General features: G+C 43.3%; 3 protein-coding genes across 9 annotated transcripts in view; all 3 read left to right on the plus strand.

Annotated features, from left to right (window-relative positions):
• Positions 1-24,963, plus strand: part of LOC311016611 (sterile alpha motif domain-containing protein 10-like) — a 52,055-nt gene extending 27,092 nt beyond the window's left edge. Inside the window, exons 3-5 of the mRNA XM_084014422.1 lie at positions 10,875-11,043; positions 16,863-17,003; positions 23,468-24,963. Coding sequence (XP_083870548.1) covers positions 10,875-11,043; positions 16,863-17,003; positions 23,468-23,490 — 333 coding nt within the window. The 3' untranslated portion in view covers positions 23,491-24,963. The remainder of the gene's footprint in view (positions 1-10,874; positions 11,044-16,862; positions 17,004-23,467) is intronic.
• Positions 24,964-29,925: 4,962 nt separating this feature from the next.
• On the plus strand, positions 29,926-64,770 carry znf512b (zinc finger protein 512B). 4 transcript variants are annotated; one of them, XM_084015475.1, is made up of 17 exons: positions 29,926-30,166; positions 33,273-33,407; positions 47,016-47,095; positions 47,251-47,379; positions 48,582-48,757; positions 49,347-49,648; positions 49,963-50,034; positions 50,726-50,860; positions 50,999-51,120; positions 52,437-52,529; positions 55,590-55,688; positions 56,240-56,509; positions 56,895-57,224; positions 57,914-58,015; positions 58,105-58,167; positions 58,654-58,752; positions 59,338-64,770. In XM_084015475.1, the coding sequence occupies exons 2-17, from the start codon at positions 33,275-33,277 to the stop codon at positions 59,653-59,655; spliced, it is 2,523 nt and encodes an 840-aa protein (XP_083871601.1). In that variant the 5' UTR covers positions 29,926-30,166; positions 33,273-33,274; the 3' UTR covers positions 59,656-64,770. The 4 variants fall into 4 exon arrangements, with proteins under 4 accessions (XP_083871601.1, XP_083871603.1, XP_083871602.1 ...); XM_084015477.1 differs by lacking the exon at positions 47,251-47,379; XM_084015476.1 differs by lacking the exons at positions 29,926-30,166; positions 33,273-33,407 and adding an exon at positions 41,489-41,608.
• A 973-nt stretch (positions 64,771-65,743) lies between these two features.
• Positions 65,744-85,250, plus strand: uckl1b (uridine-cytidine kinase 1-like 1b). Of its 4 annotated transcripts, none has more exons than XM_084015232.1 (15): positions 65,744-65,866; positions 71,432-71,625; positions 72,095-72,201; positions 73,876-74,046; positions 74,804-74,875; positions 76,345-76,534; positions 76,633-76,694; positions 78,863-78,882; positions 80,395-80,493; positions 80,593-80,686; positions 81,328-81,390; positions 81,510-81,632; positions 82,464-82,571; positions 82,656-82,812; positions 83,722-85,250. In XM_084015232.1, exons 1-15 carry the CDS (start codon positions 65,793-65,795, stop codon positions 83,799-83,801), a joined length of 1,614 nt encoding a protein of 537 aa, XP_083871358.1. In that variant the 5' UTR covers positions 65,744-65,792; the 3' UTR covers positions 83,802-85,250. The 4 variants fall into 4 exon arrangements, with proteins under 4 accessions (XP_083871358.1, XP_083871359.1, XP_083871360.1 ...); XM_084015233.1 differs by lacking the exon at positions 78,863-78,882 and adding an exon at positions 77,782-77,798 and having other exon boundaries at positions 65,745-65,866; XM_084015234.1 differs by lacking the exon at positions 65,744-65,866 and adding an exon at positions 67,831-68,187.
• The last annotated feature ends 18,050 nt before the right edge of the window (positions 85,251-103,300 follow it).

Consider the following 103,300-nt stretch of genomic DNA (forward strand, 5'->3'; position numbering starts at 1 on the left):
GATTATAGATGGAATTGAAATCGTTCAGGCGAGGAGGCGGGCCGCTCCGTATTGGACAGGTTGGACCATAACAAACCCAGAAAGAGAAAGAAAGCCTCTGAGGTCCAAGCCACACTCGGCAAAGCAATCTGCTGTGAAATGCTTGCGCATAATCTGTCACTGATTTGGGATTTTTCAAAAGGAATGAATTCCAGCCAGTGGGCAATCACAGCAGCTTAGGAAGAGAAAACATGCCTTTTGTCACAATCAAATTGAAAGATTTCAAGAGTTTTCTGCTTTAATCCTATTTTTGAAGCAGCTTTGGTTGGGCTCAGCTGGTTTCCACACATGGCTGGTGTTTTTTACGTTTTTCAATCTTTTCAATGTAGAATCTGCAGGCATTCAAGGATAATTTATCATCATTGTGCAACAGGGGGGCTGCACAATGAATGTAGCCCATTTACTACTGAAGAAGCAATTCAAAGAAAAAGTGCCTCTTTTATGGAATGTGTATCAGGAGGACATGCTCAACATCATAGCATAAAACATGTGGGCATCAGGGAAACTACACACAGACCACCTCCTCTCCTCCCACCAGAGTCCGGCCCTCAGCTTGATTCGGGATGGACCAGGTCTCTGGAGAGATGTGGGCACAGCGGTCCATGACCTCCACATTGCTGGGTTAGCCTGAAGCTTTATTTTAGCCGTCTTGTTTTCCTGCGAACCAGACATCAGACGGCCAGGAGCATGCTGGGTAGTGGAGTAGCCTGGGTCCTAGCTGGGTTAGCTTAGCTTCTATCTACCCTCTCCTCCTGGAGCAGTGGACTTGCTCTCGTGGTGTTTTGGTCCGGCAGGTCTGGCTGGGATCATCCTGATCGTCTCTTTAAACAGCTCCCACGCCTCCTTTTATTCTGTCATAACTCCAGTAATAACCACGAAAAACAACCCCGACGGAAATGCAAGCTGGATTAATATTTTTCTTATGAACAAAAGAAAGGAAAATTCATTTTCATATTCATGCCTTTGCGTTTGATATTTTGTTCTTTCTACTTATTTGTGATTTATTTCTCAGCCTTCGAAGGAAATCAAAAGGTTTCTCCAGCTGAAAGAGTGTGATCACACATCACAGCGGAGCCTCCGAGATGACCGTTAAAAGTTCTCCTCACATAAACAGGAAAACTTTCATTTCTGCACATTAGCACACAACAAAGACGTTTGGCAGACAGCATTAAAAACACAGTGACCGTCTCAAGGTAGTGAATACTATCGCAAGTTATAATTAATATTAAGGTGGATTTTATATTGCATTAAATCACAGTGGAAGATGAGTTTGGTTAAGAAAACAAGATTTCCCTTGACCTTTGCTGGAACTAATTATCGTCCTGTGTGAATTAACTGGTGTTTTTATTATCAAACCGGTGTCTCTATATGAACGTGGGTAGAAATATTAAAATATACTCCAGAGATAATCTGTGAGCATCGGAGAGGCGGGGAGAAGTGAAACCAGGAAGTCTAATGGTTTTCTCCTGTACACCATGTTCTACTGGTCTCAGGTGAGACCAGTAGAACATGGAAACTGGTTACTAACGGACGAGTGATTCCAGAACTGTTACCTCACTACTTGTGACGTCACAGTGCTTGTACATACGGGAGGAAATGGACCGTATATTAAAATGGTATTTATTCCACCGAAGGAGGAATGTCCGTGCAGCATGGCTTTACTTCCACACCAAATGAAAACCCATCCGTGCAGCACTGCAGACAAACAACACAAAGCACGTTTGACCTAAAGCAGCATGAGACACAGCAACCGCCTTCCACATGAAAGAGGCCGAGAGCCCGGTGGAGGTCATTTGTTTAGTCTCCTCGCTGCTTTTAAGGAAAAGCTTGCCGGGCTGCACTGAGAGGGCTAGAGATATACATATGCACTGCAAGATTCTTCAATAATTCATAAAAGAGTGCCCCCTCAGCTATAACAGCTATAAAAGGCTGAATAACAGACGAGTGGGAAGCTGTTTCCATGTGATTACACAGAGACTGGATAATTAAACCTCCTCTATACCATGAGAAGTAAGGCTTATCACTTCCTTGTGGCAACAAGCCTCCTCATGCATTATTCAACCACGACTCTCTCTCTCTGCATTCACAACAACTTCCACAGTTCGTTTGTGCACCTTAGTTTAAAAGAACCTGTTAATGGGTCTGCATGCGCTAACGTGGGTTTTTCTTTTTTAGTATGCAGCCCGTGTGGTCCGGTTCTCTCAGGAGTGATGATTAGATTATTCTTCATTACGCTGGTTGTGTACACATCAGCTGGAATAAGGAAGCCAGTAAAGTGGAACCCGACTGGGCTCCTGTATATAAGGTGGCACCTGGAGAACGTTGCTTATTGCTAATACAGCACATTATGCACTCCTATATAGACTCCTATGCAAACTGCTGGAGCGCACACAGATATATATCCATGCAGACCAGGAATGTGAGTTAAATATCAGAATGTGTTTGTTTGTCATTCACAATGTATTACTCAGCGTTTGTGAACAAGAAAGCAAGAATATTATTTCTTCCCCTCACCGCTGCTGCACTAGAAGGTGTAGAAACCCATGATACTTAAGTAACACTTCAGACAAGCTAAAGGTGCAATATGCAGGATTACAGACCATTATTATTTCTATTTAAAGGTGTAAAGTGGAGTAACGTGAGCCGAGGGTAGCTCTCCCTCTGTGTGTGTTGTTATTAGAGCCTCTACTTGCTTTGTTGACATCCCTGGGCCGGACACGAGTGCTTTTAATGCTACAGATAATGGCGATATCAGCGTAAACCAGGGTTCTGGTAACTGACAAATACATTTAAAAAAAAGGACAATAAAGAACTACATTTCTTCGTGTTTTGCTAGCAAGCCAAAGTAATGGTCTTATGGACGAGAGATGTAGTTTCACCACGTCTACAAAAAAAAGTGTCACTTTCTTGACTTGCAGAAGTATCTTTTTCACAATTAATGGTAAAATTCAAACAGGTGAAATGATGTCACTCTACTCCTGTGGCCACCGAGTCAACGACGGCTTAAATGTCGTATAAATAGAGGATATTAATATGTGTTCTTGCACATCCCTGCAGGTACATATCCGTTAATAGGATGTTTCCACATAATGACTCATTGTGCATCCCTAAATCTGTCTGGGTTGCCCGGCGGGGGCGAGGGGGAGGAGTTAGTGGGTGGCTCATCTCGCTGTCTGACGCACAGCTTGTGGGTGAACCTTCGGCTCAGACGAGGGAATAGGTGGAATAACACAGACGCAAGTTAAGAAGGAACAGCAGCCACCGTGCTTTCTTGCTCCGTACCAGAACCAAACTGTTACAGGAAGTGAGGCCCTTATTCACTCATTTGCTGTGCTCGGTGGGCGAGCGAGAGAGAGACAGGCCAGTCTGTGGTTATGTTTGTTCCTCTTCATTACAGAACCTCGTGAGCCGACACCAACACAGAGCAGAAAGCAGACAGAACAACTTCGAACACTACTGCAAAGACTAAAGAAGAAGTTTACACACGATATTTTTAGGGTGGCCGCCTTCAGTCGAGCTCATTCTCATTATTTTACCAAACCACCGTGAGCGACTGTCGTTATGGTCGTCCTGCTGGTCCGCTGTGGTAACGCTAACGGACCGAGGCCATTAAACTAAGGTCAAACTGTTCTGTTCTGTACTGCTCCGTATCATACGCTCATCATATTCACCAACAAACGTACGTAACCACATGCTACCTGTGCTTTCTTTTGGGACGGAGGTCGATTTTAATAAATGCATCAACCACCGACTGTGGAACACGCATATTCAAATATATATTGTAAAACAACACAGAGGAAACTTTATTAAAAGCCCTTCCAACCGTGACGAAGGCAGCACAGACCAGATCCACTCCTTCTGTCTTACCTTTCACAATAAAAGCCCTAGACATAGATACTGTAAACCAGAGGGAACTGTTATTAGTTCCTTGAATTGTTAATGTTCATAATCACACATTCGCTAAGTTTACATCAACAGTGCTCATTTCCTAAACCTAAGTGATGTGAAAGTGTGGCTGCCTTTGTGGATGCTGCTGCTGTTAGCGTAGCGATGATGCTGTGGACAACAGAGGTTTAAAAAGACACCGCGGAGTGACGCAGAAAGAAAAATCAGAGGGCAACGAGGCGGAAACGTTGGAGGCCGTTTTGTCCTTGTCCCGCCGCCCAGTGATGTGCTGCTCTGTCCGAGACACATGTTTTTAGCTCATGCTAAATAGAGAGCTTTGTGAAAATCCCATCTGGCCCTTTTCGTCCTCCCACTGAGTCGTGAGGACAACCAAAGGCAGAGCTGGGCTAAGTTAACGGAGGCTGACAGTCCTCACACACTCCCATGCACAAGAAAGCATTTTCACATTTAAATGCATGCACAAGGCTGGACTGGGCGAGCGGAGAGGGAGGGGGTGCTCACAGAGAGGAGAGGGAAATTAAATTAGAAGTGAGGGGAGGTGAGAAGGAGATATGAAGAATCACGTGTCAGCTTCTGTCAGGGTCTTTCTGTTGGAGACAGATTGAAGACTATAGCGACAGCGGAGAGAGATAGATGGGCAGATTGGAAATAGAAAGAGAGAGATGTTAGGATGGACACATGGAGAAGATGGAGGAGGAGCGTTATAGAGAGGGAACAGTATATGATGTGTACAAACAACAAGGTCGCAGCCGTATTTATGTCTAGACGACATTATTATAAGTGATGATGTAGCAGTACGCTGTTAGCATAGCCTCGGATCAATCCAGACTCCATTCAGAAAACGAGCATTTTAAAAGTTGTCTGACAGACCAAACAAAGCGACTTCAGACTTTTTAAAAGTTGTGGTGATTATGTCGTTACTTAAGCATCCTTTTTATCCATTTATTGCAATTAAATCACAACAAAATAGCTTATTTTGGGTTCATCCAGCTGTAGGAAACCAGCTGACGTGTGTCTTGCTGTTCACAGTGAATACAGCTCAATCATATAAAAAAACCAGCACCTCTGGGTGATGTGATGAACTCAGACAGGACGCCGTTTGATTATCGAGAGCATCTTGACTTCCCACATTTAAAGCAGCAATAGTGGTGATTTCAGCCACGATGGATGAAACATGGAGGTTGGTACTACAGGTGTGAGAGCAGCATTCACACACAATCAAACACAGGCAATGGGTGTAGCTGTGCAGAAGAAAGGAAGTAGGAGAGGGGGAGGCAGGAGGAGGAGGAGGGTGTCAGGCAGGCAGAGGATAAAATTTATGAGGAGCAAGTCGAGGGGCGAGAGGATAAGAGACATGAGAGAACAAAGTAAGCAGGGAAGGACAAATAAGCTGTTCGGGGATACAAACAGCATGATCAATATAGAAGGGAAGAACGTCGGAGGATGTGGAGTAGGAAAGGAAAAAGGATGCGAGGACGCAGGAGACGAACACAGACAGATCTCCCCTCGTGGAATATATGGAGATGCCTAAAAATAGCACATTAGTCCATTATCACTCCCTTGTGTCCATTTCCATTAAGATGAAGTCATGATAATAGATTAAAGGAACTTGGCTCAACAGGAGAAGACCGTTCTCATATTTGTACACTAAAAAAACGAGTGCTTGTATGTCGGCAAAACATGCAGCCTGGTCGTAGCAACAGTACTCCTCTCATCAGCATCTATAGACCCAACACGATATACCGTATCTGTTTCAAGGATTTGATTGTGAATCCTTCCTGTAACAGTACACCTCCCAAATAGTCTGTTTGACTGGGGAACACTGGCGGTACACAAGTAAAAGATGCTCCAACCTTCTGAACAAATCAGCATGACAGTGAATGAGCATCTTCCCCAACACACTGAACTGAACAGTTAGAAGCAGACAGATCACCACATATCTATTACCTCCTCTCCGTCCTCCACCTCTCATTAGACTCCCGCTCCATATACAGCCTCAGCTCCATCCCTCCCCGCCTCCCCTGTACGTAATGAATGAGGGAGCTCCTCCCGCTGGACAGAAGTAGGTCTCGGGTGGGGGGGAGGTAGTAAAGGGTGAACTGGCCAGAGGAGATAGAGTCTGATGGATGGCCGAAGAGCGGCGGGAGAAAAAGCGAGGGAGGAAGAAGAGAGGCGGGATGATGGGGGGAGCCATCGTTCCATTTTCCTTCCGTCTGGCTTCTGGATGATGAAGGCCATTACTCAGGCAGAGAGTTCCCCCACTCCCCCTGCACACGGCTGCTCTTCTTTTTGTTGTCCTTTGTTCATCCTCTCTATCCGCCTGTCATCTCTTTATGCCGCCGCGCCGGCGACGGACGCAGCCAGACGCATTCTGTGGTTCAGTTTGTCCGTCCCGACATCCGTTCCATTCTTCATAAACAAGATATCTGCAGAATCGCCCCGGAGGGAATTGCCTCAAATGTGCCACAAAACGTCCACCTGGACTCGAGGATGAACTGATTTTGAAGGTTAAAGGTCAAGGTGACCGTGGCCTTGGTCAAACTGCTAGTCCAAATCCATTTTTTTGGATCTTGGAAACGTTTTGGGGGATTTCTTCAAACTTGGCACAACCGGCCAATCAAGTAATTAATTGATTCGATTTTAGTGGTCAAAGGTCACCGTGGCCTGCCAGCTCTGATCCGTTTTTTTGGATATCCAGATCGTCTCCTGATTGATTTTTGAAAGTGTCAAAGTGATGATCAGAATCCACCACCTCCCGTCTGTCCCATTCTTCTGATATCTTGGGAACTTTTTCAAATTTGGCATAAACTTCCACTTGCACTCAAGGATGAAGTCATTAAAATTTGGTAGTCAAAGTCAAAGGATGCTATGACCTCACGTCGGTGAGCATTTCCAGAATGCCATTACTCAGCAACGAATTTCTTCATATTTGGCACAAACATCCACTTGCACAGAACCGATTTTAGTGATCGCATTCTTTGTTGCTGTAACTCAAGCATTTATATGATATTCATGGCAATTTCACACAAATGTCTCAGAGGATAACATGATGAAGTGGTGATATTTGGGACATGGATGTAGCTGTGAGGATATAAATTCTAGTTCAAATATCCATATCCGCCCCCCCAGATTTGTCACGGTTACTAAATGATGCCTTTGTGCATTGAAAGGACTTTATTTAATTTCTTCTGTGGTGATGTAATGCCACGGAGCTTTGTCAATGTTAAAGATAAGTTATTACAGGTTGTAGGGTCATCGTTGGGGGAGCACGTATATTATTATTTAAATGTCTTTTCCCACACATAGAGGTCCCCGGATCATTATCAATCTGCTGAATCCTCACCTGCACTAACTGTGACAGTGTTGATTTAATGTATGCTTTAATGTTAAGGGTTGCTGAGGTCAGCAGGGAAACTGCTCACCTCTCCGGTCGTAAACGTAATGCGTAGCATCGTCACGTAGGCGGCGCACACCCACCTGACCCCTATAACCCTCCGCTCCAGATAACTGAAAACTTTAGAATGTGTAATATTTGTTAAACTACATGAACAGTAAAAGAAACAAATGAATTTGAGTTCCCTCTGGTAAACAGTTGCACAGCGTATATGTCTCGGGCTTTTATTGTGAAGGGCAAGAATCGAAGGAGTGGATATAATATAGTTAAACGACGGACACCAGAGACTCCGTGCTGTTGTACACTACAAGTTATATTTTTGTCTGCTCTGCACAATGTGATTAATTGATGCCTTATTTGTGGTGCGAAACCTAAAAAAAACGATGAAAAAACAATTCACAGCACAAGACAGTTAAAAAAAATGAACACATAATGAATCGTAGGGGGAAAAAATGCCCCCACCCGAGTGTTAAAGCGCTGAATTTACCATTCTTAATTATTGCCCACTCACTCCAATATTGACTCAGCTATGTCAATGTGAGTTTCGCAGCAATGATAGCGACTAAATGAGCTGACATTATGGCCTCCGGACGACGAGGGAGCATGTTTACCCCCTCTGGCCCAGGTTCAATCAGCCACAAGAGAAAGCATGTCCAGGCCTCTCTCAAGTCAATCTCCATTAATGATGGGGGGGGGGGGGGGGGGGGGAGATTATTAAAATGGCTTCGGCGCTCCATTGAGTCAGGTTAGAAGTATGCGTGTAATTAGGAAACGAGCAAATACACTGGAGCGGAGAAACGAGTTGTTTTTCAATTAAGGCCTACAAAGCAGAACGCACTTATCCGGCGGAGCAGCCAGAACGTGATCGGCTGATCGGAGCTCAAATTGACAGGAGGAGATCTCATTACGGCGAAGATGAAGGTGTAAATAGTTATGAACCTGTGTCAATCGCTTAGTGCGATGTGAAGGTGTTCTGGCTGAGCTGGTCTCACATTATCTACCGGGCCATGAGAGTGTGTGCCAGTCACATTTATGTGTGTGTTTCTGACATTTCAGCATACATAATCCCATTAAATGCAGGCAGTTATGGAGTGGAACGTTTGGCAGCAGTTCTGTGTTTTTCAGATGAAAATCAGCCAAAGCCTTTGTTGTGGAGTTGGCACAGTCAGAGCATGAATGAATGGATTAGATATGAGACCAAGTCACACAAGTGAAAGAGAGAGCTGAGAGGATGAGGAGGAGTGTCTCCTGCCCATATGAACGGAACTTAATTAATGCCAATATTAAATCCCCATCACACAGAAAGAAAAGCCTGACATATTTTGCGGTAACATCTGTGTCTTAAAAATGAAGCCAAAACTTAAATGCCTTAAACGTGCATTCCCTTTTCTTGGCCACCAGGGGGCGACTCCTCTCTGGTTGTATAGAAGTCTATGAGAAAATGGTCCTACTTCTCTCTGCTGGCCACCAGGGGCAGCACCTCTCTGGTTGGATAGAAGTCTGTGAGAAAATGGTCCTACTTCTCTCTGCTGGCCACCAGGGGGCGACTCCTCTCTGGTTGTATAGAAGTCTATGAGAAAATGGTCCTACTTCTCTCTGCTGACCACCAGGGGGCGACTCCTCTCTGGTTGTATAGAAGTCTATGAGAAAATGGTCCTACTTTTCTCTGCTGGCCACCAGGGGGCGACTCCTCTCTGGTTGTATAGAAGTCTATGAGAAAATGGTCCTACTTTTCTCTGCTGGCCACCAGGGGGCGACTCCTCTCTGGTTGTATAGAAGTCTATGAGAAAATGGTCCTACTTTTCTCTGCTGGCCACCAGGGGGCGACTCCTCTCTGGTTGTATAGAAGTCTATGAGAAAATGGTCCTACTTCTCTCTGCTGGCCACCAGGGGGCGACTCCTCTCTGGTTGGATAGAAGTCTATGAGAAAATGGTCCTACTTCTCTCTGCTGGCCACCAGGGGGCGACTCCTCTCTGGTTGTATAGAAGTCTATGAGAAAATGGTCCTACTTTTCTCTGCTGGCCACCAGGGGGCGACTCCTCTCTGGTTGTATAGAAGTCTATGAGAAAATGGTCCTACTTCTCTCTGCTGGCCACCAGGGGGCGACTCCTCTCTGGTTGGATAGAAGTCTATGAGAAAATGGTCCTACTTCTCTCTTGATGTATTATCTCAGTAAACATTGTAAACATGAGTTCTCTAGTTTCAAGTCTTCTTCAATCCAGCATGATGTTCATTTAGTGAATCAGGGGTGGGGAACCTCAGGCTATAGATCAATAAATGTGATACAAAAATTAAAAACACACAGCAACCATGCTGGTAGAAATAACATTTGGAATGTAACTGCTGTGTTTTGGGAGCAGACGGCTGAAGTGCCACATTGTGCTTAATTGGAATAATGTGTGATAAAATATGCTGATAGCAGTTTTCCATTTGTGTCTTAAAATCAGGCGACAAACACGGAATGCTCATTTTAATCAAGACAAGAGCATCTGTTCGCCCCTTTTAAACCTTATGTTCACTGATCATTAGGGTTACATTCATGCTCATTATGTGAAACGTCATAAATTGCTTTAGTTTTTTAATACTGAATCATCAAGTTTCATATTATTTCTACGGATTTGTGACTTTTTTTCATGAAAAATATGAATTTTGCTGTTTTTCTGTGGTGTTTGTGAAAGGTGCCATACAGATAAAGTTGAGTCAGTCTGAGCAGCATTGACCAATCAAGTGCGAGCAGAAATACAAAACGGAATCTCACGGAGATTAGGATTAAAATGACAAACGATCATCATTTTCAAACTTTGAAATGATTCAAGCTAACATGTATATGTGTATGTAATGAGTGATGACAGGCTACACGCGACCGTATAAACCCTAAATAAGCTGCTTTCCGCTCCATGACTTAATTAGCACTCTGCTCATGCTGCCTCTATGTGTGATTTACTCGACGACCAGAAGGGATTTGGTTGCAAACCATATTAGAACACATCATCCCAACTAATTTAGCATTAATGAGACCATCCAGTATGTTGGGTATTTTAAGTAAGCAATTAAAAAGTGATTATCTAAAGAAAAAACACAATAAAAAAAGCAATCTTCCAACTTCATATTGTGTCATATTGTACCACTAGGAAATTAAAATCCAAATATAAACTTTCACCCACACTTCCTGCTCTGTTGTAGTGGACATACTGTATATATACACACACACCCACGCTACAGTTTAGGGTGCATTAATAAAGCATCAAACAACTATTTTCTATGTAAAGATATAGGGGAGTAATGTCTGCCTGAGCAGAGAATGAAGTCTCCCTCTGTGTGTGTTGTTATCAGAGCGTCTCCTTTCTTAGCTAACCTTTAAATACGACTTATAAAAAGTAGCAGTTACAGCTGATAACGCGATGACGATGGTGTCCTCAGCGAAACATTGTGAGCCTGAGGGGGGACGGGCACTTTTGCAATTGTTTGCACTGTTGGCGCCGCTAGCCACTCTCATTTTTACCACCATTAATCTGACGTTCTCGTGTGTTTCAGTTGCGTCCGGGCGAAGCCTTCACAGTGTATCACACCAGTCCTACTCTGTCCAGTCTGTCCAAACCCGTGGTGCTGTGGACGCAGCAGGACGTCTGCAAGTGGCTGAAGAAACACTGTCCTCACAACTACCTGACCTACGTAGAGGCGTTCTCCCATCACGCCATCACAGGTAAGGTACCGACACACAAGCATTCAGTCTGGAAGAGAAACGACGTTTGCCTGGAAACGTCATCGTCTTCCGACCTCATCCACTGACTTCTGTTCCCTCGAATAAGAGCAGCAGTGACGCTTTCTAAAGACTTAAGACGTTGCGAAGCGAACGGCGTAAAAAGGCTTACCGAAAGTCACACAACTTTTATTTTTAGGCCTGTGGTTCCACAGCTTAGCTTTTTCAGCTGGAAACAGGTTTACACCCAAATCTCTCCAAAGGAGATTTAAAAAGCATTCATGTGAGGTAACGGAAGGAGTGCCGCCTATTTCTGGAGAAGAAAGGGAAAAGAAAATGGGTTACCGTAACAACACCCCCCCCATCCCCCCGCCACACACACACACACACACAAATCCAACAGGCACACATGAGCAAACAAATGCACTTTATTCACACACACCGACGACCAGACGGTAGAGCGGTTTCTTTTTTAGCGTCTCACAGAGAACACATTGTTGTTCAGCGCTGCAGGGTTAGCCACCACTTGCTTACATTTGCACGCACACACACACAAACACACACACAGGCTTCAGGGTTAACAATGCTGCCACCGTCATAGCAGCTCTGATCTGATCATTTTTATTTATGTATTCTCAAACAGAGAAAGGGAGAGAGAGCGGGAGAGGCTTAGATCCAATTATCCCTGCGTATCCACTTGCTGATGTCCAGCTGGATTGCACTTTGGCGGGGTTATTAGATCCCGGGTCTTCTTGTGCAAATGTTGAGGTGAATGCGCGTACGTCATCATCGATGCATACGGTCGGCATCAAAGACTCGCGTCGATAAACAGAAGGATGTTCAGAGAGCCAGAGAGGGATTGTGTGTCCGTATCGTCTTAGTTCACTGACCCAGAAGTAACTGCATGTCGGCCTCTCAGCACCATTACAGTGGGACAAGCTGCCCGAGGACATCAGCGTCTCCTGCTTTTCCATGTAAAAGCCTACGTGGGCAAAGATTCACACGACCATCTTTTGTTCCACTTTTTTATCTATTAACAGTTTTTTTCATCCTGAATGTTGTTGGCAGGAGTAGACCAGATCTAGAAGCTGTAAACACAGTTGGACGTTTGTCAAAAGCGGGAAAATATAGCGTCAGTCTGTGTGTGCAATGTGATTATGATTCTGTTCCACCAGTGATGTATGTGGAGCCGGTTGACGGATTGAGTTCCCTGAATCACACGTGCGACTGATTTGCTTTTTGGTGTGCAGCAAAATCCCTTCTTCAAATAAAGAGTTTGTACTTTTTGAAGTCTACTATTTGAAAAATACAGAAACTTTATACTGCATTGCAGAGAGAAAGGTTGTACTTCACCACGTGAATGTGATGGTTGTAGTTACTAATTATGTGACGATTCAGGTTTTTTAAGGATACATGATAAACTATGGTTGCACCTTTTGGATATTTGATTTCCTTACATAGAAGGAACACAAATATTAAATGTGACTTACCTTGGATCTGCTGTATATCACAGCTGAATGTAATACAGTAGAGCCTTCAGGGACAGCAATGACAACATTGCTCTCCTATCAAAGGTTTAACCTAAAAGTTGTCCTTTTATAAGGAGGGCTTTACCTTCCTCCCTCCTGGATTGCTTTCAGAGGGTTTTAAGTGTTGTTATCGTCCTGTAGCCGAGCCAGATCGGCTCCCCACTTGCCCCCAGACATCGTTAATAGGCAATTTATTTTGAGGCCAAATTGAGAGAAACGATCTCTATTGAAACAGCTTTTGTTTTTGTCTCTTTTCTCTCTTTAACAGCACTACTTTCCCTATCTGCAGGCAATTATTAGGAGCTGTATTAAGTCTGTCTGAGGGGAATTGATTTGAGCTCCATTCATCTGCTTTGTCTCATTTATACACACACACACACACACACACACACACACACACACACACACACACACACACACACACACACACGTATACACACCAAGGGCAGTGGTTTTTCTAGGACATACTGGCACAGCTGTTGGCAGCTCACATCGGAGGGATGTCGGGGAGTTGTTTGGCCGAAGAGGTCGATGAGTGAGTGTGCGTGTGCAGACTGTAGTGAGTGTTTGTGTGTTAAAAAATAAAGAAATAAATCACAAAATAAATGTCAAATTATAGCTGTTGTATCCCCAAGATAGTTAGACTCGCATACAAAATGGGTTGTTCCACTGAGCTGGAAACAGAGAACACCTGGACTCTAAGAAGAACTACACACACACACACACACACACACACACACACACACACACACACACACACACACACACACACACACACACACACATCCATATAACCATTGTGAAAGCTAAATGGTTTGTCATGACGAGTATACAGTAGAGGTAACTACAGTGGATCATTCCATCTGGTTGCAGAAAGAAAAAGGTGCCAACTAGAACCATACAGGGATCCCTTTCTGGTTCCTTCCATAAAGGTTTCACCTGGAACCATTTCAGAGGGTTTCACCTGGAACCCAACAAAAAGGGTTATACAGAGGACCCATCTGTGAGAGGTTCCACCCTCACAGACCCTGTTCAGATGTTCCATCCAGAACCCTTCCACCTATGGATGCTAACAAGAACCCAACCAGGGGGTTCCACCAAGAGCCCCTTTAAATTACAAGGGTTTCATCTGGAGCCCACCTTGGGATTCTACCTAGAAACCTTTTATATTACAAGGGTTTGAGCTGGAACCCCAAAGGGCTGGGGACTTTCCACATACGTGAAAGGTTCCACTTATGATAGCTTCTATGGAGAACACTTCTGTGGTGTGATCGGTTGGGATCTTTCTCCAAAAAAGGGTCTCTTCAGAAGTAGCTAGTTCTGAGTAAATGGTAAATGGATGATAAAACCTCAGCCCTTGGAAGAACCCAGACTGGAACCCTTATTTATAAGAGTGTAAGATGAGGACTTGATGACAGTTCTGTCCTCATTTGGCTTATAGCTCCACTGAGAGCTATATATCATATCCAAGTATGAATGTGAAAAAATCCTAATTGCAGCTTCCTAATATGATTTTCAGTGGTCTTGTCTGCTGCCCAGAAAGTATCAATCACTTAACTTTAAAAAAGTTTTGTTAAGATTCAGGAATTCCCCACTGAGAGAAAAATAACCCTCTCCATCATCACTTATGAGCGAACCCTCTGCCGAGTTTCCTTTTCCCTCTTATTTTGCTGCATTTGGGACCTTCCATGGCAATAACGTTAAATCCTCTGATTCACTGATTTGTTGTCCGTATCGCCGCTCCCTCCTTTCATTCACATAAGCTCACTCACTCGTTGAAATGTGGTAACAGCCACCTTCGAATGCTGCAACCGCCAAATGTGACATATACACCTTTCACCAGGAAAAGGTTTCCTCAATCCCTGTAGATAGGGAAACTGTGGCGCTATGATAACAAACATCTGACTCCTACTTCACTTTCACTCCAAGAAATTGAAAAGGCGAACTTTCTAAACATTCAATACTTTTCATCAAATGCATTTTTCAAACTGAAATCCTATTTCACTTTAGCTCCAGAGGGCTGCATGCACTGTGGGGAAGCTACATCAAAGAAGAAAATGAAAATGCAGTCCGACTTTTGGGAGTGCATCGGTCAGCAGATGACTCATACGTTTGAAAAACATGGAGACCGTCTAGACGAGGAGCTAAATAAACCGTCCCCCGTCCCGCAATTTACACTATTGGAATCAAAGGGCGTGGAAATCACAATCTGGCATTCGCCCTTTGCATGCCCTTCGCGGCGGGATCGGCCAGGGGTGTGGAGGGTCGAGAGTTGGTGGTGTTTGAACTTATTTCTTTGGCTCTCTTTTTCCATTTTGACACAATGGTTTCAGTCAGTTTTAGCCGCGCTACACTGGGAAGGCCATTCAGGAGAGACACATTTCAACGTTTATCACACCTTGGTGTTACACCGCCCCTCCTTAGAAACAGCCATAAACACTTTTGCCTTCAGATGTGGTTTGCCTTCACGCTGCACAGACTGGTTCTTTTATAGCAGGAGGTGTCAAACATGTGGCCGAAGGCAAGAAACGACCCAGAAAAAGGTCCAAATTCTCTTTGGTGTTTAAGAAATCTAATATTCGGTGCCCGCTATCAGACTCATTATGGGGAAAAATACAAGAACTTACAAGGAAGACCGAGAACAGAGAAGATGATTTAATTGTTGTGTTTTTAGTCGCCACCGAGAGATCAGCGATGACAACTCGGGCTGTTTGTCATAAGAAGGGAAACATTGGAGGTTTGTTATGGCTGTATTGGTCCGGCCCACTTGAGAACATACTGTATGGTGCCCATGAACTAAAATGAGTTTGTAAACAGCTTGTTATACAGCTGATCCCAGGCCCTTCAGCTCACAGCAATAACAGACATTATGAAACACTAAATCCCTCCATCACTTTACAACTCATCTATGGTTCATTTACATTTCTTTTTTTACAGCTTAGCCAAGGATGGGGGCACTGAGGGTCCAGAAGTGTCATTTGCCATTTTCCGAAAAAGGCTCAAGACTCACCTGTTCAGACTTCACCTCGACTAGCATGACCCACTAACACATTTCTACACTCAAGTAGAAAAAATAAAAAAAGTGAAAAAGTACAAGCTCAGAAATGTACTCAAAGTAGAAAGTAAAAAGTATCTCATTTCTACCGGCTGTTTTTTTCCCGTATTAATAAGAAAATTTGAATAATAATTTCCCCTCAAATTCTTTAAATCTAAAGTAACGAGCCTGAAAATGTGAGGAGTAGAAAGTACAGATACTTGTTTTAAAATGTAGGAAAAGTAAAGTACAGGTACCGGAAACCAAAATGCCAAACCTGAAGCTAAAAAAACAGTCACAGCAGACCGACTTCAGCCGAGCACACATTAAAAACACAAACCTGCCCTTCTGTTTTTATTAAACATTACTGCTCACTGTTAAGGATGTGTATTTTACACAGGCTCAGAAAAGCGACTAAAGGCCAATAGGACTGTATTGTCCCTTAATTTACCGTCCTATTGTCTTCTTCTCTTTTGTGCACTCTGCCTACAGACGTGCTCATTAGCTGCCGTAGACGAACAAACACAGTTTAATGAGTAGTGTGTACCATTGTCTCTATATGTGGGAGAAAGACATGGCTATGTGTGCTGGGAATATGTGCATTCTGTAGACGGAGGATATACTGATGGAAGAATGAAGAGAATGATATAGAGAATGAGCTGCATGAGTAATGAGTCTAATTATGATGTGGGCATCGTACAGAGCTGCTGCAGGTATGATGGATGTCTGCACAGAAGGACCTAACTATCTGACCCATAGTAACGTGAAAGTCTTAAGGTTTTTATATTGCCTTTGCGTCGTTGAGTGCAGCTTGGTAGTAAAACCTGTTTACCGCGGGTAATGGTATGTTAAATGTCTATTTCTCCAGGGTCAACTTCCCAGTTCTGTAGTAAAACCACAGAGCGATCCTTCTCACGCCAGCCTCTTTAGAAACTGCTGCAGTGGTGATGTACGTTTCGAGGCCAAAACAGGAAGTAAGCATTCCCGTGACGAAAAGCCAATGGGATTTTTTTCCCATGAACACCACATTTAGGATTTTTGAAGCGTGAACACAATCAGTAGGAGTAACAGGGACACACTATAAAGGAAGTACACTGTGGTGGCCTGAGCGTAAGTACAGAAAGGTTTTTACGTAGAAATGTAACATTTTGGAAACTTATATGGGGGGAATCAGCTTTAATGGTGATGATAATTGTGTTGAAAGGTGCCTGATGTTCTAAATAAGTGGAGAAACGTAACCCTCCTCCTTCTCCTGGCAGGACGGGCGTTGCTGCGTTTGAACGGCGAGAAGCTGGAGAGGATGGGAATCATCCAGGAGACGCTGAGGCAGGAGGTCCTCCAACAAGTCCTCCAGCTGCAGGTCAGGGAAGAGGTCCGCAACCTGCAGCTGCTTAGTAGAAGTAAGTAAGAGGACGGGAGCAACCATGCTTCCGTGGGTTTGGATGAATTGGTCTGGATCCATGCATGCCTGCCACAGCATACAAACATCCAGCTGCAGCTGTTTGTGTGTGGGTTATTATTGATGGCAGCTCTTGATTTGCTGCCCTGTCTCTGAATGATGACTTCGGTAAACATTTTTATTATCCCGCCATCAATAAACTGGCTCAGTCAATCACCGCTGACCTGAATTCAGCAGTCGACGTGGCTTCGTGTCTCACAAGCCTGTTTTTGGTCATTGTCGAGGAAGGTGCTTGTTTTCTGTGTTTATTGATGGCTATGAGTCATCAAAGTGAAATGTTTACACAACTGGAGGTTCAGATCCTAATGGTAACTTAAATTCAAGTGTAAATATATATTATATATATTATTTCAAATCTTCAATAGAATTACACCCTAACACAGGTTCTAATATTTAAAGTAGCAGTTTAACAAATGTGTTAAACCCAACTGGAGTTTTGTGGTGTGTTTTCATACGTAATTTAATAAACTGCGTTGATGGGGCCCACTGGTGGGCTTCAGAGGTACTGCCAAATAGGTAGATTAAATAAAAACATGTTTGGGTAATTTACAAAGCTACTCATTTTTTACATCTACATATGCTCAAGAATACACAAAAATAAAAGTATCATCACCAAACAAATCACGACATCATCAGGTAGAGAGAATCTCACTGTAGATACCTAACATTCCCTTCCCGACAATCCTGCAACAGTGAAAGGTTTAAAACGGTAAATGAGCCGTCTCAACCATTCAATGGTGATTTTGATAAATTTGGTAAGAAATGTTTCATTACAGTAGTCATATCATTTGGGTTAAAGCTTAAAGTGTAAAGCTACTATTTAATGTTATGTGTAATAATTCTATCATCCTTTGTGATTTTGTATTTCGAGCCAAAGGTTCATGCTCTGACGTGCTCTGACTGTTTCTTCCCCTCCAGAGTCTGCTTCAGGGTCAAATAAATGAAACAATTCTGCGTTTGATGCCCATTTAAATCTATCTGTGACCCCCCCTCGGGACCTGAACGTGTTTTTTTTGTAGTCACAATGTTGACCGTGTATGGAGCCAGAGACTCTGTTAGAGCTCCACAATCCCACAGCAATATGAACAGTGTGTGAGAGACAGGAAGAGGTAGCTTTGATATGAAAAGGATGAGGATCACAGTGTTGTGATCTCGAGACCAAGAACGTCACAGAAACGAGTTCTGACTGTGAGGCATTCAAAAATGCAATCGATTCATCAGAGACGTTGAATAATATTGAATAAACTAGTTGAAATTAAGTATTTCACCAAAAAAACATTCTGGGAAATAAACTAAACTAAAATAACAAACATTATACCCCTATAAGCGTTTATGAAAGTGGCCAAATAATGAAAAGAGCCAATATGTTCGTCACGGTCTTAGATCTCACAATAGTTTTGCAGTATAACTGTTGAAGTATGAGACTGTGACATTACTCACGCTAACTACAGGTCTCGCTCCTTCTTTCTGTTCCCGGCTGATAAGAGTCGCTGGATAAAACACATCGGGTAACATGACGTGATGGATCGTAGCTAAGATAGCTAGCTAACTGGCGAGCTGACATAAATTGCGTGAGTTTACTGAGCAGTTAGCAAACTAGACTAGACTTGAAAAGCTATCTTTTAAATTGACCAACATTCTATCTGTTATTCATGAGACAATTCAAACGGGTTAGAACAATTAGACTCTCTCCACCTCTCTAACAAACTTGTTTCCCAAACAAAGTTCCCATGGGGAAGACCGGAAGGCCTCTGTATGCAGGAATAACTGGGCTACTGGTCAATGATAGTGAACATAAATACCCTAAAACACACAGAGGGCAGTAAGCAGGTGATGATACAAACGATCAGCTTTGAAAAAGAGCCATCGTAGGCAAATTGATAATGGATTTTTAAAGGGTGATATTGTAATGAGAGTTGGAGCAGGGAAAAAGGTTATTATGTGAAACGGTGATGTATTATGTCCCTGTTTATTGGCCACTACCAGAGGCCACTCCCACCAATCACGACTGTTTGTTAAACGTCCCATCTCTGACCCAAACAAACTCAGCGTTGATAATTTATTGTTTCCTCTCTTATCAATTTAGCCTATTCCTCTCGGACACTTAGTGGAAATGGTTTTTACACAACACGCATTGCCAATTAAGCGTGAATTGAATCAAAAGCGAATTAAACTGAGGGATGGAATGCAATTGACTGGTTAGAAGAGGGAGAGAGAGAATTAAATTTGCTGTCGGACACTTCTATTAATAGAGCAATGCAAATGTAATTTGCCAGTTCAGCAGGCTCCGACTCTGAGCTATAAGGGCAGGCTAATTTGGCGGCCTTATAAAACACCTGAGGTTCACAGGACTGGAGGGTATTCAGGGGTGATAAAAGTAGGACGGTGGTGGGAGGCAGCTGAAGGGGCGATAATGGGGGTCGAGTGTGATGAGGTGGTGATGAGGTGGTGATGAGGTGGTGATGAGGTGGTAGATGAGGGCAGAGGTCTGGAAGAGTGAGGACTGGAACATTAGGAAAAAAAAGCCAAAATGCCCTGTCCTTGTCTCCAGCAAAGTCCACACAACCAGCAAGCTGTAGCCTGTACTTTCAAATAGGATCCATACAGCAAAGTATCACAATATTTATTATATTTAAAATATTAATATTGCAAATACAAACTAAACCTTTTGGTGACAGCTGCTTCTTCAGTCCACTAGATGGTGCTACCTTTTTCCTGGTCATGTGTAAAGTCAGCGGGATTGGACGAGGTACACTTTAACAATAATAATAATATCGTAATAAATTTGTAAGCAACATTAATGAGGTGTTTGTATGCGTCTGTCTGCTGACAAACACATTTTGCTCCAATAAAAATTATGAAGTCAGATAAACAGTTAAAACTGTCTTTTTAGATAAAACAGAGAAACTGCATTCTTTGTAGTTGAAAAAGGGGAAATAAATCACAATATATCGCAATATGTTATCGCAACACTGCACTCACAAAATTTAAAATCGCAATAAGATCATGTATTGTGATTTAAGTATTGTGATAATAATGTATCGTGGGGCCTCTGAGGATTCCCGCCCCTACTTCCAAAGTACTTAAATGAATGACGTCTATCCAGAACTAATATTTAGGCATCACATTTCTGTAAACAACTCATGCAGCATGACTTAGCATGCAGATGTTATCATATGGTTATTATATTATCATGTGGTGCTGGTGGAAGGATGCACACAGCCTAACGAACACGTTCAGCTGTTCTCCCTCAAAGATTCTCCCAATATATTTATATTTAACATTCAGGTGTGATTTGGCCTCGTGTCAAACCGCCTGCCAGGTCTGATTCATCTGCAGTGTATTTACCCGAGATTAAATATTGATCGCACGATAACTGTTGAAAAGAGGATGAAAATACAAACAAGCTGCAATGTGATACGAGTTTGTCTGATGGCACGATTTACCGCGACCCCTGCATATTATTCCCATCAGCAGCCTTGTAACATGCACTCTTCAGTTACCTCGTCAACCTTTCACAAGCACTAAATGCTCTGGAGGTGTCTCTCCAACGGCTTATAAAAATGATGTCATCTAAAGTAATACGGAAGGTGAGATGTTACTGAGAAGGTGTATATGCATACCGGTATGTAAATATACAGTATATACACACATAGTCTCCTAATAAATGTAGCCTATTCAATACATAATAGTTATTATTTAAAGGTCAATTTAGTAAATGTATTATTCAGAATGCTTAAATAAAATAAAAAGTAGCCGTAGATATTACTGTCTATCCTCTCTGGTGACCTTTTACCAGACTAAACTAGACCCTGAGGTCCGGCTCCAGAAGGTGGGCCCCTTTTTCCAGGCCAAGTGCTGCAACTCTTTTCCAAACTCTTTAACTGACGGACTTTTGGTATTCTAACTTCAAGAAACTTTTTGCAGCCCCGTTTGCAGTGTTTGAAACTTAAAAAAGTAGATTTCTTTTTATCCTTGGGGCAAAGTTTCAGGTCACAGTTAAATAACAAAACTTCCTCAAATTCTAAAGTCGCTAACAGTTGAAATTCAAATCAGATCAAACGCAGGTTCCATATAATATGTAGGCCCATCCATCCACTTCAACCTGCTCGGCTGTAGTGCTGTTTTGGTTTCCCCTTGTACATAACCCTTTCAACGTTGTGAAAGCTATCCCCTTGCCGTTTCTCTGCACAAATCTTGTGTTTTTATTTGAGACACTTCACGTACAGTATTTCATGTGTTTCCAGCAGGCTTGGCTGTGTTCTATCAGTCAGCCAGTGAAAGGTAAGACTGATGTCTTCCACAGCCCAGAGCCAGCGCTGTCTCTCAGGGCAGCCTGAACCGAGTCGGGGTTGTTGTAACATCTGGAAATCTTTTGGGAGGGAGGATTCAGATCAGAGCCCCAGTGGGAGACCTGCCCTCCTCCTCCTTCTTCTCCTTCTTCTCCTCTAGTTGTTGGAATATCTTTACAACCAGTCCTCAGACAAAATGTCATCAAAGTTGCCTTTGTGTTTAGCCATCTGCCATGTTTCAGACTCTGTGGTAATCAGCTAAAACTGGATGCCCAACCCTTGACCCCCGGCGGCGCCTTTGTTCCTGTGGGAGATCCTCTTGGTCTCCTCTGAAACCCTCCTGTGATGTCATCCACCCTCGCAGAGCTTTACTAAGAACTCTGAGTGTTGCCTCCCAGCGAAACAGCAGCTCTGAATTAGAATATGAATGAAACTTTGACAGACAGAGAGGAAGAAGGAAGATGTCGTTTCTGCTTTGCTATCCGCCTCGTCTCCTCCGCCGCACCGAGGCTGAGGCAACTCCATCGGGAGCTCATTTAAAAAGGGCTTTCTAACAGAGAAGCTGTACGAGCCTCTAGTCATATCAGTGCCTCTCCATCCGTCTGTCTCTCTCCATCGCTTCCTGGTTCACTCCGAGCTGCACCTGTCTGCATCCAGAGACAGGTGGCGTCCTCGGCTGTCAGGAGAGTATATCCGCCTTCACGTAACTCACCTGAGTTTGACCCCAGGATCATTTGTGTTTCCTCACTCACTGCGTCGGCGAGGAGGCGGGGCTTACCTCTGTGAAGATGCCGACAAGGTTTCATCAATCATGGCTGAAATAACCACTATTGCTGCTTTGTACATGTTGAAGTCCCAGATATGCCGTGAACAGCAACACACACATCGGCTGGTTTACTACAGGTGGATGAACCCAAAATAAATATTTAGTTGTGATTTAATTGCAATGGATAAAAGAAGATGCTGAAATAACTACATAATGACCACAATTTGCAAAAAAAAAAGTCCAAAGTCATGGTTTGTTAGGTCTGTCTGCAAAATGACAAACTATATTAAAATTGCTTGTTTTCTGAATGGAGTCTGGATTGATGGGTGCTGGGCTATGCCAACACTAGCTGCTCCATCAACACTAAAAATAAAGTCAGCATTTGCCCGAACTATATTATATGCCAGTGTTAACAGATTATGATACCTTGAATTTGCTACGGATGCCACTATCATTATTTACAATCAAATATCAATATTTCTGTGTCTTCCTCTCTCCCTACACACCTACCATTACTCTCTCGCTTGCTGCTGCTCGGTGATGGGGTGCATTGTGTTGCATGAGGCCAGCCACACCGGTTACTTGATGATTCAGTAACAGGGTTTGGGGTGAGTCAGGTGACACATACAGATTCAGGAAGGTGATGAACTGCTACTTCTGCTTTAACAGGTCTCTTGGATGAGTCTGATCTGTTTTCAAGGCGGGATGTGTTTCAACAGCTGCATTAACGAAGACAGACTAATGGGGAGAAACACATTCATGACCACGCACTGAGGCTGCAAGCAGACTACTTGTGCACTTAAAAGCTGCCAAAAGGAACTTTCATGTTGTGTTGATTTTGGCAGTAAACGTGGTAGTGTTTCCAAACACCAGAGTCCCTTGAGAAAACCTCTCATTTTACCACAGTCCTTAACAAAGATGCTTTGTAGCTAAGATGAAGCCTCACAAGCTCCGCAGATGGTTTGAAATGATACACTTCCTGTCTCCTAAGTGGGCGTGGTCATGGCGTTAGCATGGCTTGGGAGCTAGCTAGCTAACTTAGCTATGTTCCATCACAAATGTAATGTTATCTCACCTGATGCACCACCTGGATGACTGAGAGCCTTCACAGTTATACCACAAAATGCCACTTCCTTGCTCTGTAAAAATGGTCTTTTAAAATGACAGACCTCATGGTTTCAAACGTATTTGTCTATTTTTTCCTGAATAAATTCCCATTGTGGTCCACCAGAAGGGGCGGGACCTAGCCTCTCTATAGAGGCATCAGTATTAAATGAAGACTATCATAGCCTTTTCTCTCCATGTGAATCTTAATTATGCATGCCCTTCTCTCCCCTCTTTCTGCAGCCTCCTTTGGAAACTTCTCTTAGCTCATCTCTGGATTCATTTGGCAGCCCTTTCCCTCGTACCCCCCGACACAATACATCTCTAGGAGCCACGGAGGAGCTGCTGTCTTCAGATATGTGAGCGGAGAATCGGCGAGTGAAAGGGGAGAGGACGAGCCTATAGGTTACATGCCAAGCGGTCTGGAGGACTCTCATTCAACGCGGCCAATCCAGTTCACGGACATTGAGACGGCGACAAAAGAACCCCCCTCCCCTACAGGGGTCCCACTGTAACATAGTGATAAGATGTTAGATTCACAGCCCGGGTGATGATGTAGGCCTGTCACTGGTATGTGCTTGATCTCCTTTTGGTTTTTCCCGTCTCATCTGGTTCTGTTTTGGCAGTTTCAGCAAGAGAACTGCAGGATTCACCGGGTTTTCCCCTCCGCCTCTTCTGTTAAGGCCATTACATGACTAACTCTTTGGCGTGGTTTTATAGAATGGTGACCTTTGAACCCAACGACACGAAATCACGTTGGTGATGGTTGAGACGTTGAGATTTACACGCAGCGCCCCCGTTTGGCCACCGGAACTAAAACCTCCAGTCTCCATCCAACACAACCAATCTTCATTTCTCCTCTCAGGACTTCGGTTTTGGAATCGGAGGTAACGATTTGAAGTCGAATGTCATTCCAACATCCTTTTTTTTCTTCTTTTTTTTTTACATTGGGACAGCTCAGCGAGAATAATAATAGAAACGTATTTATACAGTATGAGTATTGTAGAATAACACGCTGTAAATCTGCATATACTGTAGTCTTTTATTAATGGAATGGTTCCCGAGGTCACAGGAGTTAATCTGAACATCACTGACCGTCTACGCTTGATGAAGCAATAATTTAAGAGGAGTAGCGCTTTATTGGATAAGTGATTTGAGCTGCAAGTCCTGAGCGTCCGCTGAGGGAAATCTACATTTTTGCGTGTAACAGCGGCGGAGACTTGGCAGCCGTCATAGCTTCCCCTCCTTTGTGTGTGCTGCTGTTTACCGTTTGTCACACAAATGCTACTGTATTCTTGTATTCTCCCCACTTTTCTCTCCCGGGGTGCGACGCTTTGATTTCAAATGCTCGGAAATCAAAATGCGATGGCGGCTGCCCGGGTTGCGAGATCCCTGGCGCAGCTACAGAGGCGATGATGTCACTGTCGACGGCAGCAGACGGTGATGAAGATGTTTAAGTCACTTGAATGGATAAATTCAAATAAATAAAATTAACTTCCAACATCCCTCCACCCGTCCTTTGACAAGAAGTCTTTGGGCAATGTAAGTATTTGACTGTTAAAACACGCTGTATTATTTTTGGATTACCTGATGTGCTGTAAATATGAACACTTTTGGTTTAATTCGTCCGATGATTGATGAGCTGTTTGAAATGCAAAAAATAAATAAATAAAAATGTATCTGCTTTACAGATATGAAGAAGATGTGTTATGGAACACGATGAAAGCTTTCTTTTTAGAATAAACTAATTGAGATTCAGTGTTGATCCTGATTTTTACACTATTATGTCTGTTTTCCCTTGAGTATATATATCTATATCTATCTCTCTCTCTCTATATATATATATATATATATATATATATATATATATATATATATATATATATATATATATATATAGGGGTGAGTATTGGCAAGAACCTCACGATACGATACGTATCACGATACTTTGGTCACGATACGATACGTATCACGATACTTTGGTCACGATACGTAACACGATATTATGATATAAATTAAGATGAAAACACAAGTACCTGTATTTGTACATCAGATGATATTGAACAGAAGACAAATTGAGTCAAAACTATTTAATTAAAAACAGCCTCCATTTTATTAATTCCCATGAAATTCACTGGAATAAATATTGAAAATATAATGAAAAAGTACTGCATTCACAACGCGTCTAAACATGAATCGATATTGTATTGGGCGGCAAAGTATCACAATATATATTGCCGTATTGATATTTTTACCCACCCCTATATATATAAATATATATATATATATACAAAAGTAGCACAAAGCAAAGCTCTCACACTTAAGAGTTATTTAAAAAGCCATTCAGGATTTTAGAAATAAAATGTCTTATTATAATGTATTTACTGAGCACACAGAAACACTACAGGATTGTGTTTTTCTTACAGCTACACTCACATAGAAACCCAACTGCTTTTAAGTAATTGGCACAAAAATGATTCACCTCAGTGGCACTTCTCCCTCTCGATATTTTTATTCTTTTCATATCCAAGAAACGCTGCACAGCTCTTGTGGATTCTTCTCTCTTATTGTTTTTCTACCTTCCTGCTGCTGTTTTAGTATGTTCTTGCTTCCTTCCGGCTTCCACTTAATTAATCCCTCACTTAATTAGTTCCATTTATCCATCAATTATAACCTTAAATATGAATGTATGATAATGACCCGAACAAAGAGAGCAAAAGCAGTTTAAAGAGAGAGTGCAGATAATCCTAAACGGAAGATAACAATCTGAATTTGCAAGTGATTGAAGCTGGTCTCAAACCTGCACCGGCGCTCGGACCCAGTATTCAGAGTTGGGAGCTGCACTGCATGCCTAACGAGTCTCCAACGCTCGCTGTGCATTCCAATACTCGGACCAGCAGACCGTTTAGTATGCAGCAGGGACATTTAGTACGTCGGACACAGTATGCCAAAAATACCAGCGTGTCCTACTTCTGACCCACAATCCTCTGCACTGCCGAAATATGAGCAAAAGGGTCAAAGTTCAAGGAGCAATGAGGAGGAAGAAGTGTGTGCCAGTAAAGTGCTGCGAGGACGACCAAACCCTGAAGTTAACGTCGAGAAGAGAATAAGCCACTTACCATTACATGACAGACATTGGACCCCGACCAATCACGGCTGCTCGTCTTTCACATCTGTGATGTCATCCCTACCCACCTGTTTCCTAAAGTCCTGCTGCTATTTTTCACCAGTTTTTTTTCTTCTTTCTTTTCTTTCTCTTTTCTTTACTCTGTCGAGGTGGTCCCTCGAGGAAACATCAAAGAGACAGGACTGTTGTTGCTATAGTAACGTAAATGTTTCCTCCATTTCCCAATTTCACGTCGCAGCACTGTGCTCCTATTGGTCAAAGTGACAGAACATCAGACTGATGTTGCATTGCAACGTTTTATTTGACTGCATAAACTTCACAAATCAACAGCACATTTATGATTTTTGAAGCGTGAATGCAATATGCAGAAGTAAAGCGCTAACGTCAGCCTTGCACCCACGCAACCGCGGTGTCATATATCGTATAAACACAACCAGGCTGAAGGCGGACGAGGCGCCACTTGTTAGCAAACCGCCTTTTTAAGTTACATTAGATATATGAAAATCTTGATATTGTTAGTGCACATGAATATCTAATAAAACAAATAAACCCACTGACTTTGAGATGAGGGAACAGGAATTGCTAAGAATGCTGAGTCATTTACAGTGTTTAGGAATGCATACTGCTCGCAGCGCTACGTACTTCCTGATGGCAGCTGAAAGTAGAAAGAAAAAGAATGCGTTCTGCAACTCGGTCTCCGTCCCGAGCACAAACTGCGATGCAATTACTGAGAGACGTGAAGCGTCTCACCAGTTGATAACAAGGCACATGTATGATAAACAGACTCAGTGGCCTTCTCAACCCTGACAGGGAATCAACCGCGGAGCAGATGGTTGGATGGTGCTGATAATTGGTTACCGTTTCTTTTTGAACGCTGTCGTCATCACCCTTTTAAAAAAAACAAACAACCAAGCGTCGAGACCGTGCATCCGGCCAGTTTATCGTTCTCTACTCGCGGCTTTGATCAGCTGGATGTCGGCCCTCCGACGCCACTGAAATATGATGAGAAACACTCTGTCCTCCCTCATCAGCGACTGCTGAGCAGCTGCTCCGCTGGCGTCGGCGGCACAAACAGCTGAAGTCTGTAATTTCTCTGGCCAGCGACCAAGTTGCTGATATTCAGGTTACCACTGCAAAGCCAATCAGTGTTTAGAAAAGGTGCGTTTGTGCTCAGTCGACGGGAAAAGGTCAAAAGATGAACAGCACAATCAAGCGCTGGTTGAACTCTCCATGAGCCTTTTAGGGCAAAAGAGCACTCCACCTGGCTGGTTTAAAACAAAAAACATGGAGTAGGCTTTTGCTCGCTCAGCAGAGGAGGAGCGGGAACATAAATCGCTGCCGTGGTAAAAAGGATTAATCACAGGTCAAACAAGGGCCCGTGTCGGTACACGGAACTGGAGGAAGATTTCACTTTTATCAGTCGGGCAGGAAAACGCCGAGAGTGAAAGACCCACGAGGCTCAGTGCATCGTGGACCAGCTGATCCTCCCCTCGAGGCTCCTGAGATCAAAATAACACATGTGACGTTGGCATGAAAATCAGCTGCATGTTTAAAAGTGTCAGAGACGCTACAGGGGGCCTGTTTTGTCCTTTTGTTGACCCCCCTAGTGGACTAATAGAGTGGCGAAGTCCAGCCTTTCTATTCCCGGTACATGGGACCTCAATATGAATTTCTGATGCATGTATTCCTTTCGCGAGATCGAAATTATCTTCTGGTCCCGTTTGAATTGTGCCATGAATTTCATATGTTTTTTGTGGTTTTTATATATATATATATAAAAACTACGATTTATCACGAAGAAGTTTCATTTGAGTCAAAGTTTGAGTTTGATGTGTGAGGAAGTTTGCATGCTAATTGAAAAGGGTCAGGGCTACTCTTCAGTCTGTAGAGACAAGAGCTGCCATTTTTGCACTTCACTTTCAATATTTGGACACTATTTGGATATTCAATATTTTTCAGCGGGAAAAACATTTATTTGGGGGTTTAGTTACTCTTTAAGAGCAGGACAGCACTGCCCCCTAGTGGAAGACTAACGCAGACAAAACTTTGCTGGATATTAAAAATCTGGATGTGAAAATAGAAATAGTTTTGTTAGTAGGCAACTTGTTAACATATAATCTGAAATTGCTATTAAAAAACCATACGCAGAAGACAAAGCAGAGCAGTCGGCAAACACTCTGAGTCTTGCTCCTTTCCGTGTAGCTTCAAGTGTATACACTGTTTTCTTAACAAAACAATCATTTAAACACAGGATGGTAATGTGACTTGATGCAAACTGTGTGAACTTGGTGGCAAAAATAATGAGGCTGTGCTGCCCTCAACTGGCCACACTGGGAATTGTTTTGTTTTTAACATCCATGGCATTTTGGTTTCAGGTGATTTCTGTGGGAATTATTAGGTCAAAGAGCGTGAGAGAGAGAGATTAGACCCAACGTTTAACATCCATTATGTATTATTTAATTTGAAAATAAATGTAAATGAAAATAAAAATAAAAAATAATTTTGTTGGCCCAAGCAATAAAGCCTTTATAATGACCTTGTTTATGTGTGTGTGGATTGGTGATGCATTGAAGAAGTGTCTGGTTTCTACATGTATAATGTTGAGTCTTTAAAGTATTATTTAACAGACAAATCTGACCAAAGAACAACGCATACAGACGGACTAGAATCATTTCTCCAAGCAGCAACGAAGGTTGATTTGAGTAATTTCATCCCTGACCCTGTTTTTTCCCGTCAGCGAGTTTATTAGACAGAATAATAATAATAATAATAATAATAATAATAATAATAATAATAATAATAATAATAATAATAAGGCGAGAGTTTGCAAGTTGCTCTGAAGACTGTAGTCAACTGTCAAAAGGTGGAGTGGAGCCGCGCATGACCCAACACACATTACTGTAATACTGTACGCGGCCGCCGAGATAATATCCGTATAAAAAAAGCCGAAGTAATCCGGAGGAAAGGAGCCGAGCGGAGTCCGGAGGTTCGGTCGTTTCCGCTCGTTTCCCCTTCGCTCCGTTTTCTCCGACTCTCCCAAGTGTTCCTCCGCCGTCGGAATTACCGCACTAAATTTATTTCTCTGCTGCCTTCAGCTCCAGCCAGCGCGAGGATTTCTCTTCTTCTTCTTTTTTTTTTTTTTTTTTTTTACTCCTCCTTCGTAATAAAGTCGCCATTTTGCTTCACTGCCTATATAAACCATCCCGTATTCTAATATTTTTCCTCAAGGAGTCGCGGAGCTAACCCCCCCGTCTTTGGCGAGGCTTGTGTCGGATATTTCTGGAGTGTTTAAAAAAGGGGGGAAGGAGGAGGAAGAAGAAGAGGAGGCTCGCGGAGGAGGAAGAAGCGCCTCGTGGCGTGAAACCTACATATTAATGCAGGAGAGGAGGAGGAGGAGGAAGAGGGGGGAGGCAAGGCGACTGGGAACTGGGAAAAAGGTGAAAGTATCCGGGATTTCTGTTCATGTGCGGGCGGAATTGTGATTCGGCTTCTCCCGGCCTGCTCGGGGTTTTTTCTCCTTCCACCTCGTCGTCCGCAGAGTTTTTTTGGGGGGAGGTTGGGGGGGGAGGGGGTGGGGTTGGGGGGGGAGGAGGGACAGGACCACGGTGACGACTGTCCACTTGTTTTCAGACCCCCCCAACGCTGTCTGACCGGTCCTTCACGCACAGCAGGTGTGATTTGCCATGTAACATAACATTGGTGGAAAAACGCCCACTCCGGTGCCTGTCTCCTGACCCCCCCCTAACCTCTCCCCCCTCCTCCCTCACGTGGGTGACCCGGGGCACCCGGCCCCTGAGCGCTGGGTGTCACTTCAGGTAGGTGTGGCCGACAAGACAGTCTCTTCTTCTTCTTCTTCTTGTAAATAAGCACTCTGTAACCTTGTTGTAGCCGACACACACACACACACACACGCAGCATGGCAGCGTGCCACGTGCACAGCTAAAATACTTGTTTCCAGGTTGGTTCGTCAGCAGATTGTGGAGGAGATGTCAACGGGTTTTGTTGTTGTGTCTCGCTGAATGTTGGGTTTCCTTTCCTGCGAGGTGAGATTTGTTTTTAAAGATTATTTCCTGGAGAATCTGATACGAATGCGTTGAAACAAAACAAAACAAACACTGTAGAAAAAGTCCAGGTCACCGTTGAAACTCACGTCATGTCATATTTCAGCAGTGATGTCATGACTTGTGTCGTATGTCGCCACCACGTTTGTGTTTAAACGCGTCACAGAGGAACAGGGAGTCGTCCATCCGGCGTTGGCGCGTGGAATACTCCACGTTACCATGGTGACGGATGGAGCCGCTGGTCGGCTGATGAACGGCGCTCAAACGTGGCCCGCCGGGCGAGCGGCCCTTTTTGGCGTGTTGTGATTCATCAGGAGATGATGAAGGCGGCGTGGCGTTTCGTAATTTGGTGTTCTTCATCTCGCGGTCAACACGTTAAGAGAAGCTCTAAAACAGAATAACTTGATGATGTGACCCGATGAAGCTCGTTACCCAGTTATACGGTTGCCCCCCTCTTGTCTAATGGGCAGAGCATGGAGTTAGTGTGTAACTGAGAATATTGATTTTGAAATGAAACATGGAAGGTCACGCCCTCATTACACACTGCACATGATGTGTGTGTGTCTCCAGTCCGACAGCACCGATTGGCCGTCGTCAGGAGGAGGACTCGCGGCGTAGTCGCCTCATTCAGCAGCTCGTTAGCGACCGCATTTAGTACAGACTCGTTAAAACCTTCACCAGACCAGTGTTTACTGGCTTCATTTACAGCGTCAAACAAAACGCTAAAGTCTACGCTAGTGTTTCACCGCAGACTCTGGTTGTGTCCGAAATCACTCATTCACAAGCTCACAATCAAGGTAGTTCTGTATGGACAAGACTGTGGAGGACCCTATAGAGGACTATGTAGAGGACCCTATAGAGGACTATGTAGAGGACCCTATAGAGGACTATGTGGAGGACCCTATAGAGGACCCTATAGAGGACTATGTAGAGGACCCTATAGAGGACTATGTGGAGGACAATGTAGAAGACTTTATAGAGGACTATGTGGAGGTCTATGTAGAGGACTTTATAGAGGACTATGTGGGAGACCATGTAGAAGACTTTATAGAGGACTATGTGGGAGACCATGTAGAAGACTTTATAGAGGACTATGTGGAGGACTTTATGGAGGACTATGTGGGAGACCATGTAGAAGACTTTATAGAGGACTATGTGGTAGACTATGTAGGAGACTTTATAGAGGACTATGTGGGAGACCATGTAGAAGACTTTATAGAAGACTTTATGGAGGACTATGTGGGAGACCATGTGGAAGACTTTATAGAGGACTATGTGGAGGACTTTATGGAGGACTATGTGGGAGACCATGTAGAATACTGTATATAGGACTATGTGGAGGACTTTATAGAGGACTATGTGGAGGACTTTATAGAGGACTATGTGGGAGACCATGTAGAATACTTTATAGAGGACTATGTGGTAGACTATGTAGGAGACTTTATAGAGGACTATGTGGGAGACCATGTAGAAGACTTTATGGAGGACTATGTGGGAGACCATGTAGAAGACTTTATAGAGGACTATGTGGAGGACTTTATGGAGGACTATGTGGGAGACCATGTAGAAGACTTTATAGAAGACTATGTGGGAGACCATGTAGAAGACTTTATAGAGGACTATGTGGAGGACTTTATGGAGGACTATGTGGAGGACTTTATGGAGGACTATGTGGGAGACCATGTAGAAGACTTTATAGAGGACTATGTGGGAGACCATGTAGAATACTTTATAGAGGACTATGTGGGAGACCATGTAGAAGACTTTATAGAGGACTATGTGGGGGACTATGTAGGAGACTTTATAGAGGACTATGTGGGAGACCATGTAGAATACTTTATAGAGGACTATGTGGGAGACCATGTAGGAGACTTTATAGAGGACTATGTGGGAGACTGAAATACTTTATAGAGGACTATGTGGGGGACTATGTAGGAGACTTTATAGAGGATTATGTGGGAGACTATGTAGGAGACTTTATAGAGGACTATGTGGGAGACCATGTAGAAGACTTTAGGACTATGTGGGAGACTATGTAGGAGACTTTATATAGGACTATGTGGAGGTCTTTGTAGAAGACTATATTGAACCCATCAGTAAAATATAAAAACACTTTCGGACTCTACCTGGGTCGTTATCTCTGCTCTGTTAATTACATCACTGCTGTTGTACATTTCCTGGAATAAAACATTCCCGATCATCATTTTTGTAATAAATACATATTTTAAGCTAATTTGTTTTAAATGGAGTTCCCCTGGTGAGCAGCGATGTTGTGTATATATATGTCTAGGGCTTTTATTTTGAAAGCTAACAAAGGGATAGCGGTATACGTTGACGTCAGTATGGAGGTAATAAGTGTATTTTCCCAAATTCATCAATAAATACAAAGCACTTTGTGGCTGTTTGTGTTATGATGGTCTGCTTACATTAAATATAATCTCATAGATCCGTCTCCATCATTCTGCTCACGCTGCTGTCTCTGCTCTCGTCCGTCTGTCATTTTCCCTTCAAAGCAATGCATGATGGTCTATTATGGGCCCATCAGTTGAACACATGGATTGTGGGATACTTCATCCACTAGATAGGGTATAATACTCATCACTAAACATTCAGACAGCACTGCAACATGGAGAACTCACTTCATAGTGAGGGATTTCAGACACGGGCCTCATTTCAGGCATCAAACTAAAAACAACCCGCCGACTCGGAGACGAGGGAACCGGAAGTGAAAATAACCGCTGACTCATTTCCAGGTTTTCAGACTCATTCCTGCATTGCTGTAGAACTGTATTAATGAGCATCAGGAAGCATGCCAATATCGCTGCTAGCTATCAATCTCTCTTTTTTTTAACCATCGCAGGCATGGAGAGCCCCAGTGGCCCCAGGCTTGGGAAGCTGTCCTCGTCGGGGCTGCCAAAGGGCCGGACCCCCAAGCACGGGCATCCCCAGGAGCCCGTCCGAAGCACGCCAGGCCCAGAAAACCACAACAAACACAGTGAGTGACGAGCGTTTCTTCAGCCAAGCTTGTGTTGGTGTGACCCAGGTTTGCTCTAGAATGACGGAAGGAGACACATGAGGGAGAAAATCTAATATTGCATTATCTAGCCCAGGAAAAGGCCAACTAATGCAAGGGAATGGCAGTTTTGGTTGCTTTCCATAGCCCACTAGTACTAACAAAAAATCTAAAACCTTTAAATTAATTTGACATACAAGAGGCTTTTCCTTTTAAGGCCTTTGCACTCCGAAACTTTCGTCCGTCAAACAAGTTTTGGGAACAGGATTGATTTTTCAAAAAGCATTTAGAGGGTTGTTTGACCGCTCAGAACCACCGTCTAGCCGACAAACATCCTCTCGGTGTGGGAATAACCAGAGGCACCACTATACGTCACAATACGATCTTATTGCAATGTTAAACGCTTGGTGATATGCTGAGTGGTGCAATGACACGTATTGCTGTTTTTGTTTTACTGCTAATTATGTAGTTCGTCAACATCTCATCGGAGGCAGTTTTCACTCATCTCATAGTATATTAATATATTACGATATTTTATGGAAAAACGAAGACCATATCGAGTCTCATGTCATAACACGGATATAGACACACACTTAACACGAGGCCATTGTCTTCTTGCATATTCGTCTTTATTGTCCATTGGCTTTCAGCTGGCTGAAATTACTTTTGTAGCTTATAATAGGACCCAGAACTCAAGCGTATAGTTTCTGGAGAATTTCATCAGCATACCACAGGTATGAATGGGTTATATTTAACTAAGAATCAATGGTTCCCCAGTCAGTTGTAATTTTACTCCTCTCGCCACAGAAAGGCCTGGAAAGTACAACGTTTTTCCTCAGACTGCCTTACAGCGAGAACACCAAACAAACAAGTATGGCCAAGCACTGACATTAGTGAAACCCTAAGCCATCTGGACGGAGATGGGAGCTTTTGGAGAGAGGGAGAGAGAGAGAGAGAGACAGAGAGAGAGAGCCGGGCCGGGAGGGAATTAAGTTTCAGTCCAATAACCAGCAGATCATCATGACTTTGTTAATAGAGTCCTGGACTCGGAAAACTGGGGCTGTTCTAATATGACCCAGTTGTTTTGGTTGCTACTAAACAGCCCTCATTCCTACACACACACACACACACACACACACACACACACACACACACACACACACACACACACACACACACACACACACACACACACAGCACCAGACTAGGTGCTTCGATTTGTTTTCTTTCCATGTTAATATTCAGCCCTGCAGGCTGGATTTGCATGCCTGTGTGGGTGCGTGCTTGCCGTGGACCGTGATACAAAGCTTATTTTTTGCAAGACAGAATTGAGAGGGCAGGAAAGCATTTGAGGTTTCTTTTTCCTCAGTGGTGAATCCGTTTAATCTTTTGATGGTTCCTAATGCAGAGAGGTGAAGTCCCGCCCCTTCCTACAAATATATGTACGCTAGTCAACAGTGAAAGACAAATCATTTGAAAAACACATGTTTGTCAATTTAAAAGATCACTTTGCACATCAAGAAAGTCTCATTTTGCTGGAAAACAGACGCCTCTGACTGCAAAAAGAAGTCTGGTTGTATAGAAGTCTATGAGAAAATGGTCCTACTTCTCTCTGCTGGCCACCAGGGGGCGACTCCTCTCTGGTTGTATAGAAGTCTATGAGAAAATGGTCCTACTTCTCTCTGCTGGCCACCAGGGGGCGACTCCTCTCTGGTTGTATAGAAGTCTATGAGAAAATGGTCCTACTTCTCTCTGCTGGCCACCAGGGGGCGACTCCTCTCTGGTTGTATAGAAGTCTATGAGAAAATGGTCCTACTTCTCTCTGCTGGCCACCAGGGGGCGACTCCTCTCTGGTTGTATAGAAGTCTATGAGAAAATGGTCCTACTTCTCTCTGCTGGCCACCAGGGGGCGACTCCTCTCTGGTTGTATAGAAGTCTATGAGAAAATGGTCCTACTTCTCTCTGCTGACCACCAGGGGGCGACTCCTCTCTGGTTGTATAGAAGTCTATGAGAAAATGGTCCTACTTCTCTCTGCTGACCACCAGGGGGCGACTCCTCTCTGGTTGTATAGAAGTCGATGAGAAAATGGTCCTACTTCTCTCTGCTGGCCACCAGGGGGAGACTCCTCTCTGGTTGTATAGAAGTCTATGAGAAAATGGTCCTACTTCTCTATGCTGGCCACCAGGGGGCGACTCCTCTCTGGTTGTATAGAAGTCTATGAGAAAATGGTCCTACTTCTCTCTGGTTGTATAGAAGTCTATGAGAAAATGGTCCTACTTCTCTCTGCTGGCCACCAGGGGGCGACTCCTCTCTGGTTGTATAGAAGTCTATGAGAAAATGGTCCTACTTCTCTCTGCTGGCCACCAGGGGGCGACTCCTCTCTGGTTGTATAGAAGTCTATGAGAAAATGGTCCTACTTCTCTCTTGATGTATTATCTCAGTAAACATTGTAAACATGAGTTTATGTCTCAATCTCTAGTTTCAAGTCTTCTTCAATCCAGCATGATGTTCATTTAGTACATGATGGTCCATTTAGAGTCCACCAGACCAGAAAGCAGGGGATGCTTTAGGGGGCGGGGCTTACATGCTGATTGACAGGTCGCGACCATGCTACCCATGCTTTAACACTTAGCTCTAAAGTTGACCTTGAATTACGAAGCTAACTTGTTAACACCGTACATGGATCTAGATCTAGATGTGTTCTTCAGATCTCTTCGCTCCTCCAAAGTCTTAATATGGACACTTCCTTTCACTGGCTGCAGAAATTCCAAGATGGCGACTTGACGAAATGCTAATCTGGAGGCTTCAGAACCGTAGTCCACAAACCAATGGGTGACATCACCATGACTACATTCACGTCTTATATACAGTCTATGATTGGAACGTAGCCGTGTTTCACAAACTGAACTTCTTGACTTTCTGACAAAAATTATATATGTAATTGATGGCACAATTCAAACCGACTATTGTACATATATTTTTTCACCAAATAAGGTCCCACAGTGGTCGACAGGAAGTGGAGGGACTCTCTATTGCAGACTCTCCAACTCTTCTTGTGTACAAGCTGCCGGCTGTTTATACCTTTAAAGAGTTGATTGCAGAGCACAGTATATTTGAACGATGGGGGGGGGGGGGGGGGGCCTCTCACTGTTATGTTTTATAGATTCTTTCCACTTTATTACTCAATAAACAAGATGTGTTTCTAAATCAATCAGTGTGAAGTCGGAAGCAGCTCAGTGCTGATCGTTCTGAGACTGAAGGCTAGAAATGAGAGAACACACTTGGCTGAGGTTCACTAATGAGTGCCGCTGATGATGATGGTGTGTGTGTGCGTGCGTGTGTGTGTGTGTGTGTGTGTGTGTGTGTGTGTGTGTGTGTGTGTGTGTGTGTGTGTGTGTGTGTGTGTGTGTGTGTGTGTGTGTGTGTGTGTGTGTGTGTGAGATGCTTTCCCAGGTAATAGCTTTGTCCTGGTCTTTACCGGACTTTTTGTGGTAACTATCGTTTCTGCTTTCATTTTCTTTTCCCGCAGTTGATCTGCTTTGACTCATTAGAGCTTCTCGTAAAAAAAAGAAAGAAAAACAAGCAGTACAGTAATTCTATCAGTGATTTTGATAGAGGAAGTCTGTGTTAAGGACCAGCACATGATACACATTTACATTCCACTATGTTATAGTTTTAGAATTGTCTTGTTTGGCTGGTTGGCATGGTTCTCCATGTTTTAGCGGTCTGAATGTTTAGTGAGGATTATTATACCCTATGTAGTATCCCACAATTCATCTTGAAAAGTAGTGTAGGACAGAGGGTCACCAACCGAGCATTATAGACCATCATGCATTGCTCTGAAGGCAAAATGACAGACTGACGAGAGCAGAGGGAGCAGAGTGATTGAGAATAATACATTTAATGTGAGCAGAGCATCACAACACTGACAGTCACAAAGTACTTTGTATTTATTTATTAATTTGAAAAAATAGTCCTCTACACAGTTCTCTATTTATTCCTCTATATGGTCCCCTATTTAGTCCTCTACATAGTCCTCTATTTAGTCCTCTACATAGTCCTCTTCATAGTTCTCTATTTAGTCCTCTATATGGTCCCCTATTTAGTCCTCTACATAGTCCTCTATTTAGTCCTCTACATAGTTCTCTATTTAGTCCTCTACATAGTCCTCTATTTAGTCCTCTATATGGTCCCCTATTTAGTCCTCTATTTAGTCCTCTACATAGTCCTCTACATAGTCCTCTATATGGTCCCCTATTTAGTCCTCTACATAGTCCTCTATTTAGTCCTCTACATAGTTATCTATTTAGTCCTCTACATAGTCCTCTACATAGTTCTCTATTTAGTCCTCTATATGGTCCCCTATTTAGTCCTCTACATAGTCCTCTATTTAGTCCTCTACATAGTCCTCTATTTAGTCCTCTATATGGTCCCCTATTTAGTCCTCTATTTAGTCCTCTACATAGTCCTCTACATAGTCCTCTATTTAAAGAAGGAGTTGTACATGTCAGACCCAACCAGTGAGCTTTACGTGATGATATTTGAAGATCTTGGGAGAACACCCAGCAACCTGAAGGGGAAACACGAGGCGACAGGAACACGAGGAATTGATTTTGACACGAAGCAGAGCTGAAGAACTGCACGAGGAGTTTTACATTTTCATCTCAAAAAGGTGCCGGATAACGGTGACACTTGTACTTCCTTTACCAGCACACTCCACTCCAAGAGACTCTGATTGGACTCTGGTTCCTCCAGCAGCACAATGCGTTACCGTTTAAACCCGGCCTCTGTTGCTTTATTACTCATCACGCTTCTGGCTTGAGCTTTCTGTAGCTAATGATGGGGGGGGGGGTGCTACAATGCTAATCATAATGAGCCGAGCACTAGCTTGTCTGTCTCTAGGGGGACGGCGAGTCTCGGCCGGCAGAACCAAAGGCATCAGTATCTAAGGCTCCCTGTGGAGGCCTTCAGTGCTGGGTCTATGTTTGTGCTCTCCACACAGCCAGGTAGCACATTATCTGCCCTCTTCCCACCGCTCACCTTTCATTTTCTATTCCAGGTCCATGGAAAGTTTGGACTGTTCCACCTCGGTGAATTATCCTAGTGAATTATCCTAGTGCTGATCGATGGGGCTAAACGTCCTTGTCGGAAACTTTGCATGATGTAACTATGCAGAAATCCTGTCTGGCTGGACTGTTTCTTCTTTTTTTCCTTCTGTACTTGTGGTTTCCTGAAGTCCTTTTGTGATGTTCTGCATGGAAACAAAAGGCTGCTGCACATCGGGTTTGTTTGCTTGCTTTCCTGAAGCGGTGCGGTTGAGCTGTCACCTCGCCACACCAGATAGCTTGTAGGGAAGGATGTGGTGCTTGAGGGTGACTTGCTCTCTCTTTGTCCCTCGAGTTTCTTTTCTTGCTCTCACACTTTTTTTTCCACATTAACATCTTATTAAAGGCCTAGTTTAGTCTTTTTTCCTTCTCTCCACGAGCAGTTTAAGCTGTTAAACAAGCTACAGGGAAAGTATTTGGACAGAACTTATGCCGATCGATCCAACAGCTTTAGGCAAACCCTGAAATTAGGTTCCTTTGTGCAAATATTAAAGCAAGAATATATGAGTGGTGTGTGTGTGTGTGTGTGTGTGTGTGTGTGTGTGTGTGTGTGTGTGTGTGTGTCCATCCTCCTTTAGAGAGTGGTTCTCTTCACTACCTGATGTCATTTTTCAATTGTGAAACAATTCATCCATTGACTTTGCATTGCGTGAAGGTGTCCGTTTGTCACTTTTGTCTGCAAACAACATAAACATGGCCTTATGATTTACCTATTCTCCATCTGAACTTGCCTTTCAATTATATATTTTAAGTGTTCCTAACATTTCAGCTAGCGACAGGCGTTTGTTAGCATTTCAGCCCTTTGTTGCATGTTGTGGCGCCCTCCGGTGGACATTGTTTTCAGAGTATGATACGTGGCTCAGTGTGAATGTTTAATGTGCTGTTTATGTTTGCGTTTACACGTCTCCGTGTGCAGACAAATGAGGGTCCTCTGACTGCAGGACCTTCATTTGATGCCATCTGAGGACTCAATCCGTCGCTTTCTCCCACGCGTTTGTTCTCCCATTCTCCACACATAACTGTCACTACCTTTTCCTTTTCATCCTCCCTCAGACGCCTTATTCTTCTGAGTGTGATCAGCAGCGGCGAATCACCAGGCCTCACTATCCACACCACCTTCCAATCCCCGAAACCCTCCTCACCCACCATCCTCACGACTCATCTCTCTTCCCTTTCACAGTTCTCGCCCGCTGATGCTTTTGAGTCTCGGGATTTGGTGAAATACCAAAAGATAAAACCGATAAAGAGCTAAGGATTTGGAGAATGTTTGTTTTGGTTTGGGATTGGATTCTGGTGCTTTTCTCAGCCTGATGCTGCATCTCGTTTTTCCCAAAGACAGTTCTTTGTCATCGTTGTCACACCTTTTATCTGGCAGGCTTGTGGATGGCAGAGGAGAAGGAGTGCAGGGAAAGCTATTGAGTTGGTGAGTCACTGTCCATAAGGAGGCCACTGCAAACAGTCTGGAGCCGGCATTGTCTGTCTGGCTCCTGTATACTGTATGTGCCTTTTTCCATGGGCGCTGGTCTATGCACTGCTTGTATGCAGAAAGTGAACGTAGTCGGTATGACGTCACGCATTGGTTTGTGGACGACGGTCTTGAGTTCAGCATTTTGGCTTTTGGTCATCACTTTTTTTTTATTTTGGGCCCCACCTTGGCTCTTGGCCATTGCTATTTTTTGGCCGTCGCCACCTTGCCTTTTTGCAACCAGAATTGACAGGCGAGGAAGGAGTTAAGTACAATCAAACGCTTAATAAGACAATTCTAGGCAACCAAAATGTTACAATAAACTTTCATGAACTGAAAACACACCGTGAACGGGTTGAAACACGGACAACTCCCAGAGCGGAGAACACTGTGGTACCGACCTGTCAATCACCATGTAGCCCCGCCCTTAACCATACCCTGCTTTGTAGTATGACTCTAAATGGACTACTTTACTAAATGAACATCAAGTGTTTTATTTGCCGTTGCCGTGCTGTCGGCATCACAACGCCAGGAATCCACGACCGCATATGCGGCCGGTCACCTGACGCTGTTGTGATTGGATGTCACTAAACATACCATTGGCCGTGACCCAATCCATCAGGCAATGGATTGGGTTTCCAATAATATGAAGCATGCAGCTGATGTGGAAGGCTGTAAAATCGATACAGGTCTGAAGAGTCACTGGATTGTGTAGCTGTGTATTGGCTGCTTCAAGTGTGGGTTTAGTGGTGCTAGTAAACTGAGCCCACCACGGGTCTGTGTTGTGATTCCTGGCCTCGACACAAAGGGATTCCCAGTATAGTAGTCCAGACCGCTGAGGGCAGTGAAGGCAACGCGCACTTAGACAGGGCACTAAATACCACTTATTTAGAAAGAATCTCTTCATTGCTACGTCATTTTGCTGCGTTTTCAGAACTAAAATTGCCGCCTTGTGGTTGTATGCATTCGCCGACAAGTTGCAGTTTACCATCCATATCCATCCAAAATCACTTCATCATTTTATCCTATTTGTGGGAAATTGTCGCAATTAGCATATGAATTATAACCTAACCGGCCAACTGAGAAGCCTTCATTAGAGACGGTTTGGAAATGGGCAGATTTTTTAAAAAGATACTTGGCAGGTGATTGTCTGTCAATCAAATTGGCCATGCGAGGTAATACGAACTCTTGAATTATGGCCAAGAACGGGTTTGGTGATGTCACAGTGACCAAAATCTGATCAGCTGGACGTTTGTGCCAGAATTTGGCCGTGTGCTCATGAAATATCACAAACCCGAACACAAAATGACATTAAAAGAATTGTGAGAAATAAAACCAATCAGTTAAAGCAATTATGTGTGTCTTGTTGTCAAGTGTATCTGTGTCAGAGATTATCACGGATACACAGAGAGAGGGAGGGCCGAGAGAGACAGAGACAGAGCGAGAGAGAGGAAAAACAAAGAGAGTGAGAGCCGGACTCACTGAGGTTTTCTTTCAGTTAGTCAGCGTCTGGGTCACAAGACTGTTCTGGTTCTACTCTACTCTCTCCGTCTTGCTCGGCGTCGGGAATCAGGCCTGCGGGGCGGAATTATGGGGACGTCGTCAAAGAGAGGTACGCAATGAAGACGAGGGTGTGCACTGTGAGAGGATGTGGAGGAAGAAAAACAAGGTGAAGGGAAATAGGTGTGTGTGTGAGGACGGGGAAAGTTGTAAAAACACAGTGACTGTAAACCAGTACAGCTTCCACATTAGGGAGATGGTAAGCTGTATCAGTTTCTCCATCTGTCGTCTGTTGAGATTGAGGAAGTCGTGACGGTGGAGTTGTGTCGCGGTGTTTGTCTCTGAACTACAGTACGTCCAGACCCGCGCTGCAGACAAAGGCTCTAGTGTGAGCATTTGTCGAGGAAAACAAATGACTGTTGTTGCGTGTGTGTGTGTGTGTGCCTGTGTTGTGTGTTTGTGGGAGCAGTGGCGGGCGTAGCTAGGAGATCTCGGAGGTTATTTGAGATCGTTAGGCAGCTGCCGGGACTCCTGGGTCCCGGCTCTCCTCGTCGCTCCTGTGGCATCGGGGTGAACCGGCGAGGAGCAACAGTTGCAGACAGCTGGGAGTCGTACTCTGGCATTAGTGGAACAGCTGTTTTATCCCTGAGAACCGGGGCTTTAGATTTGACACAATGGGCCTGCTTTGTTTCATACCAAGACAATAGTGTTGATTGCTGAGTGCCATTGAGTGTGCTGCCATAGGCTGTCTATGAGAAGTTGATGCAGTCGCCGTGACATCACCTGTTGGTGTGTGGACGACGGTTTTTATGGTCGCCGCCTTGGCTTTTGGGCCGTTGCCATCTTGGCTTTCAGGCAGTTGCCAACTTAGTTTTTGGGGCGTTGCCATCTTGGATTTTGGGCATCGCCATCATGGATTTTAGCTGCCGCCATCTTGGTTTTTGCCTGCTGCCGTCTTAAGGCAGGAACACACCGGCCCAACCATTGAACGTCTGAAGCGTTTGGAGAGGCTCGGACGAGGTCGGGAACACATATGTTTGGTGTGTACAGCTGCGTCGGAAGCATTCGGAGCCGTGTCTGATCAGACTGAGCATGCGAAGTCTGAGGAGGTGGGCTGTTGGACGTCTGAGCCATTGGATACTCTGATTGGCGGTGTGCTAGCGAATCAGAGTATCCAATGGCGGTGTGTGGGCGGGGCGGAAGTGACGATGGTAAACTCCGTATTACTCGTTCCCTACTGAGACGACGTCTTTGTAAAATAATGAGCCCGAGAGCACACAACGCGAGTGTCACCCTAGCCAGAGCCATCTTTCCAGAAATGCCAAGTATTTAGTCCACAAAGGTCTTCTCGAGTCGAACGAATACTGAACCAAGACGCTGTGTATGCATTGTTTTTATCTGCACTCCGTTCCGTCATTTCCTGTTTTCCTGTTTTGGAGTACTGGCATGAGACTAGCGCCACCCGCTGTTAAGGAGGCTTATTGCATCTCGCGCAAGCGCAGAACGTACACGCTGCTGTGCTGTCGGAAGCACGTCGAAGCGGTGTGTACAACGCAACTTTTCTGCCGAACGGGTCAGACGAGAGGCAACAGAGTGGGCGGAGAATGGTCGGATAAGGCAGTTGGACGTCTGGGCGGTGTGTGGGGGCCTTTATTGCAACCAGAAGCAACACGAGGATGTGAAGCGCAGCAAAACCAAACGCTGAATAAGGCTTTTTACGGCAACCTACATGTTACAATAAACACACACCGTGAAAGTTGTGAGACAAAAAAACACAACTTCCAAGAATGCCATTGTAGTGACCTGTCAATCAGCAGGTAAGCCCCGCCCCCTAAAGCATCCCTTGGTCTGGTGGACTCTAAATGGACCATAATGTACTAAATGAACATCATGCTGGATTGAAGAAGACTTGAAACTAGAGGTTGAGACCATAAACTCATCTTTACAATGTCTACTATAATAAATCAAGTATATAAGTAGGGTCATTTTCTCATTGACTTCCATACAATCAGACTTTTATTAGCCATGAGAAAGAATGCAAGTTTAAGTTACTTCCACGTGGCTTCACTTTTCAGACCTGCAGGTTGCCACCTGTCTGTTAGCATCCTCAAGCAAGCAAAGCAAAGTAAAAGATACTGACCACATTTGATTGCGTTTGCATATTTCACCCCAGGAAAGACAAGTGTGCCGTTGTTTATTTCATCTTTTCACAGTTAAATCTGCAGCAGCGCTCCCTCGGCTTGTGTGTGTACATGCCTCTTTGCCCCTTGCCTGCTCCGGCTTAATAGTCCTGCTTGGTGGAAAGAGGCCTCTGATAGCAGTAACTAAGACAAGTGGATCTTATTCCCATAGCAACAAGAACATAGCTTTCCCCAAGAGCAGAATTCATTAATTATGCCTTTCTTTTACAAGACCTTTATTTTCTAAGACAGGAATTAGAATGCATGCTCAATTTCCTCCTCGGCACCGCCGACTGCATCACCTCCCCAGCTGCTACCCAGACAGCTAATAGAGAAACGCTCCGTCGCCTGGAGAATATTAATACACCCGTATCTGTGCACACAAATCACACACTCGCACAGACCTGGTAATGGCTTCGTGTACCTGTTTGTGGGTGCTTTTTACGTGTCACGAACTATTCCCAAACACAGCCGGCGATACTGTGCTCATTCTTATTCAGCCTTGCCTTATTTTCTTCCTGCCTTATTATTGGGAGCAAAAGATTACACATAATCCGTCAGCCTGCGTTTTTTGCATCTGCGCTCTAGTGGGAAACAAAAAGGAGAGGAAGTGAGGGGGGGAGTTGATGGCGTGTGATTAAAACAGATGAGACGGGGAGGTCATGGCAGGTGAGGCCTGGATTGCATTTTTACACACATTGACATCGGCGTCACGGAGAGATCTTTTTTTTGGGTCGGCCTCCTTTCTATGAGCAACGATGGTAGGAAAAGTCTTCCAGCCGTTTGTATAATCCTTGAAGGCTGACTGATGCTCTGATCCAGTTTGTGATCTGGATCATAAGAGCTGCACCGGGCATGTGTGCATCCGGTCGCTGCTCGTCAATGAGGAGGAGGAGGAAGCAGCCGCCAGACACAACGTCATGATTCAAATGGTCGTCTACGCTGAAGACGTCAGTCCCGGGACTGGTACCCGAGCTTTTGGGAGATTATTTATGCCTTTTCTTAAGACCTTTATTTTCTAAGAAAGGAAGACAGAGTTTAATTCATAATGTATAAACTGCATGCCTGAAACAAGAAGTACGAAAACATTTTTGAATGCAGCAACAAATTGGTGGAAACTTAAGCAGGAATTAAAATTTGTTTTTCTATTTTAAACAATTTGCGATATGCTGAGTATTGCGATTTGTATTTATTTGCGTTTTTCTTTCTATTGTAGAATATGCAGTTTGCCAACATTATTTTATCTATCAAGTTTTCAACAATTGTTACCTAAACGTTTCATTAGTATTTGTAATGTGAATAGTTTATATAATATGAGGTCGGCCCTGTACCAGCCCAGATATCCCACCTTATCAGTGCATCTCTGTGTAAAGCCTCTGCTGCCTCATCCCACTTCACAACCAACCACTATCATCTCGACTTTGAGTCCTTTCCTTTGACATTTTCTCGATCTGATACGAGTGAATGGGCTCGAGCAGCAGCTCTCTCTGCTGTTGGCTTTTGTTTCTGCTGCTGCTGCTCGCCAGGTTTAGCAGATCAATGCAGGCGAGTCGAGAGCACATGTGAAGATATATGATGCTGAGGAGCAGAGCACAGCCTCCGCCGCTACCTGCAGCACTGTCATTCAGTATTCTGCTTGGTCAGAGGAAGAAGTCGTCTGCCTCTGCAGTTCTCTGCTCTCCCTCAGCATCCTTCCCTCCCTCCCTCTCTCCCTCCCTCCCACATGCCTACATTCACCCTCAGCATCCCTCCCTCCCTCTCTCCCTCCCTCCCTCCCTCCCACATGCATACATTCACCCTCAGCTCCCTCCCTCCACACCAGCACCGTATGGAGGAAATAGTGCGCATTGGTCTAATTGTAGCAGAAAAGAGAGCGGTAATGAAGCCTGTCCTCGTGAAGCATGGAGAAAGATCAGGAAGGGGAAGTGAGAAAGCAAGACAGGAGGTGAGAAAAGAGGGATGTGCTGGTTTGAGGGAGGGAGGGAGGGAGGGAGGGAGCAGCTGAGAGAGAGAGAGCTGTGTCAGAGGGTCGTATTTTTAGTTGCTAGCGATTTACCCTCATTGCCCTCTCTTCCCCAAAAACACACATCCCCTCTCTTGCAGGGATGGAGGATAAAGGACTCACGATAAGTTGATCGTGGTGACTTTCCGTTGTTGGAACAATCGTGAATATCACACGAGGGAATTAAAAAGAACGTCCAGCTCGCTATCATGGTCGAGAAGTTAAAAAGTAGGACCTGATTTAAAGAAAATAGGCCTCTTGGAATGATCACAAAGAGCAGAATCCCACCTTGATATATGTATTCTTCGTAATTTACAAACTTCACCAAAGTACGAAAGTGATTCAGGTATGTTTTGCTGCCATTTTAAGCACATTTTGATGATTATACTGTCACAAATTGTGAATATTCCGTTGTCATAGTGGTATTAGTGTCGCACGGTAGTAGTATTGCAAGACCCTGCCATTAAAAACAGTGTTTTAACAAGAGCTGGTGTCTGTATGGGCAGAACTCTGGTTAAAAAACAAGGAAAATAACAATGCTGCCCTAATTACCGACCAAATGTACCAATAAAATTAGACTTGCCACCTTTTCTGAATCTGTCCACGTGTCTCCTGTAATTCTGCAAACCCGTGATCCGCCACAGCATCTGTGTTATTTTACCATGTTACTCATTAATGTGAAGTGTACGGAAAGGAAAAGCAGTCCGACAGCAAGAGTGACATTTTCTTCACAAACAGAACGCTTTCTACGGTCACTGTGGTTTCCTCCTGGTTTTACAACTTCTCACAGAACTTCATCGGAATTGTTTTTTCCTGGTTTGTTTTGGAAGCCTTTCTTCATCTCCCGTGCTGCAGTACCACTCTCCACCTGAACTGTTACTCATCTGGCAGTGGGGGCGCTGTTTTACAAATAAAACTATTATTAAACACTAATGCTAACTATCTAAAAAATCACAAAACTCAAGTTAAGGGCATACCAGATTACTGCATACTATGTACATTTCTTAATTACTATGTTTTAACTAACAGGAAATGTTCCGTCGTCATCACTTGTAGGCAGGGTATTCGCAAAGTCGCAATGTGGTATTGGTATCAGCTGTATCTTTGTTTTCACCATGTGTTCGTGTCCATATTTAGTTTGCATATGTGAGGGGATTCAGGGATTTCCAAGGTTTGAAAAAAAAATCAAAATCAATATTTTGCTAAAAGTTGGGTATTTGTGTTGCTCTGAAAAATGTCAAGAACATATCTAGATGTGCTCACATGTCGATAGAATGAGTTAATATTGATTTGCCATGAATATGAAGCAGATAAATAGTTGTCTCTCATTCTCCCAGGTTCGGTGTGTGATGAGCCAGCAGAGGGGAAGAGGAAAGGTCGCCCTAAAGCAGAAGTGCAGGAGCTGAGAAGCATCCCTGTGAGTACCTCTCTTTGAACCGAGTGGGCGTTGTGAAGTGGGCTTCATTTTCTCTCCTGCGGAGTCGGCAGCTCCCCATGAATATGCACGACATACAGTACAGTATAGCCATAATCGTCATGTATTGAACCATCTCTTCCTCACCCCCCGAGCAGGCCCATATGATAGTACAATGGAAGGAAGAGTTTAAGCGGCGCTCCAGGGTTAAGTGTCCGTGTTCAGGCTGCTGGTTAGAGTTTCCCAGCATCTATGGCGTCAAGTACCACTATCAACGCTGCCAGGGGGTGAGTCACTAACCTCTGTTCTTTCCTGTTATGCGGCTATTTCTACCTCGTGCTTCAGAATCGTGTTTTTTAATCGTGGATCACAGTGTTGGAGAAAAGCATCAAGTTACCTGGAGAGTCAGTTTAAAGTCCGGGGAAAGGAAAACCAGAGATTTTTGTTTCCAAACTCGTTATGTGAGCTATATGGCACTGAATTGCAGAGTTGGACAGTTTTTGTGTTCAAGTTTATTCAACTAGAGCACGTAACGTCTTGGTCTGTATGATACGGGGAGAAAACGGACATTTCCATATTGTTTTCCTGCGATATATCATCAGACAGGGTAGCTGCAGGCCCCTCCCACTCTGGACCAGCAATAGGACGATATAGGATCGCAGATCGCAATAAAAAAAAAGAAAACTCACGTTGTTTGGGGTGAATTTCCATTATTGGGATTATCGTAAACATCATCACGAGTAACTTGAAAAAAGCTTGCTATCATGGCAGAGAAATGGAGATTAAAAGATATACAGGATATTTTGTATCCTGTATTTATTTATTTGTTTATACAGAGTGACCTATGATTTAGGATCATCTTATTAAAAGCTTATTGGACTGTTTTTCACAAACAGGATGTTCACAAAAAGAAAGATCCTTCCTTCCTGCAGGGAGAGAGTGGTGAAGCGAGTACTGAGTTCACAGCCCCAGGAAGCGGCGAGGTCATGGCGAGGGCTGATGTAAAGCTCACGGTCTGATTCCACGGTTTCATACAGAGAAATCGAGCAAAAACGCGTAGATGTGAAATTAAAGTTTGTGAGTTAGAGCCACAGGCATTCATTATTTATCGCCATTTGAGTTAGCATCGGGCTAAGGCGCTAGTTGATGGTCTCCAATGTGCATTCTGCAAAAGTGTTTACACTGCATCTGTAATATACATAATCAACTTTCACTCAGGATTGGGCAGTTCATACGTACATACTTTTTTTTATATCATTAAAATTTGGTGAGTAACACATTTTTCTACGGTGTGACAAACATTTATTTTTGCTTTACCCGGACTTTAAATCAGTCAGGGTGTTTTCACTAAACTAGATCATTTTAAAATGCTCACACGGCAGATATTTTATGACCACACATGGCTGCCGAACGAACAGTGTTAAGTCATTTTATTCTACGTTGGGCCGGAGCTCCCCCTGAATCCCCTCTATCCATGTGTTTGTACCAGGCCACCGTAGCCGAGAGGCTGAGCCATGGCTGTCCCTACTGCGAGGCGGCGTTCGCCACAAAGGTGCGCCTGCAGAAGCACAAGCTGTGGAACCACCCGGACAGGGTCAGCATGCAGCCCAAGGACGAGCCGCTGAGGCTGCAGAAGACCCCCGTCAAGTCCAACACCAAGAAAAGGTGACTGGGATTTAGAGCTCAAACTGCGAAGGTGGAGTCTATTTTTTCATCCGAATTTGTCGCACGTTGTGTCAATCACGGTTGCACACCGTCTCCAAATCTTTAGTCCCTCAAAAAAGTTTTCGGAGCAGGTAAAATTTTGTGTACATTTTTGCATCCGTCAAAAGGCTTTTAGAGAGTCGTTTGACCATTCAGAGCCACCGTAGAGCATGCAAACATCCAAAATCCACCTCCTCGCTCAAAGCGAGGCACTGTAATAGTCTGATGACGATAAAGATGCAGAGATGAAGGACAGGTTGTGGCAAGCGATAGCCGAGCAGCTTGGGATCGGGGACAAGCGGTCCCAGTAGTGCTGCAAACTGGACCACCACCACCATCCTAGTCCACCTGGAACCAATCAGGATAGTTGTGCAGCTCCCTCACTGTACTTTTAGTTTTTGCATTAGATATATATAAAAAATGCATCAGACTCAGTGTGCAAGTTTTCAGTGTACACATTCTATAAGATGACGGATGAAAATAAACCAGCCTCAGTGTGAGAAGGCCTTCAGTAACGTCCTAACTGTCCTCCCTCGGTCTGTGAATCCAGGCCCATGGAGAACAGCCCCCCCTCTCCAATGTTCTTCAAAGTGAAAAAGACCCACGAGGTGTCCACGCCCTCTCACAACGGAGAGCTGGCCCACCAGAGGAACGACAGGAAACAGCACAGCCACAGTCAGCCTTCCCAGCAGACGCACCAGCCAGTCCAGCCTCACTCCCAGCACTCCCACAGCACGTCGGAGGAAGAGGAGGAGGAGGAGGAGGAGGAGGAGGACGAGGAGGGCAGCGACAGCGATGGGGACAGCCTCCCCCCTTCTTTCCCCGACGAAGACCCGGAGCGAATGAGGCACAGTAAGATTACAACGTATATTTTGAAATGGAGCACACATTCTCATTATGGAGAGGGATAAGTCCCGCCCCTTCCTGTGGGTAAAAAACCCTAAAAAGTATGGGAATCAACGGTGAGAGACTAATGATGTTTTGATCCCGTTTGAATTGTGACACAAATTACACATATGATGTTTGACTCTCGCCGCTGACTGCTGTACATATTTGTTTCTCCCCCAAATAAGGTCACATGCACACAGGAAGGGGCGGGACTAAGCCTCTGAGTACTTGTATGTTTTTGACCATTCCTCGCTCTGTTGTTTTTTCTCCTGAGCCAGGACGGAAGCAGAAAACCCCTAAGAAATTCACTGGAGAGCAGCCTTCTATATCTGGGACATTTGGATTGAAAGGTATACTCAGAAAAAATAATCATAAATTCATAAATTACGTTTTCTAATGAAACTAGAAAAGTACACCACGTGGTGTGATTGAATGTTACAACTCACAATTTATTCCTATATCAAAAATCCGTCATCTTTTCTCCCTAGAAAACAGAAATATGATGCATGCTTACATCAGATAGTACCAACCCATTTCAATCACTAACATCATGACATCCATCACATTGACTTTGAGTGGTGTTAAACGCACCTTTAGTGTATAATCATCTGAATTCCTGGTTTTGGTTAGAATGAAAATCATTAAAAGATTTGTGGGTTTGTTCAGAAGAAGAGCTTCCTGTGATTTTGAACGTTTCCCCTGCTGCTGCCAGTCTTTGAACGGCGCTATCGAGGCGACTGTAGATGTTTTCATGTGGGACTCTCTTTGTGACTCATTCTCATGCTGAAACTGTGACTCACGCAGCAGAAAGGCCTGTAAACTACTTATCAAACAATCCACTCAGCGTTCGCAGGACTCTCTCTCTCTCTCGCTCTCTTTCAGCACATCTGTCATCATTCAGTATAATTCAAAACAACTTCCTTTTTTTATATCCAGTATCTTTCCTTTTTATTATTTAGATTTTCTCTTGTGTCAGCGCTGTCCTCCATCTGTCCCTTCAATGGAGGTATTGATCACTGATTATGGCCCTGTGTGTTGTAGGTATGAGTAAGGTGGAGGAGAAGCTGAAGGCCGGCCGTGCCAAGAGATCTGAAGGGGGCGGGTTCAGCGAGGAGCCCCAGAGGAGACCTGCTTCCAGTCAGTCCTCCAAGAAAGATCCAGCTACAAGCAGCTCTGGTGAACACCCACATCACTTTTTATTCAATTAGGCAATTCGCCCATTTACTGTAAAGCTCTAGATGTTGGTATCAACCACAAGCAGAGATATGTGATCGGCTATCTGGCATCATAATACTGTTTCCACGCCTTCCTAAGGCGGCGACACCCAGTGGCAGCGAGCGATCCACGAGCGAGGTGAGGTGGTGTGTCCCACCTGCTCCGTCGTCACCAGGAAAACCATCCACGGCCTCAAGAAACACATGGAGATTTGCCAGAAGGTCAGTGAGCGACAGCCAACGTGGAATCGAGCTCGCTGTGAAAATTAGAGTTAAAACTCTCCAAAGACAAACACCACAGTACAATGTCCCTGCAGTTGCTTCCACATACGTATGCATTCGTGCTACAAATTTGGAATAAGACACAAATATCAATAATATCAACCTCCTGTATCAAATTGATACCTGCTGAATGTTGTGGATCCTGTTTATCATGATGCAATACTACGATGATGTAACCATTTACACGGTCACTCGCTGTGATCGATTCTGACAACCAGACGTTTTGACGCCGCTAACAGTTTTAATTCAACCCTCCAAGCTTGATCTGGATAGGCTGCGGCAAAACGCTGCTCTGGTTGCCAGCATTTCCGATTGTATTTCCGATGATGTCAGCTATTAAAGTATCTATTTTCACAACACCACATACTGTAATAATTTACATGTCGTCGTACGCAGTGTGAAGCACGATTGTTAATAAAGCAAGTGTTTCCTCTGCTGTATGAAACAAAGTCCCCGACCCAGAGCTGTAATTTCCACGTTGGAATATAACTTCCAATGCAACGTTATTAGACACGCGTCCCGGAGGACTCTGTTGTGCCGAGTCGAGGGAGCCTTTACAGTAATGATATTGATTGGACTGCTGTAGAAATAACATCGGGGGGTATCTCGGTACAGTAATCTGAACCCGTTTACTTGTGTAATATCCTTCACGCATCTGAAAGCTGATATCAGTGGAAATAGATGAAGGGAAAAGGACAGCGTGCACTTCTGCGGTTTGTTCGCGTCGCACTTAATTGTGGTCAGTAGCAGCAATAAAGGAGGCGGGGGGCGAAGCGGGGACGGAGTTCATCCAAGTGCATGGTATTGAGTATTTTACGGAGGACAAACCAGCCGGAGTGGTGCAGCAGCAGCAGCAGCCGCCGCCCCCGGGCCCTCGGAGACGTGCTACTACAGCCAGTTTAATGGCTTCTTGGCCCAGTGGCCCGTGTGACTCCATTAAAGTGACAGTCCGCCGTAAAGCAAAGACAGAATTGTCACATTAACGCCGGGTCACTCACCATCAAAACACCTCGCTCTCCGAATCAATACGGAGGCGAGGAGAGCAATCTGAAACAAAAAAAAGGAACACTTTGTGTTAAATTGACGTGGCCTCTGTTCTTTGTTTTGACCAGCATTTTCTCCACGGATGACAAACTTTATCAGGTTACAGGTTCCAGCACTGCAGTGTGATATTAGTTAGATCTAATAAAGACAGAGGAATAGCCGGTCGCTAGTGAGTTTTTCCGTTCACAGAAGTGTGATTTGATCCTCTACAGCTCCAGGACGCCCTGAAGTGCCAGCAGTGCCACAAACAATTCAGGTCCAAGGCGGGCCTCAACTACCACACCATGGCCGAACACAGCACCAAGGTACGTCCACACAACCAGTCCACCTCAGACCAGGCCAGACTCTGGGTCATAGGATCCTGGTCGTCGGTCCTGAACGCCAGAATCAAACCTTTAATTAAAGTCAAGCAACTGTCGGTATGAATACGTTTAGCTGACTATTTGCAGCCAGTATTTAAGCATTTTGATGTAGTTTATTCGTCACACTCCTGGTGTGTAAAGGCCTCCCCCCGAGTCTCATCTCGTCACCCCAAATAACACATTCATTTTACTAGAGAACACAAGATGAGCCCGTCAGACACTCGGCTCGGTTAATCCGTTTATAAACAAACATGTAATATTATGTTAATCCTGTTGTCATATTGCTTACCTTAAAAATAAGGCATTACAAGTTAGACTTAGTCAAAATAAAGGTTGCTGATGTCGGCGACTTTTTCATTTGCCAGAACGTGTCATGATGAAAGTAAAACCTGGAAATTGACCCAACGGACTTTTTTTTAGACTGATATTTGCCCTCTAATCCGTCACTCAGGAGTAGAGATGAGGATGCGTTGGGAACGCAGAGATCTAATGTTACGCCGCCGTCACACTGACACACTGAACAGGGCGGCTGGTTATTAATAGAAACCAGAGCAGGCAGACGTATGCTGCATTCATGGGGAATCAGACACACGGCAAACCGGATAGCATTAAAGTGGACGAGGGCAGGATGGTAAAATTAGACGTTTCATTTACAACTGGATCTTATGTCGCTCACTCACACAGTGAGAAAGCTTGCAATCGAATATTTGGAGACATTTCATAGCAACATGCATCTCTAGAACAGATATACTACATGAGAAAAATAGATTTTGTAAGAGTTCAGTAAAGTAAAAAAGAATTTCTGATTTCTTCAATCTAATGATAAGGAAAACACAAAATAACATATGTATGACATGAATTATGGAGAAGGGATTAAACAAGTGTATACGTCTTCCCACTCCTTTTCAGACATGTAAAAAAAAAATCTGTTCATATTTCTATGCTTTCTAGGTGTGTAATTTTATTTTCTGTACGACACTTTCTGTATTCATTTTGACATGTTAAATAAAAAATCTAAATCTAAAATAATTGCATAGATAGTAGACACAAAAGTAACTTTACTTTTATTTTGTTGCATCACCATAGCAACACATGCATGCTCCATCCACCGTACAGCTACAGCGAGTGTGACTGGTCTGACCTGCATGTACACATGAGCTTTATGACATTTAATCCGTTACGTATTCATCGTCAGCGTGATGAACTCAGCGATGTGTTGTTGAACCGTTGATCGGTCCTTGCAGGGCTCACGGTTGTTTCTGCAGCCGTCTCAACGAGCTTCATTTAGATATTACCATGACACTCCTGCATTAGAGCAACGGCAGCGCTATGAAGTTTGCTAAATTATTCAACACTGCCCCGTTTCAAAAAACTACCATGAAAGATTAATGAACGTGCAGCAAACCTTGTAGCGTTGTGTGTTTGTGATGTTTCTGTGTGACGGGCTTTATTTATCAGTTTCACGGTGATGATCGATGACCGGCCTGACAGCGTCGGCCGAGTTAAACGGTTTGATACCGCCATCCGTCTTCAGTGTGGACCTGTTGTGTTGAGTCCGGCAGTGAAAACTACAGATACTCAAAAGGTCTCATCTGGTTTTCCTCTTCAGCAAACCCCTTAAACTTTTCTGCAACATTTTTCAGATCAGATAATTAAAACTGTTTGGGACAAGCTGTGCCGTCTGTGATTGTGCACAGAATCTGATTAAAGGCAGCTTTATTTCTCTTTTCTTTCTACAAGAACACTTTTGATAGCAGTAAATAAAAAATTAAAAAGACCAGAAGGAGAATCACAGAATCCCTTAGCATTGAGGGAGAAGTTTTTACTTAGTTTTGCAGTTACTAGCGACAACAGTTTGTTGTTATGAGGACCTTCAATGTATTCCTGTATGTTAACGCCACTTCCATGCTGCTCAGAGGAGACACTTTGATTGTGGCTCGTCAACTTAAAATATATAATTAAGACTAGAAATTGCCAATTATTTTATGTACAATTATTTATTTATTTACCATTTGAAGTGTGTTTTTATGCAAATAAAGTAAAAGGTAAACATTAAGAATGTTTTACTTTGGGACAGTTTAAATAAGTCGGCCACAAACAGAGCTGCTGTTCCAGTAAATAAATAATAAATATTTAAAAATGTCCAGATATTTTAAAGTAAATAAGATAATGTACTTGTAAATTGTGTTTTCCAGTGTTCTAATGAGTTGGTACAGTATCTTTATCAAAGTATAGAGGTGTGTTTTTGTTTTTTTACTATTGTTTGTACTTCAGTCTTGTATTAGCAACTGTTGCTATGAAGCTTGATTTGCTACGGCGTCTGTGCTAACCCCCCCGGGTCCTGCGTGTTGTCAGCGCGGTCACGTGCAGAGCCCCAGTGCAGTGTGGGAAAACGCAGAGGACTGAACAGAAGGGCCGGGGTCGCCTACTGAGTTTGACCTTGATGTTGCTGCCGCCGCCGTTTCTTTCTCCGTCTCTGATCGAGGCATTAAGAACACATGCTGATGTAGTTTCACGGCTCCTTCTGCCGCCGGTGGAAATCAATGGCTGAGCTTTGTGTCTGATCTCTTCCCCTGCAGGCCTGAGTAGGATTTAGTGAGGCGATCTGCGTTCTCTCATCTGCGTTTCACCTTTCTAGAAAGCTGTTGCGACACATGAGAACACGTGAAGTTTTGCTCCACCGGGACTCCTCGGCGAGTCCAGCCTGTGATCCTCACGCTTTCTTTCCTCCCCGGCAGCCCTGCCATCTGTCGCTCTGGTCCCGGCTGGGGTTTTGGCACCAGCCGGCACTCGAGTGAAAACACGCGTTTGACAGTTGTCATAAACGTGCCTTGAGTAACAGCCTCACCATGAAGCCATTTAATGATCCAAGCACACAGTGTGAACACCCGAGATGGAAAACACATTTTCGTCACCTTTTTTTCCTTCTTTATAGTGAGAGAGGGGGGGGGGGGGGGGTTATGGCAGGACACACTTTAATGCAACGTTGTGTTCGTTCATCAGCCCTCGGCGAGCGAAGGCCGGACGGGCGACAACCACGAGGAGAGAGACAGGCTGCGGCGAGTGCTCAAACAGATGGGAAGAATCAAGTGTCCCAGTGAGGTACGCTTCCTTTTGTACAACCTCCTCCTCCTCCTCCTCCTCCTCCTCCTCCTCTGGATTGTGTTTCTCCCTTTTCCTCTGGCTCTTCTTTTTCTGCCTCAACCCCCCTCCTTTTTTCCCTTTTATGCCTTGTACTTGACATGTTGCCCAAAACCGCATCAACACTCTGCTTCCCATTACTCACACTACAGAGCAACAGGCAGAGAGGAAGACAAAAGAGCTGCAAAAAAACTCCCCTTAAAAAAAGACTGCGTGACGTGTCCTCACACTGAAAAATTAGCATTTTCCTGACGTTTCTTCTTTTTTTTTAAACAACAAAATATTGACAAACTGCAGTAATGCTGTTGCATTATGCTTCCTTAACCAATTTCCTGCTTTAATGAGTGTTTTCATTCTGTCTCGTTTCTGTCACTGGCTGCACACCATTTAACACACACACACACACACACACACACACACACACACACACACACACACACACACACACACACACACACACACACACACACACACACACACACACACACACACACACACACACACACACACAGGGCTGTTCGGCCCACTTCTCCAGCCTGATGGGCTACCAGTACCACCAGAAACGTTGTGGGAGAGAGTTCTCCGACGATGTGAAGCCTGTGTTTCTGTGCCAGCACTGTGGGAAAACCTACCACTCCAAGGCTGGCAGGGATTACCACGTGCGTACCGAACACTCGCCGACTATCGCCACCGCCATGCCAGCCGCCGCCACCGCCGCCCTCAACAACAACAACAACAAGGACATCATCACTGACACCAACAACAACACCGGCAAAGAGAGGGTAAGATCCCGCCGGACAAGATCTCATGAACAAATTAGTGGACCAAATATGTTTCCATGAGTGATGCACCTAATTTCTCTACTCTATGTAAAATGATATGTTATTATACTACTTACTATACTATAATATATACTTACTGTCATATAGTTTATATAACGGAACTAATGTTGCTACAGCAACTGTAACATTGTAACACAGAGCAGTTAATGTGTTGTTGCCTTGGTTACGGAAGATGCTTTTCATATGCCGGTTGTTTAGATGTTTGCGCTGTCATTAAAGTAAATATAAACGGATCAAGCCGACCCTCGATCATGTTACACTTACTATAACTGGCCAAACTTGACAAACATTCTCCACTCAAAGAAGTGTACTTCTGCCCCCCCAGGTGGTCTCTGCGGAGGCTCCATCATTAGGCAAGAAGGATCAAAGCCAGGCTGAGAGGACGAACTGGCAAGAGAAAGCACCGAGCGGCCAGCCCAAGGACAAGGAACGAGACGCCAGGGACAAGGACAAGGAGAGGGAGCGAGTCAAAGAAAAGGCGCCGCAGGCCGCGAGCCAGGGGGACGACTTTGAACGGACCCCCAGTGGCAGAGTGAGGCGCCGCTCGGCTCAGGTGGCCGTGTTTCACCTGCAGGAGATAGCGGAGGACGAGCTGGCCAAAGACTGGGGCACCAAGCGCCGCATCAAGGACGACCTGGTGCCCGACAGCAAGAGGGTGAGGACGCACTGAGCACACATGACCCACATCCCCCACACATTAACGTGTCACATCCTGTAGTCGGGTTTCATTTGGTCTGGATCAACAGCTAACAGAAATGTGCATTGTTGCATTTTCGTCCAGCTCCTGTTCACGCTGATGAAGTGTTACAGACTGACGGGTAAATAAGGAAGAAATAACTGTTTTATGAGATAATTAGTGTTATTAGACTGTAGATGAAAAGCGTGTAGCAGACAGGGCTAAAGAAAAGCCCTGGTGTAAACGCTGGAGAGTGCACATTAATCTGAATATTTCTAATATAGTTAATAAACTAAAATATTTATGTTATTAGTTTTACTGAATGCATCATAATGTAACAGAAGCTCCCTACGTCACTCACAATCATGGGTCCTTTGTGCCAATCTCCTCATCCTGTATTTGTTATTGAATATCAGCTGAAAACAATCATCAATAAAACTGTTTTCACGGTATGATGTTTAAGCGGCGCAATAAATCATTAATAATTTACATTGCCGCCATCTGTTTCTGGTTTCCATGACTATGACACGTGGCAGCATCACGACTATGAAGCACAATCAGGTTTTCCATGCTGCCACGCATCAACGGCAAATAAAAACACACACACTCACACACACTCACACGTTACACCACCGGGACACTGATGTGGATGTTCTCTGTCCCCGTAGCTAAACTACACCCGTCCTGGTCTCCCCAACTTCAGCCCAGAGCTGTTGGAGACCTGGAAGACCCAAGTCAAGGAGAAGGGCTTCATCTGCTGCATCAACGAAGTAAGAGGATTCAAGAGATCTGTCTTAATGTTGAACACTTGGTTTGTCATATTCAGGCTGTTTTCATTGTATTTCTGTTTTTGTCTCAGAACTGTGAAGCCGTCTATTCCAGTGTGTCAGGACTAAAAGCTCACCTTGCCAACTGCAGCCAGGTATCAACACTCACCTGGAGTCTCATTACATTAGTCTCTATGGATGCTGTAGTAAAAATAACACACGCACACACACACACACACACACACACACTCGAGTTCATAGCCAGGTCAGGACTGTTTGTGCTCACGTCGTTAACTTCTGTTTTTTGTTTAGTCGGTCTTCTGTAAAGTGCTTTGCCTCTGCAGCCTGCTTGTCCCGCTGACTGACAAATAAAATAGTAGAAGAATTGCAAAAGACATGTAACATCTAAATATTAGTAATATAGAAGAGGCGTAAAGGTTGTTACCGGGAATATATTGGCAAATCTGTATACAAAAAAATGTAAATATCGTCACAAGCGACTGTGTAGTAGAGAAGTGAAAAATAGAGACTTAAAAAATACAGGAAGTAACATAATTTAAAAAAACAGGTCCACACAATGTTGATGATGCTGATGATAATTCCTTTGAGGTTAATACGTGTATATATACTGTGTGTTGCAGAGCGGTGGAGAACTGGGAAAGTACACCTGTCTGATCTGTCAGAAGGAGTTTAGCTCAGAGAGCGGTGTGAAGTACCACATCAGCAAGACGCACTCACAGGTGGGTCGGTCCGGTTAGCCTCTGCATTATTTAGATCATTTAAAGAACGCAGCATTCTTCATTTCCGTTAACATGCAGTAAAACTCTGCTGAGGAGTTGCATGCATAGATCTAGACAAACAAACCTGAACTTATGGGAACTAATTAACACAGATTAAGTGAAACAGGAGTGGAACAGCAGAGGTGTCAACGTTCTATAATCCAGTAGAAGTACATATAGTTGTTTGGTAAAAGTATTCGTATTGATTTAACTTCTTTAGTCAAGTAAAAGTGAAAAGGTACAAGCTCTGAAATGCGTGAGTAGAAGTTTTTTTGCAAGGCTAACTGAATCTGGCGTCATTTATTAAAACAAATATTAGACTTTTACACTGATCTGTAGCATTAGCTTCCATATTTATCTATTAAATCACTGTTGAATCTTTAAATTAAAAAATGTGGATATTTTAGTCAATGAGTGCAGTTAGTGACAACATGGGCTCCATGGTAGCTGTGACATCATGACGGTGTAGCAGCAGGGGGTGGGGCTTAGCGACGGCCCAGTAATGAGCGCTCTTGACTGTGTGTTTGTGTGTTTTTATGACCTTAGAACTGGTTCCGTGCAGCCGCCACTCAAGTGGTCTCCGGTACGAAGAGTAAAGCGCCAGAGAACGTGAACGGGATCCAAGTCGAGGTGAGGAACGGCGCCACCACTGGTAAGAAGAGGGGCCGCAAGCCCAAGGAGCGCCCGCCCATGGTCTCGCCTCTCCAAACTAACACTGAAGCACCACCCACGACACAAAAGTCAACCCCTGCTGCCGTGACCCCGTCACAGTCCCCCACCCGGATCCCCGACCCAACGGACAGCGCTATTTCAGGCCAAAACAGACAGCCAATCCCCTCCGCCGCCAGACGGAGCAAACCCTAGAGGCCGTCGCTGTCCCAGGACGCTAACTGTACAATGTGGCGCCAGGAAGCTAAAAGACCTTTCTAGCTCCACAAGGACTCGGCAGCGAGAAGACCCCCGACCCCTTAACAAGTCAACCATTTAGTACGGACCTTTTGGAAACACACAGTGGTCCATGTTAGAAACGGCGCTCGAGTTACAGCAGTGCTTTATTTCTCCATTCCACCTTCGTCTCCTTTTCAAGGCGCACATTTTGGTTTTCTGTCGTCACAGCAGGGGTGCCGGTCGTTTCATGACGGATCCCGACTTCTACACGGAGAGCGTTTTTTCAGAGATCATGTCCCCAATGAACGCAGAGGAAACTGCGATATTCATGTTGTGTTTGAGAGGTTTTAAAAAGGATATTCTATTAGCATGGTGAAGTCATTTAATGATAGCTAGTGTTTTCACATTTGTTTTTCCACATATATACTGTACTGTGTACATAAACAATATCTATATCTATATATATCTATATACTCAAAGCAATGATGCCATTTGTCATTTTAAAGCCTGACACGTCCAATCGGATCATGAGCAGTCAGATTTAAATTTATTTTTTGCAGTGTGTGCTGTTAGTGCAATGTTGTTTTGAACCTGATTTTCTTATTTTCTTTTTTTCTGGTTTTACTTCTTTTTTTTTATTTTTTTCATGTTACAAGTAAGCAAATGTCATATAAGCTAAAATGTCGGTCAGTTGTTACTCATATTCCGCTCGGTTTGTTTTCATCTGCATCACGTGACGATGAAGAGGTATTTTGATGACCGTAATGAAGTGTCAAAAGATTATTTCTATAATTCTTTTACACTGAAGTCGATGAGCAGAATATGTAAAAACAAACAAAAAAATTAGAATAAGTGACTTAGATTTTCATCGGTAAGGTGTACTTTAATACTTAATATGGCATTGTTTAACTGATTTAAACTAAACAAACTTGAAGAATTCTGTCTAAAATAGGACGGTGGCAAAGCTAAGTGTTGGACGGAGGGATGAATTGTGTGTGTGAAGCTTGTTGCACCATTGCAGCACAATCAAAGGATGCGACACCATTTAAGAAAAATAAAAAAAGGAGGGCCATATTTTTGGCTGCACCTTTAGCTTGAATCAAAGAGTTGAGGAGAGAATTAAAAAGAAAAATATCTTTTATAGAGAGAGGTTGAGGGGAAATAATCTTTTATTAAACAGGAAAAATAATAATTTGCAAATGAAGATTCACTTATAAAAAGGATGTTTATGAATTAATTCCTGGATGCTCAAAGTTATCGCCTTGCACTTTAACCCTTGAACCCCCTCTCGCTCCCCTCTTGTATATTTGCACTGCAGGCCGTCGGAGCAGGATTATTTTACTCTGGCGAATGATTAAACGAAAAAAGGAAACGTAACTAAATTTGTCTTGACGTCGGGTAATGTGCAGCACGCTCGACTCTTTCTAGACGGCATCTGCAACGATTATGACTCGCCACACAAAGCCATAACGGGTCTTGTTGAATTTTAAAAGCTGCTCTGCCACTTAGTTAGTTTAGCTTCAGATTTTACAAAAAAGTAATTCTAAAAAATGTGTGCAATCAGAGAATATTTTCACTTTAACACGTTTAAAGTACTTGAATCCACACTTATATCACCGATTTGAGCAAATGGGAAACTTAATGTTTGATTAATCTATGTCCATAAAAATTGCTCATTTAAATATATAATAAAAAAAGACAAAGATATCATAAATCTATTTTATATTCTCAAGTGTGTTACCCATGTAGCAATCTGATAGCTTTGGATGAGGTAGTGATGTGGGGATGTTCTGGTGAGATAACGAGGGTGCTTTACTTGCCAGTCTACCTTAAGGACCTGAACTCAGCGAGTCCGCTGATCCACCCCGCCCTCTTCTCCTTTACTGGCAAGTCTTCCTAACATTGCACCGACAAAAACTGTCATTAAAAAAAAAAATGGAGCACAGACGTCAGCGGAGCGTTTTCACCAACATTGAAGTGGAAAACTTTATATTGTAAAGCAAAGATTTGAGCTGAATTCCTCCATCCTTAATCAACCGATGGAGTCTATTCGGGTGGGGTGATTATGCATGAGTCCATCTCTGTTGGCGGGATGGACCTTTTATCTTCTATCCAGGTTCAACTGAAGGAAGGGATGAGTTAGACAAGCACTGATCGGTCCTCGGACCCTTTTTTCAGATTTGAGTTGTCCCGAGGCCCGTGCTGCGAAGCGGGTTCAACATACCGGGGTTTCTTAGGTAGCTGACCCAAACGATCCGGCCAAACAGCCCTACGACGGCATCGATCATCTCCGTGGGTCGACACAAACACCGTCAGCACAGCGGCATAATAGTGGACAAACACGGAAAGCTGGCAATCAATCACAGACTGTGCAGAGGCATAAATTCATTGATTTATTGATTAGCAAGTAGATCTGACTGCAATTACGTTTGTGTGTTCCACTAAATGAATGTGTTGCTTAGAAAATATAAGAGACTTAATGTATTCTCTTGGGAAAACTATTGCACACAGGACAGCCTTTTTCTTTCAGCCGTGCCACCGGTGGTGTGAAACTAACTCTAAACAAATAAATAGCATGAACATGAAGACATAATTGAAGGTGGTAAGAAGACTTCCACACAGCAGAAATAAAAGCAGCCGTATGAGGCAGCGATATGTTAAGCCCATTCTTTTATGAACTCACAGATTCTACAAGTTTTTGCCAGCTGATCGTTTGGATCCTTCACAGCCCAACTCATCCCAAGATTCATTGAGCGCTGGTGAGGATTGGATTTTAAAATGGCGTCACTGGCACACAATGAATCTTGGGATAAGTTGGGCGCTGTGAAGGATCTACTAGTTGGATCCTCTGAATCAGAAATACATTCCTGGGCTGGATCCATCTGGAGTCTTTGAAATGTGACAACCTTGTCGCAGCCTCTGTGATGCATTCGGTCTACAATTGACGCCCCCTAAGGATGACAGCTAGTATTACACAAATGTGGAGAAGTCTAAAGCCCAAGTTATGCTTCCGCGTCGACACAACGCAAGGGGGCTTGCGGACCCCTTACGTCCTTGCGGACCCCCCTTACGTCCAACGCAAGGGCCTGACGTGCACCTCCCAAAAATCCTAGACGCACGTCGAGGCGATGCAACGCCAACGCAGCGGCATTGGCTGTGATTGGTCCGCTAACTACATCCGCTGGAGACCGCTTTCCGGTTTCCACTCATAAACACCGCCATTTAAACTTTTAATAGGCTACTTTTATTGTTTGCACCTTGTCGCTTTTGCACAAAGAAATAAAACACCAAGTTCTGAAAAATTGTGGATGTTTAAAGCCGGAAAGTAAACAAATAGGCTATAACGAGGCTAACGACGATATACGTCAAGAGTCTCGGTCGGTCGGTCAGTCTTTACAAAAAACATAGCCCTTTTACCGGTGTGGCATTGAATTGCATTTCGACACGTAAACCCAACGCAGAACCATCACGGTCTCCAAGCAACTGTGTGGCCATTGCGTGGCCATTGCGTGATCACTACGCGGAAGCATAACCGAGGCTTTAGTCGTCATCCAGGCTTAAAGAAACAGTTTAAACCACCAAATGCTAAAAGAACAGGTGTAGACCGCGAAGGACGCTGGATAGGGAGACGCTGATTGTCTCACAATCCTTGCACACATGCTCTGATTGGTCAGTAGGCGGTGCTTTAACTTATGCTCCAGACAAGGAGCATTAGTTACCATGGCGATCGACCCCGGTAAGAAGTGAACTGGCGTCACAGGACTAAAAACCCTGAAGTTAAACCCAAAGTTACCTCTCTAACCCCAAATCCTGCTTCGTGGTACAGGCCTCCGACCTTGTGTGTGTGTGTGTGTGTGTGTGTGTGTGTGTGTGTGTGTGTGTGTGTACACAAACAGTTAGCACCTTTGTAATGACTGGATGTCAGAAATGGTAACACTTTTTGGTTGAGTGTTATGCTGTGGCACAGAATCAGTTCATCAGCTGCTTGTTCCTCGTTTCATTGATAACGTCACATTGACTGTGTTTACCTGACAAGCTTCGGTGTTGCAATATTGATAGTTAGGCACTGCTTTTAACAGTGGGTATTTTATATTTTATCACACCCTTTACTATCCGTCTTCCTACGATGTGGAACACATATCTATCCCGCAGTGTGAGCTAACTGCAACGATGTTTAGAGAGTACAGCAATACACCATATTTAGCTGGGTTTTGTTGGCTTGCTGATATTTTGATATTGATGTGTCTTCTCAAAATTGTATGGCTTTTTTTCTCTCAACTCCCCTCTACTTTTATGTTTGCTTTGAAAAAACGCTTTTTACACATTATGAAATAAAAAAAATATATAAAAATATATATAAAAAAAAATTTGTAGACCACAAAGAACATTGTAGGCCTATATGTCGGCATACACTGTTATTTTATCCATTTCTGATGACGCACATGAATTGGGCTTTTTTTTTTCCAGCACACGATGACAAACACATTGAGAGAGTCCTTTATTATTAATCTACTCATTATGGGACAACAAGGCATATGTACGTGTGTTTGTTTCTGTATTTAGTGCACTTACTATACCATGAAATAGGCTTGAAATAGGAGTGTCGTTGGAGCTTTCTAGTTACCCTGACTGTGTGTGGTGTGACTTTTTTGTACCCGGGGGAAACAGCAGGCTCAAGTGTCTTCCCTTTTGTCAGCGATGTTGTTTCCAAACCCCCCCCCCAAGGTTAATCCTTTAAAAAAAATAAAGCCCTTAGACAGCCTGAGAGTTCAACCCTTTTATTTGGACAACAGCGGTTCCTTTTATATGCTACCTACTTCACATGCAGGAAAATGGCGCCCGCCTCCGTCGTCGGGGGCCATTGTGATGAAAGAGTTTTAAGAGATGATGTTGTGGCTCATAACTGGTTATGATATATAGGTAATGGATGAAATGAGACTAACGGTGTATTAAAAAGATTTCCATATCTGAAATAAAGCTGTATAGAACCTAACATAAGGAGGCGTCAACACCTCCTTTGAGTTTTTCTCCCAAACTTGTTGTATTACCTGTGCATTAGTATCCCTCAACTAATTAATAAAAGTTTGTTGACTATTATTGTGTCGACTTTTAATTAAGCTTTGATGACTGGATGTACTGGGCTTTTCTCGCAGTGGACATTTTGTCTCATAAGATTAATATGGAGGAGAACCCCTGCCCCCTTCTGGTGGACCAGCATGGGACCATGTTTGAGACCAAGTATGAAACTGTTAAAATACATCATTATTTATTTCTAGTTATTTTATCTGTAAAGGTACAATATTAAACATATTACCATTTGATGCATTGTACCAGAGTTAGCCTAATTTTCATCTGCAGGACAGCATGTTACAGGCAGGTCAAAACAACAGATTTTTTGATAAAATGTTATTAATAATAATACTAATTAATACTAATAATAATATGGCTTGCAGTGTTACAGAAGGGTTTGCCCCTGTGTTCATAGCGTGCAAGGTATTTCACAATCTCATGTTGGCTTGTGTCCGAATGTAGGATTTATTTACAGTATATAAATCTGATGGATTATTATTACTACAATTTAGACCCACAGGTGGATTATTTGTATCAACAGTAAGGCAAGGCAAGGCCATTTTATTTGTATAGCACCGTTCAACAGCAGGTGCTTTACATAAAACATTAAAAGCATTGAAGGAAAAAAACACATTAAAACAAGCCAATAATAAAATAAAGTTTAAAATGTAATAATACAAAATAAATACAGTAACAGTAACTGTGTCTATACATTTACTGTCTTAATTTTCTGTCAGTATAACTGACTTTTGAGTTAGTGTATTATGATTTTATTGTATTATTTGTAATGATAATAAACATACCTGAACTACACGACACTGTAATAAAACATATACATGTGTGTAATAAACATAATATTGGGCTCCACGTACACACGCTGTGCATGCTGCGAGAACGAACACCAGCGGGATGCATTGTGGGGCTTGAAGTCAGTTGCCGGCGATGCCTCTCGACGATGAAACGCGATGCGCCTACAAGCCCCATGATGCCTCGGGGCTCACGCCAACTCTGCCCCTCGACATCTGATTGTCAACAGAGTAGCGATGTCCGCCGTTAGCGGCGACGACAGGCTCTCAAAGATGGAGAACGAAGAGAGATGTTCATCCGCGCCGAACAGGTAAAACCGGTTACAACCGGCGGCGTTTCTCTACCGGGAACCACACGCTTCATCAAACGACATCATTACAGACGTGTCTACACATTTTAAGTGACAGTTGGATGAAGCATCTTTACGTAAACGGCTTACAGTCGCCGTCACGTTATCTTGTACTGGACACAAAGTAGTTAACACGTCGCTGTCATGGCAGAAAGGACGTTATAACGTACGTTCGCCGTTTATTACAATGTATTAACAAACCGTCGTTTTTTTTCACCTGTTTTTACTTGGTTATAACCGCTTGTCATATTTTACACGAGGCGTCCTCGTGACAGAAAAGACTCCACCGTCATATTCTCTAACCAGAAAAACGCGATCATTATTCGACGTGACGTAACGACGTAGCGCGAGAGATAGCCAGGCGCTGTGAAAGGCGAGCTTTCATTGCGGGAGAAAGGTGTTTTTCTGCTGGCCTTGTGGCATAAATAACACGCCCCTCTCGGAAGAAACCCTACAGTAAAGGCTGATGCAGCTAGGTGGCTAACACTGTGGCTGAATATACATGATGTCACGCTGTGTGAATGACCCAGTTAGTCAGCTCTTTCTCTGTGACCACATACAGTTAAATAAGAAAGAATAAACACGATACACTGCTGAGCCACTAGAGGGCGTCGCAGCATCGCCTTCTCCACTGAGGACTGCTTCCTGTTTTGGTGAACTCAACCAAAACAAACTGCACAAGCATTACAAGTTGCACTCAAGTTATTAGATGTTAATATGGGTGGAGGTATATTTACGGCTGGTTAAATTTCATGTATGAGCGTTACCATTGTAATAAAGCTTTTACACATTATTTTGAAGCTGTGAAATAACATTTTTTGCATGACAGGAAAGTTGTATTTTGTTGTGAAACTATTGAAGCACACGATTGTAAGAATAAGCATATGATGAACAAATTCAGATTATATTGTAGAAATGATCAAAGTTTAAATGGGACACAAATGGGTTGTTCATTCCACCGTATATGCCGCGTTTAACGTTTCTGTCACTCGGGCCAGTGACCCTTCTGGGTGTCTCTGTAACCATAGAAAGACAGCTGAATGTTTGGCATAGCAACTAGTTCAGGCTTCTTGCTTTGCAGCTGTCTTCTGACTGCCGTTTCAAGCAACAGCAAAAACCGTAAAAGCAACCAAAAACGACACTAAACATTAGAGACAAACACAGAATTTCCTGTGTTTTAACAAGGGAGCAAACTAAAAACCAGGACTTGTGATGTCCGTTCTCCAAATAAGCTTTAAATGTGAGTCAGCTTGGCGTGGTTGGTGAGTTTGTTTTTGCTCCACTGTGCAACAATTAGCCGGGTCGGCCTCCCCTGATCTCTGGGAATAATGATTTGTTTGTCTGTGTGCGAGTTGCGCGGGTTGGTGTGTGTGTGTTTACGCATCGTTGTGTGTGCATTGCCTCGGGTTGTTCCTCCGTCAGCTGATAGAGCAGTAGTGTTGGGTTTCATCATGCCTGTTTATTCCCCACCCTCCACTCGCTGCGAGTGAAGTTAGGGAGGGGACGTCTCCGTCTGTGCTGACGTCTCCAGACTCTGGTGTATGGCTCATGGAGACACAGCGAGTCCCTGCTGGGGGGAAAACAAACAAAACAAGTAGAAAACCCCTCCTCAACACCACCTGAAGCACCACCTCGGTTTGTTTATCGACTTAACTGCCGCTCTCTGGTTCAGCTCCAGCAACGTATTGCGACACTGACTGTCAAAAACAGATCACCCATGCTTGGCGTGTGTGTGTGTGTGTGTTTATATATATGTGTGTGTGTCAGGAGTGGTCTAGCCTGATGCTATTAATACTACCTAATGAACATAATCTGCCGGGGTAGGTTATCCTCTTACATTTGTTGGCCTGACGACTGAGGGGAGGAGTGCAGGGCGAGTGAAAGAGGAGGGAAAAGCTGCTGCCGTAGTTTCACATGGAATAGCCGCGCTGCAGTGCCTTCGCTCGTTCCCTAGTCGCTCCACTCAATGGAGGAAACAGAAAGCTAAACAGATGATTAAAGTTTCGTTTCTCATCTGATCCGAGTCCCCTCTTTATTGCCCAACCTCCATCTCTTGTGTCTCTCTCCGGTGTTGAACCACAGTGCACTGCTGTTAAGTGCGTTATTATGCAAGGACTGTGTGTGTATATATATACACCGAGTACATGAGTTGGCAGTAATTCAGGATTAAAAAACACAACTTGCGGAGCACACACTTATATTTTTTTTCCAGTTATGAATTCTCTACCGTACGAATCAGGAGCTAGAATATCTGGCTGTTGGAATCTAAGATCTGATGGCAGGTAAGTGCATTTTATTTTATTTTTATATTGTTTTTTCTCCTCTGTTTTTCTTCCACCTTGCGAGAGGCTTCAGAAAAGTGGACGGACAGGAGAGACGACTGCAGCTCTCCTTGAAAGGTTTTTTTTATGACATGCTTTGGGAGAGTTTGCGTCTGTCACATAAATCTGCTGTGAGTGGCTGTGCCGGTTGCTTTTTTGCTGATGCCTCGGGTTTCTGTGGAATATTGTGATGATATGACTGTACGATGTTGTTGTTTTACAGTTCAAATTGTAATACAAGAAAGTAAAGCGTTGTTTTAGGTGGCAAGCAGTTTTGTCAAACTGCAAAATACAGTTCATTGAGATGAACATGTCATTATTTTGCATTTAGTTGTGTAGAAATACGTCAAATTATCATAAATGTGTAGCAACATGTTTTTCATTGATTAGAACCCCTAACTGAACTGAGGGGCTGTCGTCATGCTCCACATATTTGCGGTTGGGTTTTGTCAAATTAATGCCATATGTTGACTTTTATCCATAAGTTCCTCGACTAAGCCAAGAGTCCTGTGGTTTCGATGGAGGGAAAACAAAAGAGGATGTAGTGTCAGCCATGATCTTGCTGCTACTATCACTGACCACTAGAGGTGTTAACTGACACACCAAGACGATTATCGGCCGTTGGACACAACAGTGACACAAGTCTGTTCTGTGCCATCGGCCGTCGTCAAGTCTGCGTTCTTTCAGCCGATTCCACACGTCGAATCGGCTAGACCAAGTCGTTCAGTCTGACCAATCTCATTGGTGGAGAGCTAGCCCTTGACTAGCAAATCAGTGAACGAGAAGACCGGATGCCACGATGGTAAACAAACAAAATGAAGCGCGGACAATGTCAACACATGCCCATGCGTGCTCTGTGTTTTGGTCTAGAGATGTTCCGTCATTTCCAGTTTTCTTTCTTTGGGGGGCGACTAGCGCTGCCTGCTGTAATGGAGGGATTACGCCTCACGCAAGCGCAGAACGTACGCTCAAGTCGGGAGTCGTTTGAGGCACATTTTTGACCGTGTCGGTGAGACGCGAGCCGACTGATCAGTCCGACTGCCTTTTCTGACGATGATCGGCATTTGGATTGGTGTGTCAGGGCCTTTAATCACCTCTGGTTTCACGATTCGATTACAACTAATCTGTCAACGATTCTCCGTTTTTCGACATTTCTGCACATGGGTCCTTTTTTCAAAAGTAATACAAGCAATCAGATAAAGCTATCATGATTGTATATATATAATAACTGATGATTCCCAGCATTAAAAAATAACTGTTTCAGTCTGGAGTGTCGTGGCTTTGAGGAGGGCATATTAGGTTTGAAGTCATGCTTTGGTGGGTCTGCTCTCAATGCTGAAATCTCTTGTTCGAGTTTAACTATGTCGCCTCGTGTGAATGGGGCGTATTCGCATCTTTGCATTGACTTTGCATGAAAATTTGCTTTGCGTCTGGTGTAAACACGGGCTGACCACCGGTCCCCAGCACGTGTAAACACGTGCTGACCACCGGTCCCCACGTCTGCTCCTCCCAGGTGAGATCTGACAAGCTTTATCTTTCCACAAAGTCACATTCATAGAGGAGCATACATAATGTTTATTACACCGCGTCCTGTGACTGCAGCCACCGCACAAGGCTATGATTCAGCACAGTCAACTGGGCTTATCTTTTATGGCACCGCGGTGTGGCTCCGGCTGATAACGACGTGCCGGCTCACGGCCTGCGCGTCCTCTCAGTCATCGCCCGATCTTTGGATCCGTCCGAGCTCGGCTGAGCCTTTATGGGATACGTGAGATCTTTGCTCTCTCTTGTTTGCTTGGTATCTGACCTCTCGACACTCCACCTGGTGAGGTGTAGGCCTCTATATAAAGATGTGGAAGCTGAGAGCTCAGTAAATAGACTAGAGGGAAATCTGGGAGTAGGACTCCTCTCTTACACAACTCACGACAGCTAATGGCATCTGGCTTTTTACAATCCTCACTCGGTGAAGTGCGGATGGCTCGAATACTGCAGTAAGTCATCTGCTATCAGAAAAATAACTAATATTTATCATTCATAACATCGGTGAATTCAAAGTGTTTGATCACCGATTATGTCCAAGTAGTCTTTTGTCCGGGCTTTAATATTTAATTCAAGATAATGTAGCACTACACAGACTTTTGAGGTGGAAGCCGAGTCAGACCAGAAACTAGTCTGACTCAGCAACGAGTCAGACCAGTTTCTTTGTATCATCATGAATCTTAATAAGTCACGAACATTAACTGAAAGTCTGGTTCATTCTTCTCCACTCTCCTCTTGCAAACTTGAACTCTTGTCCTCTGTGTGGAGCAAGTGCAAATTACAAAAGCATGTAGACGCTGTGGAAATACTTGATTTTCTGTGGAAATTCTTCAGTTGCGTAGCTTCACTGTTTTTAGTTTGAACATTCCATGCAAATTCATTGTATGGCCTCCTGTTAGAGGCTCCTACCTGTTTTGACTTGAAACTTGCACATGTCATAATAACATAATTATATAAATACCTTTGACTTATCTTTACTTAATAGCACTTTTAGCGACGTTATTGAGCCAAGCATGACAGAACAGCTAAAGTTATTGGACTCCCAAATCAGTTATTTTTGACCATTTATCATCCGGTAACGGGGCATCGCTGATGAGGATCACATTTGTTTTTCACTTCCCCTGAAGCAGACAACTGCATGCCTCCCCACTTGCCAAAAACAGTTTACAGAGTAACACATTGTTGGACTGTAGTCACGTTGTCATGTTTCTGCAAAGCTGAGTGAACATATCGTGTACTTTGTGTCCCAGCAGCAGATATAATGTACACGAGTGGACAAAGCTCACCGGCTGAAGATGTAGAAACTAAACATTAACCTCGGGCTCCAGACAACAACACTTCACTGTAACTAGGTCTTTACAGTCCATCTGCACGTCTCACCCAGAGTTAAACAACCAAACTGACTGAGCATTTGTTTGGCCACATGAAGGAGCTTTTCTCAAAGATGATCCTGCAGATAAGAAATCCTTCTCACACTGTGAATAAGGGCTGTATATAACTCTTGATGAGATGTAATTGTTGATAATGATGGTGATTCAGCTCGGGCCGCTTCTTTTAGTTATGGAGTTGTATTCAAAACTAGTAATTTGCCTATAAAACATACACCGCCAAAAGTCAAATCAAAACCAGACCGTGATGGTGGGCTTTGTTGTTTGTTGCTTTGCAGCGGAGGCGGGGAAGGATCGCTGGACCGGCTTCTCCCCTCAGTAAGCACAGGCCTTTCCCCCAGGAAAAGGACTACCAGTCAGTGTAAGTCGGAGCCACCTCTCCTACGCACCTCCAAACGAACCATCTACACCGCCGGCCGCCCACCCTGGTACAACGAACATGGAGCGCAGTCCAAAGAGGCCTTCGTCATCGGTAGGACGCACGCCATCTTTGTCTCGTTTACATTCTCCCATACATTCTCCAAGAAAAAAACAGCCTGAGACTAAAACCAGAGTCCAAAGTGTGAATCTAAAGAATTGAGTACGTTACCGGTATGCTTTTGAACTTAAAACATCTTGACACAGGAATATTTATGTGTTGATCCCAATTAGAAACTGTCTTTTGTGTGCGTGTATAGAGAAGCTCCTTCAGAACTGTTATTGACACTTAAACTGAGGTGGTTCTGCTTCTCTACCATCATTGGGGATGTTTACCTCAAACAAAGCTGTGGTATCTTGTTTCTGCCTGTCTGCAAGTTATAGCCCAAAGCAATCTCAACATGCATGCAACAGGGTGCCTCGTCAAGCTAGTGCTTGCATAGCATGCAGAGGTATTTTAATGTTCCTTTTTGCAATCAAACACGTATGAAACCTTACGTCTTTCCGTCAACTTTCCGTCGCAGGTCTGTGTGGCGGCAGCGCCTCAGGAAAGACGACGGTAGCCAGGAAAATCATTGAAGCCCTCGATGTTCCCTGGGTTGTACTTCTATCAATGGACTCGTTTTACAAGGTGCGTAAATGTTATCACAATGTGTGGCATGTTTTTTTATGGCTGCACAGTTGAACAAATATGAATCAGGATTTTACCATCCCACATTTAAATGAGTGATCGACTGCGATAATGGCGATTAAAGTTCGTAATCGGATATAATCATCATTTCATCATAGTGATGCTTGCTAAACTAACAGCCGGCCACCAGGGGGAGAGAGAAATGAAAGGGAGCTCAGTCCAGAGAAGAAGAGTAATATACTGTATATTCCTAATTCCTTGTATGTGTTCACACAAAAAAAAATATTTTTAAATTATTTTTAAATTGATTTTCATGTCTTTTTTTACTATAAAGCAGGTCTAAATACTTTTAAATACTGTCAAAGTATCCAAATACTCAGTCTGTGAAGAAATACACAGCCTGAATTACATCAGCCGACAGGAAGTAAACATGAACCCAAGCTGTTGCCGAGCAACGGAATTCTATTGAAACACAACATTAGATCAGCATTACGGAAAGAGGGTGAATACAGGAAATTCAGATGAACAGTATGAGAAAAATAAAGAGGTTTTTGAACATTAAAGCATGTCAACATGTTCCTGTAGAGACCCCACATAATAAAAAGTATGAACCTGGAATATATTTCCTTCATGTCATTTTATTTTTAAGTAGTAGCAGGAATGTAGCACGACGTAAAATTGAAAGCAGAGCTCTATTTATTTACACTTTGGGGAAACATTTTTAGTATTCTTCTACTGGAAATGTATGCAAATGACCACATATTTGATGAGATAACAAAATATACTTGTCTTAATGGAAGTAATCAACTGGGGAAGTTTCATGGTTACATTTTTTTTATCCTATTCAACTCTGGTGTCCCCCACTTAAAATCTTTAAATAAATCACCCGTCTCTTTAATTATTACGTCGTCTCTGTCTAAACCCCGAGTGACCTGAAGGAAGGGGAAGAGTGAGTGCAGAAGACAAAGTGGAAGAATTAGGATTTCCTTTCCATCCCCAAAGGGAAACGAGGATTAGAGGGGTGACAGGAGATGGAAAGGAACAAATCCACAAAGGTGGATGAGTCTAGAAAAAGGCACAGTGGTGAGCGAATTAGGGGAGAGAAAAATCATCCTTGCACCCCCCTCCCCCCATACATCCACCCACACTTGGTTATGTAATCCTGTCACAGTTGGAGGGCGCAGAGTGGGGGATAACCAGTTGACCAGTGGTAACAGTCCTCACTAAGGCCAGTCTGCACCCTACAGCACCCGAGGTCCACATCCAAAACATTCACGTCTTTGCAGATTCACACCGGGTTATCGTATCAAGCACATTATCAGTTCACTTGAGAAGAGGGTGTTGCCGTTTTGAAACTGCCAAGCACCAGGTTTGAGGTTTTTAATGCCCAACCACCCTCAGGGCTCAGACACAAACAGACACACACACGTACGTCACAGTGGCGCGTGATCCTCTCCTAAATTTAGTCCGCTAACTTCAACTGCTCTTGAACTGTGATCTGTGTCTCCGTGGTTTTGCACAAAGCTTATGCTAATGGTTCAAACCATTATGTGAGTGCAACATTTTTTTTTTTAATTGTTGTGCAAACGTTAATGCGTGTGGATGAATAAGCAAAAACCAGAAACTGAGACAGAGCATGAAACGTTTGCTATAAAGTGATTTATCGGTCCTCAGGTTCTGACCCCAGAACAGCAGATTCTGGCCGCCAGCAATGACTACAACTTCGACCACCCCGACGCCTTCGACTTTGATTTGCTGACACACACGCTGCGCAAACTCAAGCAGGGCAAGAGCGTGAAAATCCCTGTGTACGACTTCACAACTCACGGGAGGCAGAAGGAGTGGGTAAGGATGAACGTCCAAACACGTGGCAATGCACTTTGGGAGTTCGTGAAGCTGCTGCATATAATCTCAGTTTCTCCATTACCTAAGAGGTTTTTAATCTCCCTCCCCAGAGGTTCACATTGCAAATCTGCTCCTCCAGATGGTCACTGACGAGCTGCCGTTCTGATTGTTTTCAATACTTTCATGTTCATCAGTGGCACCGTTCAAGTTATTATTCACTATGATTAGAAATGCACCAATTTGACTGACTCGCTGACCGGTTTCAGATTTGTGCTGCAGGATAGTAACAGATATGCAAATCCAAAATAAGTGGAGGAACTTACTCAAAAACCTTTGGAACAACTACTTAATCAGACTATATTACCATCAAGAGTCTCTCCCCTCGCACCGTCCTGCTTATAACGGAGCTAGCTGCTAATGTTAACAGCGATGGAATCATGTGTTCAAATGTAATCCTGCACAAGAGTTTTTAGCGAGAAACTTAAATAAATCCAGTTGCATGAAAGAGATGTTTTCACAGCAATATGAAATAGATATTAAAGAGGGAATTATGACTTGTTTAACTCAAACTCTCAGCAGCTCTTAGTATATAATTAAAACTAATAATATAAATGATTTTTATAAGCTAGTATTTAAATATTTGCAATGGACGCATCTCTAATTGTGATGATTGTCGCTGTATACTTGGGCGTGTGCTGTGTGTGTATATCCATGTACTGTACAAAAGTAATAATCCATGCACGTGTTTCCACTGCAGAAAACCGTATATGGAGCCAGCGTTATCATCTTTGAGGGAATCATGGCCTTTGCAGATAAAAAGCTCTTGCAGGTAGGACAGAGGTTATCATCCTCTCACTTGTTCAGTGGATTATCTGTGAGCATGTGGTCAAACATGCTTGTGCCTCTTTCAATTTCACCGACACCAACCAGTGTTGTTTATGCAAAAGCAAAGTGTTTTAAATGTGCAATCAGTTATTAATATGTAACAAATGAAAAACACTGGACTGATGTGACAGATGTACCTGACTTTACCCACTTTGTCCACCAGAGAGCACTGACATGTTTATTTGTCTGTGAAATGCCACTTAATTAAAAGGAATTATCCTTATTTTTATGCACAGAATAATAAAAAAGTTAATGTTTTCTGGTACTTTTTAAAAGGTTTTGTTGATATCAGAGGTGATTATAAACACTGGAAGAATAGCAGTATTTTCAATAATGACACTATAATACTGAATCAAGTCCATCTGTTCAATAGGGTACTGCATGAATGTGATTATAGCTGAAATTGATTAAAACCACTGACCCTTTAATGTTACATTTCACGCAGAAGTAGGTTCAAGATACCGTTGTAATGAAGTGGCGGCTGACCAAAGAACAGAACTAATTATAAAGATTAATCGCGCCACACACTTGCAGCTCCAACGTGATCATTTATTTTAAAAGAAAACAGTGTTTCAGCAGCTGAATTGTCGGGCTCATTTCATGATATATTATACGCTGGTTGCAAGAGAATAAAAAGGAAATATCAAATTTTCAAGCACCGTACACTTTAAAGCAAATTAATAATATAAATATTGTGACACAACCGTTTGACCTAAATCACCACAAAGAAGCTAAAAGTAGACTATAAGCGGATATATTTAGCTTGCCTATTTTAACATTATCTTTTGTAAATGAGCGTTGCCGTGTACGACACTGAAGCGCTGAAGGACTTTCCCGTGTGAGGATAATGACTGGCTCATTATATTATTATCCTTTTTTTTGTGCAAATTGCATAGTGCTGTAAACATAAGATGTATTGTTAGTGTATTATTAGGTATAATAATGAAGAACACAAAAAGGCAATGAGGCGTGTCCCCCACCCCCTCCAGTGGTTGCTATGATACGGATACACTGCCCATGTAGGTTCTCCCACGTTGTTGCTATTGTTCAGCACTTGTACATGTAGGAATTTGTCCCGCCCCTGCTCTACTCTGATTGGACGGATAGTTAAAAAGCAAGAGTGGCGAGCACAGTGTTTCACCCAAACGTCTCGTCAAACCGGAAAAATAAAACCAAAGGTGAACACCTTTAACCAAATGGTTGCAGGTTTGATTCCAGGCTCCTAAGTGTCCTTGAGCAAGACACTGAACCCCAAATTAGTATGCTTAGGATGGGTTTAATGCATTAGTCATAATTCATGCATGTATAAGACGTAAATAAAGTTCTCTGCTGGCGAAGTGCAAATGCGCGACACTCCCAATGCAAAGGCCTCAAAGCTTCACGCTTTCTCTCCGTCTCATCTTCCCCTCACAGCTGCTGGACATGAAGATTTTTGTGGACACGGACTCGGACATCCGGCTGGTGCGTCGGTTGAGGAGGGACATTTCGGATCGGGGCCGAGACATTGAAGGCGTCATCAAACAGTACAACAAGTTTGTGAAGCCAGCGTTCGAGCAGTACATTGAACCCACCATGCGCCTGGCGGACATTGTGGTGCCACGTGGTGCGTACATGCATCCACGACATAGGACGACGTGAAAAAATGTCATGGCACGATTATCCTGAACAGCGCTTCGTTTTCCCTTTTGTCGCTCCTGTCAGGTGGTGGCAACATGGTGGCCATCGATTTGATCGTGCAGCACGTCCACAGTCAGCTGGAGGAGGTATTATACGCACATACACTCACACAGAGGATGTGTCATACCAGTTTATATGACAATAAGTAAGAGTGAAACTTTTGAGTATATTGTTGGAATGATCTGCACTCAGAAAGGGTGTAGCTGCAACCAGCACCTGCAACCATCTTTTCAACAGTAATTACAAGCACCATCCCACCCTCTAGTGGATGGAAAACACACTGCACACATTTCAGAGCAGGATGAATGTGCATGATTGCTCTTGGCTTGTTTACTAGGTGTGAACAGAAATATTAGATACAAATACACATTTGTATTATTAATATTATCATTATTATTGTAAGTATTGCTGTATAGACGTTTTTAAATGGCAGTCACTTAGAATTTGGTGCAAAGTACCACCGATATACTCTTTGACTGTCTTATTATGTAAGCTTGTACTACACGAGTAATATATTTTCAATTACATTTTCTATAATCTGTTTTTCTGAGTTTCTCTGCTTCACCATTCCTTTAAGTGAAGGTGTCCTACAGGTCCAACTGTTATAAATAAGAATATAGCCCTTTAAATAGACAGGGGCTTTTTTTGGATCAATTATCATCATCTTCAGACATTGCTCCAATTTGAATTTTTGCATTATATTTTATTATTTTAATTATATATTTCATTTAAAAGTATTAACCCCTGGTTGATATTCATCCATATCAAACTATATTCAAGATTAGTTTTTTTAGATCTATAAATATGTTTTCTGGTGAATTAAACACATGGGAAATAATTGCGATTAATAGCATGGTTCATCCTGCTTCCCTTTCAGAATAAACCATATGTGGCATTTTGACTTTTGGATTTGTGGTGCAACGAGCATTAATTGTCACTAATTGATGCTTGGGAGGGGGGGTGGGCAGTTTGTGCCACAATGCTTTGTTTTCTCCCCACCATACACACACATTAACACACACACACACACACACACACATTAACACACACACACACACACATTAACACACACACACACACACACACACACACACACCACTGATGGACTGCTTTCTCACCCTCTCTCCCCCTCCCCACTCCCCCCTCCACCCCAAATCCCTCCATGGCTCTCAGCGCGAGCTCAGCGTCAGGTAGAGTGGCCTTTATCCTGTCTATCAGTCTCTCCTCACCATCTGTCCTCTTACTGGGAGAGCAAGGACACAGCGCCGGCAAAACCAACCTCGACCTTCCGCTGATCTGCTGGCTGCCGTGGCACATCACCAGGCGGCACTGTTGTATCTTTAGAGCAAATGTGGCTGATTAGTGATCCGTCGTGAGAGTGCGAGACCTCTCCAAAAATACTGTCAAGACTCAGTCCATGCCAGCATGGAATAAATGACCAAAAACAAAACTGAATGAAAGCCACAGTGAACATTTGTAAAACCAGACGAGTAGTGGTGTGGTGTGGTGCAGCCAGCATTTCAACGTAAAAGACGTTGGTTTACCTTCTCTCTACCTCGTACAGAAACGACATCTTACGCTCTTCCTGCCTTCTGTGTCTAAAAATACACCACTGAGTCAAGTCACTGACCCCTCCTTTCGGCGGCGGCGAGGCCGGGAGAGAGCGAGAGCCACTGACAGAAAGCGAGAGAGAGAGAGGAAGCTCTTGCTTCAGCTATTGTTGACTATCACATACCTCAGCCACAGAGAAAGTTTCCAATAGCCTACTACAAAGCGCTGAGTTTTTCCATTGAATGTTGGCCACAGTGTGTGAGACACGGAGAGAGAGAGAGAGACAGGAAGTGAGCTCGGTGCCTGTCTTTAGACACAGGATGTGCTGGGGCCTGTGAGCTGAAATACCAACCTCTGCTGATTTTACACAGTGAAAGTGTGACAGCATGACACGCGTCCAAAAAAGACAAAACAAACTCCTCTTAATACCTGTAAAGATGTTTTAAAGCACGGCCTGTTATTTCTACTTCCCTCAATCATCATGCATACTAATTGCCAACCAGAACAATAAGATTTAAAGCGAGATTTTCAGCTGTCACTTTTCACTGTGCTTGATAATCCCTTCATCCACCTAATGTTATGTCTCTTCTCATTTTCCCCCCCTTCCTCTTGTCCGTTGTTTTTTTGTCTTTCTGTGTCCCCTCTGTCGTGACTGTTGTTGTGTTTCGTCCCCCCAAAAACACAAAAAAAACTCTCCCTATAGAGGAAACTTCGCTGGGATATGTGAGCAGATTTGCTATGATTCTTTTCCTTTTCTTTGCATCTGGCTAACGTGTATCTCAGTGACATGGTGGAGACTGTAGTGTCAACATGACTGCATCACCGTGTGTCTGAGGCTAGGCTAACTAGATACTCAAACCTAATGTTAATGTGTGAATTATGAAAATGAGTAACCTACCGAGACCTACCGAGGAAAATAACAATCTTGCATTCATTTATGACCTAATCCACACATGGATTAAGTTCCACTGAATAGCTTGAGTGTATTTTCCATCGTCATGGTCTCTGTGCTGTGGTAATTTTCCCCACTTAAAACACTGGCACTGTGTGCTTTTGCCATTTTGAGCGTCTGCCTTTTCCCCCTCCCCCCAAGCAATCCTAATAATACATTAGATGCACACTACCATGTTCAACTTTCCTTTAATTAACTACGACTGAAGAATTATTTATGATCGGGCGTGTAACGGTGCACAAAGTTCGCGGTTCGAACAAAACATTACAACGATTCAACAGTTGCTCATTGGCTTTAATTGTTGCTTTAAGATACTCAAGTACTTGCACTTTGTCAATTAATATATAAATAAATAGAAAAATGTCTAATGTAAATGTAACCCGATTTTCCACCGGGGTCATGGAGATACTTCCGATTGTGTAATTCTCCGTCATAAGACTGACCTGTTGATAACTCCTGAGCTGAAACTTTGACCATATGATGTCATTTTGACATGTATGAGCAGAGTCATTACTTTGTCTCTGTGGTGATCTGAAGTGGTCTGAAGTGTGACCTCAGATGACCCCGACACAAATCGTGATACAATGAGCTTGACCGAGACTATGTTGTGTACCGAACCGAACAATCCCGGTACCAATGTGTGTACCGTTACCCCCTATTTGTAATCTATTTAGGTTTGTTTTTTTGCACGTACTTACACATCCGTGTGCGCTTGTTTTCTGAATGTGCACACAGAACCTGTTTGTGTGTAAACCTGCACATATAAGCCAGTGTGAAGGCATAATGTTGAGATACCGGAGGTAGAACAAAGCACAATAATGTCTTTAATATTCTCTTCTTAGGTCTCCTATATATGAAACGGCTTTCTCGTTTTGAAATATTTTCCTGCAAAAGACGCAGCCCGTTAATTAAATAAGCTTCATCCCAACTGTGGTGTCATAGTGGGCATCGAGATGTACATAGTACAATTAGCTGGGGGGGATAGAATATGAAGGTCTTTTGATGGTTGTATTAATTTACATTTAGTTGGGATTGTCTCAGAAACATCAATAAGGTTTTTCTGGAGTGGTGATCTGAATAACCACTTTAGCTTTAAAACATATTTGTTCAGAAGAATATGAATATTGTGCTTTGTTCTCGGCGGGTATCTAACCTGACGAGAGAGAAGTGTTAACTGCACTGTATTTCTGTGTTGTATTCATGTGTCTGTCCGTCTTGGCTCTTTCCGCTCCTCTCTCGCCCTGCGCACGCCCCCGCTCTATCATTTGTTGCCGTGGTTACAGGGCAGCCCTGGCGTCTGCACACCAGGCCCAACCCCTCCCCCAGACCCTCAGCGTTCTGGAGAGTACACCCCAGGTCAGGGGCATGCACACCATCATCAGGTATGAGCCTCACGCATTTCACAACTACATATGTCTCCGTTTTGTGGTGAACTGCAGCTTCCATCATTAAAAACGTCTCTTTCCTTAATCACGTTTTAGAAACAAGGAAACCAGCCGTGACGAGTTCATCTTCTACTCCAAGAGGTTGATGCGTCTGTTGATCGAGCGAGCGCTCTCCTTCCTCCCCTCGCAGGTGCCCGAACACCAAGATGCACACTTAATTAATTCATAGCGCTGCATGAAGGCGCTGTAATCCTCTGTATTAAGTAGGACTCTGAACCACGAGATAGCTGGGCATGAATGAGGACACGAGTGGGAGCAAGAAAGCGTCAGATACCCGATGCAGAGACACAGTGACAGAGCGAGACGCAGCACATTATGTGGCCTTGACATGGGGAAAGAGACATGAATGGAAAAAGTGCAAGTGCTTGTATTTGCTAAAAAGAGAATGGGATCAACATAAACGTAGTAGGCTGCAGCGTGAGCACGGAAATGTACGAGTCACCACAGTGGAAAGTTTCCATACCATAATGATATAGTAGAGGTTTGCATTACACACACACACACACACACACACACACACACACACACACACACACACACACACACACACACACACACACACACACACACACACACACACACACACACACACACACACACACACACACACACACAGGCTGAAAGCTTGTTTACCAGCAGCGTATTGAACTTCCTAAAGTGGATTTTTTTCATCCTGAAACGTGAAAATTAAAATGATGACTCCTATTACTACACTGTAGCGCTGTGATCAGCATTGTGCTCACGTCGTTATGATTTTTATTATTATCTCAGGTCCACGTAGTCCAGACCCCCCAGGGAGAGGATTATGAAGGCAGGACGTTCCACGGGAAGAGGGTGAGTGAACTCCATTTACCTCCTGCCGTCTTTTTTTTTTTCCAAATTTAATTTAAGAGTTGTGTCTCTACCTAAACGGATGCAATTAACCTCTCTTTAATTTTTGTTTTTTTCTTCAGATCACAGGCGTGTCCATCTTGCGAGCCGGGGAGACCATGGAGCCGGCGCTGAGGGCCGTCTGCAAAGACGTCCGCATCGGAAAGATCCTCATCCAAACCAACCAGGATACAGGAGAGCCAGAGGTACAGATTTAAACTCGTGGCTCGTGGGCTACAGAATGTGTGGAAAACATTGCTCTACAAACAGCTTTGTTAGAGATGCACCGATCCAACGGCTGCCGATCTAAACCCACCCAGCTTTCAGCTGAATGGTCGATCAGTTTCATACTTAACTAAAAGGCTAGATGAGATAAAATAAGGTTAGATAAACCTTCATTAGTCCCATGATTGGGAAATTTACAATACAGCAGCAAAGATGCAAAACAGTACGTATATAAATAACTAAGTGACAGCAAAGGTTAGTGATGGGAACACAGGATGCATTTATCGTGGTGAGTTTCTATTATCAGGTTAAATCATAAATATGGAGTGACTTGAAAATGTTACCATGGTAGAGAAGTAAAAAGAAAAACCAGATTTAAAAATACATGATACAAAAATACCTTTTCTAAAATTATTTATCCATCAATTATGCAGGGAGACGTCATGATTTAAGATCATCTTATGTTAGATTATTTTTCACTTATATCGTCCTTCATTCCCATGCTGCTGCTCAGTGAAGTCACAGACAGTCCCTCTGTATCACAGACTGCTTATAACTGAGCTAAAGCTAACGGAGGTTGAATTGACGAGATTATGATGTCTTTTGGTGAGAACACACAAATGCATAAAATCTCATGAGCTTCTTGCAGTCTGGTCCTGTTGCTTCATCATACGTTTTGCTCGTCTTCATGTCCTTTCTAGGAAATTGTCGGGTAGGGGGGGGTTTCTGCATCGCACCACCCACGTTATAGCTACAGCTCATGTATTTTACATGTTGGTATTAAACCACATCCTGTCTCCAACCATCTCCAGCTTCACTACTTGCGTCTACCCAAAGACATCAGTGAAGACCACGTGATCCTGATGGACTGTACTGTGTCCACTGGAGCTGCTGCCATGATGGCTGTCCGGGTCCTGCTGGTGGGTGATCCCACCTCACAAGTACCACGTAGCCTGGGATGAACCGCGTTCCTCACGTGTTCTTGTGTGCGTTTTCATTTTCAGGACCACGACGTTCAGGAGGACAAGATCCTGCTGGTGTCTTTGCTGATGGCGGAAATGGGAGTCCATTCAGTGGCCTACGCATTTCCACAGGTCAAAATCATCACGACAGCTGTCGACAAGAAGGTCAACGACCTCTTCCACATCATACCTGGTATAGGTGAGTACAGCGTTATTTAATTCCACCTTAGCATTAGAGAAGTATAACCTAGGCTTACGGGTGACAAGAAGATATGGTATTTATTGCTTTATATGTACATTTTTCTCCACATTCCTGATATTAAAGGAGACGTTCTGCTCATTTCTAGGTTCACACTTGTATTTTGCATTCCTATTAAAACATGTTTGCATTCATCCATACCATGCATACCGGCTGCCTGAATGTACCTGTCGTCTGACTGAAAAATCTCCACGTTTCAATGGAGTTGCGTCGCTAGGCAACACCTTGAATCCATGATTAGTTCCTGTCGGCTGACGTAGTTCACAACCGGAAATAAACTGGGTCGCATTCAGAATGCTAGAACGTTTAAAACTGGTCGTTATATTGTGTAGCGGTGACATCATAACTGGACGGAAATCCTGGCGGATCGTTTAAAGGCACAGTGCAAGAGGAATCACCGTTACCTTCTGTACTGTGACGAATTCCCCAGTGACACGGAATATTGGAGCACTGGTACATTAAGATCAAATCCTACACCTTTGATTGGACCGCTAAAAAGTGGGTGGGCTCAGGATGTAGCGGCATACAAAGCTACAGGAGACTGTGTCCCTCCCTTATCACTGAAATGTGCTGGATTAATGGATGAATGTCATTGACACTGGTTGAAATTGGTTGATACTAGGTGACCTAAGGACATGTCTTTTTCTTGTCCTTAAAAGAACAAATAGATGACCAAAATAATCAAATTGATTTTTGGTAATTTTCTGCATATATTGATAACTGGGGATGCAATCTAAAAAAACATTTGTTTAATTATTTAAATTTCACCTCAAAGAAGGTTCAGTTTCTGAATACGGGCTGTGTATTTTTCAGTTTTAACTGATGCCGATGTTTTGTTTGTTCTTGTAGGAAACTTCGGGGATCGATACTTTGGAACAGACGCACCGCCCGACTGGAGCGATGAAGAGATGGATGAGCCCAGTTATTGATTGAGTTATTGGCACTAACTTATGAGCTGATTGGGGGCCGTGGCCCTCGGAGGACAATATGAGGACACACTGTACCGTAACATGCATCCTTCAAGAGTCAAACAAGGCACCCTGAGAAATCAACTGGACAAAAAACAACACTGCTTACAGTCGCCTTGTTGACATTTTGACGTATATTATTTAAACTTTAATGTAAATTCTGTTGTGAAACTTTGCGTTATGAAATTATGAAATATTTTTATATGTACAGTCTGTTATTACTAAATATTTTTATTTTTTAAATTATGACAATCTCTGACATTTGCAGGCATGTTGCTTTGATGAGATATATCTAGCCTTAAGCCATGCACTGTGGGCGACACAACTGAATGTGAATTTACACGTGCCGTAAAAAGAAAAAAGCTTTCAACCTTATTCTTTACCACATACCTTCCTCACAACTTTCACACAAGTAAAAATCGGAACATGAACTCAACTTTCATCGCCATGAGCACTTTCTGAAGGACCATTCAATCGGAAAACGTGTGGGTGTATGTGTTTTTTTTGTTTTTGTCTCTCTGGTTCACCCTTTTTTCTTTTTTGTGGAAGCTGACCTAACCAGTTGAAACGGGTGTTGGAAAAAACGTTTTTTCATTATACAGCTAAAAGTGTGCACTTGCGGTGTATATTTATGCAGCATGTTCTTCATTTACATATGTTCTTCTATGGATAGACCTGACCATGTCAGCAGCCAAGTCATGCAACTTTTTTTTGTTGCTGTTCTATGAAAACGGTTCATCTGAATTTAACAAACGTAGATTGAGTGTTTATTTCAGTCTTTAGTCACATCCTGATTTGTGCCTCTTTATTTCATACAAGGGTTGTTTGGTTTTTGAAAAAAGCAGAGGATATGAACTCAGAACATGTTTTTACACCCTGCTCGTGCCCGATATTCATACTTCATCAGTATTGAAATTAATCCGATCCATCCGTTGGTGCCTCGGTAATATTGCCTTGTTATTTTGTTTGCCAGACATTCACTCCACAACGTTTATCTGAACCGATGCAATGAAACATGAACAAGAGAGGAAGGTTTCTGGCTCATTTTGATATCATTATGTGGTTTCATTAAGTTCTAAATTATACGGATTTGAAGGGATTATTTGTATAGCATTGTATTTATTTTTACATATTGTAAAAAAAAAAATAGACAACATTAAGGTGGTAAATAAAAAAATGAAGTCGCAACTTGTAGCCACATTAGCTACGAGTGCTGTTACTACTGTTGGTTCACCGTTACTTTCCCATTTAGTCACCAGCTACCATGCGGAACAGGCTTTGCTGCCCAAACACAACTGTTAGTGACTCACTCTGTACTGAAAATACTGCTGTTTTGTTTACCACTGTTGCTGCATGTTGTTTGTTTTTTTAAATATATGCTTAATAAAAGTGCAGTAGAGGTTTTAATTTTACTCAGAGTGTATTATTTCATTTACGTGATTGGTGTCATCTATTGTTCCTCGATGCTCAACATTTCTTCAGTCACACCAAGGTCATCTTGTCACCGTCACCTGCGTATATTTTTCCTTTTATCAAACGCTTTAAGACAGAGAAGACATTATCTAGACTTTGAAAAAATGAACAGGAAGGATATTGTGGTTGTCCTCTTCTCATGGAAAGGAACCTTGATATCTTTCATCACTTTCCATAATTATCACCCTGACAGCTGTCGAGACGGCAGCCCAGCTAAAGTATGATTGACGTGCAGTTGATGAGGCTGATGGACAATTACAAACCAGCAGCCTATTAGGCAGATATTGAACCACAAGAGGGGGTGGGGGGGCTGATGAGGGCCGAGAGCTAAGAATATCAAAAAGCTTGATTTTATTTTTATCCTTGAACTTTTTAAATCAGTACAGTACATTTATTTTTCTGTAAAATTGCATTTGTTAAATTGGCTTAAATTTGCAACAATTCGAGTTTTATTTTCAATTGCATGATGACATTTGTTTCCTAACTAATATTTCAAGTCAATGCAATTGACATTTCTTAATGTCAAAACACATGATAACTTCATATTGGTCCTCTGAATGGAGATGTCAGTGGAAAGTTTACCACCAGGGCTGACAAACAGGAAGGTGGCGCGTGAGTGTGTGTGTGTCTAAATGTGTGTGTGTGTGTGTGTGTGTGTGTGTGTGTGTGTGTGTGTGTGTGTGTCCCCATTGGTAGTACAGCACACGATGAGGTCACAGCTCAGTAGACAGCAGGAGTGGCCTTTTCTCACTCTTGCTTCTTCTTCATCCTCGTGTCACCAGCTTGGCTCCAGGTTGCTCTGCTCTCTTCCTGTGTGCACCTCTTTTGCTCTCGACTTCACAGTGATGAAGACCGTCTGCTTTGATTGGCTGGGCCTGAGGAGTCGGCAGCGTCCCCCAGGTGGGTAAGAAGTAACCGACAGGAGACTTCACAGACTCTGCCACGGTCTCGTAATGATTGTTGCTAGATAAAAAAAGGCAGGAAGCATGGAGAGTAGCTGTGTATTTATTATTGTTATTTGTTTAGTTAATGCGCTGAATGGTGGCACGAGACGGCCGGTGCAGCGCAGATGCGGATGGTCGAAGGATGAATAATTCAGACGGTGAAGTATTTCTCATGACATGAGGGGTTTGGATTAGTCTGTTGAAGAGGGTAAAGTATTGTCTTTCCCTTCCTCTTCCTCCCCTGCTCTCCATCTGCATAGTTTATCACGAGAGTACCATCTCTAAGAGCTGGGACCATCCTCATAAAGTCAGGCCGGGGTGATTTAGATGTTTTTAATATGAGATGCGGTTGTGCATTAGGCTCCGTCCGAGTGTTTAATTGCTCTCCGAGTGGTTTCAGTGCAGGTTTAGCGAACAACAGAGAGCCAGATGTGGTGTTAAACTTCGGAGTTTTCTGAATGAGAACATTTGCCCACAGCCAGATCTGTTGTTTTAAATGCATTTTGGGAAAGATGCTTTTAGAATGGGAACAGCAGGAAGTGAAATTACATAACCACTATTAACAAAAATCACTATTTAATTACTACTTCCTTTTAAAAGTGTATTTTCTGTTTTATTCTCAGTGGATGAATTTTGTTTCTGGTGCCATGATGGATTATTTTAGCCTACAATCATATAACATAAAATATAATCAGAAATATTGAGCAGATACATTGAGGGTTTCATACAGTATTATCTGAAACTCCCTCTCTTCACTCAGGTTATGAAAGTGCACCTTTGTGCAGCTGAACATTTATATTATGCAGAAAACACTAACACCCACCAGTGTATCATTTTCAGATGTGTAAACAGAGCAGAAGTATTCATCTTTTTTAAACAAAGTGGTGTTGTTTCTGTCAAAAAGGAGCGAGGAAACACGGCGAGTCCTGCTGTAACTCTCGAGTGGTTCTTTCGAGGACTGTCCGACCTGAGAATGGTGATTTCAGGCTCAATCTCAGGTTCGTCAGCCCATGAAAAGCTAACTCACTGCAGCAGATTAGGAGCAACAACACAAAAAAACCTGGACTGCACTAAAAAATGTTTTCAGATATCTACTAAATATATAGACAACTATGTTTTTTTCAGCCGCATGTGAAGTCGCACGGTAGCCATGCAGCTGTTAACACCAGACCAAGTTGAATATGCTACTACATTTAACAACAGTTAGCTTCTTAGCTTTAGTAGTAGTAGTAATAGTAGCAGTAGTATAAAGAGTGATGAAGTATGTTTAGGGAGTAGGTTGCGGTGGATGAACGGGTCACACTCGATGTACACCCAGATACTGGGGTTTGAGTTCCGGGACTCGGGATGTCACAAGGAGTTAAGCGAAGATCGCAATAAAAAATGTTTCTCAAAAAACACTCACGTAAGACATCGTGATGAATTTCTACTTTCGGCATAATCGTTAATGTCGCCACAAATGACTTAAAAAAGTCGCCGCTCTCAGCTATCATGGTAGAGAAGTGGAAAATAGAGCCTGATTTTAAAAATACAGGATTTATTTATCTTTTATTTATACAGGGAGACCTTATGATTTATGGTCATCTTATTTCATTTTAATATGATTTGATTGTTTTTCACTGAAAAATAATTTTCACGACAACAAACATCTGCGATGCAAAGAAAATATGTTTCTCAAAAAATGTAAAGTGTAAAGCGTATTTTGATGATTATTGGGGTAAAAGTGTATCACATTATGTAGGCCAGGATAATTGTGAGGTATTGTTTTACTCTTAGTTCACTTATTTTCTGTTTTCATTTTATATATAAATACTTGGTTATGTTTGGGCAAAATCTACTTGGCATCCACATATACACATACAGTATCTAATGTGGTGCTAATAGCGTTCACCATCTGAATATTTAATTTACGTTACGGTCAACAACAACAAACTTTTCCAGTTCTTCTCTGACATTCTGACTGAAGTTGAATATTGCACATCAGCGTAGCGGAGTAAAAGAAACCACATTGTTATCATTGGAGCGGTAAAATTCTACATTAAAAACCTCGGGCAGCATCTCTGCAGTCTTGATGTTGAGTCTCCTCCAACATGACTGCCCGTCCACCAGTAGAGGGAGCAGCATACACACTAACAAAGCAGCAGACGATCATTTAGATTTTAATCTCGGAGCCACAGCACCTGAATCACCCATTCAAATGATTTTGTTTAAATGTCTCCAAGAATGGCTACTTCACGACTGAAAAGGGACTCGTTGAAGGTCACCTCGCACAGCGCTTTCATGTCATAGCAACCGGCAACCGCACTGCCACAGCTAAAATGTGATATTTTTATTAAAAATACCCTGAGACTATTTCTGATAATGATACATTTACCCACGCCATCCAAGTATGAAGCCGTTAATCATCTCTGCTGTCCACGTCTGCAGAAGACATTTAGACGTTAATAATCACAGTGATCATAGGGACAAGAAATGCCGGTGCAGGATAAGAATGTGAATATTATATATAAAGTCATACTTGCACAACGTATACGGGGCGTGCAAATATATAGGCAGGCGGCAAGTCTAATTTGGACAAATTTGATGAAACTTTAAAATAATAAAATAAACTGCATTGGATTTGGTTTCAGGAAATACATTTGTTTCTAAATTTTAATGTGTATGACATGAATCAATGCATAATCATCATTTCTGTGTGTAGATTATACAGCAAGCGCCCAAAATCCTTAAAATAAATCTTAAATTTAGTTTTCAGTTATTTTGTAACATTTAGTGAATCATCTTCCATAAAACCGAACTGAAGGCAGCAAGGATATAAAATCTGTGATTCACAAAAACATTGCTAAAATGATAAATGTATGTGGATACTTCTCATTGACAGAACTGATTAAAAGCTCCAGCTTATTCTTTTTCTTAAAAACGATAGTTGGAGCACTACAATTTCCTTTTTTCTCTCTCTGAAAGACTTGACGTTTCTGCTCACAGCTTTGTCACTTCTCAGATTCTTTTTTCAAAATTAAAAGGTCAAAATTATTTTTACACAGGAATGGGAACAAAACCAGCATTGAACCCTGTGAAGGACGTTTTTTTTTCTTCTTTAAATCGGTCTGATGTTTCTGTGGCATGTGCATACCCTTTCAGGCAAATATATCTTCTTACAGTCTTTCATTCAATAATTCAATCTAAAATAAAAATCACACGTACAAAAGGAGGCATCAAATGAAGTGGAGGAACCTTGATGCATCCAATTAGGGCTGAGTGATACGGTTGATACCTCAATAACCATATAAGTCAAGCTACAGCACGTTTTCTGGTAGTTAAATAAATAAATAGACAAAAGTGTTTTTAAGTTAAATTATATTTCCAGCACAGACTGTTTACATGCATGCACACAAACACAGTAATCAGATTATGACAAGTTTGATTCAACGAGGAAGCAGAATTATTACCAATTCAGATTATGTGAGAAATTTAAATTTAAATTAGTGTGTGCTTGTCATTATCAATTTAGATGACGGAATTGATTGATTTCCTCAAAATGCGATTGTATTAAAAAACAATAACTGATGGCATTGAATCGTTGTCCAGCCCGTTGTACGGTGTATGTATGAGCCACATCCGATGACAATGGAAATCATGCAGTTAATGATGAAAAAGAAAAGAAAAAAAGACCTTTGGCATTTCTGAAGACAGAGCTGCAGTCATTATTTTCTGCCAAGACCGGATAAGAAATGAGGCATCTTGTGATTTTTAGAGAGGGTTGTAAATTTTAATGTGGTGTTAAAAACTAACTGGATGTACGACATGTGCTTCCGGTTTGATTGTGTGTGCAATAAATGTCTGTCACTGGTCTTTTTTATTGGCTTTCGGGTATTGTTTGAGCTTGTGAGTCTTTATGACCCGGGTCTAAAGAGACAGCAAGTGCACGCACGCCCAACCCACCGATATTCAAAGCACAAATGGAGTGTTGCCATCTTTGTTTCCCTACCAGCACAAAAGCCCGGCCCCTTTTTAGTCTGACACAACTTTGTTATAGTTAAAACACATTCACATCAGCTTTCTTTTCGCCCCCAAGGCGAAACAACACCTTTCAGAGAAAAATGGTCATGCAGAAAATAGACCCATGGAGTGTGTGACCCCGGCGACCTCTCTTTCATCAGGGTTAAGGGTCAGATTGGGATCCAGCTCTCTGTGGAGAGATTAAACCCAGTCACCAAGGTAACATAATGTGCAACCAGGGTGACCAGGGTCACATGGGTGAACTCTTATATCACATTACACGCCCCCCGTTTATCTTATGGGTGAAGAAGGTAATGTGTATATTTTGGGGTGAGATGTGTCTTCATGTTGTAATCTGTCTCAAGTAATAATAAATGTTTGAATTATAACAACGAGCATGGGCTGTGTGTTTTTTATACGCATGCTCTCCTGGTTTTAACCTCTGTCGCCCCGCAGCGTTCTGTTTGTGAGTCAGCCGACCGGAGGTTGAAGGGGCTGAGCCACGTCGCCTGGGGGGCAGCTGGTTCTGAATGAACGAGCTGAATGAACGTGTGCGCCGGCTGAAATGCCAGATCACGGTGGCCAAGTGTGAGCCGGGGCGGCTGGCATGCAGCGCCGTCTCAGGCTCAGCGAGGAAGGTCAGGTCAGCTTGTGTCACTGAGCGAAAGACTTCAAAATCTCTCGCTGTCACATCATCATCAGATCGTTTGGTGCCACACATACTACAGAACTGTCATGTTTTGGAGGATTTTATAATTTATTATTCAAGCCCATTCCCTACAACAATTTGTCTACCTTCTGGGCACTGTAGCTTTAGCCACAGTATGAAAATCAACATACAGAAATATAAAAAGATCAAGATAGTTCTTCTATCACAATACATATTTAATCATCTAGTACTGTATGTGACTGTCATGTTAATCTTGTGTGTGTGTCATACATATTTCTAATAATTCTCTCTTCTACTCCCAATAATAAAAGCGTTACATTGGGGGCTGATATAACCACTATTGCTGCTCTGTACATGTTGTGAAGTCCCAGGTATGCTAGGAAACAAACAGCATCCTGTCTGAGTTCATAACATCACCCAGAGGGTTCTTTTTAGAAATGACAAACCATCCTCACGTAATTCACAGAAGACAAAACAGCAAATTGATGCGTATATGAGCCTTCTCGACCACTTTAACTGCCATTTCAGAATCACATTATATTATCTTGAAAGAAATCAAAAGGTGTACTGCAAATATGAATCTTTAATTAAAAAAGACCATGGAAGTAATTCTGCAAATGTATTATTTGGTGACCCTAAAAAAAACATACAACACGATAAATGCCAACAGAAAGCTCGAGACAGATAGAGAGGTGCAGCAACAGTGGAAAACAGCTGATTCTCTCCAACCAAGCACAGATAACCACACACACAGCGAGCGACTGGTGACGGTGCACCAGGATACATTTCAATAAAGAGAAATATCAGTGGAGCGTAGAGTAGGCCAACATAATGAAACATGCACAACATTAATAAATACATGAATTACATATTAAGGGCTGAATTTATTTATTTATTTTACATGTGAAGCTTCTATCGAGGGTTTTAGAATGAATGTCATATATAATTCTTACTTTTGGACTGAGATTTACGAGGACTTCCGAATGGTAGGCCTACTGTTGGGCGCAGCTCTTAATATGTATTCATATAAATATATACAAATATGTGTATTATTTGTATCATTTATACAAATAAATAAAAGTATATATATACACACACTCACACACAGTTTTATTTTATTTTTAAAGCAGGTACTTACTATTTCTGTAGGAGTTCGTGCCTCTGGTCAAAGATGTCAGCTACTTTGTTGTGAGTCCTCCTTGTCTGGTGAATTCTCCGGTTTCATAAGTCTTTTCTTTCCAGGGGAAATATGATCCAAGGACGAAATCCTTTTCTGTCTCCGTTCTGTTAGGGCTGGAGGTCTCTATGTGCCTTAACGCTGAAGAGGTCCTCTCCACGGATCAGGTGGTATGAGGTACACGTACAGCAGTACAGGTACAAGTACAATATCCTGCACACAACTGTCCAAAAAAGGCGTAATTCCTTGGGTTTGTTGGTGAAAAGTACAATCCCAACACGATCAGACGTTAGTGCCGCGTTTGACTTCTCCTTGTTAGCATGAACACCAGCGATAATGAGCCTTGTTTATTGTCATTTTAAGACTCCTTAAACAACAAGAAAACTCGATAACAGGTCAAATTACACAGTCAAGGAGCCTAAATGTGTGTCTAACTCGTCTTATTTAGTGCCAACGGTTCCACATAATCTCCTTGATTGACAGCTTTCCTCGGTTCACCGACAGGCTAACGTTAGCTCTTTTGCTAACACGACTTTTGCAGAAGGACTTCCAAACCGGCCCGAGAGTGGACTTGGACGGTGGATTATTTTATCCGTGTTTTTAGCAGAACTGTTGGTATATTGTTCCACTTTAATCCACCTGCTGTCGCTAGCTGGAGAGGGGGAGGAAACGGGAAAGCTAGCTAGCTTAGCCGGTCCTTCTTCTTGAAAAGTATCTTTGGCTCCTTCCGCTAGGACCGCGTTGGTTCAGCGTTAGCGACCGAAGCTCATTTTCCGTTAGCGACCGAAGCTCATTTTTTCCCCTGAAAAACTTCTGAAATGATACATATCAATGCGCGGCCAGCCGTTAGCCGTTAGCCGCTAGGTGCTAGGTGCTACTCCGAAGAGCGCCGAGTGGCGCCGAGCCGGAGCGAGAGGGAGTGGACGACACGTGACACGAGTCGGCGTCGTCCATTGAAAAAAACGTGGAAATGCCACTATGACTGCAGTTTTTTTTATTATTATTATTATTATTATTATTATTTATTCATTAACACAAAACATATACAAACATAACAGAAATACCAGAGGATCAGAATATAACTTAGTTTGTAAAAATGTTATATAGGGTACAGAGATGGAAGGTTTTAGTAGTTTTTAGAATTTAAATTGACTGATTGTTTGAATTCAATTTCGAAAATTAAAAATAGTCATTTATGAATTGAACATTTAGATTTATGTATATGACATTTTGCAAGTAATAGTATCAAATGCATAATATTGTATTGGTTTGATTTGGTGGAAGAATAAGGGAAAAAAACGAACAATACATTTTCATATGTAAGGGAAAATTCATAGTTGATATATTGAGAAATAAATGTATCATATATCTTGCCAAACAATACAAGAGAAGTATAACTACAGTTCAACAAATACAAACGAGAAAATCCCTGTAGAGCATCTTTTTGAAAATGCCCAACTTTACAGCAGAATTAAAATAAAATTACAGCTTGGTACAAAAACAACAGTTTCAAATCCACATTCATGACAACTGTACAGGGGGTTCATTTTATATAACTCATTTAAATTATATTCAGGCCTAAAGTTACGCACAAACAATCCACCTCTTTGCCCACACCAGCTTGTCAAACATAGTTAGAGGGAATATGTGCCAGATATTGGCAGGGGATTTGGCATATTGTTCAGTTTTAACGCTCTATTCATACATTCCAAGTCTGTTGCCACCTTCAGAGAAGTCTTTATGAGTTCATTTCTTTCATATAAAATCAAAGTTAAGTTGGTTTATAGACTTAACAAAGTCTGAACTAAGATGGTAAGTACGCCCCAGAGATGCTCTTCCGTTTTGGTGAGAAATTAATAGATCTGCATGTTTGCAACCAAACGTGAAGCAGTGTTTCCAACGGGGATTTTGTGAGACCATGGAGGGTGGAGCTGGACCCTCTAGCGGGGTCCGGGTCCTGCTTCCCCAGAAGAAAATGTAAGGTTTAATGCACTATAAAATTAGATTAAATGCACTTAAAGTGCAAAATCGAGAGGCTGGATCACTACATTTATCTGATGATAGTCCAATCAGGAGAGACAATGAAGAAAAGAAAGTAGTGTATTCATTTTTTTACTAACAGATGATGTGTATTGATAAAGTCTCAACAGAGTCTTTGGGCCTTTAACTTGACAGGGTGATTTGCGATCAGAGGGGGGACTTCCTGAGGGAACCCACCCCCGTGGTGGAGGCTGATGAAGCTGGGACGACTGGACGGGGATGGGAGGTCGAGTATCAACGTACTAGAGGAAGAGAGAGACAAACATGTATAAGATGATAGGCTTACAATGAAGGTGTCACGCTATTGGACAGAAGAGACCAGCTGATGAGAACAGCCCCAAAATACAACAGCATGGAAATTATGAGTGAGCATGTGTGAGGGGAGTGAATGACAGGATGTGTGAGGAATAAAGGCCGGCCGAAGTCTTCCTGACTGAACTTTTCAGATTCATATTCTTAATATCAATCAACTATAAATAAGATGATGATTATTAAGCACATAAAGTAGTTAGAGTTAACTTTATCTTCATAGGTGTGAGGCAGCAACAATGCATCAATAGTTATAATCCAATGATAAAGTAAATATCGTATTTGAAATGGGCCATTCTGCATAATCAGTATACGTTTTGTACTTTATTTTGAAGCTAATACTTTTGTACTTTTACTTGAGTGACATTGTGAATGCAGAGCAGAGTGTTTTACATGGTGTTTAAGAATGAGTAACAAGTTCTCAGTTCTTCAAATAGACGGCAGCTGAAACCCACCTTGAGATTTATACTGTCATTATTTTTATTTCAGTGGGTTCACAGTAATATGTTGCATTAATTACTGTACTTTTCTCTGTTTGTTTGTTGCTATAATGAGCTGCCTGGAAAGAATAATTCAATCCTGGATGTGTGCGTCATTTGTGCTGTAAATTGTCATTTTGAAAAGGGATCATCACATTTTCATTTTGACACATTAGTGATATGTTTATCTCCAACTGTCTTATTTGACTTGTAGCCAAATTCCACAATGAGTGTACTCTTATCATGATTGCCAAAACCTGTACTTTTCCTTCATTCTTTACGGCAGACCAGGCGCTAAATGTGGTGAACAAGGTGAAATGTTTGATCACATCATCAGGAATGATCTGTGATGACGAAGATGATGATGAAGGTGTCAATTTAATGATGCATCTCCAGAAGGGCAAGTCATAATGTTCCCACCGTTCATGCTGCGTTCAGTAAATCTGCATACCGACTGACTGATTTAAAAGAATGTGATGATAATGGCTTTTACTGAGTCTACACAAAGTGACACAAGGTATGCCTCAATGATTATATCTCTTTTTTTACGTGTCTGAAATGAAAGTTGAATTGGAAGGAGTGATATCTTCAGTGTGGGAGAGAGAGAGGGTTAAAGGTGTGGTGGAGCTGTGAGCTGAGGTCAGTTAGTTCCAGCCCCGAGGAGAGCGCCGCCGCGACCTTGGAACAGTGTGGGGGTGGTTCACTTCCCTTTTCCCTGCCTTGCGGCTTCCTGTGAGCGCTATAACCGTTAACCACACCCTCCTCCCCTGGCCTACACCCCCTCACACCACCACCACACAGCGAGCCCTCGAAAACACTCTGCTCCGTGCACCGACTCTCCCCTCTTCCTCCTTTATTCCCGGGCCAATCAACACAAGCACACACTCCAACAATAGTTCCCTCACACTGTAGTAGTCACACCTCTCTCTCTCTCTTCTGATCCTCTCTCAACCATCCCTCAGCTTCTCTCCCTGCCTGTTGCGTTGCACGGCAGTTCGATTCTCACCGTGAGATCGCGTGTGAGGAGCTGGGGGCGGGGCTTAGGTGTGTGTGACGCGTCGCTCTAAACAACAATGGTGGCTCCTGAAGACGTTAGCATAGATGCTGCATTAACCGCTTCTTCATTGAAAGAAGAGCAAAGAACGACACTGAGTCTGGATGGAGAAGACGTTTTCACTCTCTAATGTGGGCTTCTCAGATGGTTCTGTACACTAGCTAGTTATAAGTTAACACAGCAAGTTTGCACTCGTGAGTTGAAGCCCCGCCCCTTCCGGTGGAACACCATTGGAACTAATTTCGGAAAAGAATGTAACGGCGACAGACAAAAAAATTATACGTATGATGTTTGTCAATTTAAAAGACACGTTTTTCAAGTCAAGAATGTAGAATTTTGTTGTACTAAACTAGACGTAATTATTAATTCAATTCAATTCAATTTTATTTATTTATAAGGCACCTTTCATACAGGGAATGCAACACAAAGTGCCGTACAGAAAATACAAATTTAGAAAATAAAAACAACGCAACAACAACAATAAAAACAACAACAACAGAAAGAAAGACCCGACCCCCCACCCGGAACACACTCGCACACTCACACTAACATGCACACAACTCAGGTATGGACACCACGCACACACACGCACACACACACACACCCCCACGCACTGCATTGGCTAAAACTGTAGAGACATGGCTCGGCACTGAGACATCGGTGAGTGAAAGGCCATCCACACCATGAGGGACTCTGGTTCCCGTCAGTCGACGGTAAAAGAGATAAAATAATGTAAAATAGAACAAGATAGCAGTAATAAAATAAATAGCTAAAAACTAGATAAAAAGCTAAATAGGATAGAATAAAATCAGTATAAACTACTAAAATAAGCAAACTTAAAATAATAGATTAAAACTTGGGGAATAAAATAGCAGACTTAAAATAATAGAAGGCTAATTAAAAGCCAGACTAAAAAGATGAGTCTTGAGCCGTTTTTTAAAAACATCAACATTCTCTGCGGCCTTGAGGTTCTGCGGCAGGCTGTTCCACAGTCGGGGACCATAATAACTAAAAGCCGCCTCCCCGTGTGTTTTAAGACGACTCTCTGAAGCTACGATGCGGTGTGTTCGGTACCAGGATGTAACGTTAACTCATGCTAACAAACAGGCCTCCTTCTTTCTCCTCCCGGCTGATAAAAAGAGTCGCTGGATAAAAACACGAGAAAGCGTTACATAAGTGATGGAACGTAACTAACGGCCGTGATGGTGACGTACATTGTGCGAGCTCGAGAGTTGAGATCCCTGAGCCGTTTCACACTAAACTAAACGATACAAACCTACGACAAAATGATCTGAAATTAGAATGAAACGGGATTAAGAAAACATTTGTCTAGGGGCAGATTTGTCCACTAGCGCATAACGTGTGGCGTAAGTCTCTTTGCCAGTTCCTCGTCATGTCAGCTCATTGAAAGTCATCCTAAAGATGCTGCTCAGGCTGAGTCACCACTGAGGCAGATACAAGAAGAGATAAAAATATGATCCTATTATTTTATATTGTGTGATTGACTGAAGAGAATAAAACAGTAAACCAACCTCCCCACAAAAAAGAAAATGTGTGAGAACGACCATGTCTCACCGTGCCATTCATCACACCTACAAGCATCATTCCTACGATTCTCCCATCAGGCATTGTGCTGCAGAAGAGCAGAATTGTGAACGAGATCTTCTGCGTCAGCGCGTATGTGAGTGGGAGTATATAAGCCTGTGGTCTGTGGAGGGACAGCAGAGATGTGTTGAAGAGGTGGGGGGGGCATTGTGAATGTGGAAAGCACAGTGGTAGTGATGTTTGAGGAGGGGAGGGGGGGTCTACTTCTCTAAAGGGAGTGCTGTTCCCGTAGGGGAGACGAAGAGTGGGGCGGAGTGCATGGAGTGAGTGTATGTGGGGGAGTGAGTGTGGGGGCAGCTAGGCCATCTGGACTGTGAGGAGGCTGAAGACAAGGAGTGTGTGTGTGTGTGTGTGTGTGTGTGTGTGTGTGTGTGTGTGTGTGTGTGTGTGTGTGTGTGTGTGTGTGTGTGTGTGTGTGTGTGTGTGTGTGTGTGTGTTGTGTGTGGGTGAGAGAAAAAAACAAAAAAAGGGGGGAGTGGTAAGGATGGGAGGATAGACAGACAGAGAGATGAAGTTGGGGTGTGGGAGAAGAGGATGGGAGGTATACGGGAAGAGCAGCGGGAGGGGGAAATGTTTCCACAGCAATACTCAGCATCCTGCAATATACCTATTGATCCGCCTCGATAGACACACAATAAGCGTGTGAATGCACATCGGAGCAAATTGTAAAGTAAAAAAGACGTTGGTGTTTTCAAAAAAAGCCTCCGCATTCTCTGTGAAAAATAGTCACAATTAAATCTATTTGTTTCTTTTACATGGGACGCAAATTGTAATTTTTTTTTTAATCCTTCACGTCGCTCAGAACGGGAAACTAATGCCGATGTAAAGACGATTGGGGAATCGACACACGGACTAAACGCGTCCACGTGACTATGCAACAGTCAGAGCTGGTGATAGAAGATTCAAACCACTCATGGTGGGCGGCTGTGGAGGTGGAAGGGTTCACAAACACAAGACTTTAAACCACGAGACTGTGTTCCAAACTTTGTTTGTTTATTTTGCCTAAAACTATAGAGTTTTGGTGCCTAATTCGTGGGGGTTTAGCTCAGAAGGTAGAGCGGGTTGGCTGGTAACCGCAAGATTGCTGGTTCGATCCTCCTAGCTGAGTGCCTGGTGTCCCTGAGCAAGACACCTCACCCTAATTGCTCCTGACGAGCTGGCTGTCGCCCTGCGACTCCGCCGTCAGTGTGTGAATGTGTTCGTGAATGGGTGAATGTCAGTCATTACTGTAAAGTGGATAAAAGCACTATATAAATGAGGCCATTTACCATTTAATTCCAACTGTATGAAATAATTTCAAGCCTAACCATAACATTTTCTCTAAACGTAATAAACTAGTTTTCTTGCGTAAACCTAACTAACACTATTTAACCCTAACACTAAAAACACAGGACTTTCAAACACAAACCAGTATTCAAGACGTCATGTCCCAAAGTTCGTTGGCTTTTGTTCCCTAAACTTTACGGTTCTACTTATTTTAAACCTCGCCATGATGTTCTTCCTGCACCAATCAAAGTCTCTTTCTGCCGAAACGAAACGACAGAAACGAAACAAAGTGGTATTCTTGCCTAAACCTGACTAACCACCAAAACACAGGACTTTCAACCACAAGACCCGTGTTCGAGACGTCATGTCCTAAAGTTAGTTTGTGTTTGTTGCCTATCCATCCATCTATCATAATCATATCATATCATTGTTTCACAGTTTTGGTTAACAGAAAAGTGAAGCCAAAACTTGCTTTCTCTCTGCTGGCCACCAGGGGGCGACTCCTCTCCGATTGTATAGAAGTCTGAGAAAATGACCCTACTTCTCACTTAATTTATTATCTCAGTAAACATTGTACTGGTCTTGTACAAGTGTTCAAGACCATGTGTCCCAAAGACTTTTTTATGCCTAAATCACATTTTTGTTTGTTTTGTTTGAATTCACAACGTCTTCTGCAACCTGCCGTGTTGGGACCCGACACGGAAACGGCTAAAAAGGAATTCAGCCATCATTCAATGTATTATTTAGACTTTAGTTGTTCCTACTGTGACATTTTAAAATATACTCCATTAAAACACACAACACTCGGTGCAAACTGCAGCCAGATTTACTGTTGGTCACCTCTTTGAGACGGGGACGCATGATTAGATATTAAAACATGAGTAATTAGCTCTCTGGTTGACACAGCAGGGGGGGGGGGGGGGGCTTTGCAGGTATTTCTGGGAAGCTTTCTGAGGGGCCAGGTGGCTGCTTTTGCCGAGTTGGTTCATCGTTTCTCTTCAGGTGGAGTTTTAGTAGCCGGTTACCGTGACGATAAACAGGTAAAAGGCAGCATACAGTGACGTACCACACGTTGACCCCTTCTCTCCCCCCGTTTGACCCCTCACCCTCACGCATCGATATCATCTCCCTTACCAAACACCCCCCCCCCCCCCCCCCCCCGTCCCTCTGGCTGAGGGGGGGTCAGCGGGGGTCGGGAGATCGCAGCTCCCTCGTTCATGCTCTTTTCTCTCTCTCCTGACTCTCGCCCTCCATCTCCTCTCTGCAAACGATCCTTTCCTCCCATTATTTGACCCACTTTTCCTCCCTCCCTCCCTCCATCTCTCTCTTTTCGGTTTCTCTGCTCCTTCGGTTGGCTCAAGCTGTTCTTGGATGGCGTATTGATTGGGGTTTCTATTCACCTTCGCTCACATCCTCTCTCTCTCTCTCTGTCTCTCTCCCTTTTGTTCCCCGGTGTACTGTAACGCTCAAACCTCTTTGATCCGTGTGTTTGTGTCTGTCTATCTACTGCTTTTCTAAATGTCTCCATTTACTGTAAGCTCCACCACCGTGCTGCGCTCAATCTCTTCTTACAGCGCGCGCACACGCACACACACACACACACACACACACACACACAATTGAGGTTTGGAAAAAATCAGATGCATAACAAAACTGCAGTCTGACTTGCGGCTCACATTTTACACATTTGTGTGATCTGCTAGTCTTTTTTTCCCGTGACTGTGTGTGTGTGTGTGAGTGTGTGTGTGTGTGTGTGTGTGTGTGTGTGTGCGTGTGTGTGTGTGTGAGTGTGTGTGTGTGTGTGTGTGTGCGTGTGTGTGTGTGTGCGTGTGTGTGTGTGTGTGTGTGTGTACTGATGACATTAGCCCACATGTTTCCCTGCATGTTAACCGTGAGTCGGATGTGAGGCTTGTTTTCCCAAAGGCCACTGGTGTTAAATCATCATTTTGAGGAAAAAGGGCCGCGCCGCTACAAACCTCGAGTACTTCTGGGATATTTACACACACACACACACACACACACACACACACACACACACACACACACACACACACACACACACAGCCGAGGGGAGGGGCTTTCCTCTACCGTCACGTAGCTGAAGGGAGAAGGAGATGAGGTACAGCGAATAAAAAAACAAAAAGAAAAAAACAAATTAGAGGAACTGGTCAGGCGAGGAGGAGAGGAGTTTGGGGTGGAGGGAGGGTTGAAGGGAATAGGAGGGCTAGGACAAACAAGAGCCAGTGACCTGAGGAGGGAGTGTCTGAGAACCTACCCAGCATGCATCAACAAGGAGGGCTGCTGAGAGGACAGAAACGGCCAGAGGAGGAGAAAGGAGTGAGAGCGTGTGCCTCGTCTTTGTCCGGCCGTCACCTCCTGACCCCTCCCTTGTATACGAGTGTCTGTAGCCCCCAACAAAAGCCTTTCTTGTGTCCACCCTTATCTCTCCCTGCCCCCATGCTGAACTACCCTCCCCCTTCCCCCCTCCTTTCCATCTCACCCCCGAACATGCGTCATCCTCACCCCCTCACACCTCGGTGAGACAAACAGGCCTGAACACACACAGGCTTTTTTTAAACCCTCGACCCCTATCCTGGCGACTCACTGGTGGATCCCACGCCTCCCCAGTCACCCCCCCCCCCCTGAAAGAGGAGTAACTCAGAGAGAGAGGGAAGAGGAGTGAGAGCGGGGTGGGGCCGGAGGAAAACATTTATCACATTATCGTCCTCATGACTCTTCCGGTTTGTGCAGAATCATCGTCACGCTCAGATTGCATGACAGACACCCGAACTGCACCGACCCCCCCCACATGATAATGATACTTGGTGTGCCAAACTGTGATACTTACACATTACAACCTAAAACCGTGACCTCCGCCCCCCCCCCACCTCCCCTCCCAATCCTCTTCCAGCTCCCATTCTCCCTCTTTCTGTCTCCAGCGCTCCGATTGCCTCATCTCCCCGTCTCTTGTTGGTGTAAGTAAGCGGCTTAAACACCTACAGGGTGTGACATCGAGGCCCCACGCGCCTCCGAATGCGGCGTCGGTCTGCGGGCGGGAGGAGGCAGCGCTGAAAAGGAGAGCGTTTCATCCGTCTATTCTCTGCTTCCCCTCTCCTCTCCGGCTGGCATCGACGGCGCAAGTGTGGTTAAGGCAAAGTCAAGGCTGTCCCCTCACATTAGCCGGGGCTGAGCCAGACAAGCCGTCACCCCCCCCCCCCCCCCACTGAAAGACTGTCCTCCACTGCTCATCCTCTCCGCTCGGCTCAGCTCTGCCATGGGCACCGGTCCCCAATCTCCAAGGTGATTATGACAAAAAAACCAACGACCCCCAAGAGACGGGGCCAGCAGAGATAAGAGAGAAAGAGGAGGATGGCAGAGGGAGAGAACGAGGAGGAGGAGGAGGAGGAGGAGGAGGAGGAAGGGATTGGAGATGGATGATGTAACAGGGAATTTTGGCTGCACGATTTGGGTTGAGAGGCTCAGAACCAGCAGTTCATATCAGCCTGTATCTATCTATATCTATGTCCCGCCGTCCTTTTTTTTTTTTTTTATTTTGCAGAAAGAATGAAGCAAATCACAGGAGAAGGTTGAACGTGCTGTAATTAAATGCTACTTTATACTTTTGCATTTCAGAGGAAAAGCTGCACGTTTTACCTCCTTATTCAACAGCTGCTTGTTGAATAAGGATATCTCTGGAGCGAGAGATATTCTGCTTTAAATGCACGTTGTTACCAATCATTTTCCAAGTCCACTGCATAACTCACCCAAAACCTTTAATTTGTGCTTCAATTCCTAGTTGTTGTGTCAGTGTTGAGGTTTTTCCACCACGGCATTCTACCCTGGAAATGTTTCTGATAAATAAATCTCTGTTTTCTACTCTTTCATTGACACTGACTGCTTACTGTACAACACAAGAACGTGCTTTAGATTTCAACAGGTTTACTGGGAGAGAATGAGAAACAAACTAAAAGCTCACAGTTGTTGTTATTTGGACATGTGGAGGCAACTTGTGATGTGAGATGGCCAACTTATTAGCATTAAGGATAGTTGCTTTAGTCATCCAGATGTTCTAGAGCAACGTTTTATGTGACTTTTTTGGGCTGTACGTCCAAAGTTCACTTTCTCTGACTGGGTCTGTGCTTTTGTCTCCTCAGGGAAACACCTGGCTCTTTGGTGGCCGGTTGTGTCGTCTGTGGTTTGCTGCTGAGCAGGTACTGTGCAGTGGGTTTTGTAGGGATTTTTCACAGAAAACAGAAAGTGGGAACCGTATATAAGAAGTCACAGTCAGCTTGACGTCACCTGTTGGTGTGTGGACTACCAAGTCGAGCCTCTGGTTTGGCGTTTTGGCCGTTTAGGTTTTTTTTGTGACGTGACATGGAAGTAATTTCTTGAACTGAAAACACACTGTGAAAGCAGACAAGGCTGTGGTAGCGACCTGTCAATC

The sequence above is a fragment of the Eutrigla gurnardus genome, assembly GCF_963514095.1.
Source record: "Eutrigla gurnardus genome assembly, chromosome: 8".
In the NCBI taxonomy this organism is placed as follows: Eukaryota; Metazoa; Chordata; class Actinopteri; order Perciformes; family Triglidae; genus Eutrigla; species Eutrigla gurnardus.

Coding starts and splice junctions, on each gene's coding strand:
- znf512b (XM_084015475.1), top strand. CDS start 33,275: ATGGAGAGCCCCAGTGGCCCCAGGCTTGGGAAGCTGTCCTCGTCGGGG. Junction 49,649..49,962: donor CCCGGAGCGAATGAGGCACA/GTAAGATTACAA, acceptor CTCCTGAGCCAG/GACGGAAGCAGAAAACCCCT. Junction 57,225..57,913: donor TGGTGCCCGACAGCAAGAGG/GTGAGGACGCAC, acceptor CTGTCCCCGTAG/CTAAACTACACCCGTCCTGG.
- uckl1b (XM_084015232.1), top strand. CDS start 65,793: ATGTCCGCCGTTAGCGGCGACGACAGGCTCTCAAAGATGGAGAACGAA. Junction 71,626..72,094: donor CAAAGAGGCCTTCGTCATCG/GTAGGACGCACG, acceptor TTTCCGTCGCAG/GTCTGTGTGGCGGCAGCGCC. Junction 72,202..73,875: donor CAATGGACTCGTTTTACAAG/GTGCGTAAATGT, acceptor ATCGGTCCTCAG/GTTCTGACCCCAGAACAGCA.